A 144,179-nucleotide genomic window follows, 5' to 3' on the forward strand; every position below is an offset into this window, starting at 1 on the left:
TGTTTGTGGTGTGCCCACACTTTGCACACGTTGCTTTTACTAAAGCATCTACACACTTTGTACTGCTAGTTGTGATTGAGGAGAGGTGTTGAGATTTGCAGTCACACCTATCATAGCCTCTTTGTATGAGGTAGTCTTGGGCTAAGGACATGCAGACAATTGAATCCCATAGGCATAGAGAAGAAAGGCTGCACCTCCCCAATTCTATATATCATTGTACTTGCTTGTTATTTCCATGTGAGATGAATGCAATATCATGATGCTTTCTCTTTTCAGTTAGTGTCCTTGTTATTGTCAGTTAGTCTAGTCTAAGTCTCTGTCTTTGTCAAGTCCAATCCTTGTCATGTCATCATGAGCTGTGTCTTCATCTTCCATCCTCCATAATCATTGCCATGCTCTAGATCCCATTTTTTTCAATAGACTAAGCCCTATCTATACGACTAGGGTATCCTACAACTAGGGCTTAGTGCCCACACAGTCTAGGAAGGTACGAGTTTGTTATAATTGGATGTTGGATTTTCCCATCCGATTTGTAGATTTTTGGTCTGATTCCTAGAATCAAACGTCCAATTCTTTGGACTGTCCAAGTCCGATTTGTTTGAATTAGATAGTCAAGCTATCTAATTTTTGGGTTGTCCAATCTAGAATTGGTCAGAATTTGTTTAATTGGATGATCTTATTGCATTTGATTTTGAAAATCAAATGACTTTGGGGCAGTTAGATGGTCCGATCCTTGGAAACAAACAGTCCGAACACCGAGGCAAAAATAGGTGCAACTTTGATAAAAATATGACATGACACTTCCTGTGTTCCCCTCCAACCTCTAGCAAACCCCAAGATCCAAGAATAAGAATTTAGCAAATCAACTCATCGATAACTCGTGAATACATGTGGTCACATGAATTGAAGCTCTCCTTGCCTGATTTTTTTCTTGCAACAAACCTATCTAGTTCTCTCTCTCTCTCTCTCTCTCTCTCTCTCTCTCTCTCTCTCTCTCTCTCTCTCTCTCTCTCTCTCTCTCTCTCTCTCTCTCTCTCTCTCTCTCTCAAAACTGGATGTAGAAATGAGCTCCGCTTTGCTCTCTTTTACCCTTAAACCCATTGTTATTCACTCTTCCACTCCCCTTCTTCTCTCTCTCCTCTCTTAAGGCATTGAAGCCCCTTTTTCTCCCTGTTCTTTCCTATTTATAACAATAACTCTACTATTTATTTCTCTATTTTTCTTGATTTTTTCATTACCTAGATGCATCCAAACCACAAATAAACACCTTAGCAAATCCAACCTAGTCACTTAAATTTTTTTTAAAAAAAATTTACTTGCAAAAGAGATTGAATGCCTTTCAAATCACTTCCTACCTATCTCAAGCATGGATTTGGGACAAACCCTACTCTAATGCTTGATTCAGAGTGCACAAATACTCAAAGCTTAAATCCGTTTGTCTTGGCAACAGAACCAAAAATGTTGGAGCTTCTCACTTAACTGCCAAGACCCACGGACTGCTTATCATTTCAAGTGTTTTACGCTAAGTGTAATGGATACCTCTCACATAGTTGTGTGTGCTCTCATACCTACGAGTATAGTGAGCTTGCCTTCATGCCCGATCAAGTTGCCTCCTTGCTTAAGCTCTTTGGTAGCTCCACAATCCAAGATGTAAGCTCAAGCAAGATCGATCCTCAAGCTCCAAGCTCCAAGCTCCATTGTTGTGCGCAAGACAAGGGAAGAGAAAAGAAGAGAAGAAGAAGACATGAGAAGATGTAGAGCTTCTCCTCCACAGTCCCTCACCCTCACACTCTCACTCCCTCACACTCCTCTCTCAAGCAAAAGTATAAGCACAAACAAGAGCAAGAAAAAGAAGAAGAGGAGAGCTTGTTTTGGCCATACACAAGAATGAGCTTCTTCATTCACTTTTTGCCTTTTTATACATGCCCTACTCCTCTTTGGGTGGCCATCCCTTTTTTTACATGAGTGGCCATTTTAGACTAGGCCCTCTTTCCCTATTCCGTTCCTATTTATATGGTTCCTTCACCCATGCCAATCTACATTTACAAATTGCATAGGAAACCTGGTGCTCTTTTACAAGGATTTAGGGTGCATTTTTATATTTAAAATGTGTCTTTTACCTTTTGCACTTCCCTTGGAATTTTGAGTTCACTTCTTGTGCATTTGACTATTTTTCTCCCATTTTTTCCATTGGGCCACCTTTTTTCCATCTATTCTCTGTGCCTTTTTAATTTTCTTTCCTTTCTTTGTACTTTCTTTGCTCCAAGTTTAACAAATCCAATCTCCATGACATTCTTGTACAAATTTCCATCTATAGACATGCAATGGCACAACATTATGAGATGGCATTCATGGTGTTTTATTTCATTTTGTTCCTACATATGTAGATGAACCCAACAGACTTAAGCTAGAAGAGTTGTGCAACTCATGATCTAGAATCGACTCAGCATCCTAAAGGCATACTTATGCCTCTCTTACACAACTTTGGATCTTGTACACTATGTCCAATTATTATGATTAGGGTATTTCTAAATCTTCACACTTTCTTTCTCCTTTGTTCTGAGAGTAGACATTTTTGCTTATGACGTATCCACCTTGATTACGTGATGAATAACGTTTTAGTAGTTGCCCAGAGTTTACCTTCCAGCCATTGCCATCCGTACTCTAACCAGAATGATCAGATTTTGTCTGCTGGCTAGTTAACCCTAGGTCTACCCTGCAAGGGAAGTATCATGCCATTACCCACGAAGGATCGACCTGAAGGTTCCTAATTGACCTAACTGTCACCTATCAACAACTAGCTCACATCCGAACGTGTCCTTCGAGAGGCTTCTTGCTTGGAAGGAGTGACTGCCATTACCCTTGGTTCATGGAGTACAACACTTTTTTCCAGTAGCAGACTAAGCATTTATAAAATCCCTCGCAATGCTCTGGCATAGCTGTCGTACCTTATTTCTAAGATAATTTACAGTTCGAGTTCTAAGAAAAAACCCTAGGTAAGTCAGCAAACTGGCCCTTTCTAGGTTTCTTCCTAGCATTTGTTTTTTGGAAGACCTCTCAGCTAATCGAGACCACCCTACCATAGGACTAGATTCTCGCGAATCCATCCACCCGCTTTCCTCTATGGAAGTTCTTAGTTATCTAATTACCTACCACATTACGTGAAACGTATAAAAACAACTTCATTAATTAAAAATCCCTTTATGCACACTTATTTGTTTACGTAATTTACTCACGGACATACAATCAGAATAAAACAAATTCAATGATTATGTTCCATAATGTGTGCTATTCCACCCATTCATGAGGAAAATTACAATTTTACGTGCTGCCTCATCCGGCGCATCTATACATCACCAAGATCAAATCCACCTATATCTAGTGTTTATAGGTGTCGCAAGTAGAACTTGGGCCATATAAGGGACCAAATAGTTCCTAGGTGCAAAAAAGGATTTACTACCCAGAGCCCCCCTGGCACCCTAACCACCTCCTACTTAATATGATCCCTGTTGGGAGACCTCTCGCCATCGAAGCCAGTCCATGCTTCTGCGGTAGTATAAACATCCTCTCTTGGTATGGGGATTCAACACCTATCCTTGAGGGATGTATAGGACTCCTCAAATTTTATCTATTCCAATACTTAATTCAATCAAGATCCAATCTAGAAAATCACAAACAAGATTGATGTCTTCAAGGAGTTATGACTTCAATTGATAAAGAAACTTTTAAGTGATGATTAATCTAGTTGTAATCGACACTTGAGTTTTGCATAATGTACTCTTCCCCTTGGAATTTAATCTAGTTGTAATCGACACTTGAGTTTTGCATAATCTAGTTGTAATCGACCCTTGAGTTTTGCATAATCTAGATACCCTTTAACTAAGGGTATCTAGATTTTGGGGTCTCTAACTTTCTAGTTCTTGTAACCAAGTTTCTTGTCCTTAAGTCTGTTTCTTCAACTTAGAGATATTTTCGGTCTTTAAAATATTTTATCAAAGCTTCTAGATTAAAACTATATCCTTGGCTAGTTTCTTCTTCAGGGTTTTGTTCTTAGTAAATTTTTCTTGAATTCACTAGTCTTCTTTTTTATGGGGTTAACCTTAAAATTCCTCATGATTTCTCTTAATTTTTAGGTTTTCATAGTTCCCATAACAGTATCTAGCCTATAAAATGTTCTTATCTTATTCCTATTGAATTTTATTTTTATTTTTATTTTTGAAAAACCTGTGGTATCGTGATTGGTAAAGGGTTGTTATCCATGCTCTGACTCCCTTGCTCACAACTCCAACTCTTGCTTCCACGTTAGTAGATGTCGCACAGAATTTGTGCAAGGGTTCGTGAAGTCGCTTTCATCACAGGGATGGGAATTTTTTGTTGATCTTCAAAAATAGGCGAGAATCTTTAAGCTCAACTCAAGCCAATCTCCATACTTTGATGTAGGCAAGGGCTTACAGCACGTCCTGAAACCTTCTCTCCAAAATTCAATGGCAAGATCGAAGAAGGCGAGGGATAAAATCTCAACCTCAAGCCTTACACACACTTGTGATTTTTGATGGCCCTTTTCCCCTCCTTGTCCTCCCTTTTATAGTTTTTCTCCACACTCTCTCACGTGTGTTTTTTCATTGCTTTTTCATAAAGCCTTAAGGTGTTTAGCTTTAAAGCTTATGCTTTTTTCACTATTTTTGTTTTTTATGCTCTAAGCCTGTGCACAATTTGTTTGGAGCATAACTTCATCATTTGAACTCCGAATATCATCGTTCGGGTACTAAAAACGATGAGAATGCATCTGATTGACAAACTAGCGTGGAAGCATTGCGAAAATCCATAAAAAATAGGCGAAAATGATGATTTTTGTAAATCGCATCATTTATCTTGAATAACTTATTTCCTTCAAAATAAGTCATAGTATATGTTTGGATCCATCTAAAGTGGGAATTAAGTCATCTAAACATGATACTAGAGATTTTAGACTATTCTAGTAAACGAGTCCTGCTTCTTGTAAATCCTGTGGAGATTATGCAGTTTTCCATGTGTGGATGGATGTGTGACACCATGTATATGCACATTAAAATAAACTAAGTAATGGGAACATTACATTCTTCCCTCCTTAGAGAAATTGAGATGTCCTCATCTTGAGAGAAACTGGGGGTATTCTTTCATAAGGGTTACCTCATTGACCCAAGTGGCATCCTCTTCAAGATAATCCTTCCACTGGATGAGATATTCTCTAAGGGTCCTATTCCAAACAATTATTTCTTTTACATCCAAGATTCTATCAGGTTGAAGTTCAAGTAAACCTTGGCTCGACATTACAACTTGTTGATCATCAAGAATATGATCAGGATAAGGTACATAGGGCTTCAAGAGACTTACATGGAATACATCATGAACTTTTAGGGTTTTAGGAAGTTGCAACTTATAAGCATTAGGTCCAAGAGTGTTTATGAATTTGTAAGGTCCATACTATCTTGGGATTAGCTTCTTGAATTTTCCCAAGGATAAAGAACTCCTCTTTGGGCATATACGGATAAAAGCCTTGTCTCCTTCTTGGAAGATTCACTCTTGTCTCCCTAGGTCAGCATAGGCTTTTTGCCAATCCTTGGCAGCTTGTATTTCTTGCTTGATGGTTTTGACTTGTTCTTCCATCTCTTCAAGCATCTTCTTAGAAGCTTCAACCTTCAAGGTAGGGTTAGAGAAGTTTAGCAAAGTTAAGCATTCTTGCCCGTATAGAGCTTGAAATGGGATCATTTGAATGCTCTGATGATAGGACCCATTGTAAGAAAATTCCACCAATGGTAGATATTGTATCCACCATCTAGGTTCTTTGCGACAATATGCCCTAAGTATGTCTTCAATGACCTGATTTACACGCTTTGTCTACCCATCAGTTTGAGGGTGCTGTACTAAAACAAAGCTGTGTATCGAGAGCTTCAAATAATCCCTTCCAAAAATGCAAAGTGAATAGAGAATCACGGTCTGATAATTCTCTTTGGCATTCCATGAAGTCTAAAGATTTCTCTTTGAGTAGGTCTCGCAGGACCACTAGTTCTCCCTCTGGAAGATTGAGACCCACTTTTAGGTGACGTTCGGTACCATCAATATCCAAGAACATTACTTGTCTTTCACCTTCCACTTTGTGGATAAATGTCCCACAGATTGCTTCTGGATAGAGGTCTGACTCTTTCAAGAGAGTAGTATCCTCGTCTGATGTACCACTAGAACCAGTGTCCTCCTTCTGAACAGATGACTCATTTGTCTGTTGAGGTTGCTGGAAGGGTATCAGAGCTTTGTTTACTTCTATGTGAGTGGTGATTTCTTTTGGATTTAGGGATTCATCTTCTGAGGATGCATCCAGGAATATCACATAGCATGGACCTTCTAGAGGCCATGGCTCTGAGGGCTTTGGCTTCTGCTGACAAGGGGCATCATCATCGTCTTTTCTCTGGACTGAATAGTCAGGGCGATAGGAGCCACTGAAAAACTTAATTTTTATGCCTTTAATCCATTGCTTATACAGATTCTGCATACTTTGTGGTCCATTGATCAACCCAAAGGGAACCATGGTCATTCCATCCAGCACCTTGAGATCTTCGGCCTCTGAGGTCTTCGTAGGGACATCAACAAGATCATCTGCTATCAGAGGAAATTCTTCATCTGCACTTTTATAATGTGCTTCATTTTCTTCCTCATCATTTTCATCCTTTTCCTTTGAAGGCTCTGTCTCTGATCCTGTAGAGGCTCTGTAAGAGAAGAACAGATCTTCTGCCTCTGCATCTGCTTTTGCTTCTGTCACAGCTTCTAACTCTGCTTCTTCCTCTGTCTCTGGCTCTGTGTCTGTTACTGTCTCTGTATCCACTCTGTCTCTGTTCTGCCTCTACTCTGTCTCTATATTTGTTACTGCTCTGTATCTGTTCTGCCTCTACTCTGTCTCTGTGATGACTGTCATATAACAGGGAGAATAGTATATCCATGCTTCTATTTCACTGTCAGAGGTGATTTCAGAAGTTAATTCTAGTTGAGGCAGGAGGTATTCTCCCATTGACAAGGATTTTACTTCCCTTGGTAGTTGGCTTGTAGTGCCCACTGTTAGGGACCGTGCCTATGTTTTCTTAAGAAAAATCTGCTTAACAGCCTCTTCGTCTCCTGATGTACCATGTGTTACCTCGTTAGAGGAGTTAGTTGTTATGACTTCAATGGATGTGGATCCATTGCCTCTTTGCGATCCATATAACTTTAACACCACTTTGTTGGATCCTCTGCCTAGGGTCATGGTTCCTTTGAACCAGTCCGTCTTGGCTCTCACTTCAAAAAGCCAAGGTCTTCCCAACAGCAGAGGGTATGAGGTCCCATAAGAATTTGGTTTGACCACCAGATATATCAGCCAATAGTCTCTTCCTGCAAGGGTTGTTTTTACGTATGGGAGGATGCCCAATGGTTTAATTCTGCTTTGGTCGGCCAATCTGATAAGCCACTGTGTAGGTTGAATTCCTTGCAACCCTAAGTCCTTCATTGTTACATCTATCATTATGTTTACTGATGAGCCTTCATCAATAAATGCATTTGAAATAAAGCACCCTTCTATCCATACACTAATCTCTGGGGTTTCAGGATCTAGGAAGGCATTAGCCACATCGACTTCCTTTACAGGCTCCGAGGCCTTATTGGTCTTAGTCGTTGTTGAAGGAGCGATCCTTAGTCCATGTCTTCTTGTCAAGATGCTTTTGAATTTCTTTTAGCAGCTGGGAGACAACATTAGTAATTGTCAGAATGTTAGGTTTGGTTTAAAAGTGTCTAGGTCTTTGACCAAGTCATAATCTTTGATAGGATCCACAGGCTTCTCCAACCGGTTGGGGAATGGGGCTACACCCATCTTCATCTTTCCTTTTTCTTTTAATAATTGCAGCATTGGCACTTTCTCTATTTCTCGAGGTGCTTCTGTATCATCTATCTCCTGGGCCTTTGGTCCTGTCTTTGGGACTATCTCTGTGACTCTCTGTGGCACTACAATGCTCTGTACTGCACTATTCTGTCCTGTACTGCTCTGTCCCTCTATTGGTAGGTTGAACTTCACAGTCTTGGCAGGAGAGTTATTTTCGTTCTGAATAACTAGTTCCTTCTTCTTGGCGTGCGTGACAGCGACAACTTCCAATTCTACCAAATTGAAGGCGGGTTCTTGTACCTTTTATTGGCTATCAATGCCATTGACCTTTACAGGGGCTGGGCTTGGACAATCCTTTGCAGTGTGGCCTTCTCCTTTGCATCAGCTGCATAAGGGCTTGTAATCCACAGATCGTCTAGAGTTTGGACAATTTGGGGAGATATGACTCTTTTCTCCACACCTGTAACATTTCACCTCTGATCTCTGACCACCGCCAGACTATCGTCCTTTGTAACATTGAGAGGGAAACCTCCTTGGACTAAAATTAGGACTTTGGGGCTTTGGTCCAATATCCTGTGTTGTCATTTTGGATTCTAGCAAGTTGAATCATGCATTTTCATCCTTCTGTCTTCGTTCATGCATCTCTTTCAGAGAGCAAATATCCACTGTATGGTTCTTCCGCAAATAGAAGGAACAGAAGGCTCTAGGAATGGTTGGTTTTCGGGTACATTCAGTGGCTGAATGTCCTGCTTGATGACACTTTCCACACCATGTATTAGAACACATCATATCTCTTCCAGCTCCTGTAGGAGTGGATATATTGGCAGTATTCACCTTCAGCATCTGTAGCTGCTCTATAATCACATCCATAAGCTCTTTCTTGATACTTGCAACTGAGTTGGATAAGTAGTCCTTTAGATTTTCACCTCTTGAAGTACTTGTAGTAGGATTTTGGGAAGCTTCTGTAATTACCGCATACACTGGTTGGGTTGATCCAAAAGGTCCTCTGTTCTGGTTTTGATTCAGAGGTCCTGTTGAGACTTGGGGCTGTTGATTCCAGTTGGTAGGATTCCACTGTTGTTGAGTCGCCATTGGAGGAACTGTTTGAGGTCACTGCTGTTGTGGTTGAACCATCATTTGTGGCACTGTCATCTATGGCGACCACAGTGGGTTAGGCTTAGACGTGTTTTCTTGGTCATACAAAGTGTAGGAGCTTTCGCTCAATCGCCAAGACCCTCGGACCGCTTATTGTTTCAAGCGTTCCAAGCCGAGCACTAATGGCTACCTCTCACATAGCCAACGTGCCATCCATATCTAAGGTGTAGTGAGCTTACCTCCATGCCGATCGAGTTACCTCCTCTCTCGCGCACTCCGGTAGCTCCACAATCCAAGTGCAAGCTTCAAGCAAGCTCCATCCTCAAGCTCCACGCTCCAAGCTCCATTGCCGCGAGCAAGACAAGAGAAGAGAAGAGAAGAGAAGAAGAGAGGAGAAGATGGAGAGCTTCTCCTCCCCGGGTCCCTCACCCTCACACACTCACTCCCTCACACTCTCACACTCCCTCTCTCAAGCACAAGCTTCAAGCAAGCAAGAAGAAGAAGAAGAAGAAGAAGAGGAGAGCCACTTTTGGCCACACACAAGAATGAGCTTCTCATTCACTTTTGAACTTTATATACAAAACCCTAAATCCCTTTTGGGCGGTCATCCCCTTTTTCCCTTTTTTACATGGCCGGCCGTAGCCTAGGCCCTTTTCCCCATTGTTCTTCTATCTTCCTAGCTTCCTTTCCACTGCCCGTCTACATTTACAAATTGCACGGGTGAGAGCCCGGCACTCCTTGAATTAAACCATGATGCGCTTGCGCTCTTTTACTAAAGTATTGACTTGCGCTTTTCCTTGCGCGCCTTTCTCCCTTATTTAGGACTTTTCTCCTTGTGCGTCTTTGTCTTCTGTTTCTCTTTGCCTTGGTCTTTGTCTTTGTCTTCCACTTTAGCTTTTCCGGATTTTCCACCTTCGTTCATTTGAGGGTTAACATTACCCCCCTCCTAGACGAGTGCCAGTCCCATGGCACTCACCGTCGTAGGTAGCAGGATTTAGCATGCACCGAGGACGTGGGTGGCAAGGACGTCTGTGGTTGCCATGGCGGAGTGTTGGTAGTGGTGGGGAGAAAGGTCGTTGGGGGCACGTTGGTGGTTTAGGTGGCTGGTGGTAGGGCTATTCTTTGTGGGGATTGCACTGATGGAGTACAAGTGGCGGTTTTTTGGGGGTTCTGCACATGATGATTCTTGGCGGGCTTGCAGGATGATAAAGGATAGGAATTCAGAGTCGAGTGTCGATGAAGAGCGAACGACACCTTCGTTGGATTCTTCAATGCCTGCAATTGAAAACCTCTCATAGGTGGTCTCTCCCTAGGGGTAGTGCTAGTCTTCTCTATTGTACACAAGACATAGTTTAATTAGTTTGGGAGATAGGTCAAACTCTAAGCAAGCTGAGAGTATTGTCCTGCACTTGAGGACCCAAACTGCAGATATTATGTGAATGCTCGTGCATACTTAGATATTACATAGTTAGAAGACCGCAGGCTGGTTTCTCATAACAATGTAAATGAAGAAAAGTTGTCCATGTTGAGAAGAAGTACACGTGAAGGTGTATGCGACATCCTTTGCATTGTGACTGCATACCATAACATAATTGAACACAGGGACACTACACTAGCGATAGTAGCTGGTAGCTATTGGACCTGTGTGATGAGGACAGTGTACTTTTCATGGTCATTCGTGCAGTACTTATCACAATTGATTGCAATGATATTAAGGCAGAGTGCAAGAGGGAATCGTGTGAGTGGGTCAGGGTGACAGGTCTAACCAAAGGCGAGACAAGCTCCCTAGGTATGTCCTGCCCTTGATGTGCCCTGAACTATTGTGGGTGATGCTAGGGGGCTAGGGGACTAGGGACGGAGCCAGCCGACCAAGGTCACTGGATGCACCTAATTTGAGGACCCCTAGGTGCTGTGCTGTGATCGTGGGTGCTTCTTATCGTTTCATTCTTTTCATTTTTTTTGTTTCTTTTTCTTATGCTTTTTTTTAAAACTTTGCCTAAGTACAACCATTGCAATATGTTGAGGCTATCACCCTTTCAATGGGTTGGAAAATGTCAAGCTTCGAAGGCTCAAGAAATGGATATCAGAGTGATGATTGTGCCCTAGCCTCGTTGTTAGAGAAGCAGTTGTTGAGATGGGGAGATACACTTGAGATATTGACAACCTCCTTGCGACACGCAATGTTGGTACAATTGAGGTACACACTGTCGTGAGCCAATCGTGGAGCTTGACCCAGAAAGAGAGCGTAGCCTAAGACTATGCTTTTGTTTGTGCGATGTGGGCACTCGCAAAGGTGAATTTTTGCGTTCGACAGCATCGCTTTGTCATGATTCTTTGTAAAGTTGGTGGTCTTGCGGTGACTTGGGCATTGAACACATTTGCATGAAGACCTGTGTCATCCTGCATCCACTTGTCACTTCATGAGAGTATATGCAAGTCGCATGCATTAAGTACAACGAACAAATGCAATCATGTCAAGATATAATTTTTTCAAAATCCTATGATGCTGATTGCAATGCCTATTCTAGTGCTTGTTAAAGACATGGCATATATTAGCGATAGGTAAGGGAAGTGTGTACAAGTGGGGAGCTTGTCCCTTTAACCATCAAAAGACAAAAAATTATGGCAGGATGGCTTGTTAAATTGCTTGTATATCATAGGGGCTACTTGATTTGCATGAGGCGGGGTGAGTCCGGGTGGTCATGCGATTGAGGCTCTGCTCTGGTGAGGGGTTCCTGTGAGGTTGGGCAGGGAAGATGTCAGTAGGGACCTGAATGGTGTAGTCTCTGGCCGTTTTCAAAATGCTTTTGAACAAGGCATCGAATTCTTCCTTGTCTCGAGTTGCCCTTTCTGTCTTTGAGCACCTGGTGCCCGAGCGTCTATTGGGGGCTTGCACAACCGGTGTTGCACACCTTGTGTGCTTCTTTGAGCTTCTACTCCCCTGGCCTGGGGATTCTTCAGTCTACATCCGGGGCGGTGTCGCTTGGGACCTTGTTTCTTTGTATACCTTTAGAGGGTAGGCACGTAGCGCACCAGCAGAGGAGCTTGTGCTGCATGTTCCCTTCGACAGTGGAGAGCGTCTTTGCAAGCCAGCTGCCCTAGGTGCTCCATGTCTTCCTCGTAGGGGGACCTTCAAAATGCGAACCAAGGATTAGGCCTTGATACAGGATAAAACCATTTGCATGGAAGGGATTATAGTGTGGGTTATCAAGCGCATATGACGCGAAGGGGAGGGGTGAGGCATGGACGATTTGTTGTAGAGGGATGGCCCCCATGATGATGTTCATTTGGCCTCCAGCCATTAGCAGATCTTGGCTCATGCTAAGTTACGTGGACTGGTTGTCATGGAGTGGGACAGGGCACATCCTTGGAAGGATAGACCGGAAAGGGGAGAAGGTGTATAGAAAGGGACGATACCCTATCTATACCATCAGAGATATTGGTTAGGACTTCCTATGGTGGTAATGAGGGTTGCATGCCCTCTGCCTGGAGGTGGGAATGGTCACACAACTTCTAAATGTGTGGTGAGAGGAGGACCTAAGGAGCTTAGCCTATTGAACCCAACTCTTCTCCTTGCGCTTGACGATATCATTGCTTGTGTGTGTTGATATTGTCTATACAGGGTCACAAAATTCATTGTTTATTTATGTACATATTTACGAATCCTTGTCACATCAAGAGGATAAAAGCCAATTGTAGAACTCCGGATTGTACTGGAGTGTGGCACACGCATCTAGTACTCGTGGCAGCTTACTCAATACCGATAGATATTTTGCAACGTTGAGTAGCATGGAACCTTGTCCGAGTCTACTGGCAACATGTAACTCCTCCTCAGTGAGAACCTTATCAATCAGAGAGTTCTCTTGGCTAGGTTCAGCTAAGTCCGTACCCCGAATGGCAGTCAGCACTCGAAGGGAAGTTGATGCCACATAGGTTGGGTCTCTTCGAGACCGCCATTTGGCCAATCGCTCCTCTGAGACTGTCATGATCTGGGCTCCTAGTTCGGCCATTGCAATGCGGTTTTCACACCAACGTTGTTCAAATTGACTTCAGCCCTCTGATAGTCGCTTTAGTTGCTCTATCTCTAAGAGATTTGGTTGGCAGAGCACATAATTGAATGTGATAGTCAAGCGTAGTTTGTCAGCTTCCTCGTCAGAGATGAGTCGCATGCGTTCATACAGGAGCTTGTTACAGTGCTCGTCAAGATGTTCTTACTCTTCCTAGGATAAGGGAAATTGCAAGTATTCTTCAAGATACTCTTTAGGGAATGCGCCCATGTCTTCCAGGACATAGACACATGCGAACACTTTGAGCTTAGCATCCAACTCGGTTAAGCATTCTGTGATGCTTCTATGTTCAACGAGGGCTTGCTCGGTTGCTATCTCATGCAAGGTTCTAGGAGTTTGCCTAGGCTTTAATATAGCTGGGGACTCAAGCCTAGACGAGCAGGTTTGGCCAATGCAAGGATTTCTTATTCTCTCGGAGTTTTCATGTTTCTCCTGAGGCTTTGTCATTGCGTCATGGTTCTCCTTTGATGTGACTGGTGCAAATTTGTCACCCTATTGTGACAACGTTGTATCCACTCTTAATTGGTCAATGCGAGTTCTATTGTCAGTGGATTGAGTGTTACAAGCAGTCGTTGATGGCAATGCCTGCTTTGATTTTTCAGAGCACACGGATGTGTCTGAGGTTTCACCGCTATTAGGAGAGGCATCAATGGGATCATTGGTGGATGGACTCGATGCTTTATTCCTAAGCTCTCCAGCACTCTTGGTGTCAATGTCCTCGGGATCCCCAACCACCTATGACTATTGTTGTATTCGTTGCTTTCTCCTCTTTTTCTTGGTCAGTGAAGGTGTATCTCTCAACGATTCAGGACCCTAGACAAGTCAATCGTTGATGTGCTTGGTTGCACCTCAGCATTCTCTTTCTCTAGTGTGTCCTTATGGGACATAGCCATGGCATGCTAAATAGCCTCGCCAAGTTGTGAGGGTACAACTGCCTCCCTTTTCGGAGAGTCTAGCTCTTCCCTTCTGTTTAACTTCTCTAGCCTAGACTTTAGGAGTTTTGGAAGTGCTGGAGTTGTCAATGAAGTTATTGCAACACCTCCTCCACAGGAGAACTACTAAGGACACGTTCCGCAAGGGGCATTGTCACGGCCAAGGGCTGTGATTGCTGTGATCCCTAATTGGAAGTACTGACGGCTATTTCAGTGGACTGGCTACTACTAGTAGATTGCAGTGTCAAGTCCCTAGGGCAATCGAAAGTGGTCATGTCTTTTGTGCCCTTTGAGCATTCACCTGTGTAGATCGAGAGCATGAGTTGATCTAGCCACCTTAGGTTGCACAGGCATATCCTTAGGTTGAGAGCTAAGGGTGGTGTCGTATCCTGCCTCTTGGACATTTGGAAGCTCTGATGTAGGTAGAGATTGGGATTGAGTAGCCACGCTTGACGACTGTTGTGCTTCCTGTGTCCGTTTAGAAAAAGAGGGTGTAGGAGATCTAGGACTCTTAGGTGGACTTGGCACTGGTTGAATGATTTGCTCCAGGCTATTAGACGATTGTGCCATTTGCTTTGTTGAGCAATCAGCCTTGCCATGAGCAATGTTGTGCCTATGATGCCTATTATTCTCTTGGGAAATCAAAGGCTTTTTGGGCACTAATGGCTTTTGTGCACGCTCAATGGTTACATATGACATCTACTTATTAAGCATGCTAGGATGAGGCTCTTTCTTTCGAACACTCATGTTTGGTTTCTTGCCTCGAGACCTGGAGTTTCTCTTAGATTTCCTCCTATGCTTTGTTGTGTTTAATGCAATCTAGCCTTTAGCTAATAGAGGTGGTTTAGCAGGGGGTTTTGGTACCCAAATCCATCGGTTACCTACGTAATACCCTTGAGCATGTAGCAACGCTTTGGATATCCATCGCAGCATTGTATTGGCTCTCCATCGATGCCTTCGTCTATAAGGCTTGGGCTTCTTTTGGGGTCTTCTACGATATTTGTAAGTCCAAAGCCCGTCCTTGGCATTGTCTCTTGACCTTCTTGTTTCAGACATGGCCTCACTCACTGGTTCTCGTTGTTCGACCTGTGCTTGTATCAACTCTTCCAACAAGTCCTTGCTCTCGTTAGTAGGCTTGACTGTTATGTTAGCACCTTCCTTGCCTTTCCCTCGAGGTTCGATGAGGTCACCCTTGCTAAAGGTTGTGACTATCCTCACACCCGGTAGTGTCAGGTGTATACACTGTGCTACATAGTCAGCCTCACACTTGGCCACCCTTTTGAAGGGTCTTCCTAGGACGGTTTCCTTCCCGCAGCTAGCACTATTTGGAGGAACATGAAATAGGACAAGCAAGCTTTCAGTTTCAATTGTCGTAAGGATTTTGCACTTCCCTATGAGCGCTTGTGGGTGTCCCCCATAAGGGCTAAGAGTTTCCCTAGTCGGTGTGAGATCTGGTTGGCCTAGTAGGGTCCATGATTCATAGATCAAGATATTAAAGTCTGCTCCTTCATCAATCAGAGCATCGATAGTATGCTCTCTTTTCGCGGTGAGTTTGACCCTAAGATAAGCAGGTGGTACTATGTCCTTGTCTTTCGGGTCTTGGCTTGTAAATTTAAGCCTTCTGACAAATGCCCTTGAGTCTGCAATTGCACGGTTAGATGTGGATTCCCCACCGATGTCTTGGGTTGTCTGTGCAGTGCTGCTCAAGGTGCATCTCTCGTCAAGAGTGTCATGTCTAGTCATCTTCGCATTTGTAGCTTGCTGATGTTGCATTTTGCTCTCTGAACACAATGTCTTTGTGTTCTCATGGTATGGCCTTTTTGCCCTTGATGGCTAGTTTGGCCCATTGATGTTCAAGGGTCTCTGTTTCTCTCTGTTTGGGTATGGGCTTTTGGTTGCTCTTTTATAAGTGAGGATCCATGCTCGTGTAGAGCCATCACTATACTAGGGTCTAATTTGGAGGACCTGTCACGGCGCGCATTTTCCCTCCAACCTACTTGGGGGAGGTGCAGAGGGGGTAGAGCCCCCTTTGCGGGGGTCTAGGGGGGGCAGTCCCCCCCCGGCCCGCAGGGCCGTTATGGTAAACACCATGCACGATTTGGAGGACCGTTTATAGACAAATTTTGAACTATTTGCTCTAACTTTCAGCCCAGTGATGGACCTGTGAATATGCCTTTAGCTCTACGTAGCCTTTGGGGTCAATTTCGGGGTTTAGATGTGTCAAAATTTGTGTCCTGGATACCTGTTCGATTTTGACAGTTTTCTGTCCGATTCTCAGATGTCCGATTTTCAGGAGTCCGATTATTAGAATCGGACATCCAATTTTGGGCTGGTCTGATCGGCCCAATGGTCCGATTTTGGTCACGTCTGATTCTTGCAGTGGTCCGATTCTTGCAGTGGTCCGATTCTAGTGGTCCGATTCTAGTGTGACGATTCTAGTGGTCTGATTCTAGTGCCCCTATTTCCTTGTTTCAGCTTGTTATACAGCAATAGAAAACCCTGCTGTTTTTCTTCTTTTTTCCTATCCTAACCTTACCCTAATCAACAAAAATCAAAACCAGAGATGGAGATGGATTGTCCTACTCCAATATTCAACAACAAATCAAAAACCTACTTGCTAAGGAGATCGAATACCTCTTCAAACTCCCTCGCTTCCTACCTATCTATCTCAAGCACCGGTTCAAGGAAAACCCTACTTCAATGCTCGATTGGAAGCACGCAAGCACTCAAGACTTGAATCCGTTGGTCCTGGCAATGGAACCAAAATGTGGGATCTTTCGCTCAACCGCCAAGACCCTCGGACCGCTTATTGTTTCAAGCATTCCAAGCCGAGCACTAATGACTACCTCTCACATAGTCGATGCGCCATCCATATCTACGGGTGTAGTGAGCTTACCTCCATGCCAATCGAGTTACCTCCTCTCTCGCGCACTTCGGTAGCTCTACGATCCAAGTGCAAGCTTCAAGCAAGCTCCATCCTTAAGCTCAATGCTCCAAGCTCCATTGCCGCAAGCAAGAGAAGAGAAGAGAAGAGAAGAGAAGAGAAGAAGAGAGGAGAAGATGGAGAGCTTCTCCTCCCCGGGTCCCTCACCCTCATAAACTCACTCCCTCAAACTCTCACACTCCCCTCTCTCAAGCACAAGCTTCAAGCAAGCAAGAAGAAGAAGAAGAAGCAGAAGAAGAGGAGAGCCACTTTTGGCCACACACAAGAATGAGCTTCTCATTCACTTTTGAACTTTATATACAAAACCCTAAATCCCTTTTGGGCGGTCATCCCCTTTTCCCCTTTTTTACATTGCCGACTGTAGCCTAGGCCCTTTTTCCCATTGTCCTTCTATCTTCCTAGCTTCCTTTCCACCGCCCGTCTACATTTACAAATTGCACGGGTGAGAGCACGGCGCTCCTTGAATTAAACCATGATGCACTTGCGCTCTTTTATTAAAGTATTGACTTGCGGTTTTCCTTGCGCGCCTTTCTCCCTTATTTAGGACTTTTCTCCTTGTACGTCTTTGTCTTCCCTTTCTCTTTGCCTTGGCCTTTGTCTTTGTCTTCTGCTTTAGCTTTTCCGGATTTTCCACCTTCGTTCATTTGAGGGTTAACACAAAGACCTAAAGGGGATTGATCCCACAGTATGCCAACATCACATTGACTTAGAGCCTGATGCCAAACCTATAAGGCAAAGACAAAGACATATGAATCCTAATTATTCTGCCCTGGTGAAAGCTGAATTATTGAAACTTCTCGAAGCAGAGTTCATTTATCCTGTGGCTAACAGTGAATGGGTTTCGCCCATTGTGGTAGTACCTAAGAAGAACGGGAAACTTCGAATATGTGTGGACTTTCGGAAGCTCAATTCGAAGACGAAGAAGGATCATTTCCCTATCCCTTTTACAAACCAACTGTTGGACACAGTGGCAGGCCATGAGCTGTATTCCCTCTTGGATGGATTCAGTGGATATAACCAAGTCCAAATTGCAGAAGAGGACCAATCTAAAACAACCTCACCACAGAATGGGGGACCTATGCCTATAGAGTGATGCCATTTGGGCTCTGTAATGCTCCTGCCACCTTCCAACGAGTAATGATGGCTACCTTCTAGAATCATCTTCATGATTTCATTGAGGTGTATCTTGATGACTTCTGTGTCTATAGCTTAATCCGCGAGCACTGGGGACACCTAGAGCAATGTTTTGATAGATGTCACGAGTATGGGATTTCTCTCAACCCCGACAAATGTGTCTTTGGTGTCTCATCAGGAGTTCTTTTGGGCCATATTGTCTCGGCACAAGGGATTGCAACATACCTTACAAAGATTGAAAAGATTGCCGCCTTGACATCACCAACAAACCTCAAGCAATTGAGAGGATATCTTGGCCATGTGGGCTACTATAGAAGATTTATTTCACATTTTGCAACCAAGGCAGCCCCTCTGCACAAGCTCCTAAGGAAAGATGCGGATTTCCTTTGGATTGATGACTGTGAAGAAGCCTTTAAAACCCTAAAACAGTGCCTTATCCAAGCACCTATCTTGTAGCCTCCTGACAGGACGAAGGAGTTCCATGTGCACACAGATGCATTAGTTGAAGAGCTAGGTGTTGTCCTATGTCAAAAGGGCCCTTCTAAATTAGATCAACCAATATATTATGCAAGCCGAAAGGTCATTGATAGGGAACGGAACTACACAGTGACAGAGCTTGAGTGCTTGGCAATGGTGTTTGCACTAGAGAAGTTTCAACACTATCTATTGTCAACACATTTCAAGTTCTATGTGGATCATAAAGCCTTGTCCTTCCTGATGAACAAAGCAGATGTTAAAGGACGACTGATGAGATGGTTGCTCCTATTCCAAGAGTTCGACTTTGAACTAGTCACTAAGCCTAGCCTTCCCATGTCCTATAGCTGATCATCTGTCACGGATCCCTCAAACTACAGAAGAAGAACAGGATGACCCAGACCTTCCTGATGCTTATTTGTTTCTAGTTGAAACAGTTATTCCCTGGTATGCAGACATAGCCAACCTCTTGGCAACTCAATAGTATCCTCCTGGCATCTCAAGTCGTGAGAAGAAAAAGCTTCTGTTAGAATCAACTCCCTACATCTTGCTAGGCGGTGCACCGTACAAGAGAGGCAAAGATGAAGTATTGCGAAGATGTGTTGCAGGAGATGAAATCGGCATAGTATTGAAAGCATGCCACGATGAACCATGTGGTGGACACTTTGCAGGAGAAGCGACAGCCAGGAAGGCTCTGTTAGCAGGATACCGGTGGTCGACCCTCCACAAGGGTGCATATGATTACTGCAAGAGATGTGATGCTTGTTAGCAAATGGGGAAGCCCACCAAAACAAGTGCCATGCCACTGCAACCTATTCTTCCCCTAAAGTCGTTCGAGTAGTGGGGGATTGATTTTATGGGTCCCATTGATCCACCTACTAGATGGAAGCAGAACAGATACATCTTAGTGTGTATGGATTATATCACAAAGTGGTGTGAAGCTAAAGCCTTGAAGAGGGATGATGGTAACAACATAGCCCTGTTCATGTACGAGAATGTTATCACCCGTTTTGGCAGTCCCCTTGAGTTGGTAAGTGACAGAGGTACTCATTTCCTTAACAAAATCATGGAGGAGCTGATAGAGCTGTATAAGATTTGCCATCGCAAGTCCACTCCTTACTACCCCAGAGCCAACGATCAAGTTGAAGTCACCAATCGCATCCTTTGCTTGATTCTGACAAGAACGATTGCCGCACATCATCGCAACTGGGATGATCGACTTACAGAGGCCCTCTGGGCATACAGAACCTCCCATAAGGCAGCTACAGGACAGATCCCTTTCCAGTTGGTGTATGGTACAGAAGCCGTCTTCCCTATTGAACTGGAATTGCCCTCTTTGCGAGTGGCAGTTAAAGAATGCTTGGGAGATGATGAGTCATTGCAACACCGTCTCCTGCACTTGGAATGCTTGGATGAGATATGGCGGATGGCCCTATAGTGCATGGAAACCACTCAGGTGCAACACAAGGCCTATCATGACAGTTTCATCAAGGATAAGGAGTTCAAAGAAGGTGATCTTGTCCTAGCCTATGATTCGAGATTTGGCAAGTTTCTTGGCAAGCTTCAACAACGGTGGATGGGCCCATACAAGGTACTTGTTGTCAATCCTAACGGCTCTGTTCAGGTGTAGACTGTTGATGCCTCTGATGATCCCTTCCTAATCAATGGCTATCGCTTGAAGATGTACTTCCCTCCCTGGGGATCTTGACAATCACAATCAATCTACCCTTTCCCTTTTGGGCGTCGCACTGTCCTTCTCATCGTGCTTTTGTTAGCCCTTATGATTCTCCTCATGAGGCGGTCTCATGTTGCTAGCCCCTCACAGATACCTCTCAACCTGACCTTGTTCTTCTTGTCTAATCCAACAACGATGGCGAGTTGGTCCTAACGCATGGTATTTCTACCATTCTCTTTCTTAACGAAGAAAAAAAGGAAAAAAGAACATAAAAAGAAAAAAAAGAAAACAAACAAAACTGTTATGGGAGAAAAGGAAGAAATTCCATGTCATAACAGGCCTCGTTCCAAGAAAAGGTGGAAACACCCTTGGGCGAGAAGATGACTGTGGAAAAGGTGGTAATACCCCGCAGTTCAGGATAGTTGACTCACTAGTAGAACCTTTCCAGCAAGTAATTTGAAGCCACCTCCCTTGGTGCGCTGTCTCTGTAATATCAGTCTATCTGTCCTTCTTAATAGACGACCTTTCTTACAAATCATTGAAGTACAAGACTTGTAGGCTGCCTCCCTAGGTGCGCCTCGTCTTCAAGATCCTCATGACAACCACAGCCATCATGATCTTCATCACCAACCCCTTGAGTGATGCGAGCTTTCATCCTAACAGGATGGGGATGTGAGTATGGGCTGCCCTCTGTATCTATCAGAGAGTGAGACAGAGGGTGGGTTGAGTGACTAGTCTTTTCCTTCAAATCAAATGAGAGGTGAGATGTGTGAATGGAGTGTTGCACGCATGGGATGGGCCTCTCAATGCACAATGCACGATTTGTTCCTATGTACTGCACCATAAGGCTCCCTAGCCTTCCTTCTTGCACTGTATGCCGGCACAGGGTGGGATGCACAGTTGCACCATCAAACGCGCATAAGGCATACAACCTCTGCACAAGTGACAGTGAGGATTACATCAATGGGTTTCAGGAATGGGTTGCCCTCTGTATCTTTCAACATAGCATGAGACAGAGGGTGGGCTGAGTGTGACTGGAGTTTCTTCGATTAATTATCGAGAGGTGAGGATTGAGGGGCGTTACGACCATTGGAGTTAGGTACATTCTCATTTCCCTATGCACCCACGGGGTGGGTCTCTGCCATTAGCACAGGACACGTCACTCTGTTCTGTACACTGCACTACAAGGCTCCCTGGCCTTCCTACTTGCACCTATGCCAGACGGGTTGGACGCACTAATGCACCATCATTGTGCACCTTGGCATACTCCTTCCGCACCATTCCCTTGTCGATTCCTACACTGGGTGTGAGCTCTGGGTTTCATCATTATTACCTCGAGTGATGTTAGTAATGGGGCGAGTGACTGCTCTTTCATTCCATTTGAGTGATCGTGAGTGAGTGCAATATCCCTCGTCAACGACGAATTTCCTGCGATTCCTTCAACTAGCTACCTCCCTGGGTGTTGCTGCGTGGTCCCTGCCACGAAGGACATGTGTTCTAAAGACACCTTGGTACCTGCTGCAGCCGACAACGATACAAGACGCAATCTCGATCATTGACATTCCTCCTCGGCAATATGGGCCAAGTTTTTCTAACCCTACACCTTCTGTTTCTCAGTGAGACGGTCATGTCTTAAGTGTGGGGATGTTCGTGGTTGATTTGTTGTATGGTACTAGGTCCTTGTTGTTTGGTTTACCCTTCCTATTAAGGTTTTAAGTGTGGGGACGCGTCCCTGCGCGCCTATGTTGCATACCCCCATGCATATACCCTGTTATGATCATGTATTTATATCGTGACTTCATTTTACCCTGATGGGGTCCCTTCCCCACTCCTCCGTTCTATTTCACCCTGTCCTCGGAGTTGTTCTTTGACCATTTGCCTTTATTCTTTGTTTTGCGATTTTTCCATGCGAACGCATCCTACATTCACTGAGCATCACATCCAACCTTACATCCTTGTTTTTCCCTTTGAACTTTCCATTCTTCCTTTTTACCAACCTCTGTTCCGACAGACGGTTCTAAAGTTATTAATTTTTGAAGCAATTCCCGTAAATTGGACGATTTTCCATGTGAACGCGTCTTTATTGCTTCAGAACACTGATCTAATGTGCCAGCCCTTTCCTACCATTCCCCTTGACATTTTTTCCTTTTTACTCCGTGTCATTATGATGCATAGTTGGTCCATTATTAATTTTTACGGGTTTTCGGGCCCTTTTCGTACTTATTTTTCACATTTTTCCATGCGAACCTGCCCTATTTGCACTGGAATTCCAGTTTAACTTGACAACCGTGTCCCCCAATCTTTCCCCCACTTTTTCCTTTTTCCTTGCCCCTCTTTCGACTATCGAATTTTTAGTTATTAATTTTTTCGAGTGTTTTCAGATGTGTTTTTCATGTTTTTTTCCACGTAAACACTTCCTAATTCCCCCCAAACTGAGTTTTGATGTACTAGTCTTGTGAATCCCTTTCTTTCGAACATTTTTTATTTTTACTGTCCTCTATTCCGGTGCACGGTTCTTTTCATATTAATTTCTGAGTCCATTTTCGGGTCTGTTTTTGGGGTTTTTCCCATGTGAATGCATCCTATCTTGATCGGAAATGTGTTTTGCCATGATAGCGTTGTTGAACACATTGTTCTGCCCAATTTTCCTTCTTTCCGCACTTCGTTTCGATGCGCAGATTTTTCAATATTAATACCCGTATGTGTTTTCGAGCTTGTTTTTTGCATTTTTTCCATGTGAACACCCTGATTTTGCCACAAAACCCGTGTCGCATTTTTCCATCATTTTTCCCTCGTCTTCCGACACATTTTTTCTTTTTACGGATTTTCGATCCAACGTACGGTTTGGGTTTTATTAATTTTTATTCCTTTTTGCCGAGTGGCCGCGTCTCTCGTGTCGCGTGTGAACATCCGTGTTTCTGGTTTTACGCGCCTCAAGACCCCCCTGTGGCGTTCGTGGTTTGCGCATCGCCGTCCCTGCCCTGTTTGATCCCGTCATTGCAAATTTTTTTACCCCCGTCCTGTGCATGCGCGCGGGACGAGGGTGCGTTCCTTTTGCCCACCCATACCTAATTTACTTTTATTAAAAAAATTTAAAACAAACACACAAAAAGAACAAAACCAAACACACATAAAAACAAAATAACCCACAAATAATAATAATAATAATAATACTAAATAAAAATAAAAAACAAACACACAAAGAAAGAAAGAAAGAAAAAAAACAATAAATAATAATAATAATAAAACTATTTTTTTCCAAAAAAATCCCCAAAAAATTCAATTTAAAAAAAACACAAAACACTACACACGAAAAAATTATTTATTAATTTTTATTTATAAAAAAAAGAAAAATGTGAAAAAAAAAACGGTTTACCTGTTTCGTCCTCTGCGTCTCGTACTCCTGCTCCTCGCCTGCACCTCGTCCTCTGCACCTTGTTCTCTGCGCCTTGTCCCTCCTCCTCGTCGCCGGCCGGCCTCCAGTCCACCTCCTCCCCTTTGACCTTGTCCAGTTCACCGCCCCTGCGCCTCATACTCCCTCCCCTTCGACCTTTTCCCCTCCGCCGCGCCCTCCTCTTCCTCTCCTCCACCCAGCATCCCCTCCTCCACCTCCTCCATCTACTCCACCTCCTCCATCTCCTCCCCCGCCAGCACTCCTTCCCTCCCCTCCTCTCCTCCACCTCCGCCGTGCGCCACCACCGTCTCCACTCCCTCCTTTCCTCTCCTCCGCCGATCGCTACCACCCACGTCTTCTCCTCCTCCTCTCCTCCCTACCGCCGCTTCATACCTCCTCTCCTCCTCTTCTGGTTAGTTTAAACTAACCTAATCAACCTTACTAGTTTAATCTAACCTAATCAACTTCAGAGACTAACCTACCCGAATTAACTTAACAGACTAACCTCACCTAATCAACTTAACAAACTAAACTAACCTGCTTGATTTAATCAACTAAACTAACCTAATTGCTTTAACCGACTACAGTAATCTAATTGACTTACCATACTCAGTTCACCTAATTCACTTAGGTTACTCACTTACAGCCCCCGTTTCTGCCCTTTCTCCCTTCTCCCTCCCTTGTTCCCACACCGTGCGGCCGCTCTCGGTGTATGGGTGTGGCTAGCGGGCGTTCACGCGCAAGGACGCGCTTCCAGTTTGTTCGTGCGGTGGGGTCTTGCAGTCAGCCGTTCACACACAGTCATCATTCGTTGTTCACACGCAACGCGGGTACCGCCTTTTATTTTCAAACCCGCAAAATACATAAAAACACATAAAAATAAACATAAAACACCAAAAAGTACAAAAAAATTACAACTTCAAAATTTCTTCAAAAATACATGCAGAATTAGTAAAATTAATTAAAAATTGATAAAAATTCAAAAATATTTCTAATTAATGAATTTGCAAATTCATTAATCCCCTTGCCAAATGAATAATTTCTCAATTGGCAATGTTTCCATAACTGGCCAAAGTATTATTTGAAGCCAAAACCCTAATTTTGATACTTCACTTCATGAAAATTCATTTTAAATTCCAAAAATCAGTTGAAAAATCATGGATAAATTCAAACACATTGTTGACACTTACTGGATTGTTGAAATTCTACCCTTACATTTCACAACATATTAATGTGTCATATATCTCGATTTAATTATAATTTTTAAAAAATAGAAAAAGAAAAAAAAACAAACAAACACAACCAAACAATATACACAATACAAACACACCTAAAATACAATTAAAAAACCCACAAATAAATAAAATAAAAATAAAAATCCAAAGAAAACACACTAAGATGCTTTATGTTTTCCAGTCAGTGGTGTTTGTTTTTTTTACTGGATTCCTTGCATTTGGGGACAATGAACTATATTCACTCACTTTTTATGTGCATTCGCGCTAAACACACAGTTTCTAATAACTTAAAAATCAACCAGCCGTTCACTTTGCACGCACTACGTGCGCTTTAGAGGCACCTTAATTTTTAATAAAAATGAACCAGCCGTCACAAAAAAGCACGCATTGGCAAAAAAGTGCTCCACATCACCATTAATTTCTAATTAATGAATTTGCATTTAGAGACCCCAGTTTGGGAATCGTAGTCCGGGTTTTGTTAAAGCACCACTTCACCCTAATAAATTGTAATCAAAATTTTAAGAAGGAATCGCCGTTTTCTTATTAAGGTTTATAACTTAATAAAATGTCACCCATTGTTAATAATTTCTTAAAATGAACCCTTCACTAAAACCATTTTCCCTCACTACACTTTTTTCCCCCTTTTTAATAAACATGCTTCATGGGATGGGCACATAAAGTCCTCTTAGCTGCAATTATTGGTCACAGTTACGGTCAAGTCCTGATTAGGTTTTTTTGGTATTATGGTTTGCTTATGTGCTACAATTACGAGTACGGTTTGTAGTTTTTCTTTCTTTTTTGCCTGATACGGGGTTTTGGGTGACTGCTTGTTGCATTGCATGAAGTTTTCGGTCGCATATGTATAGAGGTCATGCTAAATTTTTTCTAGGATGTGGGTTGTTTGGGGTGGTAAATTGGTTAGTTACGTCTGTGTGTGTACTTCTTTTGATTGATTTCTTTTTTATAGCTATTTTGGTTGTTTTGCAGGCATTCTTTGTGATTGTCTGTATTGTGGTGTGTGTGTTTTCCATCTGAATGGTGCCTTAGGCTCCTCCTCCTATCCAGTATGTCCCGTTGATCAGTAGGGATTATTCTTCTCTATTGGCTTTTGAGCCTATAGCGAAAGTAGGACTTGCGACTTTCGTGGCTGCTTGATTTCCATTGATTCTAGATGATCCATCCCTATGTGATGAGTTTCTTGCATCATACAGTAAGAAGTCGGGCATGGTTCATGGTGCTTTCATGGTATTGACACCCCGAGGGTTAGGGAAGGCTTTGTCTCTTCCCTACAAAGGAGAGCCCTTTGTTACAGCTAGACAATTATTCTCCAATGATGAGATTTTCAAGCTGTTACAGAAGCAGACCAAAGAGATTCTGGATGTCAAGAAAGTGATAAACACTTAAGGAGTATCTTTTTCCATGATCACTGATCCTCTTTGGAAGTTAGTCTGCCAGTTTCTCCAAGATAGGTTTATGCCTGCCAAAACACCATCCCATTATTTGTCCAAGGAACTCTTCACAGCTTCCATGATGGTGTTAAAAGAGGGGGTTCTTTGGAAATATCAGTCCCTTCATTGAACAGTTTAGTGTCAGTAGATGCTTTTCCATTCCTTTGTAATGACATCCAGAGTTCGATTGAACTTTCAGTGACAACTTGTGTTCAACAGCTGCATGCTTCTTTCTATGAATAACTGATGCAGTCCAAAGACCAGTTGCATAAGGAAACCTGAGAGTTAGCCTTTGCTAAAGACACTCTTGCAGATCTGTTTAAGCAAATGAAGCAGCAGACCCACATGATTGAGACCCAGAGAGAAGAAATATCTTCTTTGAAGATTCAGTTAACAGAAGCTTAGTCAGAGGTCACTAAAGTCTCGAAGGAGAAAGAGAGGATGTCCAAAGAAGCTGAAGAGTTTCAGGCTCTTTTAGATGCAAAACTGTCAGCTTTATAGATTGCTCATAATATAGTGGAATCACAAGCTTCCCAGATTAAGCAGTTGCAAGACCAACTGGCATAGTCACGGTCCGTTCCTCCAAGCCCCAATGTCCCTATTATTCCTTCTATCTCTAAGCAGGACTTGGCAGTTCTCTAGAGACAGGCCACATTGTGTCCCTTATTTCAAGATAAAGTGGAAAGATTGCAGTCTAGGATGGATTTGTTATGGTCTACATTTGAGCACTTTCAGGAGTATGTTCCTCCAGACCATTCTTTCTTTGTCCACTATTGCAGAAGTTGGCCTTCTATATGAAGCTTTCAACGATGGATCTTCCTCTTCTAGAGGATGGTTGGAGTGGGGCTTGGTCTCCTGATTTGCTGACAAAAGTGGTCCGTATGGTTTTTGAAGATCTTGTGACGATGGATACCATGTTGCTATCTTACATGTATCTACGAGGTGATCTGTTGATTTTAGATGATGTAGATCTGGCCTGGTATGTGGGAGATGTGGTTTTGCAAGCTATTTTATATGTCAACTATTTGGAGTTGAGGATAGATGACATGTTCCAGTGTTATTCTTCAAAAGTGGCTACTTGCCCTGACAATTCATGGCACTTAATTATTAATTTTGTGGTCCTGAATCAACGTCAGAATACAGCTTCTACTTATGTGCAAAGCACTAACCAACTGAGGGTGGATCTCCTAGCTTATCTTTCCAAGAACTATCCATTTGATTCATCCTTTTTTGATGGCTATCAGAGAAGTTCTGTCTTAGGTCCCTCTGTTCCTAGCTTATTGTACTATCAACAAATGGCTCATCGCTATGATACTTATCTTTCCCTTTATCAAACCAATTTAGCAGCAATCTTACCTCTTCTTTTCCAACCTCAGGGTTTTCCTCAAATTCCTATATTTACCTATTGTTCTTTCATTGAAGATCGAGTTTTTTCCCCTTCTCCACCATGCCCTTCTCCATCTATCCATATACCTTCTACTTTTCTTGTTTATCAATTGACACCTTTTCTAACTGATTCACTTAAATTTTCAGCCATTCCTTTAGCTTATTCCTTCTTTTATGATTTTGCCTACCCATCTCTTCATCCTCTTTTACTTATTCCACTTCCATCTCCTACCACTTCTATTTCTCAACCCCCTTAGTTGGTTAGTAAGTACGAAGGATTTGATCAGCAGATTTCGAGAAGAAGAGGATGGAGCTCGACTGATTCTCTCACATGACCACAGATAAACTGGCCAATAATTCCAGGGGACTGGACTACTGCTAGTTAAGAAATACCCGAATTACCTCCATTTTGCTCATCGATATTCATGATCTCTAGATCCTTCAGTGAGATTGACAGCTCATTTTACTTGGTATCTAGCATATATGCATAGGCATTCCCATAACGATCAAAAGGCCATTCCAAAGCTTTGTATGAATGTCAATGTGAACATTGATTCCCAACAGTTGGATGTCCTCTATTTTAATGCCCTATGTCTACCTAGCAGATATCTTTTTTTGCTAGAAAGGATATGCTGCCTTCAGTTCTTTCAAAATCCTCCAAAGACATTTGTGGATGAGTCCTTCTCCATGGATCGTTTTCCAAACCACCAAGCCTTCAAAAGGGATCACCTTCATTGATGCCTTTGCAATGTATTCTGGATGATTCTTAATGATATATATCTCTCTTTTTGGAGGTGTCATTCTGATGGTCGTGTTAGTGTTTTGTGTGTGTGTATTGTAATAATTGTATGTGATGAGTTCGTGCTGATTGAGAATAATTTGTTTGAGAGCTTTTTTCAAACTATTGATGGTGGATGGACACCTATGGTGAAAAGCTAAAGAAGAACCTCTTATATCCTTTAAAAATTTGTTATGACTTTTAAATATTTATCAGATGAGTTAATTAATAACAAAGTTTTCATTTAGTATTTTTTTTAGAGATACAGGTTATAAGTTGGGGTTGTGGTTTGGCGAGATTATTGAAGATACTGAAGACGATCAAATTGATCTCTTTAGTAAACTTATATTCTTCTTTTTCTTAGGTTGCGAGGATGCTTTCTTTCTAAGTGTGGGGATATGTTGAGAGTGGAAAAAGATTGAATAAAGACCGAATTTTTGACCGAATTTTGTTGTTTTTGAGGTCTGAATGATTGATTTTTGATGGATTTAGAGTGATGTATGGTTGATAATGGAAGTGTTTGAGAGTGTTTTGGATGATATTGATTATGTTTTATAAGTTCATGATGATTCTTAGTAGAGATATGAAGCTCTGTGATGTTCTGATAGGTTATGTTGAGGTTCTGATTGGTTTTGTATACCTTCTGTATAGCTTCTGTTTTGTTCTAATTTTCTTCTGTATGAAGCATGGATTGATGATTGATGAAGATTGAGATCTTTTGGAAGCTTATTGAATAGTTTTTGATAGTTTGAAATGGTTTTAGTATGAGTTATGAGGTTCTGATGACCCTCTGTAGACCTTCTGTAGAGCCCCTGTCTCTACTCTGTAACCGTTCTGTATCTGCTCTGGTACTGTACTATGCTGTTTTGTAGATCTTCTATAAGTGTTCTGTAGAAAGTATGTGTGACTTTGGAAAATTTTTCTAACTTTTGGAAAGGATGAATCTAATTTCAAAAGAGCTAAAACAAATGGAAGAAGCAGCTACTAAAGGCTGAAGAGAAGACTGAGTGATAGTGACAGTAGTGAGCTATGAAGAGACACTGTAGTGGCTTTGGTGCCTTTTCACAACAGACATACCTCTTGGGAGGTGCATCTACGACCTAAGAAGGATTATTGAGAGTTATTATGAGAGTATTGTAGTGAGAAGATGATGTACTATTGATGGAGAGAGAGAGAGAGAGAGCCAGAGATAGCCAATTCTATCAAAACAGTGTAACTGTATATGAGAGATTGAGAGAGAGAACTATGAAGACATTGAATATGAATATTATGTGATTGATTTCCATTCAAAGATGGTGTATTATTTTATGTTCTTTGTTATATTGATAAATTATATGAAGATATTGAAGATTATGGTTAATTCTATCAAATCAGTGGGAGATATCTACTATGATGCTGCGTGAAGAATTGCTGTTTTCTTTGTTTTGGTCATTAAAAGAATGAAATAAAAGCTTGTTGATGTTACAATATAGATTTTCTTGTAGTAGAATCCCCTTTTCCTTGGTGTCTCTCTTGGGGCTCCAATGAGTAGCATAATTTCTCTCATGAGTCTTCAATTTTCTAGAGGAATATGCTACTGGATGTCCTTCTTGCATGAGTACGCATCCCAAAGCAAGAGAGCTTGCATCGATCACCACTTCGAATTTTGTTAAGATTGGGTAGTTTGAGGATCGGGATTGTGACTAAAATTAGATTGGGTCTATCTTTTCAACTTGGGTCCATTTAATGGCAACTTGCTTCTTGAGTAGGTTGCTGAGGGGTGCAGCAATCAAGGCATAATTCTTGATAAAGATCTGATACCATCCTGTGTAACCCAAAAAGCTACGAACTTCGCTTACAGTGGTTGGAGGCAGCCAATCTTGTACATCCTTGACCTTGGATAGATGTACTGAAATTCCCTCTGTTGAAATCCTAAATACTCGATTTGCTTCTTGAAGAATGCACACTTCTTCTTGTTAGCATACAGCTTGTGAGTCCGTATTGTCTCAAGAACTATATGCAGTTGTGACTCATGACTTCCTTCATCCTTGGAATATGTTAAGATGTCGTCAAAGAATACAAGGATGAAATCATCAAGATAAGGTCTGAGTATATCTTGCATTAATTTGTTAAAGGTAGCAGGGGCATTTGTTAATCCAAGTGACATTACGATAAACTCGTAATGATCGTACCTTGTGCTAAAAGTAGTTTTTGGAATATCTTCTTGCTTGATTCAAATTTGGTAATACCCTGATTTGAGATCAATCTTGGAGAAAATCTTCGCTTCTTGTAGTCAATCAAATAGTTCGTTGATCCTTGGAATTGGATACTTATTCTTGATCATTACTTGATTTAGCCCTTGATAATCAATGTAGAGATAGAGAGTCCCATCCTTCTTTTTCTGAAATAACACTGGAGCTCCCCAGGGTGAGTTATTGGGTCTAATATATCCTTGATCTAAGAGATATTTGAGTTGTTCCTTTAGTTCTATGGCTTTCGAAATGGACATTCGATATGGTCACTTTGCATCAACTGGTGTAGCTCCTAGTACTAGCTTGATTTCGTGGTTGACTTCTCTCTATGGTGGAAGTTTAGTTAATTCTTCAAGAAATACGTTAGTATATTCCCTAAGCCACGACGATTCATCTTCATCTTCTTTATCCTGTTTAGTCTTATTTAATTTGATTAGGTATACATGTGAGCCTTTTCTTAAACCTTTAACAATTCAAGAAGCTTTCGCTAATTGAATCTTTAGTTTCCATGCTTCTCCTTGCATGGTCACTTGTTGTCCTACAAGATTCAAGAATGTGACTTGGCCCTTTTCACAATGAATACGAGCGTCATTGGGAATTAACTAGTCCATTCCTAACAGGCACTCATAGGTTCCCAGGTTCATCACTCTGAATTGCATGTTGGTCTGATTGCCACCCAGATTAAATTCCACCTTACTTCTTTGTTGTGTTGAGGAAACTTCTTTTCCATCAACTAACTCAACTATCAGCCTAGGTGCATGCATTGTGTCTATGCCTAGTTTTCTAGCACACCTTGGTGATATGAATGTGTGCTTCCATAATCAATCAAAATTTTAAAAGATTTACCGTTATAGATTGATGGTGTTTGAATAATTGAGAACTGTTGATTTGGTCCCTTCTTGTTGAGAGAGGCGTGAATTCTCACTCTCTCCATGTTGGTTTCCAAGGTGGGACCTTCATCATCTTCTACTTTCTTGAGCATTATGCTGGCAACTCTTCCTCTAGTTGTGGTTTTCTGGATCTCATCCTTATAGAACTTGCTTTGGCATTCATTCTATCCAAGTTTTTGGCATTGCCTTTGGATGTGGCTAGGTTCGTTACAATAATAGCACTTGAAAGGATCCTTATTACCACCAGTAAAGTTCTCCATTGGTGACGTCTTAACCTTCTTGCTATTAGTAGATTGGAATTGACCTCGGGTTCTTTTCGCATAGCCCCTAGTTATATTTCTATTTTGGAACTTATTGTTCCAAGGCTTATTGTTTCTTTGTTTGGACTAGAGTTCTTGTATAATTGGTCTTGCTCTTATCAATACATCTTGGAGGTTGGATGGACGCATTGCTTCAAGCTGTGTGTTCAAGGGGGATCATCCAATTTGTGGCAAAACTTGGATACTTGTTGCACAATATCCATAGACGGTGCATACTTGAGAAGTGTTACATCATGATAGAGTTTTCCGAATTAACTTGAGGAATCTAACCATGGATTTTAGATATGCATACTGACTCATAATTCTTAATTGCTAAAATAGTAACCAATTTCATATTCAATGGATAGAAAAAATAATTTCTTTTGTTGTAGGGAAAAAAATACATGGTTTATTTTGGGATGGTTGGTTATTTGGGAGAGAAGATTTCCCTAATACAATCTAAGCATGGCATTTGGATACATCCATTGGGTAATAATTGGTCTTTGAAGAATGGATAGCTAAAAAATCGATACTTTAAAGGAAGATCACGAAGTCCATCTTTGACGTAGTTGCGGTGTTTAGAGCAACCAACAATTATAACTTGGTCTGCTAGGATGACCTTTGTCTCTTTCTCGCAAATATATCGATTTAATTTAACCTCTCGGCCTCTAGTGAATAAAGTTGAATTGACTCTGGCCTCATGGAATAAATAAACCTTCACGACTTTAAGGTTTTTCAACCATTTTATCCTCTTCAAATTGGTCTGAAGGACGGCAAGATGCTTACATCAATATAACAATATCCAGTGTTTATCATCCAACGTCTTTCCCGGTATAGTAGAGAAGGATCGTAGATGTGATCCAGAATCCACATTACTTGCATTCTCCATCCATAATATGTAGAATGCATTGCCAATGATGTAAACATTTCTCGAAAGACTAGGAATCACTTCCAATCTTCGTCTCTCTAGCTAAGATTTAAAAAAACACATATCAACAAGGGAAGGAAAAAACAACTCATATCTTAGGCTACTATTACCAAGTTTTTGATTTCTTTTGGATCTGATATCATTTGTAACGTATCCGCCTTGATTACATGACAAGTATCGTTTTAGTAGTTGCCCAAAGTTTACCTTCCATTCGTCGCCATCCATACTCTAACCAGAATAACCGAGTTTTGTCCGGCTAGTTAACCCTAGGTCTACCCCGCAGGGGAAGCATCCTGTTGTTACCCACGGAGGACTAACCTGAAGGTTCCTAATTGACCTAATAGTCACCTATCAACAACTAGCTCACATTTGGAGGTGTCCTTTGAGAGGCTTCTTGTCCAGAAGGAGTGACTACCATTACCCTTGGTTCATGGAGTACAACACTTTTTTTAAGTTACAGCACACTAAGGATTTATGAAATCCCTCGCAGTGCTCTAGCACAACTATCGTACCTTTTCCTTAAGATAATTTTAGTTCAAGTTCTAAGACCAAACCCTAGGTAAGTCAGCGAATCGGCCCTTCCTAGAGTTTCTTCCTAGCATTTGTTTTTGGAAAAACCTCTCGGCTAACCGAGACCACCTTGCCATAGGATTAGATTGGTAATCGGGAATCCATCCACTCGCTTCCCTCTATGGAAGTTCTTAGTTATCTAATTACCTACCACATTACGTGAAACATATAAAAACAACTTCATTAATTAAAACTCCCTTTATGCACAGTTGTTCATTTACGTAATTTACTCATGGACATACAATCATAATAAAAAAAATTTATTGATTATGTTTCATAACGTGTTCTCCTACCCATATATGAGAAAAATTACAATTTCACATGCTGTCTCATTCAATGCATCTACATGTCACCAATATCAAATCCACCTATAGCTAGCATTTATAGGTGTCCCAAGTAGAACTCGGGCCATACAGGGGACCAAGTAGTTCTTAGGTGCAAAAAGGATTTACTAGTGAGAGCCCCCCTGGCACCCTAACCACCTCCTACTTAATATGATCCCTGTTGGGAGACCTCTCGCCATCGGAGCGAGTCCATGCTTCTGCAGTAGTATAAACATCCCCTCTTGGTATGGGGATTCAACACCTATCCTTGGGGGATGTATAGGGCTCCTCAATTTTTATCTATTCCAATACTTAATTCAATCAAGATCCAATCTAGAAAATCACAAACAAGATTGATGTCTTCAAGGAGTTATGACTTCAATCAATCAAGAAACTTTTAAGTGATGATTAATCTTGTAATCGACACTTGAGTTTCGCACAATGTACTCTTTCCCTTGGAATTTAACTAAGGGTATCTAGATTTTGGGGTCTCTTAACTTTCTAGTTCTTGTAACCAAGTTTCTTGACCTTAAGCCCGTTTCTTCAACTTAGAGATATTTTTGGTCTTTAAAATCTTTTATCAGAGCTTCTAGATTAAAACTATATCATTGGCTAGTTTCTTCACAGTTTCATTCTTAGTAAATTTGTCTTGAATTCACTAGTCTTCTTTTCTATGGTGTTAACCTTAAAATTCTTCATGATTTCTCTTGAGTTCTAGGTTTTCATAGTTCCCTGAACAATTTCTAGCCTATAAGATGTTCTTATCATATTCCTATTGAATTTGAATATATATATATATATATATTTGAAAAACTTGTAGTATCACGATTGCTAAAGGGTTGGTATCTGCGCCCATGACTCTGTTAGTGACTCCCGTGCTCACAACTCCAACTGTTGCTTCCATGTTAGTAGGGTCATTCACAATTTTCACTTTTGAATTCTTTTTCTTTGGGGCCATGATGGAAATATGATTCGCAGAAGAAGAAGAACACGACAAAAATACCGTCTAGCAAAGGTGTAAGACTCATGATGATCATGATGATTATTGCGCGATTCATTGATGTAGGCCTCGCGGATGGTTCTTCTTGCTTCGTAGAGAGCAATACTTCTCTGTCTCTTACCTTGGCAAGCAAGGGTAAGAACAAATGTAGCTCTTTTTCTAGTATAGAGAAAGAGTACGAGAATAGATACGATCTCTCTCTCTCTAGTAGACGGACTAGGGATGACAGTAGAGGTATGACTTCTAACTAAATTGATAGAATAGGATAAATTTCTTCACTGTCTTTTCTTCTCGGATTAGAGTAAAAGAGGATGAGAGACCTTCAGCGTATTCCCTTCCTTGGGTTGAATGGAATGATGTATCTTCATCTTGAGGAATAGAGTCTCCTCCTTCTCGATCGGCGTCTCGTCCTTGTCAAGATTGCTCTTGTCCCTCTCTCATGGTATGGAGCTAGGTGTTGCATGGAATTCATGTGGGGGTTCGTGAAGTTGCTTTTGCCACAGGGATGAAATTTTTTTGTCGATCTTCAAAAATAGGCGAGAAGCTTTAAGCTCAACTCAAGCCAATCTCCATAGCGACTCGCGATGTTGGAACTTTGATGTAGGCGAGGGGCTTGAAGCACATCCTCAAACCTTCTCTCCGAAATTCGATGGCAAGATCGAAGAAGGCGAGAGATAAAATCTCAACCTCGTGTTACACACACTTGTGATTTTTGATGGTCCTTCTCCCCTCCTTGTCCTCCCTTTTATAGTTTTTCTCCACTCACTCTCACATGTGTTTTTTCTTTGCTTTTTCATAAAAGCTTAAGGCGTTTAGCTTTAAAGCTTATGCTTTTTTCACTATTTTTGTTTTTTTCGCCCTATGCCTATGTGCAACTTGTTTGGATCATAACTTTGTCATATGAACTCCGAATATAGTTGTCCGGGTACTCAAAACTATTGGAATGCATCTAATCGACAAGCTAGTGCAGAAGAATTACGAAAATTCATAAATAGGCAAAAATCACGATTTTTTAAAATCATGTCATTTTTCTCCATTTTTTGTCTTGGACGACTTATTCCTTTCAAAATAAGTCACAGCATATGTTTGGATCTATCTTAAGTGGGAATTAAGTCATCTAAACATGATACTAGAAATTTCAGACTATTCTAGTAAACCAGTCCTGCTTCTTGTAAATCTTGTAAAGATTTTGCAGTTTTTCCATGTGTGGATATGCAACACCACGTATACGCACATTAAAATAAACTAAATAATGGGGACATGACATTGCTTTTGCATTGGAGACTTATTTTCCTTTTTCCAAGGTCATAGCACTATTCATCTTGAGTGAAAGTTTTGTGTGCACTTTTTTCTTCTTCTTCTTTCAGTTCTTTTTACCTATGGATGATACATTAAGATTTCTTATCCCAGGCATTAAGATACCCACTTGTTCTACTTGGGCTCTAGTTATCATGTTCAAGGGAATTGGAGTAGCATCATCATCGAGTATCTTGTCACTAAAAAGTTTGAGTGGTATTGAGAGAACAATTGTTGTATTAGAGGAAGATTCTAGTCTATAGTGAACAATGTATAGATATGTGACTCCACACTCTCAACATCTCAAGCTAGCTTTGTCCTTGTTATCTTATTCCTTTTTGGGATATCTCAATGAGATTTGTATGAGGGTCCAACACGTGAGAGATTTGTATCGTTAGCTTTCCTCCCATACCTCAACCTCGTTCCCTATCCAAAGCCATAACTAGAATTGGCTTAAAATCCATCAGAATTGGACATCCCTCTTCGTTATAAGGAATGTAATGATTCACATATAGTTCTTCTTCAAGTGGCTCTTTCACTCAGTGAATGGGAGAATCACTAGGTGGATGAGTGATGATGGGTCTTTCCCCTGTTGGGTTAATATTCATCTTAGGAGCTATAGCTCTTTGTTTGTTGGGTATAGGTAGTATTAGTGGGGTTCCCCTTCCATAATTGAGCTAATTATAGAATGATTGGGGTTAGGATTGTGATGACTAAGGTAGCTTTCTAGGTAGCCTGCATGTATGGCCACACGTCTAATCTTCCATATTCTGTACAAGTGCAATGATGTGGATTGGGGCACTTTGATGGAAGATGGCTCTCCCCATAGTGGATGCATTGAACATGTCATCTCATAGGCTATCTCAACATGTCCTAAAGCTTTGCGAGCTTTAACTTGAGACTTGCCATTTCATACATAAAGTCTAGGCTCTTTCCTTTCTCTCGAGTGCTTGTGGTATGCTGCTCACTATGGTTTGTTGATCTTTCAATGAATGGTAATGATGCTTTCTCGCTAAATCACCTTGGCATTCCTTTTCTTCCACATGCCATCCACATGAATTGCTTTCTTGAATACTTTGGCTAGCATGTCTGTTTGTAGACTCGAATTAATTGCTAGTGTTATATAGCATTCCTCATCCTTGATTATATTAATGAATATAGTGAAGAATGCTTTCTGAGTAGGTTGTTTAGGTGTTAGAATCCTCTTCAAGAGGCTCCTAATGCGGGTAATGTAATCATGGATCTCCTCTTTGTCTTTTTGAGTGACATTCATTAGTTTGACAATTAAGTTATTGTCATACTTTGCTTTGGAGAATCTCTTGATAAAGAGGTCCTTGAGCATGTCAAAGTCATCATATTCCATATCATCGAGGCTACTAAACCAAGTGCATTCCTTTTCCCTAGGCACAACCCGAAATCTTATGTACATTGACCAACGTCTTGGAGGTTATTGGCCTCACAAACCTACTCGAATTGCTCAATGAAGCTATTCTTTGTATTTCTTGACTTGTTTTGTGAGTATGAGGATTTTTGTTTGGCTCTTAGTATTGGGTGCAATTCCTAACATTGCCAAGATTGAAGTGAGTAATATTGTGCTACTTTGTTTGTTGGCCAAACTATGTAGCAACCACTTAGTTAAGAGTTTGACTATCATGAGGTTTGCCTCAAGGGCTCTTTCTATATCAACATTGGCTTCTAGTCCGGTTCTTCTTGTGAATGCCAAGATGCAATGGACTTGGTTTAGTGTTGTCTCTTCCCTTTTCCTGTCAACTCTTTGTGCTTGCAAGGATTTACTTACTTGTTGTAGCAGGTCCTTTCCTAGCCTTCTCTTCTCTTCTAGTTTAGTTAGTATTTCATATGCTAATCATATTGCTCTAATACCTGCTAGATTTCAGAGACAAGCATTAATCACAATTAATGTGCCCTTTCACTTTATGAACTTATTACCCCCTTCTTCTTAGTGATGCAATCCCTCGGAAGGACTACTTATGAGGGTCATCTAGGGCATACCCAAGTCCTCTCATAATTTTTGCATAGTCCAGTCCATCACTAGAATCTTCACTATTTGTGTTCTTTTGGATTGAGGGATTCTCCTAGTGGTTGTGGTTTTGCATTTGACTTTCATGTCCTCTTATGTTGTGGTCATTGGAAAGAATATGGGTGGATTAATCTTGAGGTCTAGCTAGAGGATAGGGTTTAGACACTCCATTTAAGGAAAACCTCCAATTGTTGATTAGTTTAATCATAAGAATAACAATTCAATGTTTTTTTGAGAAAGTAGGACCCAAATTCATACATCCTTGTATATATTGGAGAACATGCATTGTCTTTCTTTGTCCATAAACTAATTCCCTTTCTTTGGATACATAGTTATGTTCTTGGTATGTAGTTGCCCGATAGCTTGGAAAGAGATGGGGGTACCCAAGTTACCTTGACCCATCCTTCTTCTTTACTCATTTGTCTCCCTCTCCTTGGGCACTTTGTTTGGATGCACACAACCCTTGTTTGAGCCCTATTCTTGGCTACTTTGAGAGTAAGGTTTCTAAGTGAATGATCAAGAGAAAAGTCTTATGCACTGTTCAAGAAGGCCTCATTTGATTCTACTCTGTTTGATTTTAGAGTGTGAAGCAAGGTTTGAGACTCATGCCCTAAAAAAGTGTCTACTAGGGATTGCCCTAGATTAAAATCTCCATTTCATTTGCTTGGTACAACTATGGTGTAAGAGGTTGGGAAGAATAGTGGTTTAGTGTGAAAATAATAGTAATATCATGTTACATTGACATAGGTATAAAAGGAGGGGACATGTGAATTTTCACATCTTTTGACACATTAATATGTTATTGTCCTTCTCTTTATTACCTTGCTCTCAGCTTCAATGGCTTCTTACTTCTTTTGGTCTTTCTCTCTCCTTGTCACTCTCTTTCTCTCACTTCTACAATCTTCTCTCTCCTCTTTCTCTCTCTCTCCAGTTCACTTCTTAACATATGGTTGTCTCTATGGTTTGAGTGAAAGCTCCATTCGACTCAAGGCATTGGATTCCAATGTTTGACTCATCAACCAGGGAGAAGGTAATCATGCCACTATTTGTTGAAAGACTCTTTAAGAGGTTGAAGACCACAACCACCATGATCGATTTAATTCCAACTTGGCAAGTTGATACGTTCATGCACCCGATAGATAGAGAACTTGACTCACAAATATGTGATCTACATAGGGAAAGGAAACAAAGCACGTATCCTAGAAAAACAATGCACGTTCTCGGCGACCTTCATCCAGCTACGTTGGATTGGCTCAAGACAAGCATTCCATTCATCCCAACGAGCGATCATAGTAATCAACGTTCGATCAAAGACGTAGAGAACCAAGATGCTCGATTTTGACCCTTTGAATGGTGTTACAGATTTTGATGCAAGGCATTTAAAGAGAGAAACCGTTTTGCTATTCTTGACATTTTAAAACACAAAGGTGCTTGATCCCTTACCTACGGGGTTTGATCACAATCAATTACCTCTCAAAAAGTCATTGATAACGCCTGCCACTCTTTAGTTCGATTAGATTCTTCTGCAAGGATGGCACCTTCAATTATTACATTTGATTGCATTTGGTTCCACTTGGATGATGGTGCCTTCAGTCTCACACGAAATCCCAATTAGGCAGTTCTAGGCATGGGAGGTTCAATTCAATTGATTGTCATATAGTTTTGTTCTATCTCTCAGGCATTCATTGTCAACATTGAATTTCATTCTATTTGATTACTATGACATAGCATTCCACTCTACCAGTTAATCAATTGAACAACAATCATCCGATCCGATTGCTTCCACAATGTTTGACTCAAATTCAGTTTCCAAATGCTAGCTAAGGGTTTAATTGCAAGTGTCCAATGCATCGATTCAACCAAAGGCACGAGCATTCGATTCTCATGGAGTTTGATCACAAGTGATGATGATGATGTCATTCGATTCCAAGAACTCTCAAAGAGTTTGAGTTCAACTCATAGATAAGTTTTGGATGCCAAGTAGAGTTCTCAAGTATTCAATTCCAGCTTCTGCATTGAATCCAATACTTTTATTCACCCTTGCACAAGGTTTCAAGTGCAAGATTCGTTTGCACAAAACTAAGCTACACGAGGCCTAGCTTCTCCTTGCAATTGAATGCTAAGATTAGATGTTGAGTTCCAATTGAGGCTTTCTTGAATTTAAGGCATTTGATTATCCTCATAATTGAGTGGCTAGGACTTCAAAGCACAATATTCAAATAGGAAGTGGGATTTCAAAGGTACTCAATTCGATTCTATTCTCCAAGGTGCTTGGTTTAAGGTCATTTGATTATCTTCTGCTATTCAACTCTAAAAGACATTGAACAAACATATCAATGCTTCCTAGCTCCTCATCATTTGAACGGTGGATCTCTGACTCAATGCTAAAAGGTGTTGAGAAAAAGCATTTGTCTCTATAGTTCTTTTGCTCCCTAAGCATCTGGTGCACAATTGTACTTCTACTTAGAGGTACATTTTCATATGTGTGTTCCTTTCTTCTTTGCACTTTCTTATTTGCTTCTATTCCCACCTAGCCACTTGGATATTTACAAGCTTTTGATTACTTGCTCATTTGAGCACTATTCCTCCATGTGAGTCGACTCATCGATATGCCATCCAACTCTCTCTCTCCATCTAATTCTATCCAATCTCATTAAATAGTGATCTATGCTCCTCCTCTTTAAGGTGTGCTAGTGCTATTGGGACCCTTGGTGGGGCTGAACTTATGCTCTCATAGCTAGGTTGTGCCTTCAATTACTCCTTGGCATGGTAGCTTTTTCTTTCCAAGTAGTTACAAAGATATTCCCCTTTGCTTAGGCTATCCCTATGACACTTGGTTCTTTTGGAAAGAGATCTAGCCTATCATTTCTTTATTTTTATATTTTTTTATTTGTAAATTAAAAATATATTAAAAAAGAAAAAGATTGTGTTTGTTTCGACGTGTTTGTTTCTTCTCTCTTTCGCTTCCATTCATTCCATTTGAATGCATATTGCACTCGAACAATTACACTCTATAACTCTCCATTTTATCCGGAAGAAAATCTTCTCTTAACATTCCTTTCTTCAGTTTATTGAGTTCTTTCCATAGACCTCTCAACTAGCATTTGAAACACATCATTTCTCTAAATCCTTTCTATACATACTAAAGACTGCACTAGAATAACATATTTCAATCAACTACAACAAAAAAAACTTCAATATCAACCAACTCTATCTATGTTCCTCCAAACCTAGCCATGCATGTTTCGGAAGCCACTGATATGCAAGCAAAAAATCAATCTTCCATCAATTTCACACTCACTCCTCATGGCATGCTTCTTAATCCTATGTGTAGCACAAATGTGTGTGCTTCAGATGGTTGATTCCGTAGTCCTAACAATGGAACGAAAATGTTGGGCACAACTTTGCTTGGATGACAGGACAAGTATGGAGCTCCTATTATTTTTGGAGTTTCACCATCTGAAGTAGACTAGCTCTCACCTAGTCTCTCACCTCTCTCTCAAAACCACTCACCACCCTTAGAAGTAGTAATATCAACCGATGGTACCAAGATTGTAGTAGACACACCTTGAACTCACTCATTGTTACAACTATATATATCATCTCTCACTTGACTTGGGTCTCACCTATATATACTAACTCTACATCAATATGAATCATTCTTTGGGAGCATGTCTTGTGTATCTCTCTCGTACTCTCTCTCTCTCTTGTTAGAATCATTCTTTGGGAGCATGTCTTGTGTATCTCTCTCGTACTCTCTCTCTCTCTCTTGTTAGAATCATTCTTTGGGAGCATGTCTTGTTAGAGAGAGTACGAGAGAGATACACAAGACATGCTCCCAAAGAATGATTCTAACAACAGAGAGAGAGAGAGTACGAGAGAGATACACAAGACATGCTCCCAAAGAATGATTCTAACAAGAGAGAGAGAGAGTACGAGAGAGATACACAAGACATGCTCCCAAAGAATGATTCTAACAAGAGAGAGAGAGAGTACGAGAGAGATACACAAGACATGCTCCCAAAGAATGATTCATATTGATGTAGAGTTAGTATATATAGGTGAGACCCAAGTCAAGTGAGAGATGATATATATAGTTGTAACATCATTGTAGACTTTAGCAAGTTGAAGGGTGTCTCACGATTCTTGTGGATTTGTCTTGTTCTACAAGCTCTCAATCTAGATGTGCTTGCCACTACAAGGCTCAGATTGCCATTGTGAGAAGAATACACGGAGAATGTAAGGACAAGGGAAGAGAACAGAACCATCGAGCACGTTCCTTGCACTCTCACAATTGCACTATCTTCCTAATTCCCCTTCTCTTTCTCTCACTCCCTCTCCCAATAGCACATGAGATCTTAAAATAGTAGAAGCAAAAACTTGAAGAAAGAAAGCTCACATGAACATGTTTCATTGTCTTTCCTCCCTTTTATATATCCTTTTGAGGGTTTCCACCCTCTTTGGTTCCTTGGATGTGTGGTATAGGAGCTATGTGTAGTAGGACTCTACTCCTAAAAATATTACGAATTCCATGGGAGTGAGCCTAACTCTTGACATTATCCAAATTACATTTGTTGATATGGATAACAAATCTAATCCTTCTTTTTGTTGGGAATTTCCTTCCTTCTTCATTTGTAATTGATTTGTGATGGGTTTAGTAGCTCGTATAGCTTTTTTCGCCTAACTTAGGACCAAGATTGAGATTGCAACATTAGACTAGAGTCCTGTTGGTTCTCACTCACCATAACGAAGAATCTTTCTATACAAGAGACCAAATGTGACAAAGAGGTGTTGGCTATGCCCTTAGGTAGTCAATTTGCATTTCGAGTGAAGAGTATTTGAGGCAACCCTAGGGATGGCATCATGCCTCATTTTTATTCGACTCTTGCTAGAGGCACGAATGAAATTGGCATATATTTTCCATATATTAATACAAAAAAATTAGTTTCAAAATTTTCAATAATCTTTGCTCTTAAATCGCTAAGAATCCAATTGAAAAAGTGAAGTTAACGTTGTGCATGTGAACACCCTATACTATGTGCACGAATATATCTTGACTATTTCTGCATTTACAATAGGCTCGGATCCCAATACAAGTGGCAGAAGACCCTCAAAGACATCACTAGACTCATAAGTGACTTGCATCTCAAACTAATCTTGAGAACAAGCAGCATTTTTAGCAAAAAATGGACTCTCCATTAACATAAATATTTCGAGTACAAGGATCATACAGACAACAGCCTTTGCTCTCCAAACTGTATAGAATAGAAATACAATTAAGTGCTTTATACATTAAATACCAATGTAGCATCCAAAGTGCCCAAGTAGCCATAGGCATCGCCAGAGCTGCAGGTATCACCAGAGCGTATCAGTAAGCATCTCAAATGATAAAATGGAAAGCATCTCAAACAATTTTGTTTTCGTATGCGTGAGCATATTTTAATATTCCATGTGTATGAAATTTGCTAAATATGTAACTAAAAATACTACTTACTAAAATATCATTTTTTAAAGACATAATTTTTAAAGCTATGATAATATAATATTGATTTGTTTTAGTAACATTTTAATATCTTAAGCAAAAAAAACTACCTTAAAGTTTAATGAACTTTTTTAGAGTGTGAGTAGTAAACTTTTTTAGAGTGTTTTAATAAACTTTTTGTGTAAAAATATAAAATTTCCTTATTTTTAACTAATTTCATAAGTGTAGACACTTCTATAGTTACCACTATTTAATTATAACATTTGGAAAAACGTTTAATAAGTTTTTTTAGAGTGTTCTAGTAAACTTTTTGTGTAAAAATATACATTTTTCTTATTTTTGTAACTCATTTGAGGAATTTTAACTAATTTCTTAAGTGTAAACACTTCTATAATTACCACTATTTGATTATAACATTTCTAAGACTCTTTTATTTTTTATAAAATTGACCATAAATTTTAAGTTAATTTAATATATTTTTAATTTTAATATATTAACATTTTAACATTATGAAATTATTTTAGGTATATTTTTTTAATTAAAAAGATGTACAAATTTAAAGGAAATGAGATATGGCTTGATTTTTAAGTTAAAAGAAATTTAACGAATAAAATTTAAATATAAATTATTTAAAAAAATGCTTGAACGTATGTATGGCCGTATTATTGGTGTCATAGCTAATTGATGGACCTGCCACATCGATATGCTTACGCATGGCTATAGTGGTGGGAAAGGTGATAGAAAGAAAAAGAGGGATTTTGAAGTAGGGTCATATCAACCAAATTACATTCGTTGATATGGACAAAAAATTTAATCCTTCTTGTTGTTGGGCATTTCCTTCCTTCTTCATTCACATATGATTCGTGATGGGTTTAGCAACTTGTATAGGTCGTTTTTCCCTATCTTAGGACCAAGATTGAGATTACAATATTAGACTAGAGTCCTGTTGGTTCTCACTCGTGATAAGGGAGAACCTTATTATATGAGAGACCAAATGTACCTAAGAGGTGGTTGGCTGCACCCTTAGGTAGTCAATTTACATTTTGAGTGAAGAGTATCTGAGGTAGCCCTAGGGATGGCATCATGCCTCATTTTTATTCCCATGTTGCTCGAGGCACCAATGAAATTAGCATATATTTTCCATAGATTAATACAAACACAATTAGTCTCAAAATTTCCAATAATATTTCCTCTTAAATGGCTATTAAGAATCCAATTGAAAAAATGGAGTTAACATTGTGCATGTGAATGGCCTATACTATGTTCATGAATATACCTTGATATTTTGTTTTCATATGCGTGAGTATACTTTAACATTCCATGTGTATGAATTTTACTAATTATGCAACTGAAAATACTACTTACTAAAATATCATTTTTAAAGACATGACTTTGAAAGCTATGATAGTATAATATTTATTTATTTTACTAAGTATTTAATATCTTAATCAAATAAAACTACCTAAAAGTTTAATAAACTTTTTTAGAGTGTGCTAGTAAAAATTTTTAGAGTATTCTAATAAACTTTTTGTGTAAAAAATATTATTTTTTCTTATTTGTAAACGTATAGACACTTTTATAGTTACCACTATTTAATTATAACATTTCTAAAAACGTTTAATAAACTTTTTTAGAGTGTTCTAATAACCTTTTTTTGTAAAAATATAAAATTTTCCAACTAATTTGAGGAATTTTAACTAATTTCTTAAGTATAGACACTTCTATAGTTACCACTAATTATAACATTTCTAAGGCTCTTTTATTTATTAAGAAATTGATCGTAATTTTAAAGCTAATGCAATATATTTTTAATATTTAATATATTGAAAGTTTAAAATTTGAAATTATTTTAACTATATATTTGAATTAGGAAGATGTAGAAATTTAAAGGAAATGAGATATGGCTTAATTTTTAAGTTAAAAGAATTTTTACAATGAAAATTTAAATAACATAAATTATTTACGAAAATACAATTGCATAGTATATCTTGATCGTATGTATGGCCATATTATCAGTGTCGTAGCTAATCGATGGACCTACCACATCGATACACTTATGCATGGCTATAGTGGTGGAAAAGGTGATAGAAAGAAAAAGAGGGATTTTGAAGTAGGGTGCCGATGCACAAATCGCTAACTTCTTTTCACATAATGATCTCCTCACCTCTCATTCACTCACACACACACACACACACACACACACACACACACACACTCTCTCTCTCTCTCTCTCTCTCTCTCTCTCTCTCTCTCTCTCTCTCTCTCTCTCTCTCTCTCTCTCTCTCTCTCTCTCTCTCTCTCTCTCTTAAGAGTAGCCTCCTTATCGTTGTGTGTTAAAAATGTGAAGGGAGGCCCTCCTCTTTAAAAAGTTTCAAGGAAGGAGGAGAGGGGGAGGGGAGGGGAGGGGGTTTTGTCTTTATATGGGGATCTAGTAAGGATCAAGAACTATATTTTTGGTCTTTTTACATAAGGAGGGTGTTCATTTTTTATTCAAGAGTAGAAAAGGAAAATTATTAATCAATTTAGTGCAAATTTTGTTACTTATTTTTTCCTTTAAAGAAAAGAAAGGGATGGGGTTTTTTTAAAGAAGAATTAAAAAAGAGAAGTTTTCTCTAAGATTAGGTATATATAAACATAAGTAAATATAAATGTAAATAAATTAAAAAAAGTTAAAAAATGGGGGATATCAGCAACATGCTGTGTATAAGGGGGTTTCTCTCCAAAGCGACTCCCTCTAAGGCTTTTAATTCTTAAGGCTAAAGGTAAGGTAGGCCTCTTTTCGATTTCTTTTTTTTTTCTCCTCCTCCTCCTCCTCCCCCCACCCCCCCCCTCTCTCTCTCTCTCTCTCTCTCTCTCTCTCTCTCTCTCTCTCTCTCTCTCTCTCTCTCTCTCTCTCTCTCTCTCTCTCTCTCTCTCTCTCTCTCAAATATATATAAACGATTTGCGATTCAATTAAAAATAGTTGAAGTAATTTAATTAAGAATTTATCAAAAACTACAATAATATATGTGTATTTTAACACTCTCAGAGCATAGAAAAGTTTGCAAACTTATTAGAAAAGTAGAAAAACTTTAAAGACTTTGAAAAATAATTAGTAATAAATTTATAAAATTAAAAATAAAAATAGACGTAATTTTGATAACTTAATAGTTAGTAAAATAATTTGAAAAGTTAATATCAAATCCTTAAAATTTAAGAAACTTTTAAAATATTTAATAAAAATATAATTAAATTATTTTTAAGTTAGAAAAAGCATAATTTTTTTAATTTTTTTTTGGGAATAGTTGAATAGTAAGTAGCATAGTTTGAGTTATTATGAGAATATATGAATGAAAACAAATGTAGGAACTTTATGAATGAGTGATTAGGGTGAAAATATGACAGAATTTTGTATATTTGACCAGGAAAATTGGGTATGTTACATATGAAACTTGGCATTCATTTGTCCAGGCCTAGATAATCAGTAGCTTCTAGAATGGTTGGGCAATAGCAATATAGTTCAGCACACATTGATAGTAATACTTGGTATGGTCAAGGAAGTACTGATCCCCTTTGGGTTGGTGGGTGGAGAAAGATTCATAATGACTTTAATTTTAGCAATGCCAATTGGGATTCCCTTTTTGGACACAATATGGCCAAAGTTTATGCCATGCTTGACCCATAACTAACACTTGAGAGGATTCAAGGATAGGTCATACTACCTAAATCTCTCGAAGACTAGGTGTAGCTTGTCAAGGTGTTCCTCCCAATTAGAGTAGACATACAAGTTATTGATAAACACCTTGAGCCACTTCCTCAACATATCCTTAAAGATTAAGCACATGAGCCTTTGGAAGATTGCTAGAGCATTAGTCAATCCCAATGGTATGACAATATAAGAAAACCCCCTATTTGGTTTCAAAGATAGATTTTAGTCTATCATAAGAGTGGACTTATATATGATTGTATTGAAAACCTATTTAAGAAGCTATAGGCTTCCTTCCTTGCTACCCATTTGATCATATCATTAGTCTATGGTAGAAGATAGTGATCTCTCTTGGTTCCAACATTTATCTTCTTATAATTGATACGTACTTGATTTTTTCCATTATTTTTTAGTACCAGGATCATTAGTGATACCCAATTACTATGCTCAATTTCATAAATGAATCTCACCTTTTGTAACTTTTCGATTTCTTCTCTAACATAATCTATGTGTCAAGGATTCATAGGATAGGGTCATTGCTTGACATGATTGGCATCATTCTTATTTTTAAAATACCTTATTTTGAACCCACGTGATGCATACATATATTTATGAGCAACTTCCCTGAGCTTTTAGTGGTATACCCTTAAGGTCAAAGTAGCTCTAGGCAAAAACCTCTCCATATTTTTTAAGCAAGTTAATCAATTATTGCTCGTCTCGTGCATTGAGGTCCTCAACAATGTACACAAGCTTAGGGGATTTCCCAAGTACTGCAATGTTCATTTCCTTGACCTTTATTGATTCCACAATGGGTTTGTTAGATGTGCCATTGCACTTTGAACCAAGCAACACAACTACTAAATCACTCTTTTTGAACTTCGTGAATCATGGGGAAAGGTCATGTGGTTATTTTTAAAACTTTGTTTTTTTGACTCACTATTGTGAGTACTGTATTTTAAGTATTTGCATCTGAAATAGAAGTTTCATCTTAGATATAGTAGACTGGTTTGGGTAGAGAAAATTTGGGCAAGAATATTCACTACCTCCATCTGTTTTGGAGTCAAAACTTGTCATGATATTCTCCTAGACTTTTACTATGTCATCTTTAATTGTGAATGCCTTCGGATCTGGAAACGGATCATTGAGCTAGACAAAGGCCATTGAGCTTGTGTAGCATTTATTCCTAGTTGAGTTCATTGAGGTATTCAATCCATTCTATTTTCGAGTCACTAGTCTTACAATGCTTGCCTCAATGAGCAAGCCCTTAGCCTAAGATGGTTTGGAATACATACATATTTGCTTAAAAGGTGTGACCATTAGTATCATAATCCATTGTGTCAGCATTAGAGTAATCATTGTCCTAAACTGATTGGTAGTCCTTGGATTCACTTATTTCCTCATCATATATGCCTTGTTGTTTCATCAATGACACAAAGAGGCCATTATGGAAGTTGACTAAGGCTTGGTGTAGATTTTCCTATTACCATGTGGGATTGTTTAACAATTCTTCAAGCAAACACTCAATTTACAAAAACATGGCTCGGATTAGTTGAGGACCTTGCATAATGTAAGCATGTCTGTTTAGGTAGAATAGCCCTAGAAAGTTAGAGTGGTCGATACTAAGATCGGTTCTAAGTGGGCTTCTACAATGAGGACCAAGTTATCTCATTTAGAATTTTGATGCTTCCACACATGATCATGAGCTCAAGTATATAGCTACAGTGAATGATACCTTAAAGTGCTCATGGTTGTGTATATGAGAGAATGTGTGTGTGAAGAGAAAAGAAGAGAGAGCGAGATGCAAGCTAGCTACAACAAGTAGAAATGAATTCATATCCTAGTATTTGTTACAATGACAATGAATCACTTATATAGGATAAGGCAAGTGGCTTTCTTACATCATCAGTGATGTCATGATCATATGGTTCCAAGTACTTCTTTTAAAAGAGTCTAAGCACATCTTTCCCTTTTTCCACCAACTAGAGGAGGATTCACATGAGCCTATTAGAGAAGCATATATGAACACCCTCCCTAGCTTGAATAATAAGCAAGATATGGATAAAAAATAAATGGGATAATTGGGCTAGGTGGTACTCACTCCCTACATAAAAAAATAAAATATCTAGAAGAATGTTTAGGATCACAAACAAGATAAAACATATGGAACAATGTTTAGGATTACTATAAGAGAGATATCTTAAACTTTTTTATTAGTGATGTCCATGATTACATCATAGAGACATTTGGTAGTGTTACTAGGATTACAAATAGGAACTTCTAATACTTCAAGCCTAGGATTGCCAAGAAAACAAAATAATTCTAGGACTTACAAAGTTGAGGGATACAAAATATGGAGGAGATACCAATATAAATAAAACCTAGCCACTTAAAAGATTGATCAATGGTTTGTTGTTGAAGAACTCTACAAGGCCTAGGTTTCCTTTGTTATTGTGTGTGACTTTGTGCTATAGGTATATCTTGGAACTATATTTTCTCCTTCTCTCCTAAGTAGAGTCCAAAAGCTTGCAGTTTCTTGGCATCACTAATTAGATAATGGGCCTCATAGACTTATTCAAATTGTTTGATAAAGTTGTAGAGGTTGTGACTTGCACAATATTTATCTAGTTACTTTAAGACTAAGGGAGTTTTTGTCTAGCCTCTAGATCCTAGAGTGTTTTTTATTTTGGTTAGAATGGTTTTTGTAGTACAGGTTCCTACTTACATCATATCAAAGTGGTCAAAAAAGTGTTGTTGCACAAGATGCAAGAGAGGATCCTATGATGATTTTGTTGCTCTTGCATTCAATAACATTCTGCTGATACTTTCCATTTTCTCTTATATGGTTGCAAGCTAATGTCTAGTGTCATTGTTGAGATCTAGTGGCTAGTTGAGGATGTTTGTCTCTTGACCTTACAACTCTTCGAGTTTCCTTTCCATGGCCTTAGGGGTACTCATCAAACTTTGCAACTTGTTAGAAGATGTCGATTGAGGATTGGAAGTCATCCGAGGCATCTCTTGAGCCTTGAGCTCTCTCCATTGTGCTTAATGTTATCCACATGGTTTCTCTTGTCTCTAGGTGAAATAATTGGGTAAAATGGTTGACAACGTCATCCGAGGCATCTCTTGAGCCTTCAATTCTCTCCATTTTGCTTAATGGTATCCTTGTGGTTTCTCTTTCCTCTAAATGAAATAATTGGATAAAATGGTTGACAAGGTCATGAATAGGGGTATTCTCAATGTCTAGGGGGGCTGCTAGGATAGGGGTCTCTACTAGATGTGGGAGTTGGAAGGTCATGTCTACTTTGCAAGTGCATGCAACTACATCATAAACTTAAGTCCTAAGTATTTGAGATTTTGCCTCTACCTTGCTTCTAGTGCCTTCACATGCTTTAAGAGAATGAGTGGAAGAATGGGAGAGCTTCTTACTTGTTGCTTGCTTGCTCGAATCCTTACTTCTTCTCCTTCACTTCAGTCTTCAAAACTAGCCTCTATAAATGGTGCCACTTTAATACCATGTCAAGAATCATGTGATGGGGAGACTTTCTTAGGTTGTTGCACCAAACACACACCATATACACAAATAAAAGCTCATCTAAGAATAGGACAAGAAAGATGGAGGCCAATATGTTTTCTTGCTGATTTCTTCTTCTTCTTTTGCACATAATATAATGTACACAAAGTAAAGATAAGATAGAACATAAAGGAAAGTGGACTACTAAGTCAAAAAGTGCACAATTGACTATACTACTTGATTGGCACTATAATTATGCCAATTGTAGGTAGGTGCAACAAACTAAATATAATAAGTGATAAGTAACTGGCTATATGAGAATCATAATGACTATTGACATGATAAGTATTGAGAGATAGGCATGTGAACCCTATGTATGCAAGGATAGCTAGGTGTGAATGGGTTGGAGAGCACATGAAAACCTTGACCCTATCCTCCTAGAGGCTATTTAAATAGCCAAGAGGCCACTCTCATTAAAGAGAGAGTGTGTCCTAGTTGTACATAAGCAACTGAATAAGCAAGATTTTCTTCTTGCACTTCTTGTGCTCTGTTCTCCCTCTTGTGCACATTCTTGCCATGCTACAAACTCTAATTTCCAACATGATATTAGAGCCATCTATGATGCTTTCAGCTTCTCTAAATGTTAGCTTAACCTAAGTGCACAAGAAAAGCTTTAGTTTTCCATCTTGATCTTTCAATCTCCATAGCCAACCACCAACACCTACCTCCATTGGAGGAGCTCATGTGAGAAAAAGAGGGCATATTAGCCTTTGATTTCTTTAGGAGAAACCTTCCTCAACATCGAGCACTTCTTCGTAGCACCACAAACCCTAGCATTGGTCACGCAACAAGATGCCATTATTGAAAAATGTAGACATGCATAGTCTGGGGCAGTGTGTACATTCATACAATTGCGTGTTCAACAGGGGATGAATTAATGGTCACTACCTTAGGGCTTTAATAGCCCCCCTAGTGGGCTATCATCCCACATGAGAGCTCCTCAAATCTATTCCCACAGAAAGAGATCTCTAATCAAATCCTAGTTGTGGGTTTCCTAGCAACCATAGCTAGGAAGCTTGAAGCTCTTCTATTTTCATTTTTTTCACTCAGGGAATCATTAACATTGATACTAATCACTGAAACATATTCTTTGAAGCTTGCTCCAAATCTAGGGGCAACTTCAATACTCAAGGGACATAAGTTTATTAGTGACTATAAAATGATGGAACGAGGCCACTAGACCTTCATCAAAGGGACCAAGGTTATTGACCCATCAAACCCACTTGATGTAGAAGATGATGAAAGAGCCCAAGCCATAATCATGATTCATTTGGATGAATCTTTGATTCATCACATTAACCAACTCTACCAAGGAGAAATGGGATGAGCTTGAAAGGCTTTATGGGGCTAAAGGAAAAAACTCTAAACTTTTCCTTAAGATTGAATTTTTTTAGCATGGAGTATAAGAAAGGAGAGGACGTAGGTAAGTTTATCTCACACATGAAGGGACTCATGGCATAGCTATCCTTGGTCTATCCTCGGTTTCAAGCTCTAATTCATGATGGAGATGCTATTATAGTTCTTATAAAAGATGTAAAAAAAGGTATTCCCAACCCTTGTAACTACTCTTAGAAATATCCCTAATCCAACCTTAGAAAGCACCATCCAATCTTGTTTAGATGAGGAGAAAAGAAATAAAAAAGAAGGCATCATTAATTAAACATCTACTTCAATAGCCTGTGAGCAACTTTTGGTTCATACTGTCACTACTAAATGCTCATTTTGCAATAAAAAGGGTCATCTTGTAAGCAACTGTTGGAAAAAATATATTGACAAGATGGAGTACAAAAAATGTAAGAAGATAGGGCATATTATCAATAAATTCCCTACAATCCCTAAATTATCAAAAGAATTGGAGGCCAAATTTATCTCCAAACCATCTAATGATTGACTCTTTTGAATCTATAAATCCTCTACGTATAAGCGCTCTTGTAGCTAGATTTACAAAGGCATCCCATTTGGTTGAGGGGGAGCACTAGCATGTCTTGTAGTCTAATGCCACTCTGGCATTGAGGGGGAGTGTTGAGAGACATGCATGTGAACCCTATGTATGCAAGGCTAGATAAGGGTAGCTAGGTGTGAATGGACTGGAGGCTATGTGGAAACCCTAACCCTAGCCATCTAGAGGCTATTTAGACAACCAAGAGGTCACTCTCGTTGAAGAGAGAGAGTTTACTAGTTGTATTGCATAAGTGATTGAATAAGCAAGATTTTCTTATTGTACTTCTTGAGCTCTCTTCTCCCTCTTGTATACATTTCTTGTCATGTTGCAAACTTTGATTTCCAACACTAAGTGTTGATGTGCAAAACCATCTAACCAGGCAGTCCATCATCAATGTCTACACGTATTGAGCTTTCCATCTCAATAGACTTTGCATGAAAATCATACTTTGACATGGGTTGGCTTCAAAAAGGCTCTGAAAGATGAATTTTTCTTGGAAGATGCAAATCATGTAATAAAATGATCATTCTTGGAGTGGGTCATGAAGCATGGTAAAGAAGTTTTAGTTGCAAAGATACAAAGGGATTTCGAACAAAGAAATGACCAACTTAGTACCACTAAGTCGTAGCTATGTCTACTTCCAAAAAAGGTTTTACTTTTTCTAGAGTCTGCACATCCTCCACTATGATAGGCACTAGAGAATGTTTTAAAATGTAATTCTACAAAAAATGGGTTAAAAGTAGATTGGGTTGATGTAAAGAATTATTCTCAAAGCTGGTAAAGAGGTAACAAAGACATGAGAAATTGATGGCTTTGTAACCTATGATTCCTCCTTTGCAACTTGTACCTCTCTCTAGACCTTAGCATTCCATTCTCGCTCCTATGTAAGGTAAAGATGATATTATTGATAAGATTGTGAAAGATATGAGAGATTTGAATATTAAGGTATCTCTGAAAGGTGATTTTGGGTAAGCTAGTCCTTCTCAGGTATCACCTAGGAGAGACTATGTACGTAGATGCATGTGGTGTGATAGCACCAACCATGAGCATAGGGATTGCAAGGCCTTCAAAGAGTTTCATATATAGAATTTGGAATTTTGAAAAGATTGAACGATTTTTTTTACAGAGATAGGGTAGATGCTTATACCAAACTTTAATAAAGGAGGCATGAAAAAGCCTTCAGAGATTATCTCTAGGTTGACATCTTATGTAGCATCAGGCAAGGCTTCAAATTATAATATATAGATTGAGAAGAAATCAAAATGTAAGTCAGAGTTATGGACTCTTGCTTTATAGACTACACATAAGGACAAGGTGTAGCAAAATGATTTATCTAGTGTAGAGAAGAGGATCAAATCAAAGACTAGGTAAGTCTCTCCAGTTGTAACATATTCAGTTTATGATTATTTAGCAAAGACTCAAGGTATATAGGTGCTTGTTGAGAAAAAATGGAATAGGGACGATATGATTCCTAGCACTTTAAAAAATACCAAAGGGGGTGAGCTTGTAGAGATGTTTCACAAGTGGTGAGCAAAGATAATCCTCTCACACAACCCAAAAACAAGACGACAATGAGTGCCAGTAATGTAAATGACTTTGTTTATCAACAAAATTCAGCAAACTAAATTGCAAAACATGAAGGAGCTGTCAACACACAAGCCTTTTGAGACCACAAATCAAAGAATGTAGACCATAAAAGTACAAACTTTGTACCTTGAATAGACTGAATTCACGTAGCCACATACACGCTAACACCTCAATCCTTGAAACTTGAATGGAACAATGTGTTCAACAAAAGGCCATAGCATCTTTGATCCAAATTTTCTTAGTGTGACCCTTCCCACTAACATGATACAATTTTTTAAACGAAGAAAGAGCCCCTCCTTCTAAACCTTGTAGGGTTTTTATAGTTATCTACTTCACAAATTTTTAAAAGGCTAAAAGCTTTTCTAAGATTTTCAAAACATTTACAAACGTAATACTTTTAGTAAAATTTTTCAAGCCATCACTTTGAGCCTAATTACACTTTTCTAGCAGCACCTGCACCTCCAACTTACTCATGTGATGATGACCGTGATGTCATTGCATGTAGTAAGCTGCAACAAAAATTGCACCTTATCACTTTCAAACACTTTGTCTGTTCGATTCTATCATCCGTGCTGTGACGTTTCACGGCTAATATTCCATTATGGTACTTTGATCTCATCAAAATAGGGAAATTTTTGTAAGAAAAAACTATTGATCACACATGCTGAGCATGAAGATGAGAGTTGATTGCCACCCGAGAAAAAAACAAATTGTAGGTCTTTCCATAAACTCTGCAATTCAACTTCATGCAAATCTTTGGCATGGTTAGCTTTTGGCATCTCATCATCTTCGACTGCAGCTTTTTTCTCTCCATTGAATCACACCAACATTGTCTTCATTAGCATTGTCCTCTCTACATCTCCTTGTAGTGTTCCACATAATGGAGATCATAACCCCAATCCTCAATGAAAACAAACCCCATTTTTGCTCCCCATTTTCTCATATGGTTAGCTTTGCTTTCCATCCATCCATAAGCACATAGTAATCCTCCTCTAAAAAGTCTTTCACAAATGACTCTTTACTTTCTTTAAGAGCCTCAAGCTCTTTTTGCAATATCCCAATGAACTAAGGAGTTCTATCGTCTGCAACTACATCATCAAAACCAGCCTCTAAGGTCAATGCTTTCACCATTTCCTTCAATTCTCTCCTCAATTTCATCAAAAAAATTCCATGACTAGTAACCTTTGTACGACATCATGCAAAGCTTGAGATACTCGACCAAACTTAAAATGATAACCATTATCCTCGGTTTTTAACTAATCACTCTAGCTCATGTGCTATATAATCCATTAATTGCTTGTAAATGTTCATCATAAGATTTGAAGTAATAAGAAATTCCTTGTATTTTTGTTTAAACAATTGGCCTTCTTTATCCCCTAATATTGAACTAGATTGAGTTGTTACTCCTTGCATCTGTTCAACATAGCAAGCATTCCTCAATTCCCAATATTATTACCACTGTCCTTTTCCACATGAGGACTTGCACTTAGAGATATTAGTCCATAAATCCTTGTAATTCTTATATTCTAAACCCAAGTCCCATCTATGTTGGCAATAACCATCCCAACTACCAAAACATTTTTGTTAGATTATCAAGACCTTTTCCAAGGCATCTTCTAGCATCTTATAGAATCCCATCAAAGTATTGATTCTTTTTTATGTATTTGCTTGAGTCCATGCACAGTGTCCTAGCTAAAGATATGCCTTGGAAATAAACATGCATCCTCAATCACACATGATTTGATGAGATGCAAATCTGAAACCCATGCCATGCAATTATACAAACAATGCCACACACTCAAATATGGATGCATTGAAAATATTTTACCTAGCTTGATTTATGAGTATCCATATGTCATGAAAAATGCAAACATAGTTCTTTGATTATTTTGATCCTTAATCTCACCTCTCCTCACTCAACAGATAGAATAATTATTGCAATCCACTCCACCCTCCCAAATCTCAAGATCACACATGAAACAATGGTCCTTATGATATTGACCAAGTAAACAACCCATTTCACAATTGAAGGCCTCCCCCACAACCCTCAAACTCACCCAACCACTTTTCCCACTCATCTAACCGTTCCTAATTCAGTGATGATCATTCCAACTCTCATGTATGCAAATAATCAACAATGGTGCAAAGAGTGCATCAATCCATCCCATGGTATGGAAGTAATTTAAAAAATTCATAAGACGACCCCTGAGTGCAATGTATTCAATAAATGCAATGTAATGTGCTTATGAACCCATAATCCTTGTGATGTGCAAGGATATCGGCCAAAAAGTTTACCTGATTTAAAATTTCCAGCAGCTACCATCAAAATCCTCCTCCAATTTGTCCAAGAAAACATCGATCTCGACCAAGATTATCAAGTTTTCAAGCACAAGGGATCCAAAATAATGACAAAAATAATTCCTTTTCTTGAAAAACACAAGAACATTCAGCTAAGAAACATCAAGATAACCATTCATGCAAATAACTAAGCATAAACATTCCTACCTATAACACACAAATTAAGGGGTTTTTAGTTTACACAAAAGCACTTGACATATTTAGTCCTCCCTCTAGTCTACAAGCATTTATGTGCAGCAATGCTTTCATAAAACAATGAAACATTTACAAGCCAATAAAATTTCAATAGACATATTGAGCTCTATGAAGCCAAGCACCAGCTCAAAGAATGTACATCTAAGTTGGTTCATATCGATTAAGGAATGTAAGGGTTTGAGACATACCAAAAGCACATACATCATAAAAAGTGCATCAGAGGATTATGTAACAAGAATTCTAGGCAGAACGTAGACATAAAAAATGACTCATAGTCCTGACACAGTGGAGTGTTGAGTCACAACAAGGAACATGGTTTTCATGTAAAATTTTTCTCTCTTAGTTGGCTATTATCTTACTTTGGGATGGATTGGCTAACTTTCCTTTACAATTATAAGTACTTTGTCACATGACAGACTTTATGTCTAGTCTTCAAGTATCAAAGATGGAGGATGCTCAAGGGTAAATGGTTGTGCCTTGATTAAGACACGCATGAAAGTGTAGCTGTGGATGTTATTGTCATTTGTGAGGGCCGCGAGCCCCAAGTGTTGCGAATGGAGGATGATTGACCCTTGAGTATAATGTGCCAAGAAATTACAATGTTAATGCAGAATCCACCTATTAGCTTCTATTCTAAACTAGATGGTACGAAAATTCAAAGCCGAGCTGAGGATAGTGTTACCACATATTCTAGAAATTGTAGAGTCTCCCTAGAAATCCCAACACCACAAGTTGTACTATCCAACACTTGTAAATTTTTAGATTTTTTTTGCCAATAGAATATTGTTGCTTGCAAACTTGCAATATTTAAAAATTATGGTATTTATACAAAATCATACACTTTCTATACACTTTTCACATCAACACATTTACATATGCATGTAAACTTTACAAAGACGTAAGTAAAGCCATAACTAAATAGCGTATGTGAACATCCCTTAATGGTTTAAAACTTAAGGTTTTTAAGGTAGAACTAGTTTTTCTACGATATTTATAAGTCCAATGCCTTTCCTTGGCATTGGCTCCTAACCTTCTTGTTTTAGGCATAGCCTCACTCATTGGTTCTCGTTGTTCGACCTGTGCTTCTATCAACTCTTCCAACAAGTCCTTGCTCTCGTTAGCAGGCTTGACTGTTATGTTAGCACCTTCCTTGCCTTTTACCTCGAGGTTCGATGAGGTCACCCTTGCTAAAGGTTGTGACTATCCTCACACTCGGTAGTGTCAGGTGTATCCTGTGTGCTACATAGTCGACCTCACACTTGGTCACCCTTTTGAAGGGTCTTCCTAGGAGGGTTTCCTTCCCGCAATTAGCACTATTTGGAGGAACATGAAATAGGATAGGAAAGCTTTCAATTTCAATTGTCGCAAGGATTTTACACTTCCTTATGAGTGCTTGTGGGTGTCCCCCATGAGAGCTAAGAGTTGCATTAGTCGCTGTGAGCTCTTGTTGGTCTTGTAGGGTCCATGCTTCGTAGGTCAAGATATTAAAATCTGCTCCTTCATCAATTAGAGCATCGATAGTGTGCTCTCTTTTTGTAGTGAGTTTGACCCTAAGATAAGCAGGGAGTACCATGTCTTCATCTTCCGGGTCTTGGCTTATAAATTTAAGCCTTCTAACAAATGCCCTTGAGTTCCCAACTGCACGACTAGATGTGGATTCTCCACTGATGTCTTGCATAGCCTGTGTAGTGCTATTCAAGGTGCATCTATTGTTAGGACTATCATATCTAGTCATCCTCGCTATTGTAGCTTGATGTTGTTGCTTTTTGCTTTGACCAGATGCAGTCCGAATGCAACACGTACTTGTTTTTGTAGTGTGGCCTTTCTGCCCTTGTTGGCTAGATTGGCCCATTGAGGTTCTAGGGTCTTTGTTTATCTCTGTTCGGGTGTGGGCTTTTGGTTTCTCTTTTGCAAGTGAGAATCCATGCTCGTGTAGAGCCATTACTACACTAGGGTCCAATTTGGAGGACCTGTCACGGCGCGCATTTTCTCTCCAACCTACTTGGGGGAGGTGCGTAGGGGGCAGAGCCCCCTCTGTGGGGGCCCGGGGGGGCAGTCCCCCCCGGCCCACGCGGCCATTACGGTAAATGCCATACGTGAATTGAAAGACCGTTTATAGCCAAATTTTGAACTACTTGCTCTAAGTTTCAACCCAATTATCGATCTATGGTATGGTTTCGACTCTATATGGTCTCTCGGCTAGTTTCACTGTCTTCAGGTTACAATTTGAAAAAATCTAAATTCAGTCCAACAAGTCCGAATTGCAGGGGCCGAGTGCCCGATTTGGCCCGTTCGAGGGCCGAGTAGAAAGGGACGAATGTAACTGATCCGAATGTCAAATTCGGCTAGTCTGAGTCTGGCTTTTCGAGGGTCGAGTGGCTGAGTGGGTTGAGGGCCAAGTCAGGTGGGCCGACTGGGCAGGCCGAGGGCCGAATGGCCGAGCAGTCCAATGGCCGATTTTGGGACTCAACCTAGAAGCATGGTCACTCGGACGGGCCGAATGCGATGCGTTTTTCGCCGTACTTCAAAAAATTCATCGCGCCGAGCAATGGAGGCCGTCCTACTAGTTGAGGAGCTCCAGATCTAGCCTACTCATGCAGTGGAAGGTATGGAATTACCTGGGCTAGGCAAATCACTCTCGGATGGCCAAATCAAAGCGGATCCACTCAATGAAGCTTTCTTGCTCTCTCCTGCTCTCTTGAAACCCTGCAATGCACAATGTGGCCTTTCTTTCCACTCTTGGCCCCTTATCACCTTGTCCAGGCATGCACTCAGGGCTGAGGGCCGAATGGCCAAGCAGTCCAAGGGCCGATTCTGGGACTCAACCCAGAAGCACGGTCACTCAGACGGGCCGAACGCGACACGTTTTTTTTGTCGAACTTGAAAAAATTCGTCGCGCCGAGCGATGGAGGCCGTCCTACTAGTCGAGCAGCTCCAGATCCAACCTACTCATATAGTGGAAGGTGTGGAATTACCTGGGATGGGCAAATAACTCTTGGATGGCCAAATCGAAGCGGATCCACTCAACGAAGCTTTCTTCCTCTCTCCTGCTCTCCTGAAACCTTGCAATGCACAATGTGGCCTTTCTTGCCACTCTTGGCCCCTTATCACCTTGTCCAGGCATGCACTCACCTTAATCTTGCTTCCCTTACTAATATTTAACCCAAAATTTCATTTCTTGCCCTTCTTTTCCCTATTTCAGCCTGTTATACAGCAACAGAAAACCCTACTATTTGCTCTAATGTTTTTGTCCTATCCTTTTCACATGCAAGAAAAAACTATAGGGAAAATACCTACACTACTCCAACATGCTTTCCCAAGTCCAAAACAACAAAAACCTACTTGCTAAGGAGATCGAATCTCCCTCGCTTCCTACCTATCTACCTCAAGCACCGGTTTGGGGAAAACCCTACTTCAATGCTCGATTCAAAGCGTGCAAGCGCTCAAGGCTTGAATCCGTTTGTCTCGGCAACAACAGAACTAAAATGTGGGAGCTCTCGCTCAACCGCCAAGACCCATGGACCGCTTATTGTTTCAAGCGTTCCAAGCCGAGCTAATGGCTACCTCTCACATAGCCAACGCGCCATCCATATCTACGGGTGTAGTGAGCTTACCTTCCTGCCGATCAAGTTACCTCCTCTCCCGCGCACTCCGGTAGCTCCACAATCCAAGTGCAAGCTTCAAGAAAGCTAATGTCATAGAGGTTCAACCTAGAGTTGGTAGAGTCTATCCCAATATTGCTATAAAAGACATTATTATTTTTTTCATTGAAGGCAGCAACTCATTCCTTATTATTATTTTTTACATTGCAGGTATAAAAAATTTAGAAAGACTGGTTTTGGGCTTGTCGTTTGATGAGTGGTTTTGGATTTTTTTTAAAAACAATAGGCACAAGGTAAGTTACTTCTTTGTATTGCTACACATTCCTTACCTCTCTGTGTTCGTATTACTCACCTCGTTCCCATGCCTCTTTGTGTTCATGTTGCTTGCCTGGTCCCCTACTCCTTCTCGTCCCTACATCTTCGAGTTGCTCATTGTCAGAATGCAAAGCTTCTCATCTACCAAGGTATGCTAAGTCTCTCATCTTCCAAGCTTAGTTGTCTTCTTTGCAGTAGGGTTCCATTACTCTCTGTCTCTCGCTTCCTCTCTTCTTGGGCCATCATAGTGCGAGAGAGGCCCCTCAATCCATCGAACTCATCCCCCTTGCCCCGTGATGACCTCCCTTCCTGGTCCATCATGGTGTGAGACAGGCCCCTCAATCCATCAACCGCGCCCCCCTCGCCTCGTAATGACCTCTCTTCTTGGGCCATCATGGCACGAGAGAGGCCCCTCAATCCGTCGACCACACCCCCTCGCCCTGTGATGACCTCCCTTCTTCGGCCATCATGGTGCGAGAGAGGCCCCTCAATCCATCGACCATGCCCCCCTCGCTCTATGATGACCTCCCCTTCTGGGTCATCACGGTGCGAGAGAGGCCCCTCAATGTGTCGACCGTGTCCCCCTTCTTGGGCCATCATGATCTGATGCAAGGCCTGAGGACCTTCCTGGTTTGATGCAAGGCCCAAGGATTTACTATCATATGCTTGTAGATGCCATGACAAAAAGGCCAACCATAACAAAGCCTCACGTCAGACCAAGGTGATGCTACATTATAGGTTCAGTCCAAAAGACAAAGATACAATGTGCACATGGGAGTTCTTGATGGCTTAGGAGCTTTTTTGCACCACATGCAACCCGAAATCCCAAGGCTCCCTTTCCAGAGGGTTGTTAGAGAGATTTGCGGGTGTCATAAAATAGGGATGCAGTGGACCACCTCTGTCCTCCTTTCCCTCCAAGAGATCTGTGATGGCAAGAGACTTTGACACTAACAAGAGGCTCCACCTACAGATATGATTAGCTGCTTCAGCCTCCTCCCATTAGCCTCCTCCCATCCATGACCCTTGCCACAATTGGAGCCCCACGTAGATGGAGTCCCAATCCTAGCCCCAGCCAAAGCCCTAGCACTCGGAGTTAGCACGAGTCACAATTGGAGCCCCAGGCCGCAAGCCAAAGCCCATGACCAAGTCACAAGACTTAGGAGCCCGACTCTCTAAAGAGCGCCAAGATATTAATGACAAGTGCATCATTAGCATGCTCAAGGGTAGAGCTGGAGGCCAGCTTCCAAGATTACGAGAATATGCTAACATCCACTTCTTTTTCTTCTTTTATAAACTGTTGCTTTACCATTCTGGGGGGCCAGAGAGGCTTTATTGATGGACCTGCATGACATGCAGTGCATGTGGCATTTTGAAAGCCGGATGACCACAGACACAGTAGTGCATTGCAGCAATTCTATAAGTATTCTATTCAATTATCTTCTATTTAATAAGTATTTGATCAAATGCTTGAGTCTTACTTGCCCAATTGTTATTACATATAGGTTCAATTTGGTGTCTCTAGCGGCAGAGGAACATCAAAGACAAGTTTTTGTTCTTGGCCCTCCATTCTCCATTGCATTGCGCAACAATGCACAAGTGTTCATCCAATAGCTTGATTAGTTTAGACCTGTCAGGCTAGATGACACTAAAATCATCTGTATGGCCTATAATCAAAGGTATATTGTGACTATTAAACAATATCTTTAAGAGTCCTTAAGTGAGCATGCTACCAATAATTGTTTTTCCCTGTTAACTTAGTGAGCATTGGAGCTTATTGCCACTGTTTGGTCGAGATGAATACAACATTTTTAGCAAATTTGGGGAGATCCAATGGATTCCATGGTTGAGTTAGATAGTGAGTAACCTCAACATTATATTCATTTATTTCATTCTATGCAAGTTCAATGCATTTGTTATAACATCAAGGTGTCTTTGTAGTTGTGCAAAAAAAATTGTGATGATGCATGAGCATCGTGTTGGAGGGGGGGCTAGCAAACGCGATGCAAATACAGCGGGTCGTGGTGCCTGTCCAGTTAGACACATTCTCTTGTGGATGGAGAATGCTCTGAATGCCTCACTTTTATGCATGCAAATTCTTGATATTCCTAAGTAGAGTGACTTATTCATGTTTATTTATATGTATGCAATGTGCATTGATAGGTAAAGTGCATGTGTTGCTTTTTTTTCAGGATGTTCCATTGCACTGTTATAGTGACTCGACTGTCACCTGATATACCCTGGTCACTCAACAAGGTATACTGGCTGGCATTGACAATCAACATGCTAAGGAGGTAGTGCTATGAGAAGTTAATGAGTGCCAGCACAATTGGAGCACCTATAAAACAAGAAGAACTAAATCGTGCCACTATTGTAAGGCATGTAGAGGCTATGTAACACTTTGAAATAAACCAAGCAGAGGTGGAGCGGAGAGAAGAGCTGGAATAGGTAACATGGGATGATATGGAGGCTGCCCACAGGAGATTGACCAGAGGGAGTGCTAGACACGATCCCCTCCACGGCGCCATGGGAGTCAATAGAGGGGGAGGCGGAGTGGGAGGGGGAGAAAATCAGCTCATTGATAACAAAAGCAGTAGACACTGACTCCAAAACATCAAATGTATTATCGTTCAAAAGCATGCACTAAAATTTCGGGTGATCATAGTTATCAAGTTTATAGTGTATCATCAATTTGAGAGGTCTCCTCTTGTATTCTAACCCAATGGCGATTGTGATAATGTTGACCTTGTCTCCATTTTGCGAGTCCTTCAAGTGCATTTGAATTTCTGAATTCTTCGATCTTCTTTTCTTTCTTTATCCTACCATCTCGTATTGCTTGTGCAATGGCTGATGATTTTAATTCCTCTTTTGTCTGTAGTATTTGCAATATCCTTATGTAAAACCATTGGAATAGCTCGCAAAGGCTGTTGGCTTTTCTACTACCACCACCATGTTGGGTATGCTTGAAATACTCATTGTGTGCCATGTAATGGGACTTTTCCATGCCTTGTGTGCTCCAAATACTTGGATCTCCTTACCTTTCAATGAAATATGCCATATGATTGTATATGACGTGCTGCAGATAAATGGTTAGTCATTGAACAATGTTTAGTAGACATAGACAATTTTATACTAACATGTATGAAACCAAAGACTTGTCTTACCATGTAGTGTGTGAAATTGATGTCTTCCTATGCTTCAAGGAACTCTTTCTAGAATAGATCTAGAGTAGTCTGAAACGTCTTCTTGTCTGTATTCGTCCATGTCTCCTTATCCAGCATCTGGAATATGATATCCACAACAAGCCACACTTCTGTCTTTGCATGTCTTGAAAGAGGTTCATGATCCTTTATTGTGTTGTGCAACCTTATCCATTGCTCAAATTCAATCCTACTTACATGCATCCTTTTGTAGTACTTTCCACGTTTGGTAAGCTTTTGTCGCCTGTTGTCGATGGGTCTCGAGAGGAATCGTCTTGCCTTCACGCCTCTAAGAGAAACTTTTCTTGGTATTTCTATTTTGTTGTTTGACTTTTTTTTATCCTGCACGATTTGTATCTCTCCACCATGAAGCTCCATGTCTGCCAATAACATCCCAAGAGCGGCAATCCCCTTCTTTTGTTCTATGTGGCTCCTGATCTTCCAAGCAAATCCAATGTATAGGTTGACAAGCTTCTCAATCACTCGACAAAGTGCATGCATTTTACATATATGTACATTATTCGATAGAGGTATATCAAAGATTGGTTTGAAATCTTTATCGAATTAGTGATTAGGCGCCTTCTTCCACCACTTTTGATCAAGTGTTTTTTCATCCTCCATGCAATACAGGCAAGGAAGGGTGGCTGGGCCTCTATTATAATTATATAAGCACTTTAGAGTCTTCAAGTCTGATGCAAGATGCCAAGTAACTTGAAAGTTACCCTTGTTTGGAACCAATAGTGTCTTCTATCTTTTCATTTGAGCATTAATAACATCTGGTAGTGGAGTCTTCTGAAAGACCAATCCAATATTTCATAATTCTCCGACACAACAAAAAATGTCTCCCAAGCCACCATAAATTCATTTCGGACTGTAAATTGAAGTAACGGGGATCATCCCTTGGCATGTTTACCATTGCGTTGTCCATCAATGTAATGCTACCCTCTTCATCTTAACGTCTTTCAAAATTTGACACTCATCCATCTTTAATGTAAAGTTCAATATTCCATTTGTCTTTGCATGTGAGATGTTGTAAAACTCAACCATTCGAACATGTAGTATCTCCAAATCCATGAAGATATTGTTCTATTCGTCGGACAACCAGACTCCATTTTGCCTGAAACTCTCTATTGATGTGATAGGGCTTTCCAACATACTCCTCCTGCTTTACGTTAAGATATTTCCGAAGTCTTTAGATTGCTGCAGTTGTGGGCAGGAGCTTTGGCTTAATACCTTGTGATTTAAATGAACTTGTAATCTCTTCTTGTAAGAAACCATAGCCATTGTGACTTATACCACTCTCATCCATGCTGCTCTGTATACCCTCCACAGAAACCGTGTTGTCGCTCATAAATTGCTCAACAACTTGCTTGTGCACTACCCTAAACTTCTTCTCCTATATGAGTTCTTCTACAATCTTTTAGCTTACAAGTGGCTTAAGTCACTTTGCAAGGTTGACATTGGGGTGACAATTTTCCTTATTTGGATGTAGCACATCCCTAAACAAGAGGGACAATGTAAAACAAGGAGACATAATAACAAAAAAGCACATAATAGTAAGACAAGAGATTCCTAACCTGATAGCCCTTATTCGTTTCTTCATACCTCTAAAGCCTGCCTTCAAATCCTCTATATTCTTTAGTTCTTGTTTCCTTTGTCAAGGGCCAAGCAATGTTTGCTTCTGTCTCAAAATTTGCAGCTGCTTGTTCAACCTTTCTATCTCCTGTTGTTGGGCTTTGATATTTGCTTATTGGAGATTGCATTCCACCTTTAAGTTATTGATGGTTCCTTGATGTGTATCATTGCATCTCCATTGTAGGTGTTGTAGAGATAGCTTTGCAATAGCCAAGAAGTCCATTCTTGCCATCTCCAACAAACCTAAGAAGGGTATCCGGGTTTGAAAAGGTTGGGGTCCTAATAGTGTGAGGATCTTTGGGATAACAGAATCATCACACCAAAGGTCGACATGCCTTGCTCCTCCCTCACGTAGTTGCAACTTTACTATTTCTGAGATGTAATTTCCTTCCCTCCTTTTTTGTAATGGGGCATAACATTCTCTACATCTATGTGGAGGTGATACTTGGCATTGGTGTTGAGAGGAGGTTGCTGCATGTTTGTGTCTGCCATTGCACCTATGTGTGGTGGATTCTGTGAGTTTATATTCGCCATCGCACCTACGTGTGGTGGATTTTGCACCATTGCTATAAAAGTGGGAAAGGCTTTAGAAGAAACTCGCACTTTTTGAAAGTTTTGACTATGGTGCATTTAATGATGTTGCTTTCACCTCAGGGAAGAAGTTGATTCACTATCTCGACCGTTTAGTACAGATGGGGACACTTTTTGGCCCAAAATGAGAAAATGTGCTATTTTTCTAGAGAGAGAAAGTTCAAGGTTGTATTTTCTTAGAGGACCCATTTTTTACCACTAAAATTCTCGAATGCAAGCAAACGCTTAGTTCTACATTATTATATCCTTGAATATACTTGGATCGTTTAGTATATTCAAGTCCAACTAGAAAAAATATAGAAAACTTTTAAGAAAAGAAATCTAAAAGACCTTCAAAAAACCTTTGGATCCAATTTAATATTTAAATTTAAGAAATGAGTAGAAGAGATGAGCTACAACATATCATTATGCAAAGACAATATTGCATAGATTATAGAACTCCAGCTTGCAATTTAAATATGATTTTAACCAGCACGATTGGCTAATTACAGTATATATTATCACACGCTTGGATCACAATAAACTAAGATTATCAAAATGGAAAGCACTCAAAAGTCTAAAAAAAGTTTGTATTCTTTTTGTATTTTAAAAAAATTACAATGATTCCACTATCTCAAGGATATGTCGAGAAGCACATTGTTTACATGTCATGGATTGCTCACTATGAATCTTGACTTTTCTATTATCTAACTTGAAATAGAAGTTACAGAGGGGCTCATTGGATATTAATTGGATTTCTTGTCTCAGAAAAGAAATGGTCGAATGGCTCTCTGTGCTGACCACAAAAGGATTATGACCATTCCACAAGATAACCACATCTATGAGAGTTATATGTGTCTCATCTCAAGTATCTTGATCCAAGCTGATCCACTATATCAAAAGCGAATGCACACAGTTTGTCTAGCGATAAAATGCCTATAATTAAAAAAATAATAATGGTAACTAAATGCGACTAACACAACAATTCATCTAAGCAAGACCTATGTCAAATAAATCAAGGCTTGCAAAGTAATAAAAATGATTTACTTGAATGTGAGATCAGATCGGTTGACTGTGTACTCAATCGTCTCATCAAAATGTGTTATTTTGACTTACCAAGACTCACCCAATAGCTGACTCATCCATTCCTCAAATGGATACTTGTATTGATAAGTAATCTTTGTTTTCTTTAGAACATCACATGAACCAAACAAATGTGCAAACAATGAGAATGGAATAAACCAACTAAGATGCACATATTTGGAGCCTGTGGTGGGTTTCATAGTACTATTAATGTTAGATTTTATCTTGGACTTACATGCTCCTGACAACTCCAAGCTACTAATCAACCATTCATCACTAGATAATGGTGGCAATGGGAAATACTACAATCTCTGGCTTTCTACTACATACAATGAATTATAAGAAAATATATTTTGAGTTGCAAGTTGACTTGCAAAGTTATTATCATAGATCAAACTCAGGTAAGTTACTCGTGAATATATGTGTGCATCACGTGGATTTGAAATTAGGGATTTTTAAAATACAATTTTTATAAAAATTTTACATACAGAAGGGTGTAATATAAACGGGTTATTTACATATTGAATAGAAAAGGGTTATGTTATATTCAAGAAAAATTCATAGATAAGGATATTTATAAATAGGCCTTGAGCACATGTGATGTAAAGGATATACGTATAGTAACTTCCCCGAGAGATCAAAGAACCTATGTCTTCATGCCAAAGATGTATATTACCGCTCAAACATTCCACATTCCGCTATTTATGCAAAGTTGATGAATATAGAGATGCCAGTAAAACAAGATTGAATTAGAACATTGCAAAGATTTAAAAAAGAAACTCTAATGCAAAATAATAAAGAATGATAAGATTTAAAAACTTATTGTTTTGTTTATAATTTGCAATGTAGCTCTTGTTGTGTATAGAGATTTGTTTGTGCGTATAAACATGTTGAATCAACACTTCTGTTACTGTACTTATTCCATTAAACACTTTTCTAAACTCTAAAACTCTACCTTTCCAATGTTTGTTGGGGTTTGCAACATCCTTATGCCTGACCTTGAAACTCCCTCTAGTACTTGGGTGCATCAAAATCCAATCCGACTTATAGTACTTATCACAAATCCAATTATTGCCACTATCTTTTTTATTGAAGACCTCCACTGCAAGTATGTTACTAACGTTTTTCCTCCATGAATACATCTATAATAACCAAAAAAAAAGTTACCTATCAGTATGTGTATAATTTGCAAATGTTCTCTCCAAATGAAATGAAATTCAAATGGAGCAATTAAAGAAAAAACATAATTGTACTTGTAATTCTTTTCACAAAGAATCCCAGAGATGTTGAACAAGAAGTTGACTTATAACAAGACCATTGTTCATTCACTGAAAAATTCCTAGAGTATGAAAACAAAAGAAATCTCGGGTCAAAGCATACATATAACTTACATAGGCTTTGTCCAAATGAGTTGAAACTCAACCATGGAGTAACAAAAAAAAAAAGACAATATACCCATGGCTCTCTTTGAAAAGAAGCCCAAAGATGTTGAAGAAGTTGAGTTTTTAAAAAATCATTGTTCTCCACCCTTGGAGATTCTCAGAGTTCAAAAAAAAAGGAAAGCTCAGTATGCATATAACTTTCATACATTTTGTCCAATAAAATTTAACTATGGAGCAACAAAAAAATAAGACAGCATACTTGTAACTTTGTTTATAGAGAAATCGTAAGATGTTAAAGAAGAAGTTGAGTGTTCAAGAGATCATTGTTCTTGACTGTAAGAGACTCCTAGAGTACCAAACCAAAATAAATTACATGTCAGATAATGCACATAACTTGCATAGGTTTTGTTCAAACAAGATATAACTTTACATAGAACGAGCATAGAACATCCATGGAAGAGAACAATATACCTGTAAAGTTTTGTGAAGAAAGGGCTTTGGTAGAATAAGCTCTCATAAAACATGTGAAACTCATTTTGAGTTTGTGTAGAGGAAATATAAGTTCACAAGGTTACAGATAGGGCAAGCAACAATGAAGCTATAAAATTTCATCAAGAAAGAAGTGGGAAAAGAGATATGATAAATTTGAGTTCCACCTAAGAAAGAGGGGAAAACTGAAAAGGGGAGAAATGAAAAGTCAAACATAAAAAAATAAGAAAATAAAAATCTGACTCACAAACTTCCATAAAGTGATAGCATTGTATTCCCCACATTTCCCCTTATTTTATTATTGAGGGAAGATTTGGACCAATATATGGCTAGAAGATTCATGTTACATGAATCTAGAACCCCAGCTCTCTCATTGGTTAAGCCTATATTTGTTCATTCACTCCTTAAGGGTCAAAAAAGAGAGTCCATATTTCTCCTAGTACTTTCCCTTCATTACACACATACACACTTTGTCTCTTATAAAGACAAAAGTAAGAGAGCAAGTACTAGAAGTTTGCACACACATACATAGCTTGTTCTATTCGTTCTTATCTTTTTTATACACATTTTTAGAGTTAGGGTTTCCCCATTCCTCTTAGGCATCCAATCCACTTTTTTGGGCCTAAAGACCTGTCATTTCTTATTGCATGCTTTCCCTATGGAGAGAATGAAAATCAAACCTTTGTGATTTTTTTCCTCAAGAGCCTACTGTAGTATTACAAATTGACTGGGAATAAGCCTAGCTTATGAATTTATATGATAAATAAATACAATTGTTGTAACATTTTGGTAATTCAAATATTAAAATTCTTCATGCACATTATATTATACTCCCATTGGAACTATACTCCAAGGCATCTATCTCATCAATCTTCACACTAGACTTAAGCATAATATTGCGATCATTAGAAGCTTTAGCATTATCCTGCGCTTTTCCTTTGCCTTTTCATTACGTCTATCATTGCATGTTTTATGGCACTACCACCTAATGTAACCCTAGTATCCACAATAATGACATGTCAAACAGGACTTACAACCACTAGACTTACTATGGGATTGCCCATGGGACTAAGACTTGCCTCTGTTGGGCTATGACTATGAGAATTTTGTCGAGCTAGAGAAGGTCTAACAGTGGTCCAACTAGTATGAATCCTCATATAATGGTGAATACTTAGAGGGAATTTAGAGCTACATACGTTGGGTCAATTTGAGATTTCCACATGGCTCATCTTTGCTCTGAAATGGTCATGAGATGACTTTGAATTTTAGCCACATTGAGGCTCTCATAGTGTACTATACTTGCTCGAATGATCTTGCACCCTCTCCTTGCTACTTTAGTGTTGTTGTTTCCTCAATAATAAGTACAAGGGTGTTTTACATTAGCCCTATTGCATATTCCAAGTATACATTTGATAGTCTTTAAGTTAGCACTCATATGCCATTCTACATGGAAACTACCAATCCCATCAACTATTGATGGTTCTCCTCTACTTTAAGACTTAATAATATTAGAATTACATGTATAAGTGAATAACCATTTCAAGGTCATCAAGTGTGTTTGGTTTACCTTGACCCCTTGCAGGTTTAGTTGCTAAGACAACCATAATTGTAGGATTTCACATATTTTTGGGGAGTATATCCATATTAAAGGTTCTATATCCTACAAAAAATTAAAAAATAAAAGTTATTTTGGAATACAACATATTTAACAATATTTGGCTTGATCTTCAAAGAGTGAAAATTGCAATGGTCAATATGTATGAGTTTATTACACAAGAATGTGGCAATATTTTAAAGTTTCTGCTTACATTAGATGAAGTAAAAATTCAAAAAGAACAAAAGAAGAAAAGAGTCAGTGTTTGTATCATGAATAGGGCATTAGAATATACTAACAATAGGGGTCAAGAACAATAGCCTAAGATTTAGTCCAAGATGGAGATCTAGTGGATCAGTGCAGCTCAAGTACAAGTTGAAAGTCATCAAACCTTGAAATAGTTATTCTCTCATACATGTATTCCTAACAATATTAAGTCTCAAAGTAGAGGAGAAGCATTAATAGATGATGGGATTGGTAGTTTCCATGTAAAATAGCATACGAGTGGTGACTTAAAGATTATCAAACGTATGCTTAGAATATGCAATGGGGCTAATACAAAATATCCTTATATTTATTATATGAAAAGTATAGGATCTAAACATTGGAGTAATTTGATACCGGTGAGGAGAGTCCCAACAAGAGAATCTATAAATTTGAGAACTTGTAAAAATAGAGATGACTAGGATCCTATTCTTTTGATCTCTCTTAGCACTACAAGATATAGACCTTATAGCGACGTTTAAAGCGACGAAAATACAAACAACAAAATTTGCCCCCGTCGTCGGAAAAAGCGTCGTTATTGACGACGCCATGGAATCGTCGCTATTTGCGTCGCTATATGCGTCGCTATTTGCGTCGCTATTTGCGTCGCTATATGCGTCGCAAATGCGACGCATATAGCGACGCAAATAGCGACGCATATAGCGACGGTTGCAGAGAATTTGCGACGCTGATAGCGACGACAATAGCGACGTCTGCAGTAAATTTGCGACGCAAATAGCGACGGTAACAGAGGAAAAAAAAATTTTGTGGCAGGGCAGCAAGCTGCCCTGCCACATATAGCACTGTGTGCTGTATGAGAGCCATACAAAATAGTTTCTGCACTGCTGCATACAAAGCGTTTGCAAACAAAAAGAATCTATACTGAAATCATAAAACTGATAGATGAAATAAATACATGATATCGCATAAAATGCGATTGGTACAATCATAAAACAATATCACTAATACATAGAAAATGTCTACATAGATCGGGCGACTAAAAACTAAAGGTATGTGAGCGCTAAGGATCCGAGGGCGAGCTACAAATCGTCGTCCCCCGAAAGCTCGTCCCTCTGCAAAGGAGCATCAAACGGATTCTGCAGAAAAAGAAACAACATATCAATCCACCATACAATAATGCATTCAAATATCTCATGGTAACTACGGACATGAAAGATGAGAGACTTACTGGGCCGCCGCGTCTGTACAATCGGTCGATCAATGATCTGAGACCGTGCCTCTCTGCATATTGAGTCTCAAGGCCTTGCGGATCACGATTTGTAATGGAGTGCTGCAAAGAAAACAAAATGCTAACTGTTAGAAATATGATTGTCAGTACAAATAATATCTCAAAAAAACAAATAAGCAAAACAAAAGAGAAACTTACAAAGTCCTCCAAATATGTCCTGTGGCCGCCACTCCCAAGATGATGTACCGATCCGGCCTCGATTCGTGCCCTCGCCGCCTCCCGCTGCTGACTCCAACGTCCTGGTGAATTTGTAGCCTCCTCCCTCAGTCGGCGCCAGTCCTCTGCATCTAACCACTCGGGCTTTGGAGCCCCACTCTTGATTGCCTTGCGTGCGTCGGATCGTCTATGTGACATGTATGCACGCATGCAATCCATCATCCAGCCCGTAGAGAATCTATCCACTGCGGCTGGCACCGGGAACTCCTCATGCAAGGATGCTACTATGTACTCCTTGCTCCCCTCCGGTATGTTCCTCCAATGATCCAGGACGTTGTGCCGAAAAACTTGTTGGCACAACTCCCTCATGCGAGCTATCACCCTCCTCCCCTCATCATTCATGATGATAGCTCTTGACCTGCCATCCACTAGGTATCCATAATCCCTAGGAGTGTGCCTCGTATGGGCCCTCTCCCATCTCCGTCCACGCTCCTGGGCATATCCAGGAGACCCCTGAACATCCGGTGTACCGACGGGGGTACCCTCTCCCGGAGTGCCACTGAAAGGGGTGCCACCAGAGGGGGTGCCACCAAAAGGAGTGCCACCAAAAGGCGTGACATCTGCCGACGGCTGCGCAAAAGCCGGAGTAACTGGAGTGGACGTCCCCACAGGTGTGACAAATCCTGGAGGTGACCGAGCTCTAGCTGAACGACGAGACGGAGACACCGCGTCCGTGTCTCCACAGCAGCACCCCCCTGATCCTCCTGCAGTCGCAGTCCCTCCCTCTGGCCCAAGTCGCGAGCGTCGAGATCGTCTGCTCGAAGCTGAAGCATCTGATCGCACTGAAGCTGATCTAGCAGAGCGCCCTGACGAAGAACGAGACAGCTCCTGATCTGCTATCTCTCTGAATCTCGCGAGCTGATCTGGAGACATACGTGCCATCATCTCCTGAAACTCCTCATCGCTCATCCCTCGACTCATCCTGAAAATAAAGATACCTGCAGAGATAAAAAATAATGTTAGAATAATCAATTGAAACTATACAAAGCGCATTAATATAAATCATTTTTGAAAAATCCATCTTAAAATGCATATCTTATCTACCTTTATGGAAGATCTAAACAACGAATTGAGTAATACAATTCTCCAAGAATGAAGTATTCTATGGTCCCATGTTAATCTCCTGACATAACTCTGCATACACTGGAAGGTCGATAGACATGTCACCACAAAAGAACGAGTCTGCCTCGTTCTCAAAAAATTCTACGACTTCTGTATTTCCATCATTGTTAGCCGATGCGGGCTCCAAGCTTGCGGTGGCCTCCACCCCTTGTAATTTCGATCCCTCTATTTGCATATATTCTTCATCTATGCCTGGAACATCGCTTTGATCGTATACTCTCGCACCTCTAGGAGTTGAAGGTATAACATACCACCATCGAGGTTGTCGGGGATTTGGATAGAAGATTACCTGTTCACAAACACTTACAAACCGTCTTCAAACCATTGTGACATAAAGCATGTCGTATTACAATTAGCAAGCAAATGACTAGAAGATTACCTGTTCACAATGTGCCGGCAACACAAAGGTGTCGCGCAAATCCATCCATTTTTTTTCGGAATCTATTTCGAGAAATCCAGATGGACCTCGTCGAACCGTTGCGCCAGCTCCTCCAAGTACCACTTTGAACCACTGCACATCGAATATTATCATGGAGAAGCTACGGTAATCCACCGTAATAATACTTTGCAAATTCCCAAAATACTCCATCTCATCCACAACCGTGTTCGGATCCGTTGCTCGTCGCCGGCTCTCTTGCTCAAACCTTGCCATGACACCACAGTCCATTGTGGAGCGCATTTTGTCAATACGCTCCACCCGAAAATGCCGTCCGCGCGACCACGCTGCACTATATATTTTGTACTGCACATTGAAACACTCAAATTAGATGTAGCAAACAAATTCAGATACGACACATTCTAAACCCCTCATTACCTTTGGACTACATCCCCTCGAGAACTCCCACTCCTCCATTGAGACCTCTGCCCCTTCGCTGGATGCTGCGATCAAGGCTCCATGCAACCATCGTGTTGACATAAACCGCGGCATCTCCTCCATGCCTTCGGGATATCGAATCGGTCGGTGACGCGTACTGCGTCGGAATTCAGCTCGCGCTTCCTCTCGATCTTGCCTTGCAATCTGGTACTTGGCGAGCCACGTCTCCATGGAGGCATGGTGCAACATACAAAAGCGATTCACTTTCTCTTCCATTGAGGCATCCATTCTTTTTCTACCCCATTTCCAACCACCACATCTCCAGTCAGCCTGTCATCGTCCTTGAGCGTCCATAGCATTTCATTGTCTGGTTCCACCGTTGGTAGCCATTGTGAGATATGCACTAATGCCTCTGACACCAACCAACCCTCCGCCATGCTACCTTCCGGACGAGCTCGTTGTCGCACAAAGCCTTTCAGGGTTTTCATGAAGCGCTCCAGGAAGAACATCCATCGCGTATGGACAGGTCCGGCAATCTCCACTTCGTCCACAAGATGCACAAGAAGGTGAACTTGTATCGTGAGCATGCTAGTGGGCAGGTATTTCTCAAAGAGACAGACCGTCTCAACTGCTCCCCGCCTTGCGGATTCAATAGAGGACGTCTTAATCTCTTTCTGTGAGATCCATTGCACCAAAGTCGACAGCTTGTAAATGGCCCCACGAATTTCTGGAGTTAGGCATCCCGCGATCGCGATCGGTAGGACAAACTGCCACAAATGAGAAAGCATTAAGAATAATGGTCACTTTTCAAATTTCAAAATGTCCACGCTTATTAAAATCCATTCTGTTCACAAACCTGACATATCTTATGCCAATCATGGGATTTTAGCCCAGACATTTGGTCATCTTTAGAAAATGCGGACCTGAGAGAACGCATCATACCCGTCGGAGTGCGGATAGACTTGATTACTTGCTTCACAATGCGCTCTTCTTTGGTAGACAAAACCCAGGGAGCGCGAGGAAGCTGCACTCCCCCTTCAGCACTCGACTGCGGCCAAAGCGCCTCCATCTTACCTACCTCCTTTAAATCCATTCGTGACCCTATAGTGTCTCTCTTTCCTGTGATGTGGTCCCATAGCAAGCTGCCCACATTTTTGAAAATATGCATGGGATCCAACAAGTGGTTGACCTGTAAGTGGGTCCAATATGGCAACTTGTAGAAAACTGAGAACCGTCGCATTCCATTTGGATGTGATTCCGGGTTTACCATTTTCAGCTCGTACCAGCTTGCAGCGTTCATACGTGCTGGAGGTCGTCCAAGAAAACCTTCCCTGAGTTCATGATCCTCCGGCAAGAAAGTGGCGTGTCCTTGATATACCATCTTCTTCATGGTTCGTGACCTTCGGGAGTCTAACTGTGGCCCACACAATGGACATGCATGATAACCTGAGGTAACGAGACCTGCAAGGCGATCCACGACCTAGTGAATACTTGATTGAATGAAATAAAATATAGATATTACCGGCGTGAACAAATGTCTGCTCACCTGAGCACTCTCCCAATCCCGGAAAGTCATGCATCGTCCACATGAGAATGGCTCGAATGTTGGCTGACCGCCGACCATCGCGCCTGCTCATATCTTGCACCGTGACCCCCTCCTCCCACAAAATCTTAAGCTCATCGACTAATGGACGAAGATACACGTCCATATTTTTTACTTTGTAGCGGCCCGGGACGAGCAAGCTAAGGATGAGATGTCCTTTCTTCGTAGAAAGCCATGGAGGAATGTTGTAGTTGACAAGCACTATAGGCCACACACTGTAAGAAGTCGAGCGCAGACCGAATGGGTTCACACCATCCATGGCGAGACCGAGCCGAAGATTCCTTGGCTCTCGCGCAAAGCCTGGGAAGGTAGAGTCAATGTGGCTCCATGCGCGCGAATCTGCTGATATTCGTTGCACTCCATCCGTAGACCTATTCTGCACATGCCACGTTGTCAAGCTTGCCATGGCAGACGTGCGAAACATGTGGTTTATGCGGGGGATGAGCGGAAAGTGTCTGAGGACTTTTTGAGGGATGGTCTGCCCTTGCAAGTCCTGTCGATACCTGTGAGCACCACACTTTGGACATGTCTCCATAGTCTCGTATTCATCTCGAAACAATATGCAGTCGTTGATACATGCATGGATGTTATTGTAGTCCATGCCAAGCTTCCGTAAAACATGTCGTGCATCATCACGAGACTCAGGCATGGTGTTTGCAGGTGGCAATATATGATATTTCAATAACCTGAAAACATCATAAAACACCTTGAAAAATCCATCCATATTTACAATAATACTGTTTAAAAAAAAAACAATGAAGTCTGTATGCAAGGTACCTGAATAACTCAGTCACACTCGTATCGCTCCAACCGTATTTCGCTTGCACACTTAAGAGTGCAAGCAATGTCTTCAACCGAGATACTCGGCACCCATCATATAATGGTATGGATGCTTCCTCTCTAAGCGGGTCAGATGTCTCAACATCCATGGGAATCAATGCATCGATCATTGCCTCCATCTCAGGCTCCAAGATTGTAGGCAAGTCGGGAAGGTTGTCTGTCTCCTCTGGCATTGACGATATAGATGGGCCTTGCGAGTGGTCTATTGGCTCCTGCCATCCATCCATCTCACGTCCACGAACTCTTCTAATTGGCCGCAAAGGGTGCTCTCCCCCTTGGGTCGAGACATCACCCCCCTGGACACAAAATTTGCCAACAAGACCCAATCTTATTGTGTATGGTTTTCAATTAGCTTGAGAGTACAATGCATGAAAAATGCTAACTTGAAAATACCGTTTGCTGAAAATCTGCAATCGCCTGATCAATAATCTCAGGTTGAAACTCGCCAAATCGTCGTACGTGTTCTATAGACAATCGACGTTTTCGTCTAATTGCCAACTTGCATTGAGAGCAAGGACATGGGACACGCTGATTAAGATACGACTCGCGGTCTTGAACAATAGGACCTTCTTCGTTTGCCATCTTATCTACATTACAGCAAACGAGGCTTAAATGGATAGCTTTTTGGAGATGTACGTCAACTTGCAAGTTGACCATAAACCTTGCATTGTATATAGTAGTCGAGAGATTTTCCGATGTTATATCTCGGCCTTGTATCATGCTCAACGATTTGTTTGTCCCGGTAGATAATTTTTTGTTATATCTCGGCTTTGAGTATAAGTAATCCATTTTAAAATTAATGCGCGCCATCTATGAAATTTTACAACTATAGTAATAAAATTTATTTCAATCAATTCTACTCATAGTCATAAGACCTGAGAGAAATTATCCTATACTCAATTTAAGGGATCTCCACTTCTATAACAATAATTTTGGGTTAATTTTGATGAAGTACGTGGCCGTATGCAAAGCACATTGCATACCATTATCGATACGTATATTATCTTAAATTTCATTCCCTTCCCTCTCCCTCTCCCTCTCCCTCACCCTCTCCCTCTCTTTCTCTCACCCTCTCCCTCACCCTCTCGTTCTCTTTCTCTCCCTCTCTCATTTCCTCCCTCCTCCTCCCTCTCCCTCTCCCTCCCTCTTTCTCCCTCTTTCTCCCTCTCCCTCTCCCTCGCTCCCTCGCTCCCTCTCCCTCCCCCTCCCTCTTTCTCTCCCTCTCTCATTTCCTTCCTCTCCCCCTCCCTCTCCCTCTCCCTCTCCCTCTCTTTTTCTCCCTCTCCCTCTCTATCTCTCTTTCTCTCTCATTTCCTAAACAAGCAAAAAATAAAGTGATTTAAACATCCTCCAAGCAAAAGGGAGAGGGAGAGATACAATGCACTCTCCCTCTCTTTCTCTTTCTATCCCTCTCTCATTTCCTTCCCCTTCCTATCCCTCTCACTCTCTTTCTCTCTCATTTCCTCTCCTAAACAAGAAAAAAATAAAGTGATTCAAACATTAAACAAGCAAAAGGGAGAGGGAGGGAGAGAGAGAATGCACTCTCCCTCCTTCTCCCTCTCTTTTTCTTTCTCTCCCTCTCCTATTTCCTCCCCCTCCCTCTCCCTCTCCCTCTATTTCTCTTTCTCTTTCTTTCCCTTTCCCTCTCCCTCTCCCTCTCTTTCTCTCTTACTCTCTCGTTTCCTCTCCTAAACAAGCAAAGAAGAAAGTAATTTAAACATTAAACAAGCAAAAGGGAGAGAGAGAGAGAGAGAATGCACTCTCACTCTCTTTCTCTCCCTCTCCCTCTCTTTCTCTCCCTCTCTCTCCCTCTCCCTCTCCTTCTCTTTCTTTTCCTCTCCTAAATAAACAAAAGAGAACGATTTAAACCTTCAACAAGTAAAAGAAAGAGAGAGGGAGACTCACCAATGAGATATGGCGAGCGTGGGCGGCTTCTCTTTGCAACGAGGGCTCCTCCTCTCCTTCGCGAACAACGACGGTGGCGGTGGCGGCGGCGGCGGCAACAAGTCTCTTCCTCCTCTTCTTTCACAAAGCCTTGGCTCTCTCCCTCGCTCTCGCTCTCAAAAGGCGAAGAAAACAAAATGAAAACGGCACTCTGGTTTCGGCCGCGCTTTTTTTTCCCTGCGGCGTCGCTATATGCGTCGCTATTTGCGTCGCTATTTGCGTCGCAAATGCGACGCAAATAGCGACGCGTATAGCGACGCATATAGCGACGCCAATAGCGACGCCGATAAACGCCGTCGCTAATCGGCGTCGCTATTGCCCCAGTCCCTTGTAGTGTAGGAATGTTAATACTTGTACTTTTTATGTAGAGATTAGAATAATTGATAAGCTTTTTAGATTGCATATTGACCATGTATATTCAATTAACCTAATATCATTGTTAGATGAGTGCATTAATAAATGTGAGATATTACTCTCAAGAATGGGGTTTCATGGGGGGTAAGCTCACTTGAGAAAAGATCCAATAGTTTTAGGGAAAACAAGAGACATCTTAGCATATGTCTCTATGGGAGTTACAAAAGCCAGATGATTTCTAGGAAATCATGATGGAAAACAAGGGAAATGAGAAAGTAGGTTTCCACACACACTTCACCACCAAAAGCGTGAGTTTTGGAGAAGAAAATTAGTTGAATTAACGCTTCGTGAGGATCTATAATGCCATTAGGGTTGTGGTCATTAGGTCTATTTGGAAGCATATGAATGCTATCCTTTTTGGAAAGAAGTCTTGCTTCAATCCAGTGAATTTAGTTGAATGCAAAGAGGATATTTTGATAGCTTACAAAGTTTTAGCTAAAAAGGAATCCCTTTTCAAAGCTATGCATAAGGCTTTGAGGAAACCTTAGTAAGTCTCTTTTGAATCATCACTTAGTCTAGCATAGAGGGGCCAATAGGGTTGCACCCTCCAAAATGTGCCACACCACCCCCCGAAAAGAGTCGAATTTTAAATGAGTATCTGCAACCTAGATTTGATTTTCTTATTGATGAATACAGATGGGATGCCTGGTGATTTCTCTACAAAGTGTGAACTTACCAGTCCCTCTCCTTTCTTTTTAATACTACGACATTTATATTTGTTACACTTTTTCTCATTAGATGTTTTTCCAGGAGCTCCATGTAATCAAGTGAGACGGGCACTATTGTTGTGCTATTGATTTGCTACGGGTCTTGAAAGATCCAAACATGTCCTTTTTGGTGACACCCTTGTGGCTCCACTACCCTATACACCAACGTAAGTATTATTTGTTACTATTAATAATATCACGCGTTATTAGGGGGGGCAGCGCTGGAGTCAAGAGGATTTCACTTGAGGCACCATGATTGGGGCCCGGGGGAAATGGTGTAAACAGAGCCTCTACGTAGCTAGTTGCCAGGTTGGTCATCAGGCGGACATGGTAAAGGGGATTCAACTTTCAAGGCATTTGAAATGCAGAGGCGTACATCTCCGGTGCGGATGACTTTAGTCAGGAGATAATCTTGCGATCGTTTTCTAACCTCGCCATAGTAATGATCACAGCGCCCCATTCCGCTATGGATGATTACCATTACCGCAGCCGGCTCCTTCGATGCCTCAGACGACACCTTTCCTTCACCTGCAGCAGCGCTGGCCTCATGCTCCTCTTCGCCATCCTGGCATCGACCTTCTGGACCGGTATCAGCCCCAGGCTGTCACCCGCAAACTTATTTCGGCCACCGCCATGCCCGTCGACCATGCCAGTAAAGTACTCTTATGCAGGCGCGGCTTCATCTACGGTCGACTGGACTGTCTCTTTAGACGATGGCAATGATAATGTGGCCTCCGATCTTGCTGCGCCGGGCCTCACCTACGACTTTTACTCTATCGTTTGCCCCAGCGCTGAAGCCATTATCAATGACACCGTGGCCTCCATTGTTCATGACGATCCTTTTATGGCGGCGGCACTCTTGAGAATGGCTTTTCATGACTGCTTTGTCCAAGTTTGTTCCATTAATCTTCAACTCCATACCCTCTCTAAGTATCAGCGTTTTGTGCTTTATTACTTCAACTTTGACAGCTTTCTCGGTTGATTATTTGTCGTTTTTAGTAAGAGACCTTCTGTACAGAGTCTATTCGCCATAATTGTTGACAAGGATTTACTTAATTGAAGTTGTTTTCGTGTGGTTTGGTCTTATCTTAGCATCGATTCTTTTTTATGCATGAAAAGCCTGAGATCATCTCGTTCAGTTATTGTAATGTTTGCTTCCGAATATACTATTCAATTAGGCTATCTTGTGCCTGTGTTTAGTTCGACCTGCAACTTGAACGAATCTTGTTTATCAGCTTTTGAGCTGAGCTGGCTTTAAAAGTTCCTCACATTATTGTGTTGCCAACATTGTGGCATCTCCTATAATTTTTAACTACTTTTTCCCGCGCAGGGATGTGATGCATCTGTCTTGTTGCTCTCTGATGAAGATGGAGGCGCGCCAGAGCGATCAGGCGTCCCAAACAGCGATTCCTTAAGAGGCTTTGAGGTGCTGGATAAAATCAAAGGAAAACTAGAGGAGGCTTGTCCTTACACGGTGTCATGTGCAGATATAGTCGTACTAGCAGCGAGAGATGCTGTTGTGGAGGTAAAAACAGTTCTTAATTAACCGTTAAACAGTTTTAATGAGGTGGTGGTACGTTAGATTACTCATTTAGTTTAAGATATTTTTTTAGAGTGGAGGACCTTATTACAATTTAGCCAAAGGTCGCAGAGATGGCCGTAAATCTTCTTCCGCTCTGGCAACCGACACACTTCCTAGACCGAGCTTCAACATAAGCGAGATGAAAAAGTCATTTTATGAGAACGGCTTCAACGATACAGACATTGTGAGTCTCTTAGGTACGCGCAGTATATGTATCAATGCATTATAAGGTACGTGCAGTATAAGGATCAAGGCTCTGGCATAAGCATTGTTTTCCAGTAATCTTACTCGTCAAACATTGTTAATTGCATCAGACGCTTAATCACACAGACATAGCTATCGGAGCTCGGGCATCCTTAAGTAGCTTTCCGGTATTGATGGAGGGATTATGTTTCTGGTGATTATTACGCAGGCTCGCACACAATTGGCCTGGTCCGGTGCAAAGTGTTAAAGGCACGTATGGATAACTTCACCTCTGGGATGCCAGATTATCATCTCAACATCACCCTTTTCGTGGAACTCGAAACGGAGTGCAATAAAAGCAGTTTCCAAGGGCGCCTCTCTTTGAACCCAGGTAAAACGGAGCAACGCTTTGACAACAGCTACTTTAAGAACATTCTGTTGGGAAGCGGTAGCCTTGAGGTAGACCAAGCCCTGATGGACGATCCCACCACCAGTTCCCTGGTTAGAGCCTATTCTCAGGATCAGCATCTATTTTTTGAGGACTTCCAACGTTCTATGGTGAAGATGAGCAACTTGGCTGTGCTTACTGGAAATGAAGGCGAAATCCGCAGGAACTGCTCCCTTCAAATTTGAGCATACCGCCTTAGAGAACTAGACTCACAGCTGGAAATTGTTGTGTGGATTAGTCAAATGTCGATGGCTCAACTAGATACTGCAGTATAAACATGCACAATTCGACCAGTTTACTAGGCAGATACACAAACAAATTTGCCAATCGGAATTTGCTTATACATAATTTAGCCATAATTACGCTAAGATCGCACAAGTATCGCACAAGTATCGCACAACTATATCCAGGATTTCAAGTTTGGTCACCATTTTATGAAATCTCGATATCTAGAATATGTATGGGTAGTTTTTACAATAGCTAAATGATTGCCTATTTCATAATGGATGGGGCTTGGTGACTATGGAAGTAAAATGTAAGGTTATGCTGTTAATATGTTTTGAGAATCACATTTATATGACATCCAGATCATTTAAATGTCTTTAGGCATGAAAGATGCATCACTAATTAAAGAATATGTACAACTCAAGTTTGCTTAAAATGCAAAGTTGACAACTATGGACTTCCTAGCTAATCCAGAACTTTTGTAAGCAGTTCAACCTAATCGCAAGTGTATAGGTATATGAAAAATACTTTGCCTAGTAGTCCAAGGCTCTAAACATCTCTTGATTCTAAGACACTAAAGTTTGCAAGATTGTAAGCCTGACCACTAAAAGGGCATGATTTGGTTGCCAGAGTCGCCTGCTAGAATACTAAAGAAATCTTTACTCTTGGGAAGACTTAGTCTTAGGCTTGGACTTGTGGAGAGAGAGAGAGGAGAGACAATGCGTCTAGAGCGGTGGATAGTGATAAGAGAAGACGGAAGGATGCCACACGAAGCATAGGGAAGAAGGTCTCATGGTAGTCAAGTCCAGGGACTTGACTGAATCCTCGAGCCACTAGGCGCGCTTTGTACTATGCCACAGATCCATCAGGCCAATACTTACGATGAAGGAGCCACCGACAGGTGATTGGTTGCCGAACGATCAGGACGACATGGAACCAATGCCCAAGTGTCATTATCTGTAAGTGATTGGAGCTCGGACTCCATGGCAACACGCCAAAGCGGAGCTTGAGCACTATGCAAGGCGTCATCAACGGGGATAGCACCCATAGTGTGTGGAGCCTGAGCACTTATATGCAAGGCGTCATCAATGGGGATAGCACCAATAGTGTTGATAGCATCAAGAGGGGGACAAGGAGAATTACGGTCAACATTGATGGACGAGGAGGTAACAGATGAGACAAGGACAAGCTCATCATCGGATTGATGTTCAGCAAGAAGAGCATCAATATGAGTGGTAGACTTGTATAAATCAGATAGAGAACGTTCAGGGTGGTCGGTCCATTGGTGTCCTTTATCTTCATCAAACTAAATTTTCTCAAAATATTCTCAAAACGTTTGGCCTTCATCAAGTTAAACCTATCCCTAATCCTTTACCACCTTCCATCAAGTTCCCTTGACGATTGTCCCTCCACCCCTCAGGATTGTGCTTATATGTGATAGTTTCCCTTTGATCATTTAATCGGGAAGCTTTGCTACTTTGGTAACTAGCACTCGACTTGATTTCTGCTTTGCCATTAATTATCTCTCACGTTGTTGGAGGGGTTTTTGTCGAAAGGTCGAATCCACCGGGGATCAGAAGTAGAAGGAAGTAGAGATAGGAGATGGAAGAGAAGATAGAGAATATCCAAGTGGTAAACACTACAAAGACAAAGCACAATGAATTGAATCAATATGTATTGAAAGAACTTGGAATCTTCGCACTACTCAGAAGCAATCTTCAGGCATTAGATCTCTTGGAGCTTCTTCGTAGAACAAAACGTGCATAAAAATTACAACTCCTTCTCTGCTGCTCGGAACCCAAATCTGATGGCTCCGTTGGCTCCGAAAGGAGGGTAAAACCCTAGGGCGCCTATTCACGGATCTTCCAGATCACTCCGTCTTCTTTCAGTTCAATCTGTAGTTTTCAGCGTGTTTACAACAATCGCGGCGCGTGCGATTTCGTCAATCTGTCCCTCTTGTGAAAATCCCATAATTGGCTAAAAAAGCAACTAGCTTTTTGCATGCCATCCTAATCTAGAAGCTTTTCTAACTTTTTCAAAATTTTACAATAAAGAATATAAAAAATAGGCTAAGATTATCCAAAAATCTAGTATTTTTGGATAATCCATGCAACTCACACTAGTACTAATGGCTCAGATCATATTGACTCTCTAGATCAATAAAGAAGTCGGATGATGATGCATTCCATGCTTTTTCACACTGTATCCTCATAACATCACGACATCCACCCCCTCTAAACTTGCACATCCTTCGGTATGTGCCAAAATCCTAGTTGTCACTGGATTCTAAGTCCTCCTCATCCTCTGTAATCATATCCTTTGCTTCTTCATCTTCCATATCTTCCTGGCTAGCCCCTGTATCATGAACACTATTTTCTTCCAATTCTGGCAACTCATAGGCAGTAGATTCTTTCCTTTTGAATCATTTGATTCTTTTTCCTACTACCGGAAGTTTCATGGCTGTCCCATCCAGCTCATTTAATGCATAAGTAGCATTGTCAAATACCTATCTTACCACATAGGGTCCAAACCATCTTTTGGAAACTTTACGCGTGGCATTATGCTGGTTGTCTAAACTGCTATCATAAACCAATACCCAATGTCCATCTTGTATGGTTCTTGGTCTCAGTCTATGTCTTTTGTCAAACTGTTTCTTGTTCTGTATCTTTGCTGCCCTTAACTTTGCAATTGCTGCCTCTATGTCTTTTGACTTTCTTTCCAACTATCTAATGCGCAAGGCAAATAACTCCTCTCGATTCAACTCCTCCTCCCAAAGTAGCACACTCCATGTGACTGTGATCTCTTCTATCGGCATGATAGGTTTTTGACCATACATCAATTCTGCAGGCATATATCATGTAACGACACTATGAGTTGTTCTGTCAGCCCACAAAGCATAAGGGAGCAATCATAGCCACTCTTTTACCTTCTCTCCACATGCTTTTGCCAATGCCTTCACATTAGGTGGATGACCTCTTTCACTTTTTCCATTTCCTTCAGGGTTATAGGCTGAAGTTAAAGCAAGCTTTATCCCCAACCGTGCAAAGAAATCATGAGCTTCATTTGCATCCAACTCACCCCTATCTGCTGTAATTTTTCCCACACAACCATATCGACAAAAGATCTCTTCTAAAAGAAAAGTACACACAGCATTTGTTATCTTAGTACGTAAAGCTTTCCCTTCCACTTAATTAGTCAAAATGAAGAGACAATGGATATGTGGGTTGCAATCCATCCCGATGTCTCACAGATACATACATTTGACATATCGTATATGTTTTCACAAAGTGAGCAACATCCTTATATATACCCTGCCACCAATATCTTTCTTTGATCTTTATAAAAGTACCCCAAACACCTCTATGACCAGCCCACAAGCTTTCATGAAATTCTTGCATTACTTTTACTTGTGAAGCTCTGTCACCCAAAACTCGCAATGGCATACCTTGTTTCTTTTTAGCATGTTTCCATAAGTATCCATCTTTTAAGAAAAACCCATATACTTTCCTCTTGATTTTCTTAAACTCCTCATCTGACCATTCATCTCTCTTTGTTAATGTACTGAGGTATTGACCAATTCTCAGCCACTCTCCTGCATATTTGTCTTCCAGAAACACTTCTACACAAGATGCAAAACATCTAAAGTGTCTCCTCTTTGTTGTCGAAGCTTCTGTTAATGCTGTAGTAACACCTTGCATTGCTAAATTCATTCTTGCAACATCATTTTCAGCCATAAGAAAGTTATCTTCTTCCTTCTCATCCATCATCCCATCTTCATTCTCATAACATGCTCGAGATAACATGTCTGCCCCACTGGGTTATCTCTTCCTGCAATATGCTGAAATTCAGGGTTCAAAGATTTGATGTATGTAATCCATCGGAGCATAGCAATGTCCGGAGTAGCACAACTAGTAATCATACCCAATACTGGCAAACAATTGGTCTCAATGACTACATGAGGACCCATAAAATACTCCTTGTCACATTTAAGGGCTGTCACAATTCCCCATAATTCTCTTTTAACCTGTGGATACCTTCTCTGTCGTTCAGTCAATACTTTAGCACCAAAGCGAATTGCATATATTTGCCCTTCCTCATCATCTTGCCCAATTGCCTATCCAATCCCGATTAGGCTTGTATCAACAGTAATAATGATAGGCTCTCCATGTGAATAGTAAGCCTTTCTCAATGTAGGAGCAGATTTTAAGAGTTGCTTCAATTTCTTCATTGCTTTTTGATGCTTCCTTTCCCAATGAAATTTCTGACCTTTCCTTAGAAGCTGATAAAGAGCATCGGCTACATGTGCAAAGTGAGGAATCCATATCAAATAGAACACACATGCACCCATGAATCTACGCACCTCTGATACATTCGTGCATACATCTTGCATTCTATCAATCTCATCTATTTTTTCTGGTGATGGTCTTCACCCATAAGGCCCACACATATGCCGAACAATCAAAACCTCTTCAACTCCAAAGACAGAATTTTGTCTAGAAAGAGTTAAATGCACTTCTTCTAGATGTGTCAAAATCCTCTCACAATCCACAATATGGTCTATAATAAACTGTCTGCATCCATGACCATCCATCTCTTCATTCTTTTAATCTATTGCACACCCTTTGATTGGAACATCATCCAAGAAGATCATAGTCAATTGTGGTATAAAATCCTTGAGTACCATATTCATAGCATTTGTCATGTGTGCCACTGAGTTTGTTGCACCCTGTGGGAGAGTACACATTTGTACTAAGCCCAAAGGCTTCTTCATGGTTGTGATATCCCTGCTTCCAATTGCAAGCTGAAACTGATCATAACCTAAGTAAAGATCACCCAAAGAATAGATCACTCTGCCTACAAAAGCCTCTGTAAATTCATCAACCACAGGACCTACACCCACATTTCTTATGGTTACTTTATTGACCGGTTGCATGTCTTGAATAAATCTCAAAGCCTTATTCTTTTTGGGCACAGTAAACCAACGATTTGAGTACGGGGTTGAAGAAGACTCCAAGATCTTCATGCAAATCTTTTCATTTAGCAAATCCATTAGCTTTGGCAAGTAAGCTTTAGGCACTGGAATAGGCCTCAAGTTCCATGGTACATGTGGCACCGTAAATATGACCATAGGAGAGACAACATTTGGATCCACACAACCTATTTTACTTGGCTGAAATGCAAATGCATTTCCATGTCTAGCCAACATCCGCATAGAACAGTCTCTCTCAACAGGCAAAAGTAACCCTTATGCACCAACTTTCAATTCCTGTAATGTTTCAGATGTAAATTGATGACCTATATTATTAGGATCACGTAAGCTTGGCTGCCTTGACACTTTTTCATACATACCCTCACTCTCTGGTGGAAGTGGCAAAGCAATTGGTTTCACCTTTTTGTCAAATGTCTTATACTTTGTCTCTACAAGTGCTTCGACCCATTGTAATCCTTCCTGTTGAGCAAACAATGCTATCACATCATACATGTCCAAAGAACATACTGACAACACTGTTTTCAGCCTCATTTTCTGTATGTATAGTTGCCGAAATTTTAGCCATAGTGTCATTAATATTCAGCCTATAAAACATGCCTGAAATGCCTTCATTTTCAGTTCTAACAGTCCCAATACTCTCAGTTCCTTAGTAGCCCGTTTCATAGATATGCGTTTAGCCCTACACATAGCTTCCATAGGCTTAAACCAACATGAACTCTTTGCTGTAAACTGAGAATTACCAATAGTAAATACATGCTTCATTTCATCAAGAGGCGACTACATCCTCTGAATAGCACTATTGTAGCCCCGTATTACAACAGTGCTTAATGAAAATCCAGGTCTTTGAATTCCCTTGCATTTGGAACCAAAGGAGACTCTCGAAGCGTATCTCGATTTCTAGGATGATTAACACAAACAGTAAGAAATTGGACTGCTTTTCTCCCATCCTTGCTTTCAACTTTTGCATAAGCAGAACCATCATCAAGCACCTTTGTTTCAATACACACACCTGTAATATAGGGATGTCCCAAAATCACTGCATATGAGGAATTATCTTGCACAAAGAAGTGTTGCTCTTCCTGTATATCACCAATCGTCGCTTTTACATTAGGACATGCAGCATAGAGCTCCCTTGAAGAATTATTTGCAGCCCTCATTCGCCAACCATGATCAATGTCTATAGGTCATGCACCATTTTCATACAATCCACACTCAACGATATTTATCTCAGACCCATGGTCAAGTAAAGCAACACAAGGAGTTTCACCCTCTCCTATTTTCACTACCATTTTAGTACCTAATGATTTCTTGTGTAGTGACTTCAAGGAATAAATCCTAGAGTCTCTTCTCCATATTGTTGCATTTTCCTTACTCCACCATGCATATTGCTACAAGACAATGCATTTTCAGTCACTTTCTTCTCTTTTCCACATGCTGTCCACTGATTAGTAGCATCCTGCATAGACAATCCTGTACTTACTTCATGCTTATATTCATTCTGAATACTCAACAAACCATTTTCCTCTTCAAATTACAGCAATGCACTAGTAGTATCACCAAGAAACTGACACTTCCTTTTAATTATGTCAATGATTTCATCATGAAATTCTCGCTTGGCAATGCCAAGCACCTCTCCCAAGGTAAATTCCACCCGACTGTTTAAGATCCGTTCTTCAAGAACCTTCTTAAGATTTGTGGTTGTCTCAATGTCAGATTGCAACTTATATCCTGGCTATGTGTCCTTCTTTTTGCCCTCTTGTTGGTTATCCTATTTTTGCTCCTGGCTGACCTCTTCCATAACATGCTCGGGAGGTGGCTGATTTGTAGCTTTAGGCTGATCCACACTTCTTCTTTTCATTCTTTTAGATGTCCCTGCAATATCTTCATCTCTTTTTCGTTTTTCTTCCACAAGTACATTTGTGTTTTGTACCTTTGCTAAATATGCATACATTGAATATGCATCTACCAGTGATTCCCAACCAGTTATGCCATGAATGTCTTGCCCTGCATGAGACATTTCACTATGAGTGACCTTTCTCTTTTCAGCTGCATGTAAAGCATGTGTCCATATTTCAGCCTTTGGATCAACCATCACTTGGCCATGCATTCTATCCAACTGTAGACCAAAAGTAGAAGCATGTACTGTCGCATAAGCATTTTGGATAGCCAAGTCTTCCAACAACTTCTGCATACCTCCCTTTCCAAAATTCAAAGCAAGAGGCAATCCCATTTCTTGCGCATGGATCTTTCCATCTTTCCAAAAGATGTGCTTTTGTGACAAGGCCTTCTGATAGGCAGCACAATCCTTTCTCTCATGCTGCAAACTGTCACACCACATACATCTTTTTCCAGGCTTAGGGACTGCTGCCCGTCCCCTTTCCTCTTGTCCTTTTTCATCCAATTTTCTTCCAATTTTGCAACCTTCAATTCAAGGTCCCTCATGCCTTTGACCAATTCATCTAAGACATCTTCCCTAACAGAGGAAACAATAGCAGGTATAGCCATAGGGTTAGCCACAGAAGTAGGTGGCTTACTAGATACATCAACTGTCTTGCCTGTAACAGTGGGCAAGCTAGAGACATGCAATCTTTCTCTTCTTCTATGCTTTTTCACAAGTGCAGTAACAGCTTCCTTGACATGTCTCCACTCTGTTTTCAAACTTGTCTCTGTAGCCTGATCCTCCAGCAAATCATCAAGCTTCACTTGAAGCTCAAGATCAACTGCTTGTAGAAACAATTTAATTTTTTGACTTGCAAGAGCTTGCTGTTCTGCAAGATCCAACTGCTCAAATTGACTTTCAAATCCTCTTAACAATTTTGTAGCCACAAGACCCTTATTGGGTTGTAAAACCCACTCTTGAAAAGTCTTGCACGTAATCAAACTGGTATCCTCAATGTAAAATTCTTCCCTGAATGTCTTCTTGAAGGCTATCTTGAAAAGTCTTGCACGTAATCAAACTGGTATCCTCAATGTAAAATTCTTCCCTGAATGTCTTCTTGAAGGCTATCCAGTCAGCATCTTGCAAGTATAATTCAGTAATCCGTGCTTTCAGTTCATGAACAGTAACACGTATAAAATACCGGCTCCATGCAGATTGAGCCACCCCAAAGAATTTCATCTTCTGAGCATAGGTATGTACATATGCAGATACATTCCTGCCATTGAATAACTTCACCTCGTGCTCAACTGCTTGTAAAGCATTCATCACAACACTTTCTATTTGAGCTGAAGCTTACATCACCTGTTATTGTTGTTGTACGTGCATAAGCATATTCATATTTTGCACCAATTGTTGCAAAACATCACTAGAGATTGTATTCAAAGAGTTCAATCTGTAGTTTTCAGCCTGTTTACAATGATCGCAACGCGCACGATTTCCTCAGTATGTCCCTCTTGTGAAAATCCCATAATTGACTGAAAAAGTAACTAGCTTTTTGCATGCCATCCTAATCTAGAAGCTTTTCTAACTTTTTCAGATTTTTACAATAAATAATATAAAAAAAGGCTAAAATTATCCAAAAAGCTAGTATTTTCGGATAATCCATGCAACTCACACTAGTACTAATGGCTCAGATCATATTGACTCTCTAGATCAATAAAGAAGTCGGATGATGATGCATTCCATGCTTTTTCACACTGTGTCCTCATAACATCACGACAACGTTTTATGCACAATCCGGCTACTAAGCATTGGAAAGCATTGTTGCGGGTGATGCGTTACCTACATTTTACTAGTAATTTAGGCCTCCATTTTCAATGAGACCAATCTCTTTGTCATCTTTTGCCTCCTATTTGGTGGTCTTACTTGGATTTTGGGGGGGGGGGGGGGAGTATTGATACTCATCGCTCTACTTCCGGGTTTGTGTTCATCCTTTTCAATGGACCGGTCACTTGGCAATCCAAAAAGCATATTGTAGTGACTTTATCTTCGGCTAAAGTTGAATACGTTGTAGTGGCTTTGGCTGTAAAGGAGGGTTTATGGATTCAAATGCTTTTAGATGAATTAAAGTTAATTGATAGACCACCGTTAAAGGTTCTATGTGATAACTTATCATGTGTTTTTTTGGCTAGGAATCCAAAACATTCTCAGAAGACAAAGCACGTTGACTTGAAGTACCATTTCATTCGAGAAATGATTGAAGAAAAGAAGCTTGCATTGGAACATGTGTCTACAACAAAGATGTGGGATGACTTTCTAACAAAGGCACTACCAATAGATAAGCATGATGCTTGTTGCAACAATCTTGGAATGATAAGAATTCAAAATATCAAATGATGCTCCCATTAAGGAGCCATGTCGTAAATCGACCTTAATTAACTAATGGTTGCATCATAAAACCTTAATATTTATGATAAGTGTATCATCATGCATGTTTGTTTACAAGCATGTCGATCTGTACATCTCGCCTATTGGCATCATAATCAATAGATTAATTTACTGCTTCGAAGTGTGTGTGATCATTCTTCTTGTACGCTCTCACCTGGTCTTCTACAAGTACTAAGTCAAAGCATATGGTTCATTGTATGCATGGCTTCCCCCATCTCTCTCTCTCATATTTGTGCCCTAGCCCAACTTTTTGTGGAGACATGAAGCTAAGTGCTACTCCATGCCTGGTGTGATCAAAACCAACCTCTACATATCAATATTCTTCCTCCTTTGATGTTACTATCTTCAAGATTAGGCTTTCAACATAGCTAGAAGGAAGGCAAAGGAGGACCAAGTAGCCCAAGCATTAAAGAAAGATAAGAGTTTTGCCTCCTCAAGCTTTATCGGCCTTGCCATATTCTAACACAGTTTTACCTTCTCAATCTTGCAGTAGCTCACTCAATAACATCGAATGGACTGTGGCACATTTGCTAGTCAATCCATCTGTCCAGATCAAGGTTTAAGGCTCTTAGTAAGCCAAATCTACTACTGGCGACGAGCATCTTTCTGTAATGGGAGTGGGCATACACAAAGGCGTTGGCAGATCCACCCCGATCAAGTTCACGTTGGAGTATTGTATGTACACTTGGCGCTTCTCGTATATAACTTCTTCGTATCCTTATGTTCCTCTATCATTGCCACCATTGTGATCCACGTTATGTGGCACGTCTTGTAAGGCCAAAACAAGATGAGGCGCAAAGGAAGGAGGTCTTCCTCCGAGATGAGGATTATATTGAGCATACACCTTTCTCTCGAGGACCCCATGCTCACCTCATTGATCTCCTTTATCTCCACTAACGTGAAGCCCATCCACATAACCCATTGAGAAATCCTCACCTCAATGAGAACCAAGACCTCTTGAAGCAAACACTATAAAGGAATGGGCCAATATCGATAGCCATTTGCGATGCAAAATAGCGACGTTGTTAAAAGTATTAGCATCATAAATTTACATTTGTGACACTAATAGAGATGCATATAACGATGCTTTTAACAATGCTTTTAGCAACATGTATAGCGATGACACTCTAAGAAAAAAAAGCATTGAAAACCCGAGCATTGAATTTACTGAAAAACATTTGCTAGAGAGAATGAAAAAGAGAGTGACAGAGCTCAAAGCTTTGATAGGGAACAAGGGGAGAGAGAGAGAGAGAGAGAGAGAGAGAGAGAGAGAGAGAGAGAGAGAGAGAGAGAGAGCTCATCATCATTGCGGCTACCATTGCCACTGTGTGCGAAGAAGAAGGAGAAGTGTGCACGAGAAAAGGAAGGGAAGCCACGAAGAGGAGGTACAAAGGGTTTCTTCTTTGCGCCTTTGAGGTAGGAACATTACCTCTTCTTGCTTTATTTTTGTGTTTTCTTCTTTTATTTTTTTATTTTTCTTTGAGAAGAGATACATTGAAAGAGAGGGAGAGATGGAGGCAAGGAGGGAAGGAGGGAGGGGGCAGAGGAAGAAAGGAACATAAGAGAGAAAGAGGGAGAGAAAGGGGAGAAAGGAAACAAAGAGGAAGAGGAAGAGAGAAATGAGAGATGAAGGGAGGTAGAGAGGAGGATGAGTATCAGAGAAACAATGAGGGAGAGAGGGGGGAGAAACAAAGATAGAGGAACCAAAGAAAGAGAGAGAGAGAGAGAGAAACATGGGGAGAGAGAAGGAGACGGTAAAGAATAAGGGTGAGGTAAAGAGAGGAAGGAGAGTGAAAAGAAGAGAGAGAGAGGGAGAAAGAGAGAGAAAAAAATAGAGAGCCAGAGAGAGGGAGAGAGAAATAGGGAAACAACGAGAGAATGAGAGAGAAGGGAAAGAGAGAAAAGTAAAGGGAGAGAGGGGAGGGAGAGATAAAGAGAGAAGGAAATTGCTTTCAATATCTTTGTTTTTTAAGTTTTTTATTTTCTATCTTTGATTTTGTTTGCGATGAGATGCATTAAGTGAGAGTGGGGAGGAAATGAGGGAGAGAAATATAGAGAAGAAGGGAGGGGGAGGAGGAGAGAGACAGAGAGAAATACAAAAGGGGAGAGAGAGGGGCTTCATAAAAAATAGAGAGAGAGAGAGAGAGAGAGAGAGAGAGAGAGAGAGAGAGAGAGAGAGGGAGGGGAGGAAAGAGAGAGATGAAAGGAGGCATTGAACAAAGAAAGATGAAGGGGGCAAACAAAGAAAGGGAAGAGAGAGAAAGAAGGGTGGGGAGAGAAACAGAGAGGGGGATAGATAAAGATAAACATAGAGCAAGAGAAAAGGAATAGAGAGAAGTAGAGAGATAGGGGAGAGAGTGAAATAATGAGAGAAAGGGGAGGAGAGAGAAACAAAGAGGATAAAGGGAGGCAAATAAAGAAAGGGAAAGAAAGAGAGAAAGAGGGGTGGGAAGAGAAATAAAAATGGTGAGAAAAAAGAAATGGAGGAAAATATAAGAACAGAGAGTGAGAAAGATAAGTAGAGACTAAAATGGAAGAATAGAAACAATGAGAGAAAGAAAACATATTGTTTGTTGTAACATAGATCAAATGCACAATTATGATGGTTGTGACATCCAAGATCATGGATGTATCTTAATCAACATGTCTTATGTCCTTGCACTTAGTGCAAGTTGGCAATTAGACGAAAAGCCACATCCGATGCTTCAATGAGTTTCAATAGGAGATTATTGATCGGGCAATCTCGAACTTTGAGCAAATGGTAAGAAGAATCTGTATCAATCATGCTTTACATTCACAAAGGAATTGAATATCACATATAATATATTAGATGTGCCCTGGAAATGTCTACAGAGAGGTAACGCTCCATTGCAAGAAATGGACCTATTGTGGCCTATCAAAAGAGTTCATGGGTGTGTGATGGATGGAGTGCTTGAGCCTATAAACCCATTAGAGGGCTTGTTGCTATCTACACCCTCAATAATACCACAAGAGATGGTGGACCTTTCGAACCTTTCTCTAAACTTGAAGCCTAAGATAGAGGTAATGATCGATGAATTAGTGCCCTTGGATGTCGAGTTATCTAATCCATTGAGAGAGGAAGCATCCATGCCATTGTCTGATGGGTGTTGAGTATCTTTCTTAAAGATGCTACTTGCACTCCTAAGTGTGCAAGCAAAGTACGGGTGGAACAATGTGAGTGTGATTGAGTTGCTCAGGTATATACTGTGCTCCTTTGTTTTTGACTTTATTATAAAAATGCCTTTTATGCTCTTCAAAGGTGCTTGGTTTTTTTTTCAAGTTTCTAGAATATCACATATTGCCACATGGAAACACGATACCTAAATCCCATCATGATGCATGATTGGTGTTACAAAAGCTTGGCATGGACTACAATAGCATCCATGCATGTATCAATAATTGTGTGTTGTTTCAACGAGACTACTAGACTATGGAGACATGTCCAAAGTGTGGTGCTCATAGATATCGAGACAAGACTTGCAAAGACAAACCATCTCTCATAATATTCTTGGACACTTTTCACTTATACCATATATACATCACATGTTTCATACCTTAGGTATGGCGAGCTTGACAATGTCGTATGCGCAAAATAGATCCACAAATGGAGTCCAATGAATATTAGCAGACTCATGTGCATGGAGCCACATTGACTCCACCTTTCCAAGCTTTGTACAGAGACAAGGAATCTTCAGTTGGATCTTGCTACGAATGGTATGAATCCATTCGATCTCCGCTCAACTTCTTACAATGTGTGTGGGGTATGTAGTCCTTGTAAACTATAACATACCACCATGGCTTTCTATGAAGAAAGGATACATGATTCTTAGCTTGCTCATTCTTGGGTGCTATAAAGTTAAGAACATGGACATTTAACTTTGTCAATTAGTTGATGAGCTCAAGATTTTGAGGGAGAATAGGGCTACTATGGAAGACATGAGTAAGCATGATGGTCCAGGTCCGCTAATATATGAGCCATTCTCATGTGCACCATACATGACTTTCTGGGATTTGAGGAGTGCTCACGTAAGTGATCTTCCGTTCTCACTGATTGATATCTAAAATAGCTTGTTCAAGTTTGTGTTGACTAGATACGAATATTGTGATAGGTTTGGTTACCTTAAGTTATCATACATGCCCATTGTGTGGCCATAGCTAGACTCTCAAAGGTCATAGACTATGAAGAAGATGGTAAATCTCGGATACGCTGCTTTCTTGACAAAGGTTCATGAACTAAGGGAAGGCTTTCTTAAATGACCTCTAGCACGAATGAATACCCAAAGCTTGTACGAGCTGAAAATGGTCCATGAGGAGTCACATCTAAGTGAAACGCAATAGTTTTCATATTTCTATGAGTTTCCTTATTAGACCCACTTATAGATCAATCATTTGTTAGATCCCATGCATATTTTCAAGAGTGTGGGTAGCTTATTACGGGACCATATCACAGAAATTAGAGACACTGAATTTGAAGAAAGTAGGCAAGATGGAGATGCTTTGTGGCCATAGTCGAGCTCTAATAGTTTCTTGCAACTACCTTGTCCTCCTTGGATCCTATCCACTATTAAGGAAAAGCACATGGTGAAGTAAATTATTAGGTCTATCCACACCCCGAGGGTATGATGCATTCCCTTAGGTCTACTTTTTAAAAGATGACCAATAGTCAAGACTGAAATTTCATGATTGCCATAATATATGCTAGGTTTTTCTTGGCCTTGATAGTAAGTAACCTCAGTATTTTGCTATTTTGTATTAGTTTGATGTTTGTAATGCTTTAAATTTCTAGTAGCTCATACTATTGATCACAATAGCAATGTATCCAATTCCAGAAATACGCTCGAAAATTTTTAAGTTGTTAAATTTAGTATACCGAATCTCACAAAAGGAGATCAAGTTATCCTATATTGAATCCACAAGACGAGGAGCGGGGGAGATGATCTATCTCTTTGAGAAGTACCTACCCATGAGCATGCTTATATACAAACCTACATCATGGTACATCTTGTGGATGAACTCGAGATTGTAGGGCCCATCCATACGCAATGGATATTCTTCTTAGAGCATTTCATGAAAACCCTGAAGAGCTTTGTGTGACAATGATCTCAACCAAAAGGTAACATGGCTAAAGGTTGGCTAGTGTCAAAGGAATTAGTGCATATTTCGAAGTGGCTACCAATAGTAGATTCAACAATATGCTATGGACGTTGAATGATGATGATAGACTGACCCAATATGTGGTGGTTGGAAACGGAGTACAAAAAATGATGAATAGTGCCATGAAAGAGAAAGTGAATCAGTTTTGTATATTGCATCATGCATCCATGGAGAAGTGGCTCGGTAGGTATGAGCAGGCTAGAAGAGAGTGGGAAACTATAGCTTCACATGAAGGGATAGAGGTCTCTATGAAAGAGTGGGATTCTTGAGAAGATATAGTCCAAAGGTGACAACAATATGCTTTCTTTGTTGTCATATCTAAATTTTATGTGCAACAATTAACTTAATCATTTCAATGTACAGTACAAAATCTACTACATAGTGTGGTTGTACGGGCAACATTTTTGAGTTAAGCGCATCAATAAAATGCGCTCCATAATAGATTGTGGTGTCATGGCAAAGTTCGAGTAGGAGAATTGATAACAGGCCACGGATCCAAATACTATAGTAGATGAGACAGAGTATTTTGACAACTTGTAAATGTTATCTCAATGGATTATCATAGCTTCTTCATGATCATATTCGATATACAATGGTTTAAAGTATTATTGGAAGGAGCTAGAGCAACCATTCGGTGGGGTCTATTTGGATTTCTAGAGATAGATTCCGAGAAAACATAGAATGATCTCTTTGCAACATGTTTGTCTTGTTGGGTCATTGTGAATAGGTGTGTGACCTTTTTTGTTAATTTTTCCATGACACGAAACAATCACAAATATTGATTCACTCTTTGCGACACATTTATATGTGATATTAAATAGGTAATCTTCTATCCAAATCCCTAGCAACCTCAATGGTGGTATATTGTACCATCAACATCCCAGAGCACACAAGTGTATGATAAAAGCAATGTCCCTAACCTGGACGAGGAGAGTATGTAGGTAGAGGGGTCAATGTTGCAGAGGATGGAGGGTGAAGAGGGCTTGGAGCGTACGGAGGAGACATGCATGGATAACATAGATGAAGAGACAGGAGGACATGAATTTTTTGAGAATGAAGTGGACTCCTCTTTCTATGGAGACCTATGTATAGACCTTCTAGTGTATATTGAGCTATTCCAAGAACTTGACATGGAGTCATAGGTCAAGTCATATTTGTTTATGCTTGGTCAATTCATTAATAATTCACTTTTAAGGATACTTTAGTATATGTGTTTTAATTAGCATCCTTTTTTGTAGAGTTATGTTATCATGCTTTACCTAAATCCTTATATTGATTAAGCTAACATCGTTTTTTATTTGCATAAGTTACCTTTGATAATACCTAGAGAGCAGGATAAGTTGAGATGACAGATGAGAAGCTATGGAAGATCTTCACATGTATGTCTCCAAATAAAATGGTCTTCTTTAGAGATATGGCAGACCAGTAGTTATGGTGGTCATTGTCTGGCCATTCTACGATGTCTACTTTAGTACTCTTTGATGCTTCACAATCTCCAGTTGGTGGGGTCAATACTCTAGACTAGCGCCAAATGGAGGGAGTGGTTCTAGGAGGTGCCACAGAGATGTAGATGTTGTGAGCCCACTGCTGGTTTGTTAGTTCTCCCTCTCGTAGTGGTTCTAGAGAGGGTGGCTTATGTGGGTATTGTGGAGGAATCGATACAGTGTCTCCGTCCTCTCATCGGTTTGGTGAAGACTTGTCACCTCCAAGGTTTGTCACACATGTAGGGATATCTACTCCCGTGACTCTAGGTTTCACTTAGTCGTCCAGTGGTATTCCTATGGATGCTACTTTAAGAAATACCATCTCCGCAAGTATGGAAAATATATAGGGGTCTCCTAGTTATGTCTAGGAGCATGGTCGCACAGGTAGGAGTAACCGCACCTTAGACATATCCTAGTAGGGCATGGATTGTAGATGAGAAAACACGTATTGTGATCTTGAATGATGAGGGGAGGAGGGTGATGGCTCACATGAGAGAGTTGTACCAACAAGTATTTAGGCACAATGTTTTGGACCATTGGAAGAATATACTAGAGGGGAGTAAGGATTATGTAGTGACGACTTTGCACAAAAAGTTTCTAGTATCTATAGCAATAGAGAGGTTTCCCACTTGGTGGAAAATGGAGTATATGTATGCATACATGTGACATAGACAATAAGATATACACAAGGCAATGAAGAGTGGATCCTCAAAGCCCAAGTGGTTGGATGTAGAGGCTTAGAGAAGACTCAAGGATGAGGCCATAAACTCTTCAAGACAATGGTAGCAGTAGAGCGGGATGCAGCAAGGGTATGATTTGAGGTAGGGACCATGCATCCTCTAAGGAGTGGCAGTCATAGGACTTATTTGGAGGACATTGTAAGTTTTCTTTTGGTTCTTCTCACTTTCTTATTTGAAATATCACTTATATTAATAACTATTGGGGTAAAAGGCCCTTGGACCTGCCCCTGTACAATAACTGCCCATATTCTTTATTCATATATTTACGAAAGTGCAATAAGGCTGTTATAACATTGTTGATAGCACCTACATTGTGTGTGCAATTCTCTCCCGTGTCTCCTACATCCCTTTCAATGGGTATCAGAGTAGGTCCTTCACGAGTGTTTCCCGGCCTTCCCCAGCATCTACGCGAGGTATGAGAGCTTGCTTCTCACTCAGTTCTCAGTCATTCTTTGACATGAACAGCAGGGTTTCATGAAGAGGCAGCCATAGCTTCCATCATTGAAGCTTGTTCTCTTCGCCTCTTGCTTAGACTTGTCCTAGGCTTGTGTAAACCTTCATTGGGCTCTTACTTATCCCCTACCCACCCTGATTTGACCCCTCAAGTACAGTAGCATACTCACATTTTATTTGCACCTATTTACAAAAATGGCTAAAAAATCACTCTTTTTGTCATATCTCAAGCATTCGAAACCCGATTCTAGCAAGGTAAGACTCTAAGTTGGGGTTTTGGCATGCTCCGGATGCAATGGTGATGTCAGATTTGTTTAGATTCTGATTACAGAATATTTTGCAATAGATTTCAGGTCTCACACAGCATGTATTTGTATGCCTATGGCTTATGTGATGCTTCTACTGATGTCTATTGATACCGGATCACTTGTGGATGTTATGCCTCTTATGTAAGATGCATTTGGAGTTGATTTAGCTCAGCCATTGATTGTTTTGAGCAATCCCAAATCTGTCCAAAATAGGGCAGCCACCTGCTACTTCAATTTTATGCTTACAGGTCTTGGCATTTAATGCCCGATTATGCCCTGTTGGTGCCTATACATACAAGAATGTATGCCTATGGTTTGCCTATGGATTTGAGCTTGGCTTAAGCACTAATTTTCTTAGTTTATAGAGGTTATATGCTATTGGAAACTTCAGGGCTAAAGCTATTTAATGATTTGCTAGGTTATACCTATTGCATACGGGGTGCTCCCGGCCACTTGGGTTGATGTATTCACGCATTTGGATGATGCCACATGGTTCTTATATGCTCCAAATTTTTTTTGAGCTGAGATTAGAGCTCGATTTTATGGTTCACTGTCACTTCCTTGCAGCAGGCATTTCAGTGTCATGACATGGTTTATGCCTAGGCTACCCAGTGCGGGTTATGATGTCTTGGTGAATGTTTTTGGTTGGTTGTGGATGGCAATTGTTTGAGCTTCATCTAGACACTCAGTTGAGTATTCCCTAGAGCAGTTGGACATTGAATTGGATTTTTCCATTACAACTTGGCTTTTTTCGTTACGACCTTGGATGCTATATGGGATTTGATGCTCTGATTATGGATCTTGGCTGTTACTTGGATACACTTATAGGTATTGAGCAGTGAACTGCTCCCTTGTTTTGGCCGTTGCCTATTGAGCTGTGATTGCTCGTTTGCATTTGATATGCGAGATACTTACTGATCAGTGGACTTGGATAGTGCTTGGGATTTACAGTTATGGCTGTCTTGCTTCTCTGTTGTATGACATCTATGCTATTTGGGCTGCTATTGCCCGTGTATGTCAAGTAGCAGTTGATCTTTATGGCCACCCATGTATGCACATGGTGTGCTGCTATGTATTTTACAAAGCCTCTTACTTGGATGCTTTTACATAAATATTTGGGCTTTTATTGGAGCTTGATTCTTGTAGGTTTATTTGCCACCTGCCGTTGGCTGGACATGCATGTCAGTACATGGTATGAGACACTGCAAAGTTATGTATCCTCCTATGTTTTGGGGATGTTTATGCATTTATGGCTTCGAAGCATGCTTATTCTTTTATGGTTGTGAGCTACAGTGGTTGGATATGTCATGATTTTGTCTGCTAGGCTTGTCCGTGTGGGAGATTTTGCATCCATGGTTGATGCCTTTGTGTTCTCCCCTTCTGGTTTGGATGAGTCCCCTTTGCAGTATGCTATGACGACTTCCAGCTCTTCTAGTTATGTAGACAGTCCTCTTGATGAGCCTGTTCTCTCTGATGAGAGTTTCCCTGATTCTTTGAGTTCCTTGGATGTATTGGACAGCCCTACTCATGCTATTACAGAGCAGTTGTCCTCTTCTATAGGTTTTACCGGTTCTGTTTGCTTTCATTGTGAAAAGACAAGGCATGTGAAAAGTAAATACTTCAAGTGGATTAGAGAGCAGAAAAGATTGCGTCACACTAGACATGAGAGAAAAGTCAGTGATATAGTAGGTGAGACCACTGTTGATAGTGGTATGGTGCATGTAGTTACCCATGATGATGCAGCTGAGCCTACACTCCTGGCATCATGTTACCCTGCATATTACTTGCTCAGTGATACGGCCTATAACTTTGATTGCTTTTAGACAGTATGGCATCTTGTCATGTTACTCCACATAGAGCTTGGTTCTCTTCTTGTAGGGAGGTTGACGGATGTATTTCTTTGGGCCTTGAGCAGGAGTGTCATGTTATTGATATAGGGAATATACACTTGGCTTTGCCAAATGGGACTTCTCTTATGCTCTGTGATGTCTTGCATATACCTACGCTCAATAAGAGTCTGATCTCCATTAGTCAGTTGCATGGTGCAAGATATTATGTCTCTCTTGGGGATACTTCATGGAAAATCCATCGTGGTTGCTTGGTATTGGCCAGAGGCGCTAGATATGGCAGTGATTATGTAGTGCATGTCTCTCATGTGGGAGATTCTATAATTGCAGTTATGCAGATACCACATGCATTGTTATGACATTGTCATCTAGGCCATGTATGACACATTGAGATGGATGCTTTGTGTGATATGGGCTTATTGCCTGCTCTTCCCCATGGTACTTGCCCTCATTGTACTCATGGTTCGTGCAGAGCCTCTTTGGCTTATGGCAATCGTGTGAGACATGCTCCTCTAGATCTAGTCCATGTTGCAGTATATGGACCTATGCCTTCCCAGTCACTTGGTGGAGTGTCGTATTTTGTGACCTTCATGGATTATGCTATCCACCGTGTTTGGGCTTACCCTTTGGTACAGATTGAGGATGTTGTTACTATGCTTGATAGGTTTATGGATTCTGTTGGTAGCAAGCCTAGATGCTTGCAAATGGATTATGAGAGTCATGCTATCTCTCCTAGCTTACGGATATCTTGTCAGCAATATGGCATTGATTTCTTATGCCCACGGTATTATGGGATTGCTCATGGCATGTGCCTGACTTTACAAGCAAAGGTTGCTTCTATGCTTACCACAGCTAGGTTGTCTTATGGATTTTGGACTGAGGCCCTTATGATGGCAGTCTACTTGGTTAATCGGATGTCATGTTTCTCTTTGGATGTTATTACTCCACATGAGGCATGGAGTGGCATGAGACCCTCCTATGATCCCTTGAGGATGTTTGGCTGCCAGACATCTGTCAGTATGCCACATGAGCCTATATCACGTAGATGCATACACCTTGGTTATGGAGATGGTGACTTTACGGGTTATAGGTTTTGGGATTTAGATGCCTAGCAGGTTCTACGCAGTCGTCATGCTATCTTTTATGAGACGCAAACACCTCTCAAGCCTCTTGATGCGCGTTCAGTGCGCTTTATCGCTGATTCTATAGCCGTATATCAGTGTTTCGCTTTGCTGAGGCCGCATACTGTCTTGAGACCGCGTTTGACTTGTGTCTGGGATGCTGGCTCTCTTTCGATGATTGACCTTGGAGAGTCTGTGTGCTCTCTGCTGTCTTTTATGCACTGCGCTGATGCTATGTGCCACTCTGATGCTTTACAGCCATGCACTTATGAGTTGTGTTGCTTGCTTCATGGGAAGAAGTCATGGATTGCTCTATTTTCTAGAGCTATGGGATCGCTTATGTCCTGGATGTCATGGACTCAGGGATGCTTGACTCTTCTTGTGAGGAAGTTCTTGCCATTTATTGCATAGCTCGCTATTGGGCGTTGGGTGAGATGTCATGATTCCTCACCCTGTCTCTTTTCTTTTGTTTTGTTTTTTCACTCCCTAGCCCATTGGCCTTTTAGTGGGAGGTTGTTGGGGTAAAAGGCCCTTGGGCCTACTCGTGTATAGTGACCACCCATATTCTTTATTCATATATATATGAAAGTGCAATAAGGCTATCATAACATTCTTGACATCACCTACATTGTGTGTGCTCTTCTCTCCCGCATCTCCTGCATCCCTTTCAATAACCTTATTTCAACAATGTTATTCTATTTTCCTTGTAGCACTCCATCACAAACCATGATCCTACAAGTTTGGAGACTCAATGTGTAGAGAGATAGGGTTTTACTGCATTTATTGATAGATTATATGCGCACAGTGGCCCAGTAAGTTAATGCTCTTTCTTATTTTCAATTGTTAGTTTTTTGGTAATACATTATGTATGGTGGACTAATATCTAATTGTTTATTTTTCAAAGTCCGTTTGATGTTCCATTATGTCAGGACGGAGCTTTCAAATGGCAAGGAGCTATAGCATGTGCTTGGATTCATGGAGCACACATCATTTTCTTTTTTAATCTTGTAATCCTTGTAAGCCTCTTCTATGTAGTATTCCTTAAGTATATTTCTCATCATTTGTATAAAATCGCATTTTGTGATATTTATAAATACATTTTCATGTTTGTTTTGGACTCTCTTCTGCATGGTTCCATGTAGTTTTATGAGTTATCATTATCAATCTTGTACTTATTTAATGAGTTATCAGTCTTGCAGTTTTATGTAGTTTTTACACCTGTCTTGATGACTATTGTGTATTCAATATGTAATCGCTTTGTAGAATATTATTTAGCACATGGTGTTGGGGGTTGTCTTGCCACCAATTAAGCAACAACACCACCCTAGCATCGTGAATAAGAATAGCAACACCACCCTACATTGAGATCAATGTTGAGGAGGGCCACATGTATAATCACATCTTCGATTGGTAGGACAAGCATGCAAATCTCTTTCTTCAAATTTAGTATGATCTTCTCCTTCTTCTAACTTGGTTGCAATATGTCATCCTAGCTTTGAATTAAACTTTTGATATATAGCAAAGCAAGTTCTCTCATTTGTGTACACCATCGAGTGCAAAGAACTGGACACCTATGCTTTGGATTTTTTAAACCTACTAATGTATGCAGTTCTATCTCTTTTAATTTTGAATGCAAGGTTAGCGGGACCTTATAGTATGATAGATCCCTCCATCATCATGTGCTTCTCATGATAAACCCCGCTCTCATGGCATGCCCTTTAATTACATTGATGAAGACACCATTATGCCATAATATATACATGATGAGACATAGTATTGTCCCCCACTTCTTACTTTATTCCTTTCATTTCTATATTTGTTTGGATAAGAATTTGTCTTCCACAAAATGATGTGGATCTCAAGCTCTAACTAAAGCCTTTAGGATCACTGTGTGGAAAACATGGTTATTTTGTGGTAGTGCTATTCTTCAAAATAAACATAAGAAACTAGAGTCATAAAATGAAATAAGTTTACAAAAGTGCTAAATATGAGCTCAACTTGTTTTGGATCGAGGAAATAGGCACACTTTGAGGACATTTGTGCTCATTGTGGTAGTACTATTGTACATTTTGATTTCTACCTACCTTATTTGACCTGTGGTAATAAACATAAGAAAGCAGAGTCATAAAACGAAATAAGTTTACAAAAGTGTTAAATATGAATTCAACTTGTTTCAAATCAAGGAAGTGGGCACACTTTGAAGATATTTGTGCTCATTGTTAAGCAATTTCTCCTAAACATTAATCCATCCTTTTTCATAAAAAACTAAATAAACATTAAAAATAGTGGTATTGAATCATTATTTCGTTGTCAAACTAAAAACTTTCTACTTTGTGTGTGTGTGTGTGTGTGTGTGTGATGTTGCAATGCCTTTTGTGACTATGTCACCTACACATATGGTGTTAATAATGCCTCCGATCCTTAAGAATGATACTCACAAGAGAAGACCCTTTGAAGATTGAATGAAATACAAACTTTTACTTTTTCTTAATCATGTTTCATATTCTCATCTCACTTGATTATACTTGAATTTGTTGATAGGTTTCTCCTGATTATAATTCTCCTCTATATTGCATAAAACTAAAAGTTCATGAGAGAAAGAGTGAGATCTCACATGATACAAGGGTACACATAACACCTATGCCTTGTGAAGGTCTACGTGACGAAGTGCCATTTACTCTATTCATTAATTAGGTAGATCCTTATATTAAAAAGTAGAAATCTAGGGCTAAAAAGCATGATAATGATGATTATCAAATATCGATGCACATGAACATCCATAGGCATTGAATTTCATGTTGTAAATATAAACACTATTATTTTTAAGATGATAGTAAAAACATGTGCTTTTGTCTCTATATCCCTTTCAAGTTGTTGTTTGACATTATTTGACATGTCAAACAAAACTCTATATCCCCCTTGCTAATTAAGGGGATGTTTCACCTAGATGCCATCTTAAAATAAATTTGTCACCAAGTTATATCTAACAATACCAAAGTATTAAAGAAGTGTGATGCATGAGAGTGTGTTATTTTTACAAGCTTTCGATTTCGTGCTTTTGTAATTGAAACTGATTTTTTGAGCTTTTTGAATCAACCTTTGATTTTTTCTACAAATGACATCAACATTATTGTTCAATACATAAAGATATGATGATAATTCAAATACAATAGTCTCACAATGCCACACACTTCTGTGAGCTTACTCCCCAACATGGATCACCAATCGTGTCATTATAGAGTCCAGTGGTGGCAACACATAATATATTGAGCATTTACAAATGGCTATATAACTAACAATATTGTGGCAATAGTAAGTGACAAGTAATCTTGGATTTTCCCTCACTTGCAGGATAGCCCATGCTCACATGTTTATCCAAGCAACCATGGAAAAAACATCATTGTATGTTCTCTCAGTTATGTAGTAGGACAAGTGATCCTGAGACATTGAAGACTTCCAAGACAATAACTCTAGTGCACTATGCACTTTATTGCCACATTTGTTTGTGAGGGTTGTGACCAAAGGTGACCATCATATTTCTATTTCATACCCATTATTTGTTTCTTAATATGTGTAGCTTTATTGCCACATTTGTTTGTGAGGGCTATGACCAAAGGTGACCATCATATTTCTATTCCATACCCATCATTTGTTTCTTATTATGTGTACTTATAAGCTCAAAAGAAATTATTCCATTATACTCAGTTGGGAGCTCATCCACCTTTCATGGAGGTCCACAGAGTGTTAGTAAAATTTTCAATCTACATGGCCTAGCTTTCTTCTCAATGAAGGCCACAATGGACTTATCATAGGAAGACACATCCTTGCTTTAGTTGCTCACATGTAGCTCCTCAATATTTGTGTTATGCAACCCCATGTGGGCAGCTCTATCATTATATGCAGCTTTTGAAATTGTCACTCCCTCCACATCCTTATTATCATCTGAGGGTATATCAAGACCCATTGGAGTTAATTTGCTATAACTAGGAGTATAACCAATGTAGTCATTAATTTCATCTTTTATTGACTCAATACTATGAGACACATACACACAATCATTTGAGTGCATGATAGAGTAGGTGATTGATAGTGTGCTATTAACCAGGTAGTGCACATGCCCTTCATGATCCCATCTTGAAGAACATTGACATTGTTTGCTCCACCTTCATTCTCTATGAAGGCTTGCTACCCTTGGAATTTTCATGTTGGAGGAAATAAATTATGGAAGTAGTACTCACTCAAAATAACCTCTCCTTTTCTCAATGAAACCCTGTGTTCTCTATAATCACTAGCTATTCTCCATGTCAAAATGGAAAAACTTGACATGTTGTGCTCTCTATTGGGTTAGTATTTTATGAAAGAGAAGACAAATTTTTATTGAGCTTACAATGTGGATTTGATAAAGAGAAGGCAATAGTTCACAAATTGAGGACTGTGCAAAGGAAAAGGGGAGGCATAGAGGAAGTCTCAAGAGGGTTTGAATAACCTAAAAGCTGTAGTAGCTATCACTAAAAACCGAGGCGGCAAAGAGGAAAGGATTGTTGGAAAGGATTGAATGGGGAGCCTAATATTGTACAATGTACCTTTGTCAAGTTGCATCACTAAGCTTTCACTTTTCCAAGACATGGTTTAGTTTTCCTATCTCGCATGATAAATTGTGCACTTTAATCTACATCTCTCGTTATATATTTAATGTAATGGCACTAGGTCAAAGGCATGGTGAGTAAGTTTGTGTGTTGCGATCAAACAATGGCCCTTTTTTTAGATTTTTGAATATGTCAAATTAATTACAAGGGTTTAATGTCTATAGATGTTGTTTGTTTTTCATGTAAGAAGGGACGTTCTCTGGAGTAGGTATTCTTTAACACAATTTTTTCTCTATGTTAGTTAGCATGTTAAACTAATTCCTCTTAGATTTCAATCTATTGAAGAATTTGTATGCTATTCGAATGTTCTATATACTTTCTAGGTGCACCTAGGTTTGAAGGGTGTCAAGGAAATACTCACTTTAGATCCACTATCTAATCATCATGAGAAAAATGATGTGGGAACAATGATGCTAGAATTGAATATGAATGGTAGATTACAATGATGCTAGAATCGAATATGAATAGTAGATTTAGGACAACAAAGTTGTAGGGGTTCATCATCATAGAGTACGCACAGCACCTTAATATTGACAATTTTCTTATGTGGGGTGGTGCAAAGTATTGTCATTATATAGCCATTGTTAGAGAAAAAAATTCCATGTACTACAAATTCACAATACTTCTATCATCTATCAAATGTCTATTCATATCATCCTATACTCTAATTCTTAATAATGTTTGAGTCTATCCATGAGCATCATTTTAAAGATAGAATCTATTACCAACTAGCAAGAGATTTCATTAACAATGTTTTCATAAGTAAAGTGGATTGTTTTAAGGTGTTGCTTCTTAATTGTATACAATGTTGTCTTAATTGATGGCTCTAAGACTACAAAATGATAATTTTTTTAATTTTGCATAATGCTTGGGAGGTATTATGAATGGAACTCATTACTATTTAATTTCTAATTTTCATGAAAGTAGAGAGAGAGAGAGAGAGAGAGAGAGAGAGAGAGAGAGAGAGAGAGAGAGAGAGAGAGAGAGAGAGAGAGCTATATGCATGTGCATACATGTTTGTGCATATGGATATGCATGTTGTCTTTGAGAGAGGAAGGAGCTAGTTTTGGTGGTAGCAGTGTGGTCAATATGTTTATTCATACTTGTGACTAAATGTCATCATTGACCTACCTCACTTTCTACCTTTTGTAACCTTTACTTTTATAAACACTATCAACTTTATAATGATTCAATCATTTTCATCTTAGGAATTTAAAGTAGTCTCTTAGCAAAAAAAAATCATTTTCTCCCAAAAATCAAAATTTCATTATAAATCATTATAATGAACCTTAGTTTGTGATTACATTTTAGCTTAGGCTAAGTTCTATATCAAAGCTAAATTTAGTAGATAGAAGCTCATTATGACAAAACTTGTTCAGATGTCTACATGAGCATGCTTAAGCAAGCATATTATCACCATGTGTATTAGAAGTAGAGAATGCAAAAAAAGAATAAAACAAAGGAAGCCTTTTCATATACTACTTACCACAAGAAATAGTATGGTCAAAGTACATATTGGTGTACAAATCATATGCTCTTTGAGAAAATTGAAGTGAACTTTGTAGGGCATTATGTCCCCAACAAGGAGAACTCGTCCATCATGGATTGTGATGTGTAGTCACTAAGTTCCCATCAAGAAGGACTCCTCTGTCTTGCATGTTCCATGCAATGTCCTCATACAATGATGCAAAAAGACATGTTTACAAATTGAGATGTAGCTAGTGAGAAACAACACAAAATGAAACCGATACTCTTGTGATTGGAAAGTGCTAGCCTCACCTTAATGGATATGGCATCTTCGTCTCTTGTCTCTATTATGATATGAGCTAACCAATGTTGTTTGAAGATGATTGCTACAACTCTCGATCCACGAACTCCTCCATCCTTCAAAGTGATTCCTTTATGCAATATTTCCCATAACTACTATCTCTTTTCCCCTAGTATGTTTCCTTGATCCTAATTGGACCATAGCATGCCATTCTAGTTCTCCATTTATGTAACTCTCCATCCCTGATCCTGATAGATAGCCCATCTCCCTACCTCTCTAGTTGACCATCCCTAATGAGTAGAGATAACTCGTTTTCCTACCTTTCTAGCTACAAATATCTCTAGCTTCTTGGATTTTTTAAACCCTACTTGCATAAATATCAAAACTTCTCCCATATATATTTTTTCAATCTATACATTTGATGGTACTTTATAAAACATGTTTCATCCATCATGTTTACCAATTATAACTTTCCCTAGTGGCAAATCCTCCACTCTATATGGATGTATGAAGAGTGTCATTTTAATTTGCAATGTTCCACATAAAGACATTGCATCTTTTTTGGGATTCTAGCCTTTCACCAACTAAGTCATCCTCAAATGTAGAACCTTCTCTTTTCTTCACTTAAGGCTCCCTTCAATGTGTTAGCCTTGTAATGTCTTTGTTGTTACCTTCTTTTATTCTTTGTTGACCACTTTGGCCTATTTATCAATACACTAAACCGAACTCTTGCACTTGAAAGATTCTCTTTGATGGTGAGCAACCTAGTATGCCAAAAAAGGCTAAGAAATGCCAATCCTTTACAAGAACAAGAACAAAGGCTTTGCAACATCATGCATAAAACTTGTTCAAAACTTGTAGATATAGTGCACATAAACTGAAGCCATGGAGTAGGCACATCACAAGCCTTTCTAGTACATTAGATGGACACCCAATGTAGAAACCAAACAACTAAATTTTATTAGCTTGAGGCATTCTTTGCAATACATGTGCACAATTCGTATCCATATATAGTGTTACAAGTGTAGATATATTGGAAATGAAAGATGATATCTATCTAGCTATAGGGAAAGTTAGATGAAGTAGAGTTTGCATGAGGCAATGGATATAAAACAAAAAGATATCTTCTCTGCACATATAGCACACATGATGCACTAGCAATGAGCTACATAAGAGTATAACACCCTGCATTACCATAAGAAAGGAGCCAATGTGAATTATTAAAACCAAAAAATATCCTCATGGTGAAATTTGAACATCCGTATCTACAGTATTCTATCCCACCATGTTATCTCTACGTGACGACCCCTTATTTTTATGTTGTGGAGGAAATCTGGCATGAGATTGTTAGAATCAAGTGATTATGTAAACTCACTGATCTTTTCATAGAACTCATTCTTGGGTTTCCCATTTTTCCTTAAGTGCAAGGTATTTTTTAAATGAAATAGGTTCAAATATCTTATCGGTTTAGTATACAAAGCATTCAATATGATGACATCATCCATATGTCATCTTTAAGAGTCTTTACTTTGTATACTTCTATATAGGTTTTGTTTTATATTCCCTAAGAGATGTATTGCAATCCATAACTCATTTATGCTTTTAGAGAGTTTGCTGATGTGAGTTCTATTTTATAATGCCTTCTCACATATTTTAACATTTAGATGTAAAAATATTTTGAAATTTTTATACCTCATTGATAATTTATTGACTATTTTGTTATAAGTATGCATGGGTGCATATGTCTATATGCACATATATTTTTAACTGTTATATCTCTAACATGCATACATATGCATATCTACTTGCACATATGTGTGCACACATGCATGCATACACATGTGTATAGCTTGCACATGTATCCACCACTTGTAGATATCTATAAAAACATACATCTAACTTGTTAAGGAAATTGCTAAGCTAAATATACATACCATAACATCATAGATAAATTTTGAAAGGACCTTGAAATATATCTTAGTATTTAACTTGTAATTATCCTAGCTATTTTCAATGCACTATTGCATACATTTAAATACGGTTTTTTCTTTTGGTAATAGTTCTTACACCTTCATTGATCCCTTGAACTTACTGGCATGCCTTTGTGATCATGCCACCTCATTTTGTCATTCAAAGTTTGATGCAAATCAAAGTTAGATTCAATATGGATTTTGAATGTATACCTTCAATCAAGTTTTTCTATGTTGTTGCATCAAGCTTGGCTCCTTATTTTCTTTCATCAAACCACTCTGCATTACCTTACACATGCATTTTCCTAGTTGGCGAGCTCTACTATCTTGATTTTTTTAGAAAAAGAAATGGGCGAAGACCTCATGTTGTCCACATCCCCATGCAAATGATGGAGGGGCTCTACCCTACCTTTTTTCCCCAAAAATGGTTATTATCCCCATCATTCTAGCTTTGTTGTATTGACTCTTTTTTAAAAAGGGGGCCATTGTCTGCGTCCTCATGAATGATGGGGGGGACTCTGCCTCCCCTTTTCTTTTTAGAAAATCAATTGTCCATGGGCTTTGTCCCCCTTCGTTTTTCAAAAAAATTAATCTGATTACTAATCCTAATCAAAGATGGAATTCACCATCAAGGTCGTCCTCTCACGTAGAGCATCGGGTGGCACTAGTGTTGTGGCCTTTATCCTTTATCCTCTTAGAGTAATTTTTGCATTGCCTAGACCTGTTATTTTGAGCTTAGGTGGCCCTGGCCTTGGACCTGTTATTTCTTCACTCGATGACCCTTGATTTCTCCATGAGGTCCGAGACAAGAGACTAATATCTAGGAGACAGATTGGGTGTCCTAAACCCTTGTATTGGTGTCTCTTTTCATTAAACACTTGCCTCAACAGATGTTGCTACCAAAGTTCATTCAAGGTGGAGCAAAGCCCCTTAGCTACTAGTTTAGTACTTTATAATTTGATGTGCTATAATTCTACCCACCACAAGCAAACCATATAATATATATGTAAGAGCTTTTGCTACTTCTAAGATAATATACTTGGCATGCTACACCTTTGCTCATCATGTGGCCACATAAAGTTTAAAGACTTCTAGGGACTTCCATTTTGTTTATTGACTTGGTGATACGTTAGTGTAGCCTCTTGTACATGATGCATCTGTTGTGGCAAGCTCTCCTTCAACACAAGGTGGGATTTGATTAGTATAAAAGTATATGTGCACACACACACACACACACACACGCACGCACGCACGCACGCACGCACGCACGGACACACGCACACACACACACACACACACACACACACACACACACACACACACACACACACACACACACACACACACACACACACACACACACACACACACACACACACACACACACACACACACACACACACACACACACACACACACACACACACACACACACACACACACACACACACACACATGTTAGAAAAAAGGATATAGAGAGACATGCCATGTATCGAGGATTTTGCTTTTGTGAGATTTTATTTTAATTCTTATGCAATCAATCCTTTGTTTTCAAGCTTTTTCGTGCAATGTATCAATTCTACATATAAACATCCTCTAGCTAATCAAGTTTAGGTCTAAGATCTTCCTTTTCCAGAGCTACTTTCATCTCTCTTTGCCCTAGTTTTTCCCACCTGCTTACACGTTGACTCCTTGATAGAGGCTCTTATGGCTACTTGGTACTCTTCCCATTCTTTTCTCATAAGATTTTTCCTCCTATATCAAATTTCTCCTAGGATTGCTAAACAGCTCTTTCAAGTAGTTTCTTGTATTCTAAGTCCTCATCATTGATGCTATCTTCTAGACATCTTTTGCATTGCTTTGGGTGTTGTTCAAGCTCTTTTCTACCATGTCTTCCTTCTGGTGGTAGGTGTGGTACTATATGGGATCTTGTGATGACCCTAATATGGACATGTATCAATTAAGAGAGCATGCTACCATATTTGATGATGGTGTTCTTTGGCACCATGCAATTTAGTCTTGTGTTTGTTTCTCGATAGAGCACCCTATGAGGTTTTGTGAGAGACTTTGTAATGCACTCTACCCTTAGAGCATTAAGGTCCTGCCTTTCCAAGTTTCCAATCAAGATGTCTTCCATCAACCATTTGGGTAATCTAGACTTATGGAGGGCCTATTGTGGGGTGAAGAAATTATGGATTGACCCTAAGTCTTCTTCTTGTACCCCTACCAACAAACACTTCTTCACTCCTAAATGGTTGGGTCCTTCCATTGTGGGGACACTTGTACCAATTGCTTGACTTTCACATATTTTCTTAACTTTGCCTTTATGCCCAAGGTTTTCTCCAACTACTTACGAGTTGAGTTCTATCATAGTTTCATGGCTCTCCCACAAATTTCCTCTTTTGATAGAGTATTTGAACTTAAATTCTTTTTTCCCCTTAGATTATAGTGATTAATAGCTATCTCACATACTAAAGAATGGATGCCACTAGTACTAGCTTTGATGTAAGCACCCAATTTACATTTTGCCACTAAGTAGTGGTCTACCAACCTCTCTATATTGCAAGGGCCCTTGAATAAAAAATAGCCCATCTCATACATTTAAACTATCATTCCGAAGTTGATGCATTGTTTGATAGTGGAGGTAGCCCTGCCTTCATTCATGGGTTCCTTTGGGATGAGAACACACTAGTTCCCTATCCTTGGTCATTGTTATTCCACATCTTGACCCTGTAAATAAAAATGATTTTTATGAATTCTTGACAATATATTTTTAAGATATTTGTGTACTTTCAAAAAATATTAATATACATTACTGAAGGATATTTTCACATTTAAAGACTTAGGTTATGATTTCTCATATCATGGAATCACAAAATTCTTACTCATATATTTACCTTTATTGCATAACGATATTTTTACTTGCTTGAATTATTGGTTGGTATAGCTTGAGCTTGTTGTTGGAATGTTGATCTTTGAAAGCTAGCCTTTTGATTTTTGAGGTCTTAAATGTTTAGGAGTAAAGATCACCTAAAGAGTAAATAGCTCTACCTACAAAGGCATTGGTGGAAAACTCATCCACAGTTACCCCTACTCCAACATTTTTTATCATCACTTTATTCATCGGTTGCATGTCCTAAATAAACTTGAGAGCTCTATTATTTTTGGGTAGTGTAAACCATCAATTTAAATTAGGTGCAAAAGAAGGCTCAAGTATCCCCATTCTAATCTTCTCATTCAATAAGTCAATGATCTTTGGTAGAATCTGAGCTCTCGAGACTAGAATAGGTTGAAGATTCCAAGGAATATGAGGCATCTAAAAATAACCATAGGTGCTATGATTCCTGGATCAAAACATCTAATCTCATGTGGGTGGAAAGCAAATGCCCTACCATGTCTCATAATCATTTTCTCAAAACATTTTTTCCTTCTAGGAAGAAGAAACTCCCCATTCCCAATCTTTAACCCTTTCAAAAACTCTATTAAAAGCTTGTGTCCAATATTCTCTGGGTTCCTCAAGTTTGGTTGGCTTGTACCCTTCTTTATTTACTCATCAGTATCTGGAGGCAATGGACGTGCAATAGGATTTACCTTCTTATCCACTGTTTTGTACTTGTAGCAACTTTGGCTTTAGCCCTTTAGCCCTCTCTTCAAAACACAACTCCTTTTACTACATAAAATTGTCAAGAAAGTACCTTAGTTCACCCAAATCCTTCATATCAAACTTCTTCTTCAAAAGGTCATTTACTTCAACAATCCCACTGTCACTATCACATGTAATAATCAAGTCATCCACATGGATGACTATGATGACCAAACTTCACTCTTTCTCACATAAAGTAAGTGATCAACATATTAGAAGAATATAAAAGACAATGTTGCCAAGATACTCTCGAATCTTATTAGACCATGCTCTAGGTGCTTGCTTCAACCCATAGAGTGCCTTCTTTAACTTGCACACATATGTGGGATGCTCTAAATCCTCATAACCTGGTGGTTGCTCCATATATACCTCCTTGCAATTCACTATGCAAGAAGGAATTATTTATATCCATTTTTTGCAAACTCCAACCTTTGGTTGCTCTACCAAAGCAATCATATATCTAACAATTGTCATCCTAACAACTAGACTAAGTGTCTCTTCAAAATCTATGCCATATGTTTGAGCATAGCCTTTTCAAACTAGCCTAGCCTTATACCTGCTAATACAATTATCTACATTGTGCTTAATTTTGTAAACCCACTTACGGCAAATATCTTTCTTTCCCTTAGGCAATGGTACTAGATTCCAAGTCTTACTGGCCTCTAATACAACCATCTCCTCATCCATTGTTGCATTCCAACAAGCATGACCAATAATATCCTCAAAATAAGTTGGCTCAATATCCTCAACCACCTTTACCATATAAGCATATTGGTGAGCTACATAACCTTCAAAACCAAATCTTTTAATAGGGTATATGACCCTACTAGATGTGCATAGAATTGGATCATTGAGTGAAACCTTTACATTACCATGTGTTCCTGTACACTTAGTATCCTAACTGAAGAAATACCAAGCTCATCATCCAAACTCTCTAAACCATTGGAATCTCCATCAAACCCCAAATGACTAGTAGATGCACCATTACCACCAATTGACACTTTCTTCTTTTCTTTCTCTTTACCTTATACAACACTAATATTGTGATTGTAGATGTGACACTGCTCCTTAGTCTCCCAGACCAAGGGGTAATTGTAGATGTAGTACCATATGATTTTTTTGGTCCACTAAGGCTCCATGATTCTTGATTTTCTTTTTACATATAACTATTATGATCATCATCATCATCATCCAATGCATCACCACTAAATACATACCGATTGCTCATCTCATAAAAAATAGTATCTCTACTCACTCTAAACTCACCTACAATATGGTTATAATAGCCATACTCTTTCTTCTCTAAAGAGTATCCAATGAAAATATTTTTTAGCCTTTGAATCAAGCTTCTTTCATAGCTCATTTGTCACATGAATATATACAATATAACCAAATACTTTCAAGTGTGAAAATCGGGCTTCTTGCTTATAAAGCATTCTTTGGAGATCATCCCATAAACTCAAATGTGGATATTCTGTTCATAATATAGACAACAATATAAATAGCTTTAGACCAAAAATATTTTGGCAAATTCTTTTCAATTATCAATGCCTCTGCAACTTCTACAACATGCCTATTTTTTCTTTTTGCAACCGCATTTTGTTGTGGGGTATATCTGTAATTAAGGTGTCTCTTTATCCCGTAAGATCTAAAAAAGTCATTGAACTCATTAGAGAGGGGTATTCATACTCCATCCGATCTCAAGCACTTAACTTTCAAGCCATTTTCTATTTCAATAATAGCCTTGAAAGTTTTGAAGTACTCAAATACATCATTCCTTTTATTTATGAAATACACCCACATGTTTCTTTATAATAATCATCAATAAATGTGATAAAATATTTGCTACTACCAAGAGATATATTTTTTGTGTAGACTCGTGAATATATATATGCACAATATCAAGTATATTCCTACTCACATCTCTATCATGCAAAAAAGGTTGTTTTGCCTACTTATCAAACTAACATGCTTCACACACTTTAGAAAATTCTACAACCACATTAATTTTATTCTTTTTTATATTTGCATGTCCAATATGTTTGTGCCATATTTCAATGTCTACAACCACTCATTTACCTTTAGCGTACGTAGTAGCATTCATAGCAAGGATTCCAACATCTAAAACACAACAAAAATCACAATATCCTTTAAAAGTGCTATCCACAACCTGATGAGTCTAAAACGAAGCCTGAAATAATCTCATATAGCCAAAAAAGCATTAAAAATCCTTAAAGGATCTATATGTAGAATATACAAAGCTCTACTTACACACCAAATCTCATAGTAATATGAGATTTTTGCTCAACCCTACGTTCGATGCCTCCATAGGTACTATCTAAGAGAAAGAAATGAAAGAATGGGAGAGCTTCTTACCCATTACTTGCTTGCTCAAATCATTTCTTCTTCTCCTTAATTTAACCTTTAAAATGAGCCTTTCTTAGTAGCACCACTCTAATACCATGCCAAGAATCATATGATGGGGGAACTTGCTTGAGCTATTGCACTAAATATATAGCATGCACGCAAGAGGAAGCTCACTCAAAAACACAAGAACATAGATGGAGGCCAAAACGTTCTCTTGTTATTTTTTTTTCCCCTTTTTAACTCACAATACAATGTATACAAAGTATAGATAAGGTTCAATATAAAGGGAAGTAGCCTACTAAGTCAAATAGTGCATAACTGACTATAGTAATCGATTGGCGCTATAACTATGCCAACTATAGGTAGGTGCAATAAACCAAATGTAATAAGTGATAAATCAATGGCTATATAAGAGCCATAATGACCACTAATGTGCTAAGTGTAGACATGTGGACTCATCTAAATAGGCAGCCCATCATCAATGTCCTCATATATTGAGCTTGCCATCTCAATAAAAATCAACAATGACATGATGCATATCCAAGGAATGCATTTGGAAAATATTAGAATCATCCTTCTTCTTTGATTTCAGCATAGTTGAATTTTTTTGTAACAACACTAAACATGAAAAACCATTATACAATCTTGCAATGATCTCATTATTCACACACAGAGAGAGAGAGAGAGAGAGAGAGAGAGAGAGAGAGAGAGAGAGAGTGTGTGTGTGTGTGTGTGTGTGTGTGTGTGAATGAGTGAGTGAGTGTGATTTCATAACACAGAGCAAGCAGCTCTCATGTTATCCCTTTCTTCTTATTCAAATAGTCACACACTCTTCCAAAGTAGCCTAATACATCTTTATCTAAGTAGGCCAAACCACAATACCCTAATAACTCCATCTAAGTCATAATGTCACTTATTTGATGATTGCACACATGCTAGAGACAGCTAGACACCTAGATGTCATGTCGATCATACATGCAATTTGAGCTTGAAGTCTCAAAGCTCCCTCTCAAGCTCAAGACAGTAGCTATACACCAAGTAGCTATTTGAAGTGAGTGAACTTATCTTTACCTAAGGACTTGGTAAAGATATATGCTACTTGTAAATTTATCTTCACATGTAGGAGTTCCACCTTTCCTGCAAGTACCATCTCACGAATGAAATGATAGTGTACCACCTCAATATGTTTTGTTCTGGCATGATAAACAAGATTTGTTGCCAAAAGAAGTACACTACTGAGGTTATCATAGTATAGTGTCACTAGAGCCTTTACCTGCATATCTAAATCTTCCATCAATTTCAACAACCAAGAAATCTCACATGCAGCCAAAGTTGTACCTCTTTATTTTGCTTCAATCCTTGATAATGCAACAGTTGGTTTCTTCTTACTGCTAGAGCTGATCATCCCATTGCCAAGACTAAATTCATAGCCAGTAGTAGACCTATGATCATAAGGACATCATGCCCAATCTGCATCAGTGTAGGCAGTGAGCTTTAGGGCCTTATCTTTCTTATAAAACAACCCATGGTCTATAGTTTCCTTAACATATCACATAATTCTTCTTACAGTATCAAGATATGGTTTTGTGGGCTTTTGCATAAACTGAATTATAAACCCAACTACTTAACTCAGATCAAGCCTAGTGATAGTCAAGTAAATCAAACTTCCAACCATCTGCTTGTACATAGTGACATTTGCAATCTCGACTTCCGTATCTATGTCCGATTTGATATTTTAATCCAATGGTGTATTAAGTGGTTTGCACTTTGTCATCCCATTTTTTTCTAGCATTTCCAAAGCATAATGTTTCTGCATTAGCCACAATCCATTGGCTAAATTTATCACTTCAATGCCCAAGAAAAATTTCAGTTCACCTAGATCTTTCATGTCAAATTCAGATTTTAGCATACTCATCACATTCTGTATTCCAATGTCATCATCACTTGTAATGATGAGATCATCCACGTAGATAACTACAACAATCAATCCTCTACCTGTCTTTTTAGCAAATAAACTATGATCAGCCCTTCCAACCATAAAACTAAGACTTTGCAAGTAATTGTTAATTTGTGCATGCCAGGCTCTTAGTGCCTGTTTCAACCCATGCAAGCCTTTCTTCAGCTTGCAAACATAATAAGGAAACTGTGGGTGTACATACCCTTCAGGTTGATCCATGAATATATCCTCTTCTAGGTCACCATTCAAGAATGCATTCTTTATATCCATCTGCTTCAATTTTGCTACAACAAAGCAATTATAGTTCTAATGGTTACCATCTTATAGCCACATGGCTGAAAGTTTCTTCATAATCTAAGCCATATTGTTGAGCATACCCTTTTGCAACCAACCTGGCTTTATATCTCTCTATGCTGCCATCAAACTTGCATTTGATTTTATACACCCAATTGTAGCCTATGGTCTTCTTACCATCAATTGATAAAACAAGATCCCAAGTTTTATTTTCAATTAATGTAGCCATTTCTTCATCCATGGCTTTGCACCAATTCTTATCCACTATTGCCTCAACAAATGTAGTAGGTTCTTTATACTCCATAATCTTTGTCATGTATGCATAGTGTTTTGTAGAATATCCACTATATGTGAGTCTATCCACTGGGTATCTGCCCTCTGCAAGCATCTCAATTGTGGTGCACTGCTTGATTACCCTCTTTCATGAGGCGGTACATATCTACTTTGCCAAGCACCGAGTGTAAAAACAGATGGAATATCAAGTTCATATCAAGACTGTCAACCAAAGCATAACTAGAAGTCATCATATCAGGAGTCATCATGCTAGAAATATCATCAGTAACTTTCCTCATTTCTCTCCCTCACTAATATAGTGGTGTCAGTGGATGGTGATGGAGAGCTTCTTAGTCTCCCCATCCACAAAGATACACTAGAGGATCCACCACCTGTAGGCCTAGAGACAGAAGCACTTTGCTATGAAATAATAGGAGAACTAGAGTCTAAATGTATATCAACCACGCAGGCATAGTAGTAGATGATGCATAGCATGAAGCCATTTTATCAAATATGACATCTCTGCTGAAAAATATCTCTTTAGCAGATGGGTCATAAAATTTATATTTTTCATCTCCTGTGCATAACCAATGAACACACACTTATGTGCTTTAGGATCCAATTTCTTATGTTTCTCATCAGGGATATGAACATAGGCACAATACAGCCAAAAACTTTCATGTGACTTATGTCAGGCTTGTGCCCATAGAGTTTTTGGTATGGAGTCATGTCATGTATACCTGCAATGGGGGATTCAATTCAACACATACATGGCTGCCATAATAGCCTCAGCCCAATAGTACAATGGCATGTTTTTTTCATTTAGCATTGCACGATCAATCTCCATAAGCACTCATTTTTTTCTTTCAGCCATACCATTCTGCTGTGGGGTGTAACTACATGTGAGTTGTCTGCAAATGCCATTCATAGCTAAGTATCTATCAAACTCATTTGATACATATTTACACCACTGTCAGATCTCAAGCATGAGATGTAGCAGTCAAATTCCTTCTCAACTTTCCTTTTAAACTCTTTAAAAATAGCAAACACTTTGTCCTTGTGTTTCAAGATATATACCTAGGTATACCGACTAAAATCATCTATAAAAGTCACATAATATCTAGATCCTCCCAGAGAGGCATTATGGGCTGGTCCCCATACATCAGAGTGTATCAATTGTAACGGTCTTGTATTTTTTGAACATGCTTTACAAATAGAAAGCGGGACTATTTGCCAGATTGGCATGCATCACAGACATGAGCAATCTCACTGTATGCAAACTTTGGTAAATATGTCACAAGCTGCTTTCTCTGGATAATTTGCAACCGTTGAATATTTAGATGACCAATCCTTTTGTGCCATATTTCCAAATCTCTAACAATTCCATGGCCTTATGGAACTGGTCTTATGCAAAAATGACTGATTTCAGCTGAGGTAATGTTGCATCCAATGTGAACATTCTACCATGTCTATGACCTTGAGCAATGAGCTTACAGCCATTACCAAACTCTTCTATGAAGCATCCATGTTTATTAAATCAAACTTGCAAGTTCTGTTCAGTCATTTGACCAACTGATAACAAGTTTTTTGTAATGGATGGCACATGCAATACATCATGCAAAATTTTCTTCTGCCCATCATGTATGACCAAGGGTAGTACACCCTTATTCTCAATGGTGTTCTAAGTATCATCCATTGTACACACATATACATTCTTTTCAGGAACCATATTTGTAAACCAATCACCATGAGGTGTCATGTGATTTGAAGCTCCAGAATCAATGTACCAAACATTATCTATTTCAGCATCCTTAGGTGCATGGTCTTGAACATATGTCATGGTAAACAATCTGTCAGTGAAAGCATCCTTTGTATGACTTGATGGTACATAATGTCCATGTTGTTTGCCTTTTTTATTAGCCTGCTTTTTCTAACACTCTTTGGCAATGTGGCCATACTTTCCACAGTTCTTGTCTTTACTCCCCTAACTTGTGCATAGGCAAATCCATCATCCTTGACATTGGTTTCTATCCTACTAAAGTAATGTAGGGCATCCAAAAATAATAGAATATCAAGAATCCTACATAAAATAGTGGTGCTCATCCTAAATATCTCTTATAGAAACCTTTACATTACAATAGGCTACATACAACTCCCCAACAATGTTATTAGCTACACACATTCGTTATCGATGCTCCACATTAACATGCCATTTTCGGCTCTCATATAAACTCCAAACCATGATCAACCAAAGCAACGAATGGAGTTTGTAACTCGCCTTATTACATTTTAGTCTATGTAAACATAAAGCATTGCTAATGCACTCCAACATTACATTGTTTCTTCATTACTTTTTAATAAAAAATGTATTCTTAATCTTGGCCAAACTATATTATGTCATTCTATCCTATATAATCCTAATGCATTTCTTTCGTAAATGCATAAATGATGGTCCTGATTATTGTGTGCATTTTTTGGAGTGATATTTCCACATCTCTCATATTTCACAGATGCACAATGCACAAGCAACTTCATGACCAATGTACCCAATTGTCGTACCAAACAAAATCAAGATGTTGGTCAAGACACACCCAAACACAAGACTTTGGGCACAATCCTATTGTTTCATGAGCTTGGATTAGAATGCATGATGGCTATCCCTTATCTAGCCTCTTGGACATTTTCGTAATGCTATGCATCCACTAGCAAAAAACTTTGGAAAATGTTCGTGAGCCAAATGTTTCATATTACCAAAGACAACATCATTATCAATATATTTAAATTAATCTAGCATGGTAGCTTGTACTGATATTTGATGCTTGTTTTATTTTCCATTTGTTAAGTGAATAAGAACAAGAGCTAGGATCTCGCAATGTTATGGCTAGAAGCATGGAACATGTATGAAGGGCCCATTTCTTTTGATGGAGGAGAAAGTGGCATTGCATAACTAAATATTACATTCAATGTGGTTTCATATTCTTTTGGCAATGTCATCAATGATTGTTTGCGAATGCCACATTGGTGGAGATCATTAGATCAAGAGGCCTTTCTAGAGGTGTGGGGATAGGCTAAAACACAACGAGACATTTTGTGGATCTTACTTTGGAGCTAAAATGTTAGATGGTCATTGTTGTAATTTGTGTGAAGAAGTGCATGAACCATATATAAGAACCAACTCGGATTTAATTGATCACTGTAAAGGAGAGAGGTGACTTGGTGTGATAAAAAAGCTTGCCTATGTTTGTGGAGGACTTTTGGCATGCTTTTGGGAGGAGAAGGGCGCTCTCTGTATGAAAAAGAACCTTGAGTTTTTGGCAATGTGGAGTGGAGGGGGAGGAAGAGGAGAAGCTTGCACATGTATGAAAGGAAAGGATATGCTTGGTAAAGGGGACAAGATCCCTGAATGCTATAGGGAGGATATGCTTATTTTTGTTCGACGAGCCATGTCATGATGGAAATGAAGTGTTCACTAATTGCCATGAAGGAGTGAAAAGCTTGATGCAAACTTCTTCTGTGTCATCATCTCAGACATCGTGGACCTCTTCATTGATTATAGTAGCACATTGCATCTAGCCCATGTTTCTAGACAAGCTTGTGTTTGTATTGTCATGCTCACTTGCTACAATTGTTGTCATAATCTGTATCATCTCAGCACCATCATCTAGAGCCATTTTTCTGATAGCTCGTGGAGAAGAACGGATAACTGCAGGATGGATAAATATCTTGGGCTCTACTTTGTCATTTGTGCTACTAGGAGACTACTGTCAATTTTTGGGGGGAGGTGTTATGGACCTTCATGGGACTTCAAGTCATAACCTGTCATGAGACAGAAAAAGGCATAACAGAATGGCACACAAGATATATCAATAAAGAATCTTTGTATTCATGATATCAAAAGTTACAACCTTGAGGCACATCTCAGGACTATGCCCTCATGATGCTGCACATGTGAGGGTTCACCACAAAGTATAGGGAATCACATGTAGAGTGGAAACCAAGTAGAGCTCAGAGTCACTACTACTCCCTATATAGGTGTTTCTAGCTCCAATTCCATGGTATATCTACAAATCCCATACCCTTACACTCACCCCCACTCAATGTATTGTTGTCCTTAGCAATCTAAGGGTGGTTTCTTGACTCATTCCCCGGGATCTAAACATGACTTATGCTATCAAGATGGTCAATGTCTGCCAGTCTAGGACTTGATTATTTAGCAGGATCTTAATGCAGCCTTTTCTATCAAGTTTCTCAGTGTCTATCGCACTACAACTTGGGGGACTTAACACATCTTATTCTATCAAGCTGGCCAAGTTCTACCCATCTAGACTTAGTTCTTATATTCTTTTGCATTCCAGTCCACCCTTGACTCGATTACATTTGAGAAGTGGAGGCTTCGTAGTTCTAAGTTGAGGCAGCTTGGCAAGCTTATGGCTTTGCATGCCAAGCTTTGTAGGCATGATCCCACATTGTTGTGCAATTGGGATCATGGCATGGTGGCACAGTTGTAGCCATGTTGTGCCACCGTTTAAGGGAGGCATTCCATTGCATTGCTCTTTATGTCATTCCTTCCTTGCTTTGTGCCATTGCCTCGTACCTTGGGGATTTGGGTCTCTTGGTTTGTTTGCCAAGATTCTTTGCCCTCACCACTAAGTCAAGAATTCAGGTTGTTTTCCTTGGCCTCACTAGATCATTCTTACTTGCTTTGAACTTAGAAAAATCGGTTTTTTTAGCTTGCCTTCTTGCACAAAAGGTGTGGTCTTGATGCATGGCACCTCTTTGGCTCTTCTTAGCCTCATTTGGAGTGGGAGTTCTTGGAGGGGAATAGACTAAATTGTCACACTTAGACCGAATTTTGGTTTGTGGGAGTAGAGATATCCTTGAAATTCTTGGGGTGAGACCCATATGTGTGGTGCTTATGTGTCACGAATCTGTAGGATCGGGATGACAACTCCTTGCACTACTTGTGGCGTGAATATCGTGATCTCAATCTTTACCAGTATTGAGTATGGTCCCAATAGGTTTCATAGTCCAAAGACATTCACCTTAAGAGTGAGTTGGAGAGTTCTTCAAGACTCAACTAGCAAGGTTCCCTTCCATGGCACTAAGTTACCTTGATTGGATATTGCGAGCACTCCCTCGTGCTCTCCCTTCTTTGAGGATTTGTCCTCTGACTCATTCTATCCAAGCTCAAAAGTGTTTGCCTCTTTGGGATCAAAGGTGTAGTCAATGACTCCATTGCTAAAGTGCACTTGGTTCCTACTTTGATTTGAGTTTGCTGGGATGGATGAGGCCTTGCATCAAAATCTTGGTTTGCTTTTTCCTTAGCCACAAGTTTAGCTTGTGGGTTTTGGAGGCATCTTCATTCTCATCTCTCATCTTGGCTCTAGTAGCCTATCTTCATTTCTTGGCATTTGGTTTTGCCTCCTTCTTTGTCTCATTCTCATTCTCCTCATTCTCTATCTTTCCTTCTTCTTTTCAGCCTACTTTGCGTAGATCTATCTTTTGCTCCTCTTCTCCCTTTGGCTTTCTAGCTCTTCATACTTGTTCTTCTAGCTTGCTTCCTCCACCTCTTTCTACTTTCTCAATCTTTTTCCTCAATCTTTTTCCTAACTTTCTTCTTCTTGTTCTCTTCTACTTGATTCCTCATATCCTATTCTAGCTTTTCTCTTCTAGTTTTTCCTAGCTAACTCTACTTGCTCTTCTATCTCTTTTCTTCTCCTTTCTTGTCTTATCTTTTCTTTGATCTTCCCCATGGCCCCATCTAATAAGTTTTTTTCTTCTACTTTTCTATCATTTTCTTCTATCTCATCCCATAATTTGCATTGAAGGGATCTCTGTTGCTCAACCCCCGAGACCTACGAACCGCTTGTTGGTCAAGCGTTTCAAGCCGAGCGGCCATGGCTACCTCTCACATAGCCGATGTGCTATCCCTACCCATGGGGTGTAGTGATCTTACCTTGATGCTCGATCAATTACCCTCCTCTCTCTTGCATGCTGGTAGCTCCACAATCCTTGAGGCAAGCTCAAGCAACCTCAATCCCTCTCCATCAAGCTTCATCCTCCATAGTTGTGCAAGATAAGGGAAGAGAAGAGAGGAGAAGAAGATGAAGAGAGGAGATAGGGAGTTTCTTCTCCTCGATCCCTCACTCCCTCACTTCACACTCCCTCATTCCCTCACTCAAGTAGCAAGAAGGCAAGAGAAGAGAGAAGAAAAAGAAGATTTTTGCCACATACCAAGAATGAGCTCTCATTCACTTTTTGAACTTTATATACAAAACCCTAAATCCATTTTGGGCAATCATCCCCTTATCCCCCTTTTCTTACATGGTCAGCCCTTTTTCCCATTGTCCTCCTCTCTTCCTAGCTTATTCCTACCGCTCGTTTATGGTCGCAAATTCCACAGGAGGGAGCCTAGCACTCTTTTACAGAGGTTTTGACTACGTCTTTATATTTAAATGTGCACATTCTTGCAGCTTCCATGGTTGCGTCTTGTACTCCAGGTGCTTGTTCCCATGCTTTTAGATTTCTTCCGAGTCCACTCTCTTGTAGGGTGCCTTTTCCTTTTTTTTCTTTGCACTTTTCCTCTTGATGCCTCGTTTTCCACTTCCTTTGCTTTGCAATGAACATTACCCCCCTCATAGTTGAGTGCCAGTCCCATGGCACAGCTAGGTGGTGAGTCAGACGGTGTTGTTGTGGTAGCCAAGTGGCTTTTTGAGTTTGTATACGAGTCCTATTGGAAGGTGTGTTGGAGGAATTTCTAATTCTGGAAGGACCTTGAGTTGGATATGAGCCTTGGTGTTGGAGGGATTTATGGTTCTGAAAGGCCATTTGAGTTTGTATATGAGCCCTTGTGGAAGGTGTGTTAGAGGGATTTATGCCTTTGAAATTGAAGCTAAAGTTGGATGTCCCTACGTGGAGAGAGGTGGATGTGCGAATCCATCTTTAAATTGAAGATATAATTGGACAGATGCGTCGTTTGGCCATCTATGGTGGCTACCTTCTCTTGTGATAATCCAAATGAGCTTCTTCATTCACTTTTTGACTGGGGTTGTTGCGTCCGCCCCTTGCTTTGGTGTGCCTGCATGGTGACATGTCGCCTATGATGGGGAGTGCATTGCATGGATGATGGGGCATCTAGAGTTGGTGGTCGGGGCCTTTGTTTGTACCTAGAAAGAAAATAAGGTGCACTACTTAGGGGTGTTTCTGCCTTACCGTGGAGTGTGTGGTGCCCATGCTTGTGGAACTGGGAGATGGGTCTAACCTTGGGAGCCCTCAGTGGTGTCCCACACTTGAGGAGGTGCGGTGTAGGGGGCTTAGGGTGATGGATCGACAAGCAACCATAGGTAAGAATTACCTGAAGGATTTGGGTGAGCTGAGATACTTTCTTGGTATTGAGGTGATCAGATGTGATGATGGTGTATGGCTATCATAAAGGCAGTATGGCTTGGATATGTTATCCAAGTATGGTATGCCAGCATGTAAGCCTCTTTCAGTACCATTAGAGCAAAATGTGAAGTTGACTACTAACGTTGGGGATGAGATAGAAGACCCTACTATGTTTAGGAGGATAGTAGGGAGTTTGATTTACATGACTATCACAAGGCCAGACTTGAGCTATGTTGTTGGCTTTGTCAGTCTATTTATGCAAATGCCTAGAAAGCCTCATTTGGATGTAGTTGGACGTATATTGAGGTATGTGAAGTCCACTTTACATTATGGACTTTTTTATGAGGTAGGTAAGGATGTACAGGTCTTTGGATACACATATGCAAATTGGGCTAGTAGCATGTCAGACAAAAGATCTACTAGTGGATTTATGTTTTCCCTTGGTAGTGCAATAGTTACATGGAGCAGTAAAAAGCAACCAACAGTTGCTTTATCGAGTACAGAGGCTGAGTATAGAGGTGCTCCTATAGCAGCATGTGAGGTGGCATGGCTACAAAAGTTATTAGGTGATTTGGATGTGCAAGGAGATGGTCTAGTTGTCATTCATTGTGACAACATGAGCAACATACAACTAGCTAGGAATCCAATGTTCCATGTTAGGACAAAATACATTGAGGTACACTATCACTTTGTGAGAGAGAAGGCACTTGCAGGAGAGATTGGCTTGGTATATGTCAACATACAGGATCAGATAGCTGACATTTTCACAAAGGCATTGGATGTAGAGAAGCTTCGAAAGTTTCGAAGCTTACTTGGAGTGGTAGAGATAGAGTTGAGCTTGAGGGTGTTAGAATATCAAGCTCCCATTACTCTTTAGTCAGTCTATCTTTATGTATATATGATTGAGATTATCTAGATACAGCTGTACACGTGTGTGACATTCAATAAGTCCATGTAGTCAGTGAATTAACCACAGTTAGTCTTGGTTAGTCATACCTATGTGTGTAAGTCTCTTTCAGTTAGTATGATGGAAGAACAATGGAAGAAGAACAACAATGAGCTGAGGATCATCTTTCACTCAACATTGTCTCTCTCCCTCTCTTCCAGCATGGTATCAGAGCTTGAATGCCTAAAGCCTGAAGGCCTGGCAATGGCCATTTGACATCAAGACATCAGATGTGATAAAAACATCATCAAAGGAGACTGTGCCTGCAACCCATTTTTTTGCATTTTGGCCCCCAATTCCTAACTGTTTCGACGTGGTCTACAACTTTTCAAAAGAAAATTTTCTCAAATTCCTCATAGATTTTGAGATATTTAGCACAGATCTGTGCAGACTGGCTGCAGTAAACAGAATGTACAACCATGTGTATCAATTGAAATCATCTATCCAACCGACAGTAGATTCTTGCAAATTTTGTTCTGCCATCTATCCAATTGATAATAGATTCTTGGTAATAGAAGGTACATGTAGTACATCATGTAGGCTCTTCTTTCTGTCATCATAGCTGCAGCAGTCTACCTTCCTACTGGTGGGCCGTCCCACACTCATGCCCAAAAACTTTCCATCTCTTTCAACTCCAAGTCTTGCATGACTTCACGAACAACGTACTTATGAAAATTTCTTTTCGGGATGAGAAGCTCGTATCCGCACTGCATTCTCCTTATCTCCCGAAGGGCGATAGTGCCCGGTTTCCATCTCCTCTTCTTCTCTAGTGGTCATTGTGCTCTTTGGGGAGCACTTGTTGTTGCACTAGAGGAGGTTCCACCTTGTGCTCCAAGTGGCGGGCTTTCGCATGAGGCCTTCCCATGCCCAAGAAACAGGGACATGCTTACTTGGTACCTGCCATGCAAGCTCAAGGAGGGCAAGATGGAGAAGAGACAGAGGTTGGGGGTTCCCTCCTTCTCCTTTGTAGTTATCCCCTCTCTTTTAGTAGATGCAGTGGCAATGGTAGTGGTAGGGGCAGCCTCTCTCTCTCTCTCTCTCTCCCCCCCTTGTGTTGATATGTCTCCCTTCTTCTCTCTATACATCTCTTCATCAACAAAAAGAAAGAGAGAAGTAAAGAAAAGATTAAAAAAAGAGAGAAGAGATAATGCATTTACCTCAAAGCTTGAAGAAGAATCCTTTCGTGCTTCTCTCCTTCTTCTTCTTCTCCTTCACGGGTTTCCTCATTCTTCTTTGCAGTTGTCCCCTCTCTTTTTGTGGTGGATTGGCGGTGGCAATGACCTCTCTCTCTCTCTCTCTCTCAATCTCCCTTACGCATGTTGATCTCTCTCACTTCTTCTCTCTATACACTCTTCATCAACAAAAAGAAAGAGAGAAGCAAAGAAAAGAGAAAAACAAAGAGAGAAGAGATAATGCACTTACCTCAAAGCTTGAAGAAGAATCCTTTCATGCTTCTCTCCTTCTTCTTCTTCTCCTTCACGGGTTTCCTCCTTCTTTGCAGTTCTCTCCTCTCTTTTTGTGGTGGATTGGCAGTGGCAGTGACCTCTCTCTCTCTCTCTCTCAATCTCCCTTACGCACGTTGATCTCTCTCACTTCTCTCTATACACTCTTCATCAAAAGAAAGAAAGAGAGAAGTAAAGAAAAGAGAAAAACAAAGAGAGAAGAGATAATGCACTTACCTCAAAGCTTGAAGAAGAATCCCTTCGTACTTCTCTCATTTTTTTCTCCTTCAGGAGTTCCTTTCTTCTCCTTTGTCTCCTCCCTCTTCATGGAGGGCGGCAGTGGCAGCGGCCTCTCTCTCTCTCTCTCTTGCTTGTTTACAAACCTATAAAATGCCATGCTTGGGTTTTGACACTTTTATATGAAGCCCCTCTCTCTCCCATTTTTTATTTCTCTCCATCTCTCTCTTCCTTCCCCTCCCTTCTTCTCTCTATTTCTCTCCCTCCTTACCTCCCCACTCTCACTCAACTCATCCCATTGCAAAGACAATCAAAGATAGAAAATAAAAAGCTTAAGAAACAAAGATATTGAAAGAAATGTCACCCCACCTCTCTTTATCTCTCTCTCCCCCCTCTCCCTTTACTTTTCTTTCTTAACCTTCTCTATCATTCTCTCATTGTTTTCCTATTTCTCTCTCCCTCTCTTACTCTCTATTTTTTCTCTCTATCTCTCTTTCTCCCTCTCTCTCTCTTCTTTTCACTCTCCTTCCTCTCTTTACCTCACCCTTATTTTCTACCTCCTCCTCTCTTCCTTCCCTCTCCCTCTCTCTATTTCTCTCCCCCTCTCTTTCTCTCTCTATTTTCCTTTATTTATTTCCTCTCTCTTTGTTTCTCCCCCCTCTCTCTCTCATTGTTTCTCTCACTCATCCTCCTCTCTCCCTCCCTTAATCTCTCATTTCTCTCTTCCTCTTTCTCTTTGTTTCCTTTCTCTCCCTCTTTCTCTCTTCCTCTCCCTTCATTCTTCTCCCTCCCTCCCTTCCTCCCTCCCTCCCTCCCTCTCTTTCCATGTATCTCTTTGCAAAGAAAAACAAAAAAAGAAAACAAGAGAATACAAAAATAAAGCAAGAAGAGGTAATGTACCTACCTCAAAGACCTGAAGATGAAACCCTTTGTACCTTCTCTTTGCACCTTCCCTCCCTTCTCCCTTGCACACTTCTCTTTCTTCTTCGTGTATAGCGGCGGTGGCGGTGACGATTGTGATGAGCTCCCTCTCCCTCTCTCTCTCTCTCTCCCTCCCTCATCCTCTCTCTCTCTCTCCCTCTCAAAGCTTTAAGCTCTCTTGCTCTCTCTTTCATTCTTTCTCACAAATGTTTTCTTGGCAAATGTTACGCTTGAGTTTTCAAAACTTTTTTCTCAAACCGGCGTCGCTATTAGTGTCACTATTTGCATCGCTAATTCTATTAGCGACGCTAATAGCAATGCTTTTAGCGACACCATTTTTTGGGGTCACAAATAGACGCCGCTATTGCCCCATTCCCTTGTAGTGGAACGGGCCCAAATCGGGTCCTAAAATCTAGCTCTCAATGGAAACTGTTAAATGAGTGATTGCCTTGGTAATAGCCAAAGGTTGGAGTTTGCGGCAAATGGATGTTAAGAATGCCTTCTTGCATGGTGAATTGCAAGAAAAAGTGTATATGGAGCAGCCAACAGGTTATGAGGATTTAGAGCATCCCACATATGTGTGTAGGTTAAAGAAAATGCTCTATGGGTTGAAGCAAGCGCCTAGAGCATGGTCTGATAAGATCAGAGAGTAGCTTGTTAATAATGGATTTTGTATTTTTGATGCTAATCATTCACTTTATGTGAGAAGGGGAGATGCAGGTTTGGTCATCATAGTCATTTATGTGGATGACTTGATTATTACAGGCGACAGTGACAATGGGATTGCTGAAGTTAAGGACTTCTTGCTTGGTATTTCTTTCCCTTGATATGCCCTAAGCATGTGTCATGGGGATGAGGCTAGGTATGGAAACCCTAGGTGCAGTGATTGTGGCACTCAAGGTGCTTTTGGGGGGTTTAGTGTTTCCACTTGTTCTCCTTTTTTTTTTGAGTAGATGATTATAGCCAGTATTTGGATACAAGGGGTGCTCTTAGGCTCTATCCTAATCTTCCTCAGATGATTTGGGAGGTGTTCTTAGGGACTTAGTCAAAAAGGCATGGCTCTGCAAGTATTTCTTAATGCTAGCCTTTGCATTAAGAGGTATGGTTGACAAGAAAGAATGATTACACCTTGTAAAGTGGCTATTGCTCATGTCTTCAAGGATCCTTATACAAAACGAGGGAAGCAAGGTTGCCCTCATCATGAGCCTAGCCATAACGCAGCTATCTATTCCTAGGTTAATGTCAAAAAAGAGTGATGGAAGGTGGGCTTCCTCAGCTACTGGCTTTTGTTTAAACAAAAACCTAATGGTCTAAGGTAATTACAAGTAGTTATTAAGGATGGGTCAGGCAAGAAGAGAAATCCTCGAGGAAGTGGTTGATGGATGGGAACAAGTCCCTTGCTCTAGAGGTCATGCATTCCTCGAGAGTTGCTGCATTAACATTGTAGATCTTTGGGAAGTTGTACCTACCATGCACCCCGTATCGTAATCCACTTCGTGTCTGTGAGGGTGGGGCATGTAGATAGGATCATTCCATTCTTCCTATAGCGTGCCATAGAAGGCCATCCATGCATCAAAATTGGTGTCCCAAATCCTCCTCCGCCACTTTGGCTACATCTCATAACCTCGAACGATTTTGGAAACCTGATAGACCTTATCCTGCCAGTAGTCCGTGGGTTCTTGCCTCCATTGTGTGATTACAATGCTCTGCTCCTCAACCCATCGGTTCACTAGAGTTTCGCCCAAATGAATGATCCTTTCCACTATCTCCAGGGGTAAGACTCAGTCCAATGCTTGTGGCTAGAGGAAGGAGAACTCGAAAGGTTGGGATTGGAGCTCATGATGTTGCCAGATAGTTGGCTCTTGCAACTAGTTGATGGGATGGTGATCCTTGTGTAGTGGCATGGGCTCATCAGGAAGCTATTGTGGCTATGCTTGCACTCTTTGCTCGGCTTGCTCCACAAGTTCCTGTCTTCTTCTTTTTGTAGCAATAACGCGCTCAAGAACCTGGGCACCCTTAGGCTCTTCTGGGGGTAGATCAGGCAAGGGCAAACTGGGCTCTTTGATTTGCAGTTCTTCTTCGAATGCCTACTCAACTGGCCCTTCCTCGATGTCTTGTTCCATTATGGGTTGGGACTAGGGGTGGATGGGGCTACTGTTGTTCCTCAAATCCAAGTTTCCTGAGCTCATCGGTGGAGAGGCTGTCTTGCTACAAGTATCACTGCTCCTTGGTTATGCCTGTGCCGGTGTTGCGAGTGTGCGCTCTTGCAAGCAAGCCTTAAAGCTCTGGTTGTCAATTCCAATTCGCTCCATTGAATCCTTGCCTTCAACTTGTGTGAAATGAAGCATAGTGCTCAAAAAGGCTTGCCTCTGCGTGTTGAAGCACGCTTCAATAGCCTCAGCTCTGGATTCTATGAGTATCCTTTCGCACTCTGCCACTGCTAGGCATTCTGTCAACCCTTGCACTCTTTCAAAGTTGCACCCCTCCCACTATTGTGCCTTCTCTTCCAAATCTTCCTTGCCCCTTTTCATCTCCCGAGACAACATCATTACCACCTCCTGCTACTCATCCCACACTTCCAGCATTTGGTTCTTCTCTTTATCCTGACGGTTCAGCTGCTCTTCAGCTATTCTTCTACCTTGATCAGCCACGGAGAACTGCTAGTGGGCCTCTACAAGCCTTTCTAATAGATCTTCAATAGTTTGTGCATGGCTTTCTAGCTCTGCTAGGTGTAGTTTTCTTTTGATCATGGCCATGGCCATTAGTCCCTCCACCTCCTGCTGGGTATTTGTCAGGTTGTCCTATCGGTCACTTCTTCTATGGCCTCTTCCTTTTCCTTTGACACGACTCCTATCTCTCTCTCTAGCCTTCCTTGCTCCTCCATTGCTGACCACAGTCTGAATACCAGGGCATCCTCATGTTCTTTGTGTCATTCTTTTGATGTCTAGTCTCCTTCTTGTTGGCTCTCCCATAGTTCTGCATACATATCTTCCACCCATACCATTTGTTTTGGTGGAGCTCAACGTATTGTTGGATGAGCAACTTGCGGCCTTGCTGCTTCACCACTAGGTCAACCTTGGGCTTCATCCTCTAGCCTTTGCCTTAGTTGCACTCCATCCCGATGTCTCACAGATGAATACATTTGACATGTCGTGCATGTTTCCACAAAGTGAGCAACATCCCTATACATACCCTGCCACCAATATCTTTCTTTGATCTTTGCAAAAAGTACCCCAAACACCTCTATGGCTAGCCCACAAGCTTTCATGTAATTTTTGCGCAACATTTACTTGTGAAACTGTGTCACCCAAAACTCGCAATGGCATATCCTGTTTCTTTTTAGCATGTTTCCATAAGTATCCATCTTTTACATAGGCATCATAGTCCTTTCGCAGGGGGCATTGTTGGCAGTGCTGTGGTGGTGGATGCTTCCAACCTTTGCCACTTTAGGTCTTGCCTTCACTTGGTGCCTACTGCAGCCGGCCTTTTGGCTCTTGCCCCTAGTATTATCTCTTGTACTTTCACGACCAAGAACTGCATCATGGACATGAGGTGAGCGGTCTCCATGGCAGGCACTGGCTCTGTGTTGTGGAGGTGGTGATGGTGATCTGAGGTGTGAGAGTCGAAGGGAGGGGATGCAACAGGGCTTTGCCCTTTCTTGCAACAACTGGGACTGCTTCAGTATTGCCACTTAGTTTGCCTTCATGCTATGGGCTCAAGGTGGCCATTTCTCTAGGGCCGTGGGTCTCCTCTATAGACCTGTGCATGGCCTCTGCCATGTCTTCATCCTCCTTTCTCCTTAGCTCCTCCACCTCTTCTTTCGCTCTCCTTCTCCTCTCCTCCTCAACTCTTTGTGATTCTTCTCTCACTTTCTTCATTTCTATCTCTTTTTGCCTTCATTTTTCTTTCACCCATTTGGATTCTTTTTTAGCTCTTTTTAGCTCCGCATGTTCTTCCTTCATCATCTCCTCTCTCCTTTGTTGATAGGGCTTTGTGGCCTTATTTTTCTCTTGTGCCTTGGCCTCCTTCTAGGTACCTTGCACTTCCTACCCTCCCCGGTCGTTGATGGTTCTCTCACTAGATTGCTCTACATCAAGGCATGGCTACTGCTCGGGTGTCTCTCCTACCTCCTCCTCAACTTCTTCTGCCTCCTTTATGGCCTCTTGGATGATAGCCGTTAAGAGTTGTAGAGGGGAGCTCATGCTCAACTGCCAAGACCCATAGACCACTTATTGTTTCAAGCATTTCAAGCGAGCTCTAATGGCTATCTCTCACCTAGCTGACGCGCCGTCGATCCTACGAGTGTAGTGAGCTTACCTTGATGCTGATATGAGTTGCCTCCTCTCTCGCACACATCGGTAGCTCCACGATCCTAGATGCTAGCTCAAGTATCCTCAAGCCTCCTCCATCTCTAAGCTCCATCCACCATAGCCGTACGCGTGAGAAAAGAGAAGAGAAGAGAAGAGAAGAGAAGAGAAGAGAAGAGAAGAGAAGAAGAGAAGAGAAGAGGGGATGGTGGAGAGCTTCACCCTCTTGATCCCTCACTCCCTTGCAATCACTCTCTCATGCTCTCACACTCCCTCTCTCAAGAGCATACACAAGCAAGGAGAAGGGAAGAAGAGAAGAAGAAGAGAACTCTTGTTAGCCACACACCAAAGAATGAGCTTCCATTCACTTTTCGAACTTTATATACAAGCCCTAAAATCCCATGGGCACCCATCCCTTTTTTACATGATCGGCCATTGTGGCAAGGTCCTTTCTCTATTTCTTCTTCTAGCCTTATGCCTCTTGTCTACACCTGGCTAATATTTTACAATTGGCACAGGAGGGAGCCTGGTGCTCCTTTACACGCGTTTTTGGAGTTTTTTAAGGCGCCTTTCATTTAAAATTACACTTTTGGTCCCAGCTTAGCTTTAGAGGCCGCCTGCATGTCTTTGCTCTTTTTCCATCCTTTTTTCACTTTTTCTTTCATTTTTCCACCCTCTTAACTTGGGGTTAACATTACCCTCCCTTCGAGATGGGTGCCAGTCCCATGGCACTTTTGGCTGCTGTTGGGGTTTACATTACCCTCCCTTCGAGACGGGTGCCCCATGGCACTTTTGGCTGCCGTTGGGGTTTAATAGGCAGTTGTCGTGTGAGGGTAGGGCCACATGTAAACTTGGGTACTTGTGGAAGCTTGGTAATGATGTTTGTTGGAGAGGAAAAATGGATAGCAAGTGAATGACGGGGCCTCCGAGGTCGGTGGTTTGTCGCCTTTGTGATGCCTGAAAGGAAAAGGTGCAGTGCTCTACCTAAGGGGGGTGTCTACCTTATTGTGTAGTGCATTGTGCTCGTGCTGGTGAAATGGAAAGTTGGGTCTAACCACAGGCTAGCGTGGGTGATGTCCCACACTTGAGGACCCCATTTGTGCAAAGGGAGGTGCGGTGCAAGTAGCTTAGGGTGACATGTCTAACCATAGGCGAGTGTTACCTCCCTAGGTATATCCTACCCTTGATGGGCCCTAAGCATGAAGTGGGGGAGCAAAAAGGGCTAGGGGGTTAGGAGCGGAGCCAACCAACCGAACCCATCGGGCACGCCTAGCTTGAGGACCCCTAGATGCAGTGATCGTGCTTTATGTGGTGCTAAGTACTTTTGCAAGTGAGTTGTTTTGTCCATTCCATGTGTAATGTTCTTCTTGCTCTTCCTTTCATGCTTTCCTTTTTCTTTCTTTCTTTCTTTCTTTTTTTAAAAAATAATAATAGTATTACACTAGTAGAATGATAGCCAATGCCTAATTCTCATCGTCTGAGTTAGACAAAGAAGGGGGTCGGATGGATTTGCTCAAAAATTGATAGCTTTGCATGTATCCTTTCAGATTCATGCAGACGTGGAGGGAGGTGGTGGAGAGGAAAGGATGATTGCATCTAGTGAACTAGCTGTCGTTCATGTCTTCCAGGAGTGCTAGGCAAAAAGAGGGGAGGAGGCTAGCCCTCATCATCAGACGTGCCATGGCACAGCTGTCGATGGCGTTAGGGTCAAAGAAGAGGGGAGGCAGGCCATGTCCTTGTGGAGTCGGGTCATGCTTAAGTAATAATTTAAGTAACCTAAGATAATTACATGTGGGTATGAAAGCTGGATCGGGGCATGAAGAGAAATCCGCGAGGAAACGCGTCATGGAGTCATCCAAGCTTTCTGAGTTGAAGAGGAGGGCATGTTCAAAGGAGACAGCATTAGAGTTGTAGATGATAGGAAGATCATAACGCCCATGGAGGGTGGCAACAAAATCCACACCTACCCTATGAGGGTATGCCATGAACGTGGGATTGTTCCTCTCATAGGACAAGGTGTTGCAAAAAGCCATCCAGGCAAGCATGCTGGTGTTGCACATCCGCCTCCTCCATAGGGGTTGGCAGTTATATCCCTGTAGTACGGTATGTGGTACTTCAAGCACCTTTTTTGCCAAAACTCAACTTCTTCATTTCCCCAAAGAGTGGTGGTCTTCTCCCTTTCCTCCAGCCACTTCTGTCTTAGTCGGCTACCAATCGTGATCACCTCCTCCATCACCTTGAGCAGTAAGACCCTCCGCAGGCTGTTGGTGGGCATGAGGAAGCTGAAGGTGAATGGATCTTTTTCTCTTTCCTGCCGCTCCCAAACTACCAGCTCTGCATGGAATCCAGCGGGAATGTCATCAGGGTACGGTGGGAGGGGTGCAGATGGCTGCACAACTGGCTTGGCCCTTAGTTGCTTCCTGGTTTCTTCGACTAACTTTCTCCATCTTTCCCTGAGTGCGGCTTGTCTCTTCGTAGATGGATCAACCTACTGTTGCTCTTGGAAATGAGGCGAGGGGGGTTGTGGGATCACCTCTTCTTTGAATCTCCCCATATCAAATTCAAGCTTAGCCTCCTCCCCCTACTGCCAGTCTCCTTGTTATGCTCCTTCTTCAAAGCCCATTGCATCAATTTCTTGGGGGGGTTAGGCCGGCTAGTAGCAGGTACTTTCATTGCTCTTCTAGGCTCAGCCTAACCTCTATAAGTTGGGGTGGCATCTGCAACCCTGCGTATAGAGCTCTGCGTGCGATACTGAGTTTTTTCTGTACCACCTCCAATGACTCTCCTTCTTCTGGGCAGGTGGTGTCCATTAGTGTGTTAATGAAGGCCCTTTGTTGGGCATTGAAGGCTGTCTGGGTGGCTTCTGCTTTGCTCTCTGTGAGGATATTTTCCTTCTCTACCAGATCGAGGCGGCATGCCAGTGTCTTCACCCTTTTTTCATTCTGCACTGCCCATTCCTTTGCTCTCTTGTTCATCTCTTCCATGCTCTCTCCCTGCTTCTGCACCAGGGTTACGAGCTTCTGCTCTTGGTCTTTCAGTTCCCTGCTCATGTTCTCTTGCTCTTTCTTTCACAAGTGTAGCTGATCGGTCATAGACTCAATCTCCTTTTGCTTTTGCTCCATCTTCTGCTTTCTCTCTTCTTCTTTGGCATTCAATTCCTCCATCATTTGCTCGATGTTGATAGTTTTCACCTCCAATTCCCCATGTTGCATCAGGAAGAGCTTATACTCTCTCTGCATCTGCACCAATTCCTAATTTTCATCCTCCAGCCGTTGCTTATAGCTCTCCTCCATGTCCTCCTTTTGGCCTTCAATTCCTGTTTGAGATCAGAGATCTCTCTTTGCTGCATGGTGATTATGTGGGTCTTTTCGAGCTAGAATGCAGCTACTGACTCCTTTTCTACCACCAACTCAACCACAGCTATCTTCTTTTCCTCCTTAGCCTTCTCTAGTTGGGAGAGTAGCTCGGTGACATACTCATCGTAATTGGCTGGTGGCGTCAATGTTGTGTGGATTGGAGTGATCAAGGCCTCCACTTTCTGACGTTTCTGGTCCTGTCTCGACTCAGCATCCGTGGCTAGTCTCTTTTGCCCCATGGCTGTGGTCTCCGTGCTCTTTCCATGGGCCATTTCTTTATTAATAAAATAATGAATCCATGCCACGAAGTTGGAGACCTCTGCACTGGTGGGGATGTTAGGGGTGAGGGTGGTTGGTTCGGTGGGAGGCACCATGAGGGTAGGGATAGGGTGGATAAGGGCCTTTCCTTTGCCTTCAAGGACAGTGGACGGTGTGATTTATGGTACCTGTGTGCTGGAACCATGCCCTTCTTCCCTCAGCAGGCTCAAGGATCCCAGATCATCGACCCTTCTCTGCTGCTCGATTGACCGGCGTGTAGCTTCGGCCAAGTCCTCCTCCTTCCTTCTCAGTTCCTCTTCTTCATCAACAGCTCTTCTTTGCCTTTCTTCTTCAGTTTTCCTACACTTTTCCTCCAATTTCTCTTTTTCTTCCTTTTCTTTCCTTTTCCTCTCCTCGGCCTCCTTTTTTGACACCTTTTTAGCCTTGTTGACTTCTTCCTTTGCCTTTTCTTCTTCCTGTTTCTTCTTCTTCTCCCTCTTCTCGGCCTCCTTGAGGGATTCTCTTTTTGCCATCTCCAAATCCACTTTCTCCTTCTTGCGGCCTTCATCCTGCTTCTTTTTCTCTTGTGCCGTCTTCTTCTTGGGTTTCTTGGCCTGCTTTTTGCCCAATTGCTCTTCTTGTTACTACCCTTCCTCATCACTCTCGGTCCTGTCACTGGACCTCTCTTGGTCCTGGTGAGGGGGTGACCTAGTCAGGTATTTCTCCTTCTCCTTCTTCTGTACCTTGTGTCTCCTTCACTGCCTCCTGGATGAGCGCAATCAAAATGCTTCCATAGCCAATGAATGAGGCCTTGGACAAGGCCTTCTTTCTTTCTGTGGCCTTGGAAGCTGGGGACTCCCCACCTACTGGTGTACTTCCTAAAGCTAGTGCTTTAGCCGCCTACTCAATGGTTTTGCGTACATATCCATTCCAGTCGGCTTCATTCAAGGTGTGAGCTGCTACATTCTCCAGCACAGGTACATTGATTCGATGCATTAAGGAGTTGCAACGCTCGCTAGAGAAGAGTGCGTGCACTAGCTTCACTTGTAGTCTGGCTTCCGCATCAGGAATGTCTTGGATGCTAATGCCATCATTAGTTAACACATCCTCCCTTTTCATTTTCAGCATGGCATAAACATCCCTCTTCTGCTTTTTCTCTATCTTCGGCTCCAATCCCAATGCCTTCTCCACCAAGGCTAGGTTTAAGTGAACCTGCACCTGCTTAGCATTTTCTCCCCTTCCCACCATCACGGTGCCACACTCATGGTCAGGGTCGTATCTCCTGAGAAACTCCACACACTTCATGTGGTTGGGCTCTTGCGCAAATTTCTCAAGGTACTTGGTGAGGTTGCACTACTCGATGACTCTCTTGACCACTTCCTCCTTGGCCACCACACCCTCTATGTTATGAATGGTTTGGAACTTGAGCTGGTTGTAGGCGCGGCTTTCAAGGGTGATGCGGTTTGTGTTCTTTTCTCCTCTATGAAAACAGAAGTCGATGGGCACGGTCTTGCTGCGACATCTTTTGTTCCTATCATGATCCCAATTTTCCATTGGTGCTTTCAAAATAATAATTTGCTGGAAAAGTCATAATTTGCTAGAAAAGAAAGACTCTATATGTTTATTGAATGAAAGCATTAAAATCCAATCCAATGTAGAATCTTTCCTTTAGACTTTAACTTTTTGCCCTTTATTTCAAAGTTCTCATGTCATTTTTCCTACCTCACTTGTTTTTTATGTGTTTATGCGTTTTGCTTGATTTTCCTTGGTTTTAATTTGATTCACCTCACCTCCCTCTGAAGAATCCTTCCTAGGATTGAAGGTTAGGAGGTCAAGGGCATTCTGGAATGGGTTTAGGAGTTATCGGTGTAGGAACCAAGTGTAGAAATTGGGGTTGTACTCTAACTGAGCTTCATGGTCTAGATCAAAAGGTCGAATACCCACGTGTGTGATGTAAGTGAGAACATTTGTTAGAAAGTCACCGGAAGTGACGCGGCTAGCAATATGTAACTCTTCCTCAGTCAATAGGTGATCGAGGTAAGGGTGTCCTTTGATGTGCTCTTCCATGGGTTGGCCACGAAGAGTGGTTAACACTCTTTACGAGGTTGGCATGATGTAAGTGGGTTCGTACTCCGCTGTTTTGATTGCATGGCACTGCTTAGCATTTGTCATGACTTGGCACCCTTCAACTTCCCATTGCAACCTAAGAGTGTACCAATGCCTCAAGAATGGAGATTCAGTATCAGCAAGTTTTGATAATTTTGCAATTTCTTGGTTAGTGATGGTGGCAGAAGTGGTTCGTTGATCATATGATGTGATGAGGCACTGTTTGAGGGCTTTCTCTTTAGAGATCTCGCTGTTGAGCAATTCAACAGCGGATTTAGTTGCTTTTGTGAAGGCAAGTTCAAACATCTCCTAAGAACAGTGTATCGTATGAACTTCGGTTGCAAAGGGTTCGGACAACAGGCCTAAGTGCAAGCAGTCATAGCTCAGAGCTAGCTCTCTGAAAGTGGCATCTAGTTGTCTAATGCAATCAACCACGTCATCCCCCGTATCTTCAGCTAGATCTGAGGCCAATGTCAAAAATGATTTCCACTCATAGGAGGGTTTAAGACGTGCTGGTGGTTGGGGTTTGATAGCACTAGAGCCTTTGACAATGAATAGTTGCGGTTGCGGGTGTTCTTAAGATTGCAGTTGGACATCTTGGTTTAGGGGTGGGGAAGTAGCAGCGAGGTCTGATGGACTGCTGCCTTCAAAATGGATCAGGATACTCGGATTGGCTCTAGTGGGTGATGACTCATGTGATGATGTTTGCCGTTTTGGCCAATAGGCTTGTTCGACTCTCTTGGGCATGTGCGTGGATGAGCTTGATGGATATGGGTCTGGAAAGCGCTGGGCTTATGGTTTTGAGGTTCTATGGGACTTGGGGTGATCAATCTTGAGGGTAGCGTACGAGTGGTGCCCTTGGCCATATGGGCTTTAGGGATCCAAATCTAGGCATTTCCCTCATAGTAGCCTTTGCGCATGCAAGAGGGCTTTAGGGATCCATCTTTGCTTGATCATGCGTCGATTTTGGTGACTACGCCTTGGTTTCCTAGGTTTAGATTTTCGGGTCTTATGAGGATGTGTGTGTCGACTCCTAGGTAGTAGTTGCGGTTGTTTAGGCTTCCATTGAAACCTAGGCTATTGGGCCTTAGCTTTTGCTACCATGAGCAGCGGTTCTTGATGGGGTGGTGAGTAGTACCTCCATCCTTAGATTTGGCTGCTAATACTTCTACTGGTGGCCTTGCAAACTATGATGAGGTCGTGTAGCCCTTGCTGAAAGCTATAACAATGCGAACGTTGCCTATGGCAAGGTGGACGCACTGCAACTCATAATCAACATTGCAATGAGTTTTCTTTTTGAAGGTTTGCCCTAGCAGCAACTCCCTGTCTGCGTATTTGGCATTTGGCAATGTTTGGCAACACGTAGAAGATCATTGGTACAGGGTTTAATTTGGCATTAGTGGGCTGTAATGGTGGTTTGCCAAGTTGGGTCCAATGATCATGATTCAAGACATTGAAGTCTGCTCCCTCGTCGATCAAGGCATTGAAGGCGCATGTTCACTTGGCAGTGACTGTGATGTGTAGGTATGCGGGCTCTACGGCTTCCTCATCCTCATCATCGATTTCATTGATTGTGGCTACTCGTACTTTGATAGGCGGTTCCAACATTGGTGGCTCATGCAAAGGATGTGTGGGAGGGTAGTACTTCTTGACACGACTACCATTAAAGAAGCCTATTCCCTCGTCGTCTAGAGTCCCGAGCTCGACGTTTCCCGTTCGATTGATTGCACGAACTTTGAAAGGTCCAAGACCTCTAAACTTCACTTTTTTCTTATGCCCCCTAGCTGAGTATAGGAGCACTAAGTCACCCTGTTCGAAGTCGCACTGTTTGACATGCTTGTCAAACCATCTCTTGCGTCGTACCTTCTCAGATATGAACACATGAGTGGCTAGAAGGCGAGTCTCCGAGAGGCATTCGAGTTCAGCTAGGTGTTGCATCCATGCCTCCTTTCCTTCCCATCGTTCTTGAAGTGCTATTCTTAGGCTAGGCACGAAGAATTCTATAGGGAGAATCGCTTCGGTTCTGTAGGTCAACCTAAAGGGGGTTTGACCGACAGTCATTTTATAAGCTATGCGATAAGGCCACAAGGCTGCTATCAGCTTGTTATCCCAATCGCTGCATGAGGCAGAGATCACCTTGGTCAGGACGTTGACAAGAATCTTATTCATGGATTCTACTTGGCCGTTTTCTTGAGGGTAGTATGGAGAGGATTTTCGATGGATAATTAGGAAGGTGGATAGGAGATGCGCTATCACTTCATTGATGAAGTGTGTGCCCTGGTCACTAACTAGTTCAATGGGGTAGCCAAATCGTGAGATTACCTACTCCCACAAGAACTTGGTAGTCATTCGAGCATCGTTCTTTCGTGTTGCTCTCGCCTCTGCCCATTTTGTTAGGTAGTCTGTGGCCACAATGATGTATTTGGCATGCGAATACTGTGTAGCAGGGCTAATGGGTCCTATGAAGTCGATTCTCCATTTTTCGAAGGGTTATCATACAATGATTGGGGTCAATTCCATTTGTTCCTTGCGAATCAAGACCTTTGTCCCGCTGACACTCGTCACAATGCTTAACAAATCGTGCTACATCACGAAACAGCATTGGCCACCATCATTGAGACTGTAGCACCTTGCGGGCCGTCGTGTCTCTGCTATAGTGTCCACCAGCAATTCCCTTGTGTGCCTCTGAGAGCACGTCGTGCATCTCATGCTTGCACACGCATCTGTGCAGCAATCCATCTTGCCCTAGGCAATACAACTGGCCTGCTATCAACTGGTAGGGTTGGATCTTGAGAATGAGTCGCCTAAGTCTTGCCTTCTCTATCGGTCGCTCAGGTAGTCCATGCTCAAGTACTTGTACTATGTCATCTACCCAATATGGCATTAGATCGGCCTTGAATAAATCTCTCTCACTAGAAAGGTTAAAGAGATGGGTGTCTTGTAATTCACCGGCAATGCATTCTCCAGTGGCTTCTCCTGTGGGGATGCGTGACATATGGTAAGCCATGTAGTGTTGTTTTCCCTTCCGTACAACCATGGAGAAGTCAAAATTCAAAAGCAAAAAGAGCCACTGAGCTATGCATCCTGTAGCGCAAGGTTTATTCACTAGATATAGTAAGGCTTGATGGTCCACGAAAAAGGTAAAGGGTGTAGCCAATAGATAATGCCGGAACTTCTTCACAGCAAACACCATGGCCAAGCCCTCTCTTTCTATCGTCGAGTAGTTCATTTCCATCTCAATGAGTTGTCTACTAGCAAAGCTCACTAGATAGTCTAGATTGTGTTTGCCAGGTTGGCACAACATTGCCTCCACAGCAAATTTAGAAGCTTCGATATGCACGTGGAAGGTAATGGCCCGATTTGGGGCTCGTAGAATTGGTGTTGTGCTTAGAGCATTCTTCAACTCTTCATATGCTCATTGGCATGCTTCAGTCCATTCAAAGACAATCAATAGCTTGCATAAAGGTCTGGCCATCAATGCGTAATTCAACACAAATCGCCGATAGTGTATCCCGTATGGCCTAAGAAGCATTGGACTCCTTT

The 144,179-nt window shown here is 40.5% G+C and overlaps 1 protein-coding gene across 1 annotated transcript; it reads left to right on the top strand.

The window, feature by feature from the left end:
• Positions 1-80,251: 80,251 nt before the first annotated feature.
• Positions 80,252-82,414, top strand: LOC148020287 (peroxidase P7-like). The gene is made up of 4 exons (XM_087700938.1): positions 80,252-80,768; positions 81,207-81,401; positions 81,490-81,655; positions 81,871-82,414. Exons 1-4 carry the CDS (start codon positions 80,319-80,321, stop codon positions 82,272-82,274), a joined length of 1,215 nt encoding a protein of 404 aa, XP_087557064.1. The 5' UTR covers positions 80,252-80,318; the 3' UTR covers positions 82,275-82,414.
• Positions 82,415-144,179: the final 61,765 nt, after the last annotated feature.

Source organism: Lygodium microphyllum, chromosome 19 (genome assembly GCF_053477565.2).
Source record: "Lygodium microphyllum isolate KBCC chromosome 19, Lygodium_microphyllum_v1.1.10, whole genome shotgun sequence".
NCBI classification, from domain to species: domain Eukaryota; kingdom Viridiplantae; phylum Streptophyta; class Polypodiopsida; order Schizaeales; family Lygodiaceae; genus Lygodium; species Lygodium microphyllum.

Coding starts and splice junctions, on each gene's coding strand:
- LOC148020287 (XM_087700938.1), top strand. CDS start 80,319: ATGATCACAGCGCCCCATTCCGCTATGGATGATTACCATTACCGCAGC. Junction 80,769..81,206: donor TTCATGACTGCTTTGTCCAA/GTTTGTTCCATT, acceptor TTTCCCGCGCAG/GGATGTGATGCATCTGTCTT. Junction 81,656..81,870: donor AGACATTGTGAGTCTCTTAG/GTACGCGCAGTA, acceptor ATTATTACGCAG/GCTCGCACACAATTGGCCTG.